Below are 133901 nucleotides of genomic sequence, written 5' to 3' on the forward strand. Positions count from 1 at the left end.
GCGCGGTTTGAAAAAGACAAGCGAGTGATTATGTACATTCACTGAGTGAATATTATGAAAGTAAAATATTTATTTCTCGCTAGAAATTTTTTTTTTTTTTATTCAGTCCGCAAATGACGACGAAAAGCATTCTGGGAAATTCCGGGAACAGCCAATCACAGAGTGAGCTGTTTGACCGACGGCTGACGCTGATTCAACATGTGGAATCGGCTGAAAAGGTCCCGACGGGAGGCCGACCTGTGGTGACGTGCGGGACACACTGGGGAGACTAGCCCGACCGACGCACCGACGCTCATCGACGGCCCGACGGACGATTTTCGGCTTGGTGTGTCAGGGCCTTAAAAGGAACCCTGCATATTAAGACATGTAGGTCTTAAAAGATAAATGTTGGTATCAATTATAACAATGTGATATAAAAAACCTTGTTGATGTCTTCGTTTTTATAAAATTTGAAAATATAATTTAACTCGTAGGTCGCCATTGTTTTTTACATTCTGGGTAGTACGTCACACGGTGGCTCCTGCTAACCCCCTTACACTGTTCTGACACCCAGAAACAGATGAAAACACAGCTAAACAGATGACGGCGCACCAGAAACACAGATGAAAACACAGCTGAACATTAAGGTGACGGCGCACCTACAAAAAAGTAAAATAAAATTAAAAAAAAGTGCAGCCCCATACAGCATGAACTATAAAAACACCATAAAACTCAGATAGACTAACCGACCACACGTTTCAACTAGCAGATAACCGATGCTACAATAAAAACCCCAGCCAGATCTGGCGTCATTAAATTAAATAAAGATGTTCTTGCCTATTTGAAGCGAAGTCTGCGCCTCCCGTTTCATCAAAGTCCCGGGCCAGTCCCCTCAGCGTCGGGTCTGTCATCACCCAGCACCGAGGCCGGTTTTAGGGGGGAGAGGGGGGGGCTATGCCCACTCAAACGTGCATATTGCCCACCGGCGTCTCCATCCCGGCGGCGGCAGCGAGAGCGGAGAGCGGAGAGCGGAGAGCGGGTGGCGGAGCGCTGCGGGCTGTAGAGCCCAGGCTACGCAGGCTACGGCGTAGCCTACGCAGGCTACGGCGTAGGCTACGCAGGCTACGCCGTAGGCTACGCCGTCTACGCAGGAGCCTAATGCACTGGTAAGATGCGCACGACATTGATCATTTTTGCAGATCTCCCGTGCATCACAGAACTTTGATCCAGTTTGCCTGAACCGAGACGTCTTATGGGCTCCCTCGTCAGCCTCCACGGCCGGGAGAGAGCTGCTCAACTATGTTTTAGATACCTGTCCCAGTTAAACTAATGGGGCTTATCTTCCCAGAGCCACCGTCGTACGTCACCGCCCCCAGAATGCATTACGCAGGTAAAACATGGCGCCTCCCGCAGGTCAAAATATGTAATAAACATTGTAGATTTTTAAAGCAATTAGATTATTTTATGTGTTTCTAACAACATATTTTAGTATAAGAGAACAATTGTGGCTAATTAGGGACTACATGTCTTAATATGCAGGGTTCCCTTTAAGGCTGCGTCCCAATTCTCCCCCTCGCCCTCCTTTTCTTCACTAACCCTAACTTTTGCGTGTTCCCGTGAAGGTAGTGGTTCCAATTCCTCTTTTCACCTAGGGGGAGGGGGCATAACGAGGGCTAGGGGCTGAGGATAGCCCCTTCAAATCGAGGGTTTGCAGATGCTCACTTGGCGAGCGAGGGGGCTATGAAAATTTCCCAGAATGCTTTTCGTCTTCATTTGCGGACTGAATAAAAAAAAAAACATGGCGGACATTTCTTATTTTTTTGTGAATAAAATCAATATTTTGAGTTAGTTTCTGCATAAAAATGTGTTTTGATTACATTTCTAGCAAGAAATATGTATTTTACTTTCATAATATTCACTCAGTGAATGTACATAATCCCTTTTTTGTCCGTTGTTCGCTAAGATCGCGCCGGAGTAAAGGCTGTTAGGTTACGCCGTAGGCTACGTAAGCTACGCCGTAGGCTACGTAAGCTACGCCGTAGGCTACGTAAGCTACGGCGTAGGCTACGTAACCTACGCCGTAGGCTACGTAAGCTACGCCGTAGGCTACGTAAGCTACGCCGTAGGCTACGTAAGCTACGCCTAAGCAAAAAAAGAAAAAAAAATGTTTTTCAATATGCATTTTTGTTTCTGTTGGAATTATCTTGTATTCAACGTGTTTCAGACCTAGATGTTTCTAAATGGTAAGTATATGGTAATGGTAGGTATTGCATGTGTTCTTGTTCTCAAATTCTCCCAGTTCTGCAATTACATTGTTCCTAGTTAGTTAAGTGTCCTAAAAGGTATAAAAGGAACAGATCACATTCCTAAAAACATGGATGCAAACTAATTATTTATCCACCCTGGTAGCTGTTTAGCATTTTCATTCATTCTTTCATTCACTCAAGAATTGGTGATAAGACACTATAGATGAATGGGATGGAAAATTCACTTTACTGCTTTGAATGAACAAAATTACACGGTGCTTTCTTGGGGTGTCTTTTTTCACCGTGATCAGAGTAATAAAACTTTTTTCTTTTGCAGGTATTTGTGTGTCAGTGGATTTGTCATCAACATTGACACGTTGATGCTGATGATTCCAGAACTGATCCAAGTTCAGCCGTATGTGCTCACCTGCAGGTTCAGCCAGGATCACCTGGAGCTCCTTTTAAATTCTATCAGAGCGTCAGGTAAGGTTGATGATCTTTTAATTACAGTACATTCTGAAAATATACTTAATGAATATCTTTATATGTTATGTCTTGTGAGTAATGTACATATGTATTGTGTGCCTGTTTTCCATACAAGGTGGCTGGAATAATAATCCATCTGCACACCAGTTCCAGGCCATCTTCCGTCGTCTGATGGTTCGGTGTCTCACCTGGTGAGACAGGAATGTGGCAGCCCAAGATGACACTGTGCCTGTCTGCCGTAGAGGTGTCCTCTGCTGAAACTGCTGAAGAGTACCCATCTCCATTCGCCAACATTTTGTCAGTTGTGTGTGACCACAGTTATCTTCCCACTCGGTTTGGTGGTCTAGTGGAAAATGCTCTGGTCTACATAGCAGGATTTGTAGTCTTGTGATGTGTGCCGTGCGAGCTTGGTCAGAGATGCTGTGCCGTCATCCTTTGAGGAGAACTACCCATACCTGCCAACACTCCCGATTTAAGGGGGAGTCTCCCGATTTTCAACCATTTCTCCCGCTTATCTCCCGATTTTAAAGTGAAATGAGTCAATGGTGTTTCACGTGTCGGGGTCATGGATGTATTATAAAACGGTCGGGGTTCCTGCATGGATGTATTATATTAACGGGTTCCTGACAAACCTGGCAACCCAACCCAAAAGCACTGGCTACGTCCAAGCTCCGCCCCATGGAGCCGCCAATACGTCAACGTCGCCGCCATATTGGATGTTCAAGACTGTAAACTAATACAAGTAAATTAACTTATTTTCATAAAGCGTCTTTCTACAAAGAAATGTACGTTTTACGTCTCATTTATTCATTCACACACGCACTAATATACTTGGGAAACAGTTAGAAACCAAATATAATATATTTAATTTTCTCAGATGGCAAAAATAAGAACTTTATTGATCCCACATAGGAGTAATTCATGTTATATCAGCTATAGAGAACAAGGTAGTGCCGAAAAACAATATATATATCCCCCTCACAAAAATAATAAAAATAGAGAAACATATTTTCTCATCAGCAAAGCATTACATAAACATATTTAAAATGTTCAAGTTACAAAATAACATATTTGAACCATTTTTCAGATTTTTTCAGTTATTTTATTGTTTGGAAAATGGTTCAAATATGTTATTTTGTTATTTGAAAATGTGAAAATTTGTTTTGTTTGAGAAAATGCTTTGAAAAAAAGCTGAGGGAAGAGTTGGTGGAGAATCAAGTCGTAGCAAGCAAGGATCTCCCACAGGAAGACAGAGTTGAAGGTTCTGGTTCTTCTAGGGAAAGAGGAGAGCTTTACAAATCTGGCATCACTGGTGAAGGCAATGGTCTGCATCTCTCACAGCAATGCACGCTCAGAGAGCTCATTCAGCATGGTGAAAAAGATCCTCACAGGAAACACAATGAGTATGGATAATTCTACTCTTTGCGCACTCCTTTCTTGCAAGATTAACCATACCAGCCCTGGCCACAAGTATGTACCCTCCAAGAAAGTGATAGAAGCTGCAAAGTCTGAGACTACAATTACAACAGGTCCTTGGGTGACAAAGACCTGGAAAATTCTACAAATATTGTATTTTATTGTTATTAATACTAAACTTAATTGGCTCCAAGAAGGCTGTAGAATCATTTTGGGAGGTACATTTTAGCACATGTCATTGTAGCTATGGATTTAAAGCTCATTAAAAGTGGTCTTGTTTATATCAGGGTGGGGATGTTGTGAGTGGAGCATTCCAACCACTACCCCAGAAAATCTCCCTCTTTTTCACAGCCCAATGTTGGCAGGTATGGAACTACCACCTTCTAGCCCTGAAAAACAACGGCGGGCTAGTGATTCCATCACAAGGCACAGTGAAGGTTTGGTTTTATTATCTTGTTTTTTAAATCTTTTAATCTTTGTATAATAAAGTTGCTTTGTTCTTTTTTTCTCTTTTCTGTAAAGTGTCTTTGAGCACTGTGTAAAGTGCGATATAAATATAATGTATTATTATTATCATTACAAGGAGCTGAGAGCTGCAGAGAGGGTGATTGGCCAAGCTTCAACAAAGCAAGCTCCAACGGTGACGACAGGCACGCACATCGTTCGGGAGGAGATTGGAACGGAGGATGTTTCTGTGCTTGGGGAGCACATTGAGGAGACACAGTTTGGCATCGACAACCATCATTCCAACCTGTTGTCATTGGTTGTGTCGGTGTTTCTCAAAATAAGGCTGCACCACATTGCCAAACTCAACACTCTTAACCTGCAGAAAGGGAGCACGAGAGAAGCTCTGCAAAACAGTCCTCTTTCAAGGGTTTAGTTCAGTTTATGCTTTACTTTCATGAGCAACTTTGTACATGTAGTCAGGGGGCAAACCCTAAGATTAGTAACTCTGCTCACGCTTCTGGGTAAAGTTATTAACCTTATTTTTTTGTTAGAAGGAACCCCTAGGAGGAATAATAGGGTGTTTCATCTTGGATTGTTTTGCTGGTGACCACTGGAGGCGCTTCAAATACTCCATTCATGCATATGCTCACAATAATGGTCCAAAGTTTATGCAAAATCTTCAATGTTCAAGATTTTATATTTAGGGAAATGGATAAAAGATCAATTGAAAAACATTTTTCTTTTTTTTTTAATAAATTGTATTGCTATATTTTGTCCAATATTGGTTAAAAAAATATGACTTTTTTAAGGCGTTTCTAACACACACAATAACCATCTTTTTTCTGTTTTTTTGCAGTGAAACAAATTTTCTATGAAATGTCAAAAACGTCTATAAAAGTGATATTTAGTATCCAATATTGGCTAAAATATTACAATATGATTCATAAAGGCTTTTTTACTATTGTTTTATCCATTTCCTTAGATATACAATGTTTTCATCTTGACAATTATGCATATAAATGGTACAGTTTGACCAAAACTGACCATATGCCTGAATGGAGAACTTGAATATTCTAGCGCCTCTAGTGGTCACTTGGCTGACTGTTTTATCAACCCGCCCAACCTGGCAACCCTGTTTTATCAACCCGCCCAACCTGGCAACCCGGACTGAGGCGTCTAACGTCGTTTTAAATAAACTTACTTTCCACAGTGTAAGAACTTTAATGACGGGATAAAATCCCTCTAAAATTAAGATTAAAGACGACCCTCGGACTGAGATTTCAGCCCCTGAAGGACCTGATTTTAGTCTCATTAACCCCCCCGACGGTTCCCCAGGTGTAGGAATGAGAGGTCTAAGAATAAGAGGTGCAGGAATAAGAGGCGTGTCAGGTCTGGTTTTGGTAGAACAGTTTTATTTTCTCAAAGTTGTTCAGTTCTCCTTCTCCTGGACCGTCTTGGTTCCTCTCAGCCGGCCGGTTCTGCGGGCAGCGATCAGACCAACCTTACGACCGGCCGGGGCGTCTCTGCGGATGGTGGACGGTTTACCGATATGCTGGTGGTTTCCTCCTCCGAACGGATGCTCCACGGGCTGGAACAGAGTCAGACAGAGGTCAGAGGTCAGAGAGGGCAGGGGGAGGAGCCTCAAACAGGTCACGCAGAGGTCAGGGGTCAGGCAGAGGTCAGGGGTCAGGCAGAGGTCAGATTCAGATAACTTTATTTATCCCCGAGGGGCAAGTGCAAGACAACTGAGCAGCAAGACGTTGAAAAAAATAAAATAGAATAAGAAATTAAATAGAATAAAATTAACAGATAAATAAATGGGGCATGTCTCGTTATGTACAAAAAATATATAAACATAAGAATGTCAAAAAAATGTCCAATAGTCAGGGGTCAAATACATTGTTTTTCTAAACTGCCAAATATAACGTGTGAATGTGTTTGAATGTGTATGAATGTTGGTGGTGGTCAGAGGGGCCGTTAGGCGCGATATGTCAGCCACGCTTCCGTCAGTCTGCCCCAGGGCAGCTGTGGCTACAAACGTAGCTACCACCACCAGTGAGGATGTGGATGGATGAATAATGATCTCTGTAAAGCGCTCTGGGTGCCTAGAAGGGCGCTATATAAATCCAAGTCATTATTAAATAAACCTGATTGTGATAGTGAATCCACCAGCAGCAGCAGAGATTCAGGCGTCGAGGTTTTTGATCCTTCAGTGTGAATCCAGCAAAACATCCAGGACCAGAGTGGACCCGGAACCACCCAGGTAAACCCAGACCCCCCACCTGTTCCCCCCCCGGTGACCTGTACCCCTGTACCTGACCCCCCCCCCCCCCCCCCAGGTAAACCCAGACCCCCCCAGGTGTGTTACTCACGTTCATGGCCACTCCTCTGACTCGGGGCCAGCAGTTCCTCTTAGCCTTGTATTTGTGATAAGCTCTACCAGCCTTGAGGATGGGCTTGTCGATACGACCCCCGCCCGCTACCACACCTGGAATAAACATGTAATTATTATACACACATAACCCCCGCCCGCTACCACACCTGAGAAATACACAACCATGTTAATATATACACACATATATATATACACACACACACGATACGACCACCGCCCGCTACCACACCTGAGAAATACACAACCATGTTAATATATACACACATATATATATACACACACACACGATACGACCACCGCCCACTACCACACCTGAAATAAAGACACACAAGTATGAAATGTACAAGTTTCAGTGTTTCCTGCAAAGGTCCAAACATTTGGAATGAGATTGATATAAAATGCTATAAAAGAGTCTGGATCTCTCCATTTTTAAAAAGAGACTAAAACAAAAATTGTTATTAAATTATGTCTTATTAAATTGTTTATGTACCAATACCTGATGTATTTTTATAAGAATCTCTTTGTATCTAGGAAATCTGAGGATCTCAGGGTTTTATTGTGTTTTTTTCTTTTTTAGGTTATAAGGTTACTATACTGTATGTATATGTATAATTTATAGTAGTTTTGCTGTGACTGGGCCATATTCATCAGCTACAGCTTCTGGGAAGTCCCATTTTACAAACCTCCATTGATTATTATCTGAATTTGTGTTTTTTAATTATTTGTAAATAAACTCTAAAACAAAAACAAACAAGTACACACACACACACACACACACACACACACACACACCTGAAACACACATGGACAGGTGAGGATATATACACAGACAGCCATGGGGGAGAGTGTGTGTGTGTGTGTGTGTGTATATATATATATATATATATATATATATATATATTTATTATGGTCAGTATTTTTGTAAGCGTCTTTTCTTCCAGTAATGTCTCACGTCCACCAGTTCAGTTTAAAAGTAATAACCTCCCTCTAAACACGCCACTGGTATTTTTGTCTCTTTGCACACGTATATAATTCGTTTTTTTTTTAGTTTAGTACATTGCTCTTTTTAAATCACTTAGCTATTTATTGGTATTTCTTTAGGAAATACCTTTTTATACCTCCGTGTACATTTTGTATAAATTGTCAAGTGTGTGTGTGTGTGTGTGTGTGTGTGTGTGTGTGTGTGTGTGTGTGTGTGTGTGTGTGTGTGTGTGTGTGTGTGTGCGCTGCTGCACAAGTGAATTTCCCTCTGGGGATTAATACAGTTTTATTCTTTTAAAACTAAAAGAATATTGAGAACAGTCCTGAATGTTTCAGGGGGAAACTAGAGAAACTAGTGTTAGTTTGTTCTGATCATCTGAACACATGCAGGAGAACGGTAACTCTTCCGTGTAGAGGTAAAGACCAGAGTTCCTGTAGCACAGACACAAATACAGGGAGAACCACACTGGCACCCCTGGGTGTTCGCTGTGCAAACTAACTATTCTATACCACGCTGGCACCCCTGGGTGTTCGCTGTGCAAACTAACTATTCTATACGATTGTGTTTACGTGGGAGTGAGTATGTGTGTGTCTGTATACGGGTCAATGATGTGACGCCTATCTTTTCTGAAAAACAGATTTTTTTCAATTCAAAAAAGGTTTAAATGGATAAAAAAATACCAGATATATGACCGACCTGTCCCACATATGGACTCACTAGAATTTTACAAAAAATACTAGTTATTTGGGATTTTGTTGTTTTAGGCGTTCGACCGTCCAACCAGGACTCTGGTTTTGAAAACTTATTTGAAATCACTGTAAATGTATTTAAATCAATCTTCTTCTATCTGGCAGGATTTCTGAAGTGTCTTGTAGTGTGTAAGATTACAACACATTTGTATTTATATTTCCATCATAATATACAGTTTGACTTATGTCCATTTTATGAAATATCAGGTGGCACCACCGTTAAATAAACAACCATTTTTGTAAAATACTGAAAACTTGTAAAAAAAAAAAAAGATGCCAGCATGTTAAAGCAGCACAATGTAACTTTCAGCTTTTGTTGAGTTTGGCGGCTCCTTTGGACAAAGCGGTAGTGCTTTACCAGAAAGAACACTACGTTTCCCATGAGCACCAGCGCGTACTGCCGGAAAACTCCTGTGTGCATTTGTTTTGATAGTGAATGAAGACGGGACTTTCAAAACTACTTTTCTGTTTCACCAAGTGAACAGACGGAACGCAAAAAAAGATGTTAAACTGCTGGAAAGGAACTGGAATTTACCGGGATACCTTAAACAAGGAAGCCAGGGAGCGGTATATGGAGAAAATAATGATTATTAACGGTCTGGATCCATATGAAATCCCTACTAAAGAATGGAGCTCCACTCTTTATAAGGAATTTACTGCCGCAGTTCTGCAGAACCCTCGTCTTACTACCTTGTTTAGGAGTGTTTGGCAGCTGCTTTGGTAAATGTTTGACTCGCCATGTGTTTCAATAAATTAGTATAATAGTACAACATACAGTACATGTTTTGTATCACTCTTACTTCTCTTCTCTTTTTTTTGACTGCTATATTATGCTGAAAAGGCTCCGAGGTGTGAGCAATATTTTTGTTTTCCTCGTGAGATTATTTTTTTCCTCTGCAGTTAATCTTAAAATTTCCAGAATATTCAAATTTTTTGAGATAGGATATTTGAGTTTTGAGCTGTAAGCCATGATCAGCAATATTAAAATAATAAAAGGCTTGCAATATTTCAGTTGATTTGTAATGAATCCAGAATGGATGACTTTTTTTTTTTTTTTTTTTTTTTTTTTTTTTTTAAATTGCATTACAGAAAATAAAGAACTTTATCACAATATTCTAATTTTCTGAGACAGTCCTGTACTTGTATATAAAAATTATGTACACATGCTTATCTCACCGATGATGGCCAGCAGGTAGGTGAGTGAGTGAGTATATATATGTCTCACCAATGACGGCCCGGCTGGCCGAGGAGATGACGGTTGTGTGTGTGTGTGTGTGTGTGTGTGTGTGTGTGTCTCTCTCTCTCTCTCACCGATGACGGCCCGGTTGGCCGAGCTGATGACCTTCTTGGACCCGGAGGGCAGCTTGACCCGGGACTTGCGGGTCTCGGGGTTGTGGGAGATGACGGTGGCGTAGTTCCCTGAGGCCCGGGCTAGCTTACCCCGGTCCCCGGGCTTCTCCTCCACGCAGCAGATGATGGTTCCCTCCGGCATGGTGCCCACGGGGAGCACGTTACCGATGTTCAGCTGGGCTGCAGGAGGAGGAGAGGGGGAGAGGGTTAGAGCTGTGATTCTTAACCATAGGGCCGCGGCCCACCCTGACTTAGACATTGTTTGATTCAATTCAAAATACTACATCGTTTGCATTCCTCGAGAGATAAACGATCTAAAATTCCTCCTGATGTTGACCCTACTGGTATCAGATTCACCTGGAGCTTCTATTGGACGTAATTATGTTTTGGGGATGCAGCACGTCTCTGACAACATTTTGGAGGAATATTTGATGGGTTCTCGACCATTTGTCATATAATTATTGAACCCAACCCTATAACTGTTACATTTGGAGCTCCCATGATGCACCAGTTTCCTCCTCAAGCCAAGTTTATTGCACTTTCTTCTCTCATAACCCGGAAACTTTTATCCTCCGCAATTGGAAATCTGACAAACCCCCAACAGTCACAGAATGGGTCAAAGATGTGATATCTTTTATACCTTTAGAAAAGCTCAGATACAACAGATTCAAATCTTGCCAAAAATGTATAATGGTCCTTTTTTCTTAGAATTCATATTTACGCTGTCTTTCCATGATGTAGCTTAGCATTTATTCTTGTCATGTTTACAGTGTAACAGCCTGTCCTAACTGCACGAGAGCGTCCGACTATGGCGTTGCACTGCGTTACATCGGAGCTCTATCGGCCCCACGTTATTTTGATTGACAGCTGAAACTCGCCTTTTAAAAAGGCTGATTTATGGTTCTGCGTTACACCAACGCAGACCTTACGGCGTAGGGTACGCGGCGACACGCACCAAACCTTGCGCGTCGCCGCGTAACCTACACCATCGATTTTACGCATAACCATAAATCAGCCTTAACCGCACTACCCGCCCGTGCGCTCCTGAAAGAAACTCCTAAAATTACTCCTAAAAGAGTAAAGAGACAAGTAAAAGATGGTGAGTACGTGTAATCTTCCTACGTTTGTACTTTCTAAACAGAAAACAGGCTTGATATTGTGATATTTAAATGTTCTCGCTCACGTTGAATGCCGGTTAAATCGCTGTAGGAAACAGTCATGATGAGGAACGGCTGATCCAGTTAGTTGAAATGAGAAGTTATCTATGATTCCTCCTCATTTCACCACAAAAACCTCAATAAAGTGACACTAAGAAATACTATCCTATTATTATATAGGTCCCGGAACATCGGACGGGAGGGAGAGAAAAGGTCCTGTAAGTGGGAAAACACGAACAGTTAATAACGGCGTGTGGTGACGCAATCAAACAGAGAACAGCGTGAGTGAGCGGCGTGTTCGTGATGTTAAATGCAGCAAACATGTCAGATCATTACTGGGATGTGGGAAAAAGCCGAGGACACGAGAAATGATCCAGGCTGAGTTGGATTTGGGAAACCACTGGTGATGGAGACGGAGACGGACGCACAGCTCCCTGATCTCCCTCCAGCAGCTGCCACTTTGAGGTTCTGTATTGAAATTACTGTTTCCTACAGCGCTTTCAACGTGAGCAACAAGAAAATAGAAGCAGGGCGTCCGACAAAAGTCCAGCTCAAAACGGCGCTGCGTCCCTCGCAACCAGTTTGGACAGTGCAATAAAAAATAAAGCAATGGAACTGTTTGTCGCTGACGCTGACGCTCACGTTGCATGTAGTTATGACACGGTGTTAGAGGGAGGACCGGGACCAGAGACCAGGGGGGACGGGAGGGGGACAGTTAGAGAACAAGAACAAGACCAGGACCAGAACTGGAACCAGAGACCTGGGGCCTCATTTGTAAAGCTCGTGTGCTACAAAACAGCTTGAAAGATGAGTCACCTTCTACACAAAGGTTGGGATTTAAAAATAAAAACTAACCGAAAAATGTGTCTCTTTACGCCAACCCTGACCTTTAACCCTGACCTTTAACCCTGGCCTTCAACCCTGACCTTTAACCCTGACCTTTAACCCTGACCCTCCCGTAGGAACATGAAGATCTGGGGAACTGGAGACGCAGGTGAGGTGGGGAAATGAAGATTCCTGTCTGTTAATGTCGTCACATATCAGACTATAGATCCATGTGTTATAGATCCATGTGTGACAGATCCATGTGTGACAGATCCATGTGTGACAGATCCATGTGTGACAGATCCATGTGTGACAGATCCATGTGTGACAGATCCATGTGTGACAGATCCATGTACACCCACGCCGGTGTTTATTTTTATTTCATTAGTTTTATACATGTTGATATTGTGCAGACCTCTGTTAATAAAGGAACCTGTGTGACATTTGGCACAAGGCTTTGTATTAAAACTGACTGTTTTTAAGGGTTTGCCTCAGAAAAAGATGAAGCTAACAGAGATGCTAACAGAGATGCTAACAGAGATGCTATGCTATAATGCTTTGGGGGAAACCCCAATTATGGCACAGAAAAAATATGGATATATATCGAGTATCAACATTCAGCTAGAAAATATGGAGATATGACTCTTGGTCCGTATCACCCAGCCATAATTCAGTGAAACAGAAACTAGTGTTATGAGTTTGTTCTGATCATCTGAACACATGCAGGAGAACGGTAACTCTCCCGTGTAGAGGTAAAGACCAGAGTTCCTGTAGCACAGACACAAATACAGAGAGAACCACGCTGGCACCCCTGGGTGTTCGCTGTGCAAACTAACTAATATTCTACAGGACTGGCTCAGAAAATTAGAATATTGTGATTTTCTGTAATGCAATTACAAAAAAGTCATCCATTCTGGATACATTACAAATCAACTGAAATATTACAAGCCTTTTATTATTTTAATATTGCTGATCATGGTTTACAGTTTAAGAAAACTCAAATATCCTATCTCAAAACATTAGAATATTCTGGGAATCTTAAACTGTAAACCATAATCAGCAATATTAAAATAAAAGGTTTGCAATATTTCAGTTGATTTATAATGAATCCAGAATGTACGACATATTTAAAAAAAATAAATAAAAAATAAAATAAATAAAAAAGTCATCCATTCTGGATACATTACAAATCAACTGAAATATTACAAGCCTTTTATTATTTTAATATTGCTGATCATGGTTTACAGTTTAAGATTAAGATTCCCAGAATATTCTAATTTTTTGAGATAGGATATTTGAGTTTTCTTAAGCTGTAAGCCATAATCAGCAATATTAAAATAATAAAAGGTTTGCAATATTTCAGTTGATTTGTAATGAATCCAGAATGTAAGACATATTTTTTATTTATTTTTAAATTGCATTACAGAAAATAAAGAACTTTATCACAATATTCTAGTTTTCTGAGACAGTCCTGTAGTTTGTAACCTGTACGACACGTATCGTGCCGGGTTGTCCTCCCTCAGCAGAAAATACGACCGTACCATCCCTGTTTCTTTTATCTCAGTTTATTTTTTTCCCCCAAAACCTTTTTCATGTAAATAGATGATTTAACAGCAGGAAGTCAGAATGTGCCTCCACATAGAAACATGTTGATGTCCATGTGTTAGCGTGATCTATGTGTTAGCGTGATCTGACGGGGTATTGTCATCTGTCAATCATCCCACCGGCCCGGCGCGTCCTGTCGTGCCAAAAAGTGATTTCCTGCCAAAAAGTGATTTCTCCCTGAAAATGGGTCTTTTCACCTGCAAAAATTGATTTTAGGCCAAATACAATTAATGAAAAGTTGTTTCTGCCTAAATAAGACTTGATCTCATTCTTGAGCTTCATAATCTGAAAATCTGACGTTTCAGCGCTAGCGCTTAACGGGCTGCTGTTAGCGCTCCCGCGGCCACAAATCACATTCTGGCAGGAAATCACTCGCTTTAGTTTTGTTAGTGATGCCATTACTGTGACCACCAAATAATGTTTGGTCCCCCAGGTCTCCTCTAGTCCCCAGCTCTGTCTCCAGCTCACCTTTCTTCCCGCAGTAGATGAACTGTCCGGTGTGGATTCCCTCTGCAGCGATGAACAGCTCCGTCCTCTTCTTGAAGCGGTACGGGTCTCTGAAGGCCACCTTGGCCAGGGGGGCGCCGCGGCCGGGGTCGTGGATGATGTCCTGGTGGTTAGGGTTAGCGTTAGCCTCTCACCGGTACAGGTACAGGTAAACCCCCCCTCATCGGTACTCTACTCACCTTCACAATCCCCTTGATGTAGCCGTGACGCTCAGCGAAGTCGATGTGTCGGAGTTTGGCCGCTCCTTTCCTGTGTTTGACGTGAGCCTTGAACACGGAGCCGGCTCCTTTCCTCTGTCCCCGGATCACTCGCCCCATCCTGCTGCAGAGAGAGAGAGGGAGTTAAACCCACAACCTAAACTAGACACGGATCACTGCCCCAAAATCACAGTATTCTAATTTTCTGAGACAGTCCTGTACAAGAAAATATTGACGGTTACAAACTAATTGTAACCACAGGTGTCACTCATGACGCTGGTGACGTTTCTGTCTCATAATGTGACGTTCTGAAGAATAAATGTCCGTTTCTCTCCGTTTACAAGCAAACGTGAAGACGGAGGTTTGAAAAATCTACACTTTGGCCGGAGTTTTCAGAAATTATGGTTTTTGGAGACTTTGAGCTTCGTTTTCGTGTAAACGAACGACCAAAACGCATGAAAACGCTTCCGTTTCTGCTCCGTGGAAACAGGGCCTCAGTTAAACCCCAACAACTAGCGTTAAACTCCAACCAGGTAAACTCTAGCGACCTGTAATCTCCAGAAACCAGACCAAGTTTATCATCACAGCCGCAGAAGTAAATAAATACGTAAAGTTTATTTCTAAAGCACCTTTCACAGGCGAGGGAATTTCACAAGGTGCTTCACAAAAAATAAACACTACAATAAAAGTAGAAACATGATAATGTAACGCGAGGGTTCGATAGGTTAATCAGACTCTTCATGAGAGAAAACAGTTTAGTTTTCCAGCAGAACTTTAACTGAAGCTCCGGCATCAGAAATCACCATGACAACCACTACTTCCTGCTGTCTGACCCCATGTGACTAAACCAACCAATCAGGAGCCAGGAATGAACTGGACCGAGGAAACGTAACCAAACACATTCAAGAGTGTTTTAACTATCTGAATCTGTAAACATGTCAATAATAAAGCACAAATGCATAACTAATTAACTAAATAAACATTGTACACATATTATCTTGCTTAATTAACGTCACCTTGAAGTCTTACAATAACAAGACAATACCAATAAAAACTTCTAGAAGTACATAAATCAACGTCTCATTGCTGATGTTTAAAAGCTCAGAAACAGGTTTTAAATCTTAAAGCGTTGATGGTCCAGAGACAGTTTGGTTTGATATTTGGGTTTAACATGTTTAGTTAAAACCACATTAAGATTAAATCAATCTAAGATTCTAAAATTCAGATTCTAGTGACGTCAATGATTTTACTTTAGTGAGTTTAAACTAGTTAAATATCTGGAGCCACAGGAAGTTAAAGTTGGTCCAGATTAGTTTAGTCTTTACAAAACATCAACATTGTTGGCGTCGTGGCTGAAAACAACCCGGTTCTGGGTCCACTAGACTGTTTCTGGGTTCGGTTGCCAACTCCTTGAAACATAAATCAGGGAAACCTCATCACCTAAACCCGGTTTCCTTCACCTTCCTGGCGTTTTTAGCCCCTTTTTTGTGAGTGAAACGATAAGATGCGAGAGAGAGAATTATGGAATTATGCAGGTAATGTTTACTGATCTTTTTGTCCTTATTTTAATCAGGACTATTTATTATTTATTTTCTTTTCTTACTGGTTCTTTGTTGTTAAGTGTAAATAATACTAATGTGAAGGTTAAAGGCATTTATAAGCTCAGAGCTTCAGCCTATTAATTTTCCATCCAAATGATTAAACGACATGTTATGAATGAGTGAACCATACTGAGCACATGATCCAAATAAATAAATATTTTTGAATACCATGAACACATGAACAATAACTTATCAATTCACTTTAACACAAAACAAAATGAACTGAATAAAATAAGGATCTTAAACAGAAACCTGTCCTGCTTAACTTAAAATTGTATAAATTTAAAACAATATAAAGAAAGCAGAACATTAATTCTGTAATCGTGCACATTTTTAGTGCAATAACAAAAGTGCAAACAGAAAGTCTGTATTAAACTTGTAAACATATTTGTGCCTCAAAGGCCATGACTTTAGGCTACAGTTGGAGTAAAACAGAATAAAAATAACTTTAACTCAACAGCTCAGGGACATTTTAGGACTATTTTCTGACTCTCACAGTAAAACGGGACAAAGTTCGTCCATTTTCAGCTCAATACGGGACTTTAGTTCATAAATACGGGACTTTAGTTCATAAATACGGGACTTTAGTTCATAAATATGGGACGATTACGTTTTTCAAGGGACGGCTGGCAACACTGTTTAATTAACCCCGGATCTGGGTAAGTTTAACCCGTCTTTAGGTCCTGTTAACCCCGTCTTTAGGTTAAATTAAACCCATCTCCAGGACTACCCGGTCCTCCTCACACGCTACACAACCGGCGCCATCACGCCTCCGCAACATCCGTAAAAACCTCCATTAAAACACTTAAAACCACCGTCTGTAATGAAAATAGCGGCGGATCGCAACATCTGCAGGAATTCCACACACACAAACATCATCATTTACACTCGATGGCGCAGAAAAAGCGGTGATTTTGATCAGATTCTCGGACGAGCGGTAGAAAGATTCTTCCTACCTAAATTTCGATGACGGAAAAGAATCTGCGCCGGAAACGCGAGGCTTTTCTTCCGGTGGAGCCGCCGCGGAGGCCGATGGGTAATGTAGGCGCTAATGTAGGCACTTACCGTGAGCGTTTATCCACAGCTAAGCTGTTAGCACGTTTATAAGTGCATTAACGACGCACAGAGCGTTTTATTCTGACACTTCAGTCTTTAAGTTTGTCTACACTAGAAAAAGACACTCAAACTATTGAGTGAAATCTTTATTTTGAGCATACATAAAAAAACAATTACACAATACAAAAAAAAAGAATATAAATAAACAGTCATTAAACAAAATCAAAGGAAATAAACCTTCATGCCATAAAGGAGTAGGAGGAAGTAAAAACCTATGAGGTCCTAACGCTTGTTTCTATTTCAATTTTGCTTGAAAATAAAAATAAGAAAAAAAAATATAACAGCAAGCTTTACTACTTTATAAAAAACATTTATACCTGTTATTACTTTATGAAAATAGTACAGCACTTCATTGCAATATTACCTCAGCATTATAAATATAAATATACTTGAGCATTATAAATAATATACCTGAGCTTTATGAATAAAAGAATAAAATAAATAAAAGAGCAATTATAAATTATATTATTATATAAATTATAAATAATATACATATACATATACTATATATATATATATATATATATATATATATATATATATATATATATATACACATCTTATCATAAACATATAATCATTATTATATATAGCATTTTATATACACTATACTATATCAAATGGTCCAAATCCCCCCAAAGTCAAGGAAACTCATTTTAAATTAATCAATAAAATGTATCCAACCGCTGAATTTTTGAGACAAAGATTTAAATCTGAAGTTGAACCTTGAGCTTTCTGTAATGAATCAGAAGAATCATTGATCACGTGTTTCTATTGGGTCTCACAAACATTTTGGCGTGAAATTAGAAATTGGCTAATCTTTAAAAATGAACGACATTCCAAAATTAGAAATGGCTAATATTATTTTTTACATAGATAGAATTGATAAATCAGTGTCTCTCTTGGTTAATGTCATTCTTTTACTGGCTAAATATCATTTACACTGTTGTAAGTGGAGAAAAATCAAGCCTCTTTCCAATGTTTTTTAAATGATTTCAAATGTTTTTTTGTCTCTATAAAAAAATTAAGTCAATTTACTCTGCAAAAAAAATATTAGCCGATATATCAAAGTATCTTTTATTTGAATCTCTTTCTGAAATGTTGATGCTAATTGCCTAAAAATGCCATTACTGTTTTTGTTATTCATTTTACTTTTTTACCTTATTGTAACCCGGTGCTAAATGAGCAGTTATTTATGAAATAAAATAATTTCAAGCTTATTCAGACACGTCAATGTGTGACGTCATGTGACTAGGGTCCAATTGAAAGACAAGATGCAAACAGAAGAAAAATAAAATAAAATAAAAATAAATAAATAAATAAAAAAGAAATAAAAAAAAGACTAGATGCAACAGCACAATCCTCCACCAGGGGGAGACACTCACTCAGCGGAGGAAAATCAGGACACAATGAAACAATGAACTACATTATTACATGAAAAAGAGACATAAACTTAAGGTCTTATGGCCTTTGATTGGTGGAGAGTTAATGTTCTAATATAATGTTTGACCTCATTTTCAAAAATACAAAAAAGAGGCTTTTGATTAGTATACCGGGATTTATGAATAAACCATTTTGTCAAAAGTATAATAAGATTAATAATATAAAATAGTTGTTTTCGACAGATGGATAGTCAATGAAGCCACACAATACATGTTGATTGAAAAATGTTAAAACAGGATGATTCATGTTTCCATTTTAGATTGTGAAAATTAATCTCTTCAAACTCGACGCAATCAGAATAAAATATGTTAAAAACATCTCATCGTGTTATAATCTGAAGTTAAAAAGCCTTTTCAGATGATTTTGGTGCAAAACATTGACATGAACAGATTGTTTAGATTATTTTAATTTGTGTTTTTATTCAAATGAACAGAAAACATATTATATGCTATTATATGATATTTTATTACATGATATTATATCATATATTACTATGTACATTTATCCGTTCATTCCTGTTCTCATTAGAGTCCTGGAGAACCTAAAGAGCTGTTAAATAAAATGTATTATTGTTATTAATATATCTCATGAGCTGCTCCATCACCGCGCTAGAGAAATGAGAGGAAAGTGTCTAAAGAAACCAGGATAAACATAAGGTTTATATTTACACCCTGCTACCAATATCAATATTAAAGTATTCACCACTTTTGATAAACTTTATTTAATCCCTTCAAAATATCTTACAATGACATAAGAGCAAAAATTGTTGATACAAAAGTGTGAGAGCAGACGTTTTCCTGGACACGGTTCCAAGTTTAGAGTGTTAAACATTAGTGTTCATGTCAACAGGGAGTGAATATCTGGGGCTGATATTAGTACCTGCTATTAGTATTATTATTATTATTATAAGTACCTGCTATTAGTATTATTATTATTATTATTAGTACCTGCTATCAGTATTATTATTATTATTAGTACCTGCTATTATTATTATTATTAGTACCTGCTATTAGTATTATTATTATTATTAGTACCTGCTATTAGTATTATTATTATTATTAGTACCTGCTATTAGTATTATTATTATTATTAGTACCTGCTATTAGTATTATTATTATTATTAGTACCTGCTATTATTATTATTATTAGTACCTGCTATTATTATTATTATTATTATTAGTACCTGCTATTATTATTATTATTAGTACCTGCTATTATTATTATTATTAGTACCTGCTAGTAGTATTATTATTATTATTAGTACCTGCTATTATTATTATTATTAGTACCTGCTATTATTATTATTATTAGTACCTGCTAGTAGTATTATTATTAGTACCTGCTAGTAGTATTATTATTAGTACCTGCTAGTAGTATTATTATTATTATTAGTACCTGCTAGTAGTATTATTATTAGTACCTGCTAGTATTATTATTATTATTATTATTAGTACCTGCTAGTAGTATTATTATAAGTACCTGCTAGTAGTATTATTATTATTATTAGTACCTGCTAGTAGTATTATTATTATTATTATTAGTACCTGCTATTATTATTATTATTATTATTATAAGTACCTGCTAGTAGTATTATTATAAGTACCTGCTATTAATATTATTATTAGTACCTGCTAGTAGTATTATTATTATTATTAGTACCTGCTAGTAGTATTATTATTAGTACCTGCTAGTAGTATTATTATTAGTACCTGCTAGTAGTATTATTATAAGTACCTGCTAGTAGTATTATTATTAGTACCTGCTAGTAGTATTATTATAAGTACCTGCTAGTAGTATTATTATAAGTACCTGCTATTATTATTATTATTAGTACCTGCTAGTAGTATTAATATTATTATTAGTACCTGCTAGTAGTATTATTATTAGTACCTGCTAGTAGTATTATTATAAGTACCTGCTAGTAGTATTATTATTAGTACCTGCTAGTAGTATTATTATAAGTACCTGCTAGTAGTATTATTATAAGTACCTGCTATTATTATTATTATTAGTACCTGCTAGTAGTATTATTATTAGTACCTGCTAGTAGTATTATTATAAGTACCTGCTAGTAGTATTATTATTAGTACCTGCTAGTAGTATTATTATTATTATTAGTACCTGCTAGTAGTATTATTATAAGTACCTGCTAGTAGTATTATTATAAGTACCTGCTATTAATATTATTATAAGTACCTGCTAGTAGTATTATTATTATTATTAGTACCTGCTATTATTATTATTATTATTATTATTATTAGTACCTGCTATTATTATTATTATTATTATTATAAGTACCTGCTAGTAGTATTATTATTAGTACCTGCTAGTAGTATTATTATTATTATTATTATTAGTACCTGCTATTATTATTATTATTATTATTATAAGTACCTGCTAGTAGTATTATTATAAGTACCTGCTAGTAGTATTATTATTATTATTAGTACCTGCTATTATTATTATTATTATTATTATTATTAGTACCTGCTATTATTATTATTATTATTATTATAAGTACCTGCTAGTAGTATTATTATAAGTACCTGCTATTAATATTATTATTAGTACCTGCTAGTAGTATTATTATTATTATTAGTACCTGCTAGTAGTATTATTATTATTATTAGTACCTGCTAGTAGTATTATTATTATTATTAGTACCTGCTAGTAGTATTATTATTAGTACCTGCTAGTAGTATTATTATTAGTACCTGCTAGTAGTATTATTATTAGTACCTGCTAGTAGTATTATTATAAGTACCTGCTAGTAGTATTATTATTAGTACCTGCTAGTAGTATTATTATTAGTACCTGCTAGTAGTATTATTATTATTATTAGTACCTGCTAGTAGTATTATTATTAGTACCTGCTAGTAGTATTATTATTATTATTAGTACCTGCTAGTAGTATTATTATAAGTACCTGCTAGTAGTATTATTATTATTATTAGTACCTGCTAGTAGTATTATTATTAGTACCTGCTAGTAGTATTATTATTATTATTAGTACCTGCTAGTAGTATTATTATAAGTACCTGCTAGTAGTATTATTATTATTATAAGTACCTGCTAGTAGTATTATTATTAGTACCTGCTAGTAGTATTATTATTATTATTAGTACCTGCTATTATTATTATTATTATTATTATAAGTACCTGCTAGTAGTATTATTATTAGTACCTGCTAGTAGTATTATTATTAGTACCTGCTAGTAGTATTATTATAAGTACCTGCTAGTAGTATTATTATTAGTACCTGCTAGTAGTATTATTATAAGTACCTGCTAGTAGTATTATTATAAGTACCTGCTATTATTATTATTATTAGTACCTGCTAGTAGTATTATTATTAGTACCTGCTAGTAGTATTATTATAAGTACCTGCTAGTAGTATTATTATTATTATTAGTACCTGCTAGTAGTATTATTATAAGTACCTGCTAGTAGTATTATTATAAGTACCTGCTATTAATATTATTATAAGTACCTGCTAGTAGTATTATTATTATTATTAGTACCTGCTATTATTATTATTATTATTATTATTATTAGTACCTGCTATTATTATTATTATTATTATTATTAGTACCTGCTAGTAGTATTATTATTATTATTAGTACCTGCTAGTAGTATTATTATTAGTACCTGCTAGTAGTATTATTATAAGTACCTGCTAGTAGTATTATTATTAGTACCTGCTAGTAGTATTATTATTAGTACCTGCTAGTAGTATTATTATTATTATTAGTACCTGCTAGTAGTATTATTATTATTATTAGTACCTGCTAGTAGTATTATTATTAGTACCTGCTAGTAGTATTATTATTAGTACCTGCTAGTAGTATTATTATTAGTACCTGCTAGTAGTATTATTATTAGTACCTGCTAGTAGTATTATTATTAGTACCTGCTAGTAGTATTATTATTAGTACCTGCTAGTAGTATTATTATTATTATTAGTACCTGCTAGTAGTATTATTATTATTATTAGTACCTGCTAGTAGTATTATTATTAGTACCTGCTAGTAGTATTATTATTAGTACCTGCTAGTAGTATTATTATTAGTACCTGCTAGTAGTATTATTATAAGTACCTGCTATCAGTATTATTATTAGTACCTGCTATTAATATTATTATTAGTACCTGCTATTATTATTATTATTAGTACCTGGCTGGTGCAAATACTCACTCTGTTTAAATATTTCTCTCTAAATAAGTGAACAGTTTGGAGCCCCGGTTTTTAAATGAAAAGCTCTTCCAGCTCCGGGAGTTTGAACGGCGGATAAATTAGAGGAAGAAAAACTGAGAGAAAATGTTTGAAGCTGCAGGATTTTAATGAAGGCAGTGACGTCACAGACGGACCAGGTCCTGGTCCTGGTCCTGGTCCTGGTCCTGGTCCTGGTCCTGGTCCTGGTCCTGGTCCTGGTCCTGGTCCTGGTCCTGGTCCAGGTCCTGGTCCTGGTCCTGGTCCTGGTCCTGGTCCTGGTCCTGGTCCTGGTCCTGGTCCTGGTCCTGGTCCAGGTCCTGGTCCTGGTCCAGGTCCTGGTCCTGGTCCTGGTCCTGGTCCTGGTCCTGGTCCTGGTCCTGGTCCTGGACCAGGTCCTGGTCCTGGTCCTGGTCCTGGTCCAGGTCCTGGTCCTGGTCCTGGTCCTGGTCCTGGTCCTGGTCCTGGTCCTGGTCCTGGTCCTGGTCCCTCTACCTGCCTCTACCACCTCAATAAAAACCTGTAATAAAGTGTAAAAACAGAAACACTGGAAACATCTGTACGAGTGTGTTTACATGGGAAGTTTAATTCCTCTTTAATTCAGAATTTAAATTAAATCTCATTTAAAATGAGTAAAAACACCATGTAAACACCTAATTCTGAATGAAAATGTCCATTCTGAATTAAACTTAATTCTGAAGTAAGTGTCTGGTTTATTCTGATTTTAAATCTGAATAGAATAATTCCAGATCGTGTTTAAACTCATTCCTCTTTAAATTAATCCTGGGCTGCGTCAGAAATCACATCCTTCCTCCTAATGAGCAGCAAAGTGAGTGTGTGAGACTTTTTAGTGTCTGAAACATTAGTATGTACTCAGTAGTATGTACTATCCATACTCAGTAGTATGTACTATCCATACTCAGTAGTATGTACTATCCATTCTCAATAGTATGTACTATCCATTCTCAATAGTATGTACTATCCATACTCAATAGTATGTACTATCCATACTCAATAGTATGTACTATCCATACTCATTAGTATGTACTATCCATACTCAGTAGTATGTACTATCCATACTCAGTAGTATGTACTATCCATACTCATTAGTATGTACTATCCATACTCAGTAGTATGTACTATCCATACTCAGTAGTATGTACTATCCATACTCATTCTGGAAAATGTTTTAGTATGGATTGATGGACACTAGCCGATATTATAATATTCGTATATAATAATATTATATAATGTAATCTTGTTTGGGCCAGAATAAACTGGAAATAGCGGTGCTGCTACTGCAGCTGTTACCATGGTAACAACTCCTGTTACCATGGTAACAACTCCTGTTACCATGGTAACAGCTGCTACTGCTGCTGTGACACGTCACTTCCTCCCTATGGCAGGAAGTGACGTGTGTGGCTCTTAATTGTAAGTCCGAATTAATGCTACTACTGATATTTACTCAAAAGTGTGCCGAACTTAAGTATACTTTTTAGTATATACTTTTTAGTACGGTATTTCGGACGCACCGCCAGTCTTTCTTTCTGCTCGTCCGTCTGTCTCCATGATCTTATATTCCGCTGGGCTGGTTTTCCTAACAAAGTTTCCAGATGCAGCAGCAGTAAACGCTGGTCAAGAGCAGAGACATTTATTTAATAAATAGAAATCATTAAAAGAACACATGGAAACAGGAAACATCAAAATGGGGATCTTTTCAAAGTTGTAGCGGCTAAGTTAGTTTTTCTTCCGGTAGTTTAACTTCCGGTCCCCCCCCTATCCAATCAGAACCTTCCCAACCCCCAGACCTGGAGAGGAATTGGAGAAAGACCATCAAACGTGTTTCCATGGAAACCTCAATTCAGAATTACTATTTCCATGGAAACTCCAAGGAAAATACTTTAATTCTGAATTATTTAATTCAGAATTAAAACCATCATGTTTTCAGCAGCACTAATGCAGCTCTGCAGGGACAAGAACCAACAAATAAAAACATCTGTTTGCATTTAATTTTATTATTTTACTCCAGTTTTTAAAAAATGTGACAAATGTTACAACAGAAGGATTAACGGGTTTATGTTCACCCAGACAGACGGAGCTCAGGGACGACCAGAGACACAAGAAAGATTAGGAAAGACAGTGGTTGTTAATGAAGACCCCCCACCCAGAACCAGAACCAGGACCAGAACCAGGACCTGGACCAGGACCAGGACCAGGACCAGAACCAGGATTCTTACAAAAACTGGAAGCCTTTGTGTCTCAAAATTCTGTCTGTCGAGGACGTTGAAGACGCCTTCATAATTGAATTTATGATAGCAGGATTTCTCCTGATCATCCTCTTGATCGGAGGGGGGGGATTACTTGTGTATGGACAAACGCGTAATACGTTGACAGCTGTTTTGGCTCTTTCCGAGCTGCCGGACGTGGCTGAAGGGTCAAGCAAGGCGACCAATGCACAGACTCTGACACTGGGAGAGCAGGGCCGTAAGCTGGATGTGATTCTTGAACAGAATCGCAGGCTGGCGGCGTCTTTGAGCTCATTGGCAAAATTGACAACACCTTGGAGAAGTTGGAAGCTCGGCTTGGCGAGAAGTGATCACAATTCGTCTGATTGGAGTCGCCATTGAGGAACCAGAGACTAAAGGCAGACGGAAAATTACTGAGTCTGTTTTTCAATATAATTGTTGATTCTAAAATCTGGCCTTGACAGAGCGGTTTGGCCGATCACTCTGGTCACAATCTCCCTGGTGGAATGTAAACAAGGTGACTCTGCCCCCACTAACCCTCCCCTCTCAGCAACATCTGTGGACCTGTTTCAGAACTGACCGGGCCGTCTGATAACATCAAGGACATTGGCTGAGAGCAGCTCTGGAGCGAAGTTTTCACAGACTTGATAACCACAGATCTTCAACGCCTTCCCTGGCTCCTCCTCTTATCAGCCCCCCTGACACGGACGTCGGGTTTGAGCACCAGCTGCCGCGGCCCTCACTTGGATGAACTGTGCCGGGACCCCCCCCCCCCCGACTTGCCCACCCCCCATACCCATAAGCTATGATGTTGTTTTGTTTGTGTATGTTGTTTTGATGTCTGTTGAGCTGTGTGCTGCTGAGGTGTTTTTTTTTGCACCTTAATACTGTGTATATACTAAGTGTGAAGATGTATTTTTGTTTCTCCCCCCCTCCTATCCCAGTGTTACCTTTTGGAAAACAGGCGCACAATACCATCGTGTCGCCGCCGGTGTATCTGAAGTCAAAAACAGTTTTTCTAAGCTGAACTAATAAACTTGATTCTGATTCTGATTCTGATAAACTCGTACTTGCAAAAATTCTCCGATACCAGGCACCGATACTTCATTGTTGTTGTAGTTACTGGTTAGCGCCGCTAGGGGGAGATGTTGAGCCACACATTAAAATACTCGTACTCGGTGTGAAAAAAATGGTATCGGGGCAACAGGAAGTGGGACGTCCATCAAGACAGGAAGTGGGACGTCCATCAGGACAGGAAGTGGGACGTCCATCAGGACAGGAAGTGGGACGTCAGGACAGGAACTGGGACATGAAGGCGAGCGCCGGGTGCAGGTCGTCCGTCAACTCCTCCGGCATCGACAGAACCAGCGACGTCAAACCCCCGGTGACCTGCAGCATCCTGCCGGGACGGAGGACGGGGACAGAGGACAGAGGACATGGGGGGGTTAGAGGGAGACAGCTACAGCCTGGATCCAAATCAAACTTTATTTGTATAATAATAATAGTTAAAGCTGCAGCAGCGATGAACGGATAAACGGGCCCTTGCACATGCAATTTTCACCAATAAAGGTGAAGGACTCAAAACCGAGTCCGATGACTCCACCCACGACTCTTTATGTCAAACCATTCAAAAGTTGGTAGGAAGTAGGAACTATCACATATGGACCAATCAGATGAAGAGGCGCGCTTTTTGGCGTCTAGCGTCGCCATGGTAACATTTTTGAAAGAGAAAAGTAATGCGCGTTGTCACAGGATGTAGACGCACATTTTGATGTATAACACACCTGGGTGCACGTTACGGTTCGGGCCGCATTAACTGCCGAAGAAATGGCATAAATTGCGGCAAAATTACACGATGAATTCAAAATGGCCGACATCCTGTTGGGTTTGGGCCATGGCTCCAAGAGACTTTTCTTTAAGTTGTGTACTGATACAGGTGTGTACTGATTTTCGTGCATGTACGTCAAACCGTATTGTGGGGCTTGAGGCACAAAGTTTTCTAGGGGGCGCTGTTGAGCCGTTAGGCCACGCCCATTAATGCAAACCAATAAATATCACATTTTTCACCAGGCCTGGCTTGGTGCAAAATTTGGTGACTTTTTGGGCACGTTTAGGGGGGCAAAAAGACCCTCATTTCGTCGGAACAATAAAAACTAGAACAATTCCTACAGATACATTAGGGCCCTAGCACTGTCAGTGCTAGGGCCCTAATAATATTCAATTTAATTTATATAGCACTTTTCATGCATAAAAATACAGCACAAAGTGCTTTACATAAAAACAAAACACAAACATAAAACGTATTAATATAGAATAGATAGGTAAGGTAAGGTAATAGATAAGATAAGCTATGAAGTTAAAATACACACTAAAAAAGTATAAAAGTATAACATAAAATCCTAAGAGTAGGTCTAAAGAGCAAAAAAATAGAAACTGAGAGAATAAAACAATAGAATGTATAAAATAGACCATAAATAACGACTAAAACATTTAAATATAACATTGAGATAAAACAATGAGATAATAAAACAGGATAAAGGGGGGCGGTGCCTCTCACCCTTCTTCTCCTCTCCTCTTCCCTGCCTCTCTTCTCCATTACCATTTTTATTTATTATAAATATCTCATAGCTATCATTTTTGTCCATCGATCCTGTAGTTTCTTGTGCCGGCCCCCCTTTTTTCTCTTTTGTGCATGTTTGCAGGCCGGACCTTCAGGAGCTGCGTTCTGGCCTGTGGTCCCGGTCCCCCTCCCATCCCCGGTCATCCCGCTGCTGCTTCCACCTGCCTGCGGTCCCGGTCCCCCCCTGAATAAACTAAACTAAAGATGAATATAAGACGTCTCACCAGCTGAGATACTGGGCCGCCAGCTGGGGCTCGTGTCTCCGTCCGTCCTCCACCACCAGGTGCTGCTTCACCTGCCTGAAGTTCAGCTCGATGTCCCTCCGGACGTCTGACAAGACCTGGACGCCCCTGAAGGAGCTGAGGACCTGCTGCAGAGAGACACCACAAACCTCAGGACATGTCCCCCAGAGAGACACCACAAACCTGAGGACATGTCCCCCAGAGAGACACCACCTTCAGAAACCTGAGGACATAAAAAAATTAATAAATAAATGTAAAAAAAATAAATAAATAAAAAAAAAATTATAATAATAATAATAATAATAATAATTGAATAATAATAATAATTGAATAAAAAACAAACAAACAATAAAATAAAATAAAACAAAACAAAAAATAAATAAAATAAAAAAGAAACGAAACCTGAGGACATGTCCCCCAGAGAGACACCACAAACCTGAGGACATGTCCACCAGAGAGACACCACCTTTAGACTGAGGTCTGTTCACCACTGACTGCGTTTCCAGCATCAATAACCTTTTAAAACCGGAATATTAGCAATAACCCAGTTACACGGCCATGTAAACACCAATAACCCCTTTGAATAACCAGAATGTTTAAAAACCTGGATATGACGCCCTGGGTTACTCCTTTTCTCTTTGAATATTCATGTTTAGCCTAACGGGATTTCCCCGTCAGGAGGAACAGGAATGTGTTTTCTACATGTTCTTTTCTCAAGGAATCCTGGTCTTTTGAGTCCAGGAAGTTCTTATAAACACGGGGAAACCAAGACCAGGAGGAGACTAATCACTTCATAAATCTTCTTCCGGCTCTCGGCGAAGGCGGACGCTACTCTGCTCCTCTCCCTTCTCTATCTGCCCTGCTGCTGCTTTTGTCCTGTCTCGTCTTCAGAGTCTCTCCTTTTCACTCCTCCCAAACTCTACAATCATGGAATTGGTTAACTGGTCTCTCAGCACAATTGACCAAATTTTTGCAACGAGAAGTCAGGGGACAGGGGAGCCCTCCTGCCCCCATGGGACATTTTTTGCCGGATACATGATGGACTCATGGAAAAATTGGAGGATAATGTGCCTGTTGATTCTGTCCGTCGAGGACGTTGAAGATGCTTCATAATTGGATTAATGATAACAGGATTTCTGCTGTTTGGAGCTGGTGGATTCCTGGTATATCGACAAATGCGTAAGTCGTCGACAGCTGTTCTGTGGCTGAGGGGATCAGTTCTGGACCAACACTCAGACTTTAACGCTGGGAGAGCTAAACCGCAAGCTGGATGTGATTCTTGAACAGAATCGCAGGCTGGCAGCGTCTTTGGGTTAGGGTTAGTGTCTGCCTGTTTTTTCAATACAATTGTTGATTCTATAATCTGACCTTGACAGAGCAGCCTGGCAGGTTAGTCCAGTCACAATCTCCCTGATGGAATAAAAACAAGACGCTCTCCCCCACTAGCCCTCCCCTTCCACGAACACCTGTGGACCTGTTTCAGAACTGTACCGGGCCGTCTGATAACATCAAGGACATTGGCTGAGGAGCAGCTCTGGGGCAAAGTTCACAGACTTACCGCTCTCACACACTTGCTGATAACCACCCCCCTCATCTTCAAAACCTTCCCACGAAGGCCACGGCCCTCACTTGGATGAACTGTGCCGGGATCCCCCCCTACTTGCCCACCCCCGATACCCACAAGCTATGATGTTGTTTTGTTGTGTGTATGTTGCTTTTCTGTGCTGAGGTGTTTTTTTGCACCTTGACACCAGGTATTAATACACAGTGTGAAGATCCTTGTTTCTCCTCCATCCCAGTGTCATCCTTTAGATTTACTAAAAGGTGAGCGGAAAGTTGCACAAAGCAGGATTTGTAGGAACGCCAGACCAGATCAAGCTCCGCTGGAAGACGCTGGAAAAGAAACTTCTACTGGGCTGTTGATTATCCGCCGTGCTGCTGTTGTTGATGTTGTTGTTATTGTTGTTGTTATGAATTTGGATCCAGGAAGAAGAAGCAGAAATGAGGGGAATTGTGTCATGACGTTCTCCGTGCGTCGCTGGTTTGATCCAGATATCCCAAATGATTCCAATCACCATGTAAACAGGGATAACCCTGTTAGCTCAGCATGGAAACACATTATTCCCAATGTTTCAGGAACTGGAATATTGACCTGAACCCCAGTTTTGACTGAATGGAAACGTGGTCAGTGAGACACCTGAGCAGAGGTTCCTCTCTTACGTAGATGACGGACAGCTGGTGAGGTTAGGGGTTAGGGGTTAGGGGTTAGGGGTTAGATTTAGGGGTTAGGGGTTAGAGTTAGGGGTTAGGGGTTAGATTTAGGGGTTAGGGTTAGAGTTAGGGTTAGGGGTTAGGGTTTAGAGTTAGGGGTTAGGGGTTAGATTTAGGGGTTAGGGTTAGAGTTAGGGTTAGGGGTTAGGGTTTAGAGTTAGGGGTTAGGGGTTAGATTTAGGGGTTAGGGGTTAGGGTTAGGGGTTAGGGTTAGAGGTTAGAGGGTTAGGGGTTAGGGGTTAGGGGTTAGGGTTAGGGGTAGGGTTAGGGGTTAGGGGTTAGGGTTCCTCTCTTACGTAGATCACTGACAGCTGGTGAGGGATGTACTTGTGACTCCCCAGATGTTGGACGTCCTCGTCCAGCTGCTGACTCAGCGCCAGCAGCTGGTTCAGTCTGGACACGTGGACCAGGTATTCTGCAACACAGACGGGGACACGTTAGTTCATGTCTTTATTCCCAAATAAAGAACAGAAAGAGAAGCCAGTTACACACAGTGATTAATATAAATAATATAAATGATGAACATTTCCAGAGATCTCCTGCAGGTCAGATCCAGGTGTGAAGCAGCACCACCGATACACGGCTCTGCCCTGTTTTATACTCCAGTTTAAGGTAGTTCCATTAACAGGATGGAGATGTCTCAGTGGGACGAGGACGTGTCTCACCGTCCATGGGGGGCGTCTCCAGCATGTCCACTCACCGTCCATGGGGGGCGTCTCCAGCATGTCCACCTACCGTCCATGGGGGGACAGCATGTCCACTCACCGTCCATGGGGGGTGTCTCCAGCATGTCCACCTACCGTCCATGGGGGGCGTCTCCAGCATGTCCACTCACCGTCCATGGGGGGCGTCTCCAGCATGTCCACTCACCGTCCATGGGGGGCGTCTCCAGCATGTCCACTCACCGTCCATGGGGGGCGTCTCCAGCATGTCCACTCACCGTCCATGGGGGGCGTCTCCAGCATGTCCACTCACCGTCCATGGGGGGTGTCTCCAGCATGTCCACTCACCGTCCATGGGGGGTGTCTCCAGCATGTCCACCTACCGTCCATGGGGGGTGTCTCCAGCATGTCCACCTACCGTCCATGGGGGGCGTCTCCAGCATGTCCACCTACCGTCCATGGGGGGACAGCATGTCCACTCACCGTCCATGGGGGGTGTCTCCAGCATGTCCACCTACCGTCCATGGGGGGCGTCTCCAGCATGTCCACTCACCGTCCATGGGGGGCGTCTCCAGCATGTCCACCGGGCTGCCCTGGATCAGAAACACCTCCACACGGGGGAACATGGCCGACAGGCCCACGGTGTCCAGGTAGTCCTGGGGAGGAGAGGGGGGGTCTGACAGCAGCTCTGGTAGCCACATCGACCAGTCTGGTAGCCACATAGACCAGTCTGGTAGCCACATAGACCAGTCTGGTAGCCACATAGACGAGTCTGGTAGCCACATAGACCAGTCTGGTAGCCACATAGACCAGTCTGGTAGCCACATAGACCAGTCTGGTAGCCACATAGACCAGTCTGGTAGCCACATAGACCAGTCTGGTAGCCACAGATCTACGAGTTTAACCCTGCCGAGGCGCTAATAGCAAAAAGGGTTAATAAGGGTTAATAAGGGGTTAATAAGGGTTAATAAGGGGTTAATAAGGGTTAATAAGGGGTTAATAAGGGTTTATGAGGGTTTATAAGGGTTAATAAGGGGTTAATAAGGGTTAATAAGGGTTAATAAGGGGTTAATAAGGGTTAATAAGGGTTAATAAGGGTTAATAAGGGGTTAATAAGGGGTTAATAAGGGTTAATAAGGGTTAATAAGGGTTAATAAGGGTTAATAAGGGGTTAATAAGGGGTTAATAAGGGTTAATAAGGGTTAATAAGGGTTAATAAGGGGTTAATAAGAGTTAATAAGGGTTAATAACGGTTAATAAGGGGTTAATAAGGGGTTAATAAGGGTTAATAAGGGTTAATAAGGGTTAATAAGGGTTAATAAGGGGTTAATAAGAGTTAATAAGGGTTAATAAGGGTTAATAAGGGGTTAATAAGGGGTTAATAAGGGTTAATAAGGGTTAATAAGGGTTAATAAGGGTTAATAAGAGTTAATAAGGGTTAATAAGGGTTAATAAGGGGTTAATAAGGGGTTAATAAGGGTTAATAAGGGTTAATAAGGGTTTATAAGGGTTAATAAGGGTTAATAAGGGTTAATAAGGGTTTATAAGGGTTTATAAGGGTTAATAAGGGGTTAATAAGGGGTTAATAAGGGTTAATAAGGGTTAATAAGGGGTTAATAAGGGGTTAATAAGGGTTAATAAGGGTTAATAAGGGTTTATAAGGGTTTATAAGGGTTAATAAGGGTTAATAAGGGTTAATAAGGGTTTATAAGGGTTAATAAGGGTTTATGAGGGTTTATAAGGGTTTATGAGGGTTTATGAGGGTTTATAAGGGTTTATAAGGGTTAATAAGGGTTAATAAGGGTTAATAAGGGTTTATGAGGGTTTATAAGGGTTTATAAGGGTTAATAAGGGTTCATAAGGGTTTATAAGGCTCTACATAAAGCAAGTGCTGAGGTTTTCCTGTTTCCTGTAGACGGTACGGGAGAATCGTCACCTCCAGCTGTGGCATGGGCTTGGGCAGATGTTCCAGACACTGCAGCATCTGGTCCAGAATCTCTGATCCTGGAACCAACACACAGATAAACGAGTCAAGAATCTGATCCTGGAACCAACACAGATACAGGAGTAAAACTCCCTTTAAAGCTCAGATACAACACATTAAAATCTCTACAAACACGTATAAAGGCTTGTTCCCTTTCTTAGAATTCATCTTTACGCTGTCTGTCCCTGATGTAGCTTAGCATTTATTCCTGTCATGTTTACAGTATTACTGGGTGAAACCCTTAATTGTAACTAACAGATGTTTGGACTCATGTGTAACCCTTAACCTTCCATGTGTTAGGCTGTGTCCCAATACTCCCCCTACCCCTCGTTTTGATCCCTCCCCCTAAATGTTGCGCGTTCCCGTGAAGGTAGTGGTTCCAATTCCTCTTTCCACCTAACCCTAACCCTAACCCTAGGGGGAGGGGGCATAACGAGGGCTAGGGGCTGAGAATAGCCCCTTCAAATAGAGGGATTTCAGATGCTGACTTCGCAAGCGAGGGGGTATAAAAATTTCCCAGAATGCTTTTCGTCGTCATTTGCGGACTGAATCCAAAAAAAAAACATGGTGGACATTTTTTTATTTTTCAGTAAATAATATTAAAAACAATATTTTGAGTTAGTTTCTGCATAAAAATGCGTTTTGATTACATTTCTAGCGAGAAATATATATTTTACTTTCATAATATTCACTCAGTGAATGTACATAATTCCTTTTTTGTCCATTGTTCGCGAAAATCGCGCTGGAGTAAAGGCTGTTAGGTTACGCCGTAGGCTACGTAAGCTACGCCGTAAGCTATGCCGTAGGCTACGTAAGCTACGCCGTAGGTTACGTAACCTACGCCTATCTCTATTGAGATTGGGCTTTAGTGGTTGGTACCTTGAGTCTGGAAGCCGTCCGACTCCTCTGGACTACACCCCCGTCCTAACTGCTCCTGGAACTGAACACACACCAAACTTTAAAACTTATACACCAAACATCACATTTATACAACAAACATACAAATAACTCTGGAAAAACTCTGGAAAAAGTGCAACAAATCAAACTAGGAATGAAGTGAATCTGTTGATAACAGGAACCTCTGGAACATCTGGAAACATCTGGAACAAACATCAGCTTCCTCTCTGTTTATATACAGATATGTACCATTTTTTATTTCTATTGTATTTTTTATTGATTTTAATTAAATGTATCTTTTAATCTATTTTCTTAATTGTTTGTTTACGCTACTTTACTCTTTATTTTAGCTTCACATGTACAAGAAAAACCCTCCGTGAAACAACTTCACACTGACAAAAGTAATATTAATATTATAGATGTATATTATAGATGTATATTACAGATGTATACATGTATAGAAGTATATTATAGATGTATATTACAGATGTATATTATAGATGTATACATGTATAGATGTATATTATAGATGTATATTATAGATGTATATTATAGATGTATACATGTATAGATGTATAGAGTTCTTTGTAGTTTTTTTTTCTTTCTTTTCCTTTTTTTAAAATTTCTTAATGTTTACTTAAAATGAAAAAACTGGATGGCGAATAAGAATATATATATATATAGTCTATATATAGTATAGTAATATATATATAATATAAGAAACGTCTCTCCAGTGTTAGCTTCGCTCCATTGGTTACCTGTAAAATTCAGAATCCAATTTAAGATTTTATTACTTGCGTATAAAGCCCAAAACAGCTCAGCTCCTCATTATTTGCAAGACCTGATAGTGCCTTATGTTCCTGGCAGAGCTCTCCGTTCTCAGAGTGCAGGTTTACTCGTAGTTCCTAGAGTATCTAAATGTAGATTTGGAGGGCGGGCGTTCTGCTATCAGGCACGTTGCTACGGTAACCACCTGACTATTATGGGATGGCAGCGTTGCTACGGTAACTCACCTGCTGACTCTGGGCCCGGATCAGAAGGTCCAACTGTCCACACAGAACCAGCATCTCCAGACCCACCTGTTCTGGACTGAACCGGACCGGAACCAGCGGCCGCCGGACCTGCAGTTCTACTGGAACCAGAAACAAGAACCAGTTCTTACTGGAACCAGAGAGACAAGAACCAGTTCTTACTGGAACCAGAGACAAGAACCAGTTCTTACTGGAACCAGAGAGAAGAACCAGTTCTTACTGGAACCAGAGAGAAGAACCAGTTCTTACTGGAACCAGAGAGAAGAACCAGTTCTTACTGGAACCAGAGAGAAGAACCAGTTCTTACTGGAACCAGAGAGAAGAACCAGTTCTTACTGGAACCAGAGACAAGAACCAGTTCTTACTGGAACCAGAGACAAGAACCAGTTCTTACTGGAACCAGAGACAAGAACCAGTTCTTACTGGAACCAGAGAGAAGAACCAGTTCTTACTGGAACCAGAAACACAGGAACCAGTTCTTACTGGAACCAGAAACACAAGAACCAGTTCTTACTGGAACCAGAAACACAGGAACCAGTTCTTACTGGAACCAGAGACAAGAACCAGTTCTTACTGGAACCAGAGAGAAGAGAACCAGTTCTTACTGGAACCAGAGAGAAGAACCAGTTCTTACTGGAACCAGAAAGAAGAACCAGTTCTTACTGGAACCAGAGACAAGAACCAGTTCTTACTGGAACCAGAGACACAAGAACCAGTTCTTACTGGAACCAGAAACACAGGAACCAGTTCTTACTGGAACCAGAGACAAGAACCAGTTCTTACTGGAACCAGAGAGAAGAGAACCAGTTCTTACTGGAACCAGAGAGAAGAACCAGTTCTTACTGGAACCAGAAAGAAGAACCAGTTCTTACTGGAACCAGAGACAAGAACCAGTTCTTACTGGAACCAGAGACACAAGAACCAGTTCTTACTGGAACCAGAGAGAAGAACCAGTTCTTACTGGAACCAGAGACAAGAACCAGTTCTTACTGGAACCAGAGACAAGAACCAGTTCTTACTGGAACCAGAGAGAAGAACCAGTTCTTACTGGAACCAGAAACACAGGAACCAGTTCTTACTGGAACCAGAAACACAAGAACCAGTTCTTACTGGAACCAGAGAGAAGAACCAGTTCTTACTGGAACCAGAGACAAGAACCAGTTCTTACTGGAACCAGAGACAAGAACCAGTTCTTACTGGAACCAGAGAGAAGAACCAGTTCTTACTGGAACCAGAAACACAGGAACCAGTTCTTACTGGAACCAGAAACACAAGAACCAGTTCTTACTGGAACCAGAGACAAGAACCAGTTCTTACTGGAACCAGAGACAAGAACCAGTTCTTACTGGAACCAGAGAAGAGAACCAGTTCTTACTGGAACCAGAGAAGAGAACCAGTTCTTACTGGAACCAGAGACAAGAACCAGTTCTTACTGGAACCAGAGACAAGAACCAGTTCTTACTGGAACCAGAAACACAGGAACCTGGTTCTAACTGGGACTAGCGTTAGAACGTGCGTTTTTTCGTGCGTTCGTTCTTTCGTGCGTTTTCGACATTTCAACTTTTTTTTCTAAATTTTGACTTTTTCATCCAAATTTCAACTTTTTTCTCTAAATTTCAATTTTTTCATCCAAATTTCAACTTTTTTCCTCAAAATTTCAACTTCTTTCTAACTGGGACTAGAGGAGACACTGGTACAGGAACCTGGTTCTAACTGGGACTAGAGGAGACACTGGTACAGGAACCAGTTCTAACTGGGACTAGAGGAGACACTGGTACAGGAACCTGGTTCTAACTGGGACTAGAGGAGACACTGGTACAGGAACCTGGTTCTAACTGGGACTAGAGGAGACACTAGGAACCAGTTCTAACTGGGACTAGAGGAGACACTGGTACAGGAACCTGGTTCTAACTGGGACTAGAGGAGACACTGGTACAGGAACCTGGTTCTAACTGGGACTAGAGGAGACACTGGTACAGGAACCTGGTTCTAACTGGGACTAGAGTATATTTGTTTTATATTGAAATAATTCTGGATCGCTTATTTTGGCATGGATAATTCAATTCAATTCAATTTTATTTATATAGCATCAATACAACATAGTTGTCTCTAGACGCTTTCCAGAGACCCAGAACATAAACATAAACATAAACATAAACATAAACATGAACATGAACATAAACATAAACCCCTGAGCAAATATTACATAAACAATGGAGGTAAAAACTCCCCTAGTGGGAGAAAATGTAATGTTTCATAATGTTTGTGTTGATAATGTTTGTGTGATGAGACTGAATAAAGAATTTCAAACAAAAAAACAAAAAAACCCAGACCCCCAGAAACCAGTCCCAGCATCCCCCCTGCTGGGACTGGTTTCTGGGGGTAGGGGGGATGTTAGGTCTGGTTCCGGGTCTGGTTTTGGGGTCTAGGTCTATGGGGGGTAGGTTTAGGTTCAGGTCTGGTTCTGGTTCTCGGGGGTTAGGGTTAGGTCTGGTTCTGGTTCTGGTCTCACCTCTCAGTCCGTCTCTGTAAACCAGGGGGCGGCAGAGCGGCTCCGACACGATCGCTGCCATCCTGCTCCGAATCTCCTCCTATATCCTCCTTTATTCTCCTTTATTCTCCTCCTTTTCTGGATTAAATCCCCAGGAAGACGGAGCTCCGGCAGGTGTCTGGATGAAGTCTGGATCCTGCAGGGATGCGGGTCCTGATGCGGGTCCTGATGCGGGTCTCAGGGTTTCTGGATGCGGGTCTTGATACCGGGTCTCTGCTGGTCCTGACGGGTCTCTGCGGGTTCTCCGGGACTCGAACCCGCACCTCCTGCCCGGGACGGCGCGTGGAGATGCGGGAGAATCAACACCGGCGCGCGGCCCCGCCGTCGACCACGCCCCTCCAGCCGCAGGCCGCGTCACCATGACGTCATGATGGAGACCAGCTGCTTCACCATGACGTCATGATGGAGACCAGTATCACCTGGTTTATTGCAAGCTATTTTAACATTTAATGTTTGATTTTCCAGAATTAACAGCAAATTTCTACAACTGCATTTTAACGTGTCGTAACGTCATTGTGACTAATCAAAACTCTAATTCTAGATATCTGTAATTACATTTTCACTAGGCAGAATGGAAGTTAAAGAAATCTCCAATTTGAGATATCTCTAATTAAAATTAATTACAAGATATCTATAACTTGATTATAGATATCTACAATTAAATTATAACTATCCGTAATTCCACTTCTAGATTTCTACAACTTTGTTCTGACTAGTCAAAACTTAATTTAAGATATCTAGAAAGAACGATGTAGAAATGTTGAATTGAGGGGATTTAAAGATATGTTGAACTGGAATTATTACTAGTCAGAATTAAACTGTAGAAATCTGAAACTGGAATTACAGCTAGTCGTAATTCAGTTGCAGAAATCTAATTCACATGACAGATTTCTGCAACTGAATTGTAGAAATCTGTGATTAGAAACACCAAACACCTGACTGGCAGAATGATGTTGATATCTGAGACTGTGGACAGGAAGAACTAAATTGTATCTGAAATTCTCTTTTTGACTAGGAATAATTGAATTGTGGATATCTGAAACACATATCCAGCCTAGCTGTTAAATATTAAAACGACTTGCCGTAGTGGTGAGGAGAGACGGATCTGCTCCAGCAGGACGACCAGATCAGGGACGTGGAGGTCGATTAGTCGACCACCGTAGTCGGTTTAGGGTGATGCTAGGGTGATCTCATACTTATTATATTAATCATAACCCCGGCCCCAACAAACCTCCTCCTACGTCACTGATCAGCTGATCATCGATGCTGCTACTGCTGCTACATTACAAATCAACTGAAATATTACAAGCCTTTTATTATTTTAATATTGCTGATTATGGTTTACAGTTTAAGATTAAGATTCCCAGAATATTCTAATTTTTTGAGATAGGATATTTGAGTTTTCTTAAACTGTAAGCCATGATCAGCAATATTAAAATATTAAAAGGCTTGCAATATTTCAGTTGATTAGTAATGAATCCAGAATGGATGACATTTTAGTTGTTTTAATTGTATTACAGAAAATCACAATATTCTAATTTTCTGAGACAGTCCTGTTTGTGTCTAAACTCCCACCAGAGTTCATGGTTCCAGCTGATTCACCTGATTCTAGTTTTCTCTCACCTACGGGTCACATGACCCGTCACATGATGTGACCGGTCATGTGACGGGTCATGTGACCAGTCATGTGACCAGTCATGTGACGGGTCATGAACCTTGTAGAACCGATTGTTTCCATCAGTGGGGGATGAAACAAAAATGCAAGTAAAATAAGTCTAGACATTGCTCATTATTTGTTATTCTAATTTAATAATTCCTCTCCTTTTTTATGCTCCATTATGTGAATTTAAATGCTTAATGTATTTTGTTATTCATATGCACCGTTTAATTCTTAGAGTGCCTTGTTTTTTGTTTTCTTTACAAGAATCCCTTTTTATTTTCCTTTCTTTTCATATTGCATTTAAATTGATATTTGTCCATTATCCTTTGAGAGTTTGTATATATTCAATAAAGTTTTGTTTAAAAAACAAAATAAAAAAAAAAAATCAGTGGAATGATGAGGCTGATGCATGATGGGTAAAGCACGTTTACGTCCAGCGGTGCGTCCGAAATGCCAGACTAAAAAGTATATACTAAAAAGTACACTTTTGAGTAAATATCAGTAGTATTTATGCATTAATTTGGACGTACTACCAGAGACGTTCTATAACCGAGACAGCCCACTACGGTTGTGTTTCTTGTATCTGTGTCACGTGACTGCCACGCCCCTTTAGGAGACAGGAAGTAGGTCCTGAGTCTATTGAGTCCTATGGGAAAAGTGAACATGAGCACAGATTATTACCAATTCCTTCGCCTCATTGTAACCTAAGTAAATATGGGACCCATTTTTCAAAAGCCACAAACCTTCTGAACATTCTGACACCAAAATGGCAATTTTCAGACCGACAGATTAGAAGAAAATGAACTTTGTTTGAGATCTGTCTCTGTCTGAGCAACACACTCTCGCCAGATTTGGCTCTCATCGTTTTCCCAACGGATAAAATGAAGTTTAAAACTAAAATAAAACTTGTTTCTTTGCTTAATAATACTGTTATTTTTATTATTTAAGTCTTTTTGGAAGAAAGTTGTACTGTATCTAGTGTTGTATGTTCCAAAACGATGTGGGAGAGGGGCGACCACGCCCACTTAGGAGACCGGAAGTGTATACCATTCCATACCATTGGCAGTAACGGTAATGCGCTATCTTGTGTATAGAGGATCTTTGGTACTACTCAGAGACACACAGCACTTCCTGCTGTTGGGAGGGGGAATTGTTACCATGGTAACCTGTCACAGCAGCAGTAGCAGCTCCCTCCTCTCATGGTTCTGAAAGCCGTGGATCACAAAGCTACTTGTTTTTATTAAACATGTGGCGGTCAGGTGTGAGGTTAGAGGTCAGGGGTCATGTGGAGGTCAGTCAGAGGTCAGGGGTCATGTGGAGGTCAGTCAGAGGTCAGGGGTCAGAGGTCAGGGGTCAGCTCCCTCCTCTCATGGTTCTGTAAAGCGGTCGATCACAAAGCTACTTGTTTTTATTAAACATGTGGCGGTCAGGTGTGAGGTTAGAGGTCAGGGGTCATGTGGAGGTCAGTCAGAGGTCAGAGGTCAGGGGTCAGCCCCCTCTCCTCCTCTCCTGGTTCTGAAAGCCGCCGGATCACAAAGCTACTTGTTTTTATTAAACAGCAACAACAGGTTCCTGAACCTTCAGGACAAAACGCTGTAATAAAATACAACTGGCGTAGAAAGTTCTCACAGTTTTACAGTATTAAAGAAATAAAAATAGATATAAACAAAGGCAATTAAATAGTGTGCTAACAAATGCAAGTCTCCGGTTCTGGTCGGGTCCAGGGTTCTGAGTCGAGGGTTCAGAGTCCATAGTTCCGGGTCCATAGTTCCGGGTCGGTGGTTCCGGGTCGATGATTCCGGGTCGGTAGTTCTGGGTCCATGGTTCCGGGTCGGGTCCAGGGTTCCAGGTAAAGGGTTCCGGGTCGGCGGTTCTACTGGCGGGTTCCAGGCGGCAGCGTGAGGTTCATCATCAGCTCGTGGACTGAAGAGAAGATGGTGCACTCGCCTGGAGAGAGAGAAGATTCAGGTCAGAGTTCTGACCGGGTCAGAACCGGGTCTAACCGGGTCAGAACCGGGTCTAACACCGGGTCATAACTGCATCAGCGACAAAATCAATTCCATGTCTTTATTAGGGCCTAATGTATCTGTAGGAATTTTTCTAGTTATGGTCATGCCAAGTAGTGGCATGACCATATTGCAATCGTCCAGAATGCTAGCATTTTGCTAACAAGCTAAAGTCGCAAAAGTCCCGCTGCGCACCAGCGGGTGTACAGCATGACCCCGCTCTGATCCCCCAAAAGTCAAACACGGCCGGAAAAACCGGAAAAATGAAGGCGATATAATGGTATACAGAAAGGTTTCCCTTTTCTTATTATTCCGCACTCTTTTTTTCGTCCGTTAATACGGCCCGAACCGAAACGTGCACCCATACATGTCATACATCGTTGGATGCGTCTCCATCATGCCTCGATGGGCATTACTTTTCTCAGTAATGGGGGTTACCGTGGCAACGCTAGATGGCAAAAAGCAAAAAAAAAGGCAAAAATTCGGACGCTTATTGCTCGGCCGAACTTTATCATAGAGACATCGTTCAAACTTTCAAACACTCGGCCCGATTGTCCCTAACGGACCCTACAACCTCATTATGCCATTTATTAACATTTTTGCGATATTGACCTTTCATTTTTTTTTTCTTCCATTTGACTTTGGACGCTTGTTGCTAGGCAACAGGTTATCGTAGAGACATCGTACAAATGTTCCCCGACTCGGCACGCTGTGGACTTCAACATATTCAAATGTCATGAAGCTGGGATTTAAGGAAATTTTATGTCAAAATCCAGGCCAAATGACCCCATTCATTCGGATGGGGTTTTTTACCACAGTGAAAAAAAAAACCTATCCGTTAACGTAGCCTGAACCGGAAAGTGCACCCATGCAAGGCATACATCGTTAGATGCGTCTCCATCGTGCCTCGATGGGCATTACTTTTCTCAGTCAAAAGCGTTACCGTGGGGATGCTAGACGCCAAGAAGCGCACCCCTTTAATAACTATTGGGAGCACAGGAATGAATGCAATACAACCGTAAACACCTCAAACTGACATAGAACCACCCCGAACACAACCACTACAGCCCCAAACCAAAGCAGCAAGAGGGGACGAATGGGCGGTAGGGCATGCCCATATCAAAATTTCATGAAATTTTCTAGTTATTATTATTTTTCTGACAAAAGGAGGGCCTTTTTCCCCCTAAACGTGCCCCTAAAGTCACCAAATTTTGCACCAAGCCAGGCCTGGCGATAAATGTGATATTTCATGGTTTGCATTAATGGGCGTGGCCTAACGGCTCAACAGCGCCCCCTAGAAAACTTTGTGCCTCAAGCCCCATAATACGGTTTGACGTACATGCACGAAAATCGGTACACACCTGTATCATGTCGCAACTTAAAGAAAAGTCACTTGGCGCCATGGCCCAAACCCAACAGGAAGTCGGCCATTTTGAATAAATCGCGTAATTTTGGAGCAATATGAGCGATTCCTTTGAGAATTAATTCAGCCCGAACCGTAACGTGAACCCAGGTGTGTTATACATCAAAATGTGCGTCTCCATCCTGCGACTACACGCATTACTTTTCTCTTTCAAAAGTGTTACCATGGCGACGCTAGACGCCAAAAAGCGCCTCCCCTTCATCTGATTGGTCCATATTTGATAGTTCCCCAAAAGTCACCAAATTTTGCATGCAAGCCAGGCCTGGCGATAAATGTGATATTTAATGGTTTGCATTAATGGGCGTGGCCTAACGGCTCAACAGCGCCCCCTAGAAAACCTTTCTCTGCTATAACTTTTGAATGGTTTGACATAGAGAGTCGTGGGTGGTGTCATGGGACTCGGTATTGAGTCCTTGACCTTCATTGGCCTGAATTAGCCCCACCCCTTCTTCTGATTGGTTGTCCCTTTTTTCTGCTATAACTTTTGAATGGTTTGACATAGGAAGTCGTGGGTGGTGTCATTTCTGATATGCTTATGGGGGCGGTGGCCGTGAGTGCGAGGGCCCGTTCATCGCTGCTTGCAGCTTTAATTTTCTATTGGACAGTTCTAACTGGACGCAGTGACGTTTTGAGCTGAACATTTGTCGGATGCCCTGCTTCTATTTTCTTCCTGCCGCTCGCGTTGAAAGGCGGTTGAAAGCGCTGTAGGAAACACATTGGCACATTTGACAGGAACGGCTGATCCAGTTAGTTGAAATGAGAAGTCTCTATGATTCCTCCTCATTTCACTACAAAAACCTCAATAAAGGGCCAATCCCAATACACCCCCTACTTTCTACCACTAGCCCTTGTAATGTTCCCTAGGGATTGGGACACCACCTGCTACGTCACTGCGTGGTTTACGTTCGGGTACGTAAGCGACTGCGTAGTTACGTTTGCACAAACGTCACACCATATCAGGAAGAGATAAAAGCTGTTTTAATTTCAGCTGTAGCGCTGTTAATATGCCACTTTATTAAGTTTTAATATTTTTTCAGGCGTAAAAGTAACCGTTAAGATCCCCAACCTGGATCTGTTGTCATTTTTATATTTAGAGAAAATTAAATACGGTATTAGGGGTTGCTCTGATAAGTTTTCTTATATTTGGGAACCTATTCTTTCTTTTGTTAACTCTTTGGCATCCTTGGAAGATTCATTTAATTTGATTTAATTTAATTACAGGGAAGTATGATATTGCTAACCATGTCTAATTTTTTTAGGGTTCCTCTTATGTCTGTTTATTTTAAAAATTTTTCTTTTTCTTTTTTTTTAAAATTTATTTTTATTTTTGGTTGTGGTTGTTTTGAGTGTCCTGTATTTTATTTTATTACTTTATTTTTCCTATTATTATTATTGTTTTCATTGAGTTTGATTGGTAATTGCTACTTACTTTGGGACCTGTTTATAATTACGTATTTTGCAGTGTGTGTGTTTTGGGGTGTTTGTTATGTTAAGTTTTGTGTCCTTATTTATTTTATTAGTTTTTTTTTTGTTTGTTTGTTTGTTGTGTGTGTGGTAAAATATAAAACGGGGTATTCTGTCAAACCCTTTAAAAAAAATGTTTATTGTGTAATATAATCTACATGGACTACCCAATAAAGAAACATGTTAAAAAAAAAAAAAAAAGATCCCCAACCTGGGCTCAGTTTATCCAAATAACGCCTGGTAAGACATTTGCTCTGATGTTTTCAGGATGAGAAGAGCCGCCGGCTCGGGAGCTGATTTATGGTTCCACGTTACACCAACGCAGAGTCTACGGCGTAGGGTACGCGGCGACGTGCACCGTACGGCGTGCATCGCCGCGTACCCTACGCCGTAACCTCTGCGTCGGTGTAACGCGGAACCATAAATCAGCCTTTATTCTGGCGAGATCTTTCCAACAACGAGCAAACGAGTGATTATGTACATTCACTGAGTGAATATTATGAAAGCAAAATATATATTTTTCGCTAGAAATGTAATCAAAACGCATTTTTATGCAGAAACTAACTCAAAATATTGATCTTATTCACTAAAAAATACAAAATGTCCGCCATGTTTTTTTGTTTGATTCAGTCTGCATGAGAGCGTCCGATGTCTCGCAGAGCTACGATAGTGGGACGCTCTCATCAGTTATGACACGGTGTAACCGGGTCAGAACCGGGTGTAACCGGGTCAGAACCGGGTGTAACTGGGTCAGAACCGGGTGTAACCGCCCCCCACTCACCCTGCCGGGCCGGGTGCAGCTCGTTGAACCTCTTCAGGATGTTGGACACCATGAGCGCGGCGGCGCCGGACGAGCTGTGCTGGCGCGGGATGTCGGCCTGCTGGGTCAGGCCCGTGGCCATGTCGTACACGATGGGGACGATGATGCTGACCGGGTCCTGGGGGACCGGGACCCGCTGGGTCAGCTGCAGCTGCAACACAAGAGAACCGGGTCAGAACCGGGACCCGCTGGTCTGATTGGAGTCGCCATTGATGAACCAGAGACTGAAGGCAGACGGAAAATTACTGAGTCTGTCTGTTTGCAATATAATTGTTGATTCTATAATCTGGCCTTGACAGGGCAGTTTTTGGCCGCTCTGGTTACAATCTCCCTGGTGGAATGTAAACCAAACGCTCTCCCCTCCACTAATCCTCCCCTCCCAGGAACATCTGTGGACCTGGATCAGAACTGACCGAGCCGATAACGTCAAGGACAATGGCTGAAGAGCAGCTCTGAGCTCTGACCCGGGTCTGGTCTGGACCCGGGTCCACCCCAGAATCAGGTCCAGACCCGTCGGCACTTACAAAGAACAGCATCTTGGACTTGAGCACCACGGCGATGGTCCCGGGGGGGGCGATGGGGGGCGCGCTGGGCGGGATGGTGAGACAGAACTGGACGTTCCACTTGAGCTGGCCCGCCTGGTCGGGGAACTGCAGGTCAGAGGTCAGAGTTAGAGGTCAGAGGTCAAAGTTAGAGGTCAGAGGTCAGAACCAGGGCTACCAGTACCCCCCCCCCAGAACCAGAACTTGTACCCACCAGCTCCAGCTTCATGATGCGGACACAGTCCCTCAGGATGTTGGTGGGGGCCCCCAGCAGCTTGGTGAACGCGTTCAGGGTGTTGAACTTGAAGGGAGGACCAGCCACCTGGAACAGTTACAGTTACACATTTTATTTATTTTTATTTCTTTATTATTATTGTATGTTTTTTTCTTTCTTTTTTTTCTTTTATTTAATTTATTTATATTTTAATTTTTTTTTTTTTTTTTTTTTATGAGTTTATACATGATCACGGAATTATTCTATTCGGATTTAAAATCGGAATAAACCAGCCACTTACTTGGGAATTAAGTTTAATTCGGAATGTCCATTCTCATTCCGAATTAGGTGTTTACGTGGTAATTTTTACTCATTTTAAATGGGTTTATATTGTAATTCTGAATTAAACGGGGGGGGGTCCGCAGCAGGAACCTACCCGGGTCTGAATTAAATAGAAATTAAACGGGGGGGGGTCTGCAGCAGGAACCTACCCGGGTCTGAATTAAAGATGAATTAAACAGGGGGGGGGTCCGCAGCAGGAACCTACCCGGGTCTCGAAGAAGCGCTCCAGCACCTGCAGCTCCTCCTGGGACCAGGGCCCCGTGTTCTCCGGCGTCACCTTCAGCTGCAGAGTCTGGTAGGTCTTGGGGTTCAGCGCCACGCGGCACTTCAGCGCGTCCGTCTTGAACATGATGACGCCCGGCTCGTTGGAGTTCACGATGGACAGCTGTGGGGGGAGGAGAGGGGGGTTAGAGGGGGTTAGAGGGGTAACAGCACCACCGTGCTCCGGGGGGGGGGAACTACACCCACGTTGGCCTCCTGCTGGATGATCCTCTGCAGGTGTCGCCTCATGATGACGGAGCCCAGGAAACGCTCCAGCGGAGAGCACAGGTAGCTGCCCGACAGGCCGGGGCCCAGGCAGGGCGTGGGCGACGGCAGCAGCAGCACGTGCAAGGCATTGTGGGTAAGGATGGTGGGGATGGAGGCAGCCCAGGGCCGCTGAGGTAGCTTACGGGGGGGGGGCATGCTGGTGGGCAGGACCTGGGAACCTGAGAGGAGAGAGGACAGGAGTTAGACCAGACCCCCCAGAGGAGAAAACAGGGTTTAGACCAGACCCCTCAGGTTAAACCCCTGACCCTGCGGTGGCAGGAAACAGACGGAGTCCGGGACTCGCAGGGTCCGGGCCAGCGGTTTGTTGTGCAAGTAAGAAAACTCAAATAACCTCAAAAAATTTAAATATTCTGGAAATTCTGGGAATCTTAATCTTAAACTGTAAGCCATAATCAGCAATATTAAAATAATAAAAGGCTTGCAATATTTCAGTTGATTTGTAATGAATCCAGAATGTATGACATTTTTTTTTTTTTTATTGCATTACAGAAAATAAAGAACTTTATCACAATATTCTAATTTTCTGAGACAGTCCTGTAATCTGAACGGCACGGCGATCAACACTCAGACTTTAACGCTGGGAGAGCAGAGCCGTAAGCTGGATGTGATTGTTGAACAGAATCTCAGGCTGGCGGCGTCTTTGAGCTCATTGGCAAGATGGAGAAGACCTTGGAGAAGTTGGAAGCTCGGCTTGGCGGAAATTGATCACAAATTCGTCTGTTTGGAGTCGCCATTGATGAACCAGAGACTGAAGGCAGACGGAAAATTACTGAGTCTGTCTGTTCTTTAATATAATTGTTGATTCTATAATCTGGCCTTGACAGGGCGGTTTTTGGCCGATCGTTCTGGTCACAATCTCCCTGGTGGAATGTAAACAAGGTGACTCTGCCCCCACTAACCCTCCCCTCTCAGGAACATCTGTGGACCTGTTTCAGAACTGACCGAGCCGTCTGATAACATCAAGGACATTGGCTGAGGAGCAGCTCTGAGCGAAGTTCACGGACTTACCGCTACACACACACTTACTGATAAACACACCTCCCTCAACTTAACTCCTTCCCGGCTATAAGTCTTGTGAAGTTGATGTAAATTTGTCATGTGCTTTCTGTGCTGAGGTGTTTTTTTTGCACTTTCTCACTGAGTATTTATACATGGTGTGAAGATGCCTTTTTTTCCCTCCCCCCCCCCCATCCCCAATGTCACCCTTTCTCTGCTTTGTTCCGGTTTCGGGTCGCTGCTCGTTGTGGTCGACCGGCCGGCAGCTGAGCGGATTTACTGTACTTGTATTGCTGCTTAGTTGTCCTTGAATTGCCCCGCGGGGATAAATAAAGTTTCTCTGAATCTGAATCTGAACAGTTCAAGTTCCAGTTCCTGATCTGCAGAATGAACAAGTTCAAGTTCTTTATTTGAAAATACGTTGCGTTCAGTTCAACGTTGTCCCAGAAATGAACTGGTTCATGCACAACACTGCCGGTGTTCCGGCACTCACCGGTCCCGGGTGGGCGGTACTCACCGGTCCCGGCGCGGGGCGAGTGCGGGTCAGGGATGGGCGAGTGCAGCGAGGGGTTTCCGGGGGACATGCCCGGGATCCGGGCCCCGGGCGACGGCCCCGAGACCTGCGGGGATCCGGGCCACTGGCCCCGGTGGCTGGGGGACACCATGGGGTACGGGGAGCTGGGGTCCAGCGGGCCTGGGGACAGGGAGAGACAGTTCCCATCATGCAACAGTCCGGCAGCGCGCTGATACCTGCTGGGAGAGTAACGGCAGGCCCCACCAGCCCCCCCCGGAGCAGGTCACCACCGGGCCAGATCCACGGCCCCCCACTTACCGTGGGGACTGGCAAAGCTGGTCTGGCCCATGGCTATGCCCAGGGACGATGGAGAAGGGGTGGGGCCGAAGGGCGAGGGGGCCCTCAGGGCCCCGCTGGGGGAGCCAGCGGCGTGGATGTTCCCTGCACACACACAGCAGAGCTGTCAGAGGACGGGGACACGCAGAGACATGTATACGTAGACACGGCATGGAGCGCTGAGCCGTACGGCAACGACGCCGCCATATTGGATGTTCAAGACTGCGCTGTAAACTAATACAATAAATGGACTTATTTTCATAAAGCATCTTTCTACAAAGAAATGTACGTTTTACGTCTCATTTATTCATTCACACACGCACTAATATACTTGGGAAACAGTTAGACACCAAATATAATATATTTTTCCTCTTTTTTTCCCTCATTTTTTTCCCTCTTATTTCCTCTTTTTTCCCCTCTTTCTTTTCTCTTTTTTTCCATCTTTTTTTCTATTTTTTTCCTCTTTGTTCCTCTTTTTTCCTTATTTTCATAAAGCGTCTTTCTACAAAGAAATTAACGTTTTACGTCTCATTTATTCATTCACACACACACTTTTTTCCTCTTTTTTCCTCCCCTTTTTCATTTTTTTCCTCTTTTCTTTCTTTTCTCTTTTTTCATCTTTTTTCCCTCTTTTTTCAATTTTTCCTATTTTTTTTCATCTTTTTTCCTTATTTTCATATCAGCTCATAAAAAATAAAGAAAAATCACAAAAATAAGAAAAATAGAGAAACATATTTTCTCATCAACAAAGCATATTTACATAAACATTTTAAATTTTTCAAGTAACAAAACAACATATTTGAACCATTTATTTTACTGTCTGAAAAATGGTTCAAATGTTATTTTGTTATTTGAAAAATTTTAAATTTCTTTTGTTGATGAGAAAATATGTTTCTGTATTTTTCTTATTTTTGTGAGGGGGATATATATAGTTTTTCGGCACTACCTTGTTCTCTATAGCTGATATAACATGAATTACTCCTATGTGGGATCAATAAAGTTCTTATTTTTACCATCTGAGAAAATTAAATATATTATATTTGGTGCCTAACTGTTTCCCAAGTATATTAGTGCGTGTGTGAATGAATAAATGAGACGTAAAACGTACATTTCTTTGTAGAAAGGCGCTTTATGAAAATAAGTCCATTCACTTGTATTAGTTTACAGCGCAGTCTTGAGCATCCAATATGGCGGCGACGGTGACGTATCGATGCAGCTCCGTGGGGCGGATACGTATAAATGTCTATGGGGACACGTTCTGAGCTGAGGCCTGACGGCGGGGTGGAGGTGGGCGGAGCATGAAGGTGGACGGAGCGTGTTCCCGCTAGGGCTGCAACGATTCGTCGACGCTGTCGACAAAAATCCACAATCAAAATTGTCGACGATGAATTCCACCGTCTACATTTGTCTCCAGACGTGTTTTTCTAACGGAGTGAAGCGTCTCACTTCAATACAATCTCTGCCGAGAGTCGTCATGCACGATAGCGTCTCTGCAGCTGCGCGTAACAAAACTTCAAAAGTTTGGGAGCATTTTAGCCTGGACACGGCGAATAAAAAGATACTTGCAAGGTTTGCAAAGGCGACGTTGCTTTTAACGGGAGCACGTTGGTAATGCATTCGAAGAGAAAGCTCGTCGGAGTGCTGAACGAGACGGACTGGCCTTGGTAAGATATTAAGCCTATTTTCATTTGTTAAATTAATTAGTTTCATTCGTTAACTTTGTTTATTTCATGTTATTTATTAGTGTTATTTGAGCCACTCACAGCTACTCTCGTTGCTTTAACCTCCATCATAATTGATGCTGGTGAAAGGTGAAACAGCTTGTGTGATGACAATGATGGATTTGCATCTAACTTTCAGTCAGGTGACCTATGAACTGTCAATCATCCATCAAACTCCACAATGATCATGTTAACATTAAATCAGATAGATTTGTAGGACATTTCTCTTGCGGGACGGGAGAAGACACTAAATCAATGCATCTCTATTATTGTGCGGGCATGAATGAAGGATGAAGAAAACAGTCCTGCTATAGCAGGATGTTGAAAACATTCTAAAAAGTGTAATCAAATACATTTGATTTATGCTTTTCAAAGAAAAAAATCTTTTACAAAATTACAAGGTAGAAAATATTTATTGAACATAAAAAAATGAAAATGTTTTAATTTCCAGCATTCTGTTGTTTTGTTTCCAACTCCTGGTGAATGTTGGTAAAATTCTTATGGGGTTACTTTTTGTTTGGCCAACGATTTATGTTTGTGGTGCAACAGTTACGGAGCGGCCAGTCTATTTCCTTATATTACAACGCCGTTATTAATTGTTCGTTTTTTTCCCCACTTATTCCACCGAACACCGAAAGTGTTTTTTTGCCATTTTCGGCCGAACAATTTCGGTTACCGAACAATCGGTGCATCACTAGATTCAATAGTCGGTGACTAGTCGACCATTAAAATAGTCGTTAGTTGCAGCCCTAGTTCCAGGGTGGGGGTGTATGTGACATGCAGCTCTGATGAACCTGCAGCAGGTATGAGGGGGCGGTGCAGCATGCTGAAGAAGATGAAGTAGTTTATTTGGTCGATCAGTTTCCATTGATAAATACATTGCATTTAATTTCCTTTTGTAGGAAAGAAATAATAAAAAAAATGTTCATGGTGGGCAGGGCGGCGGCGTTGGACCGGCAGCTCACCTGGGGACTGCGTGGGCATCATGGACGGCGAGGGGGCTACGTTAGCGTGGTAGTTGGGCGGGGGAGACGTGAGGGGGGGGTACACCCCTCCCGCCCCCCCCCTCAGGGCCTGGGGCTGCTGCGGAGCCGGCAGCTGGATCATCAGGCTGTCCATCACGTCCACGCCCACCGGGGACGGGGGGTTGTCGTCCTCGTTCACCGAGCGCCGCCGCGCGTCCTGGTTGGCGTCCACGAACATGTTCAGGAACGTCTGGGGGGGGAGAGGTCGTTAGGTGGTTCAGGAACGTCTGGGGGGGGAGAGGTCGTTAGGTGGAGGTGCAGCTTTACATTTGCAGCGGCGTTTGTTTTTATTTGCAGCGTTTCTTTATATTTGCAGCGGCGTTTGTTTTTATTTGCAGCGGCGTTTGTTTTTATTTGCGGCGTTTGTTTTTATTTGCAGCGTTTCTTTACATTTGCAGCGTTTCTTTATATTTGCAGCGGCGTTTGTTTTTATTTGCAGCGGCGTTTGTTTTTATTTGCAGCAGCGTTTGTTTTTATTTGCAGCGGCGTTTGTTTTTATTTGCAGCGTTTGTTTTTATTTGCAGCGGCGTTTGTTTTTATTTGCAGCGGCGTTTGTTTTTATTTGCAGCCGCGTTTGTTTTTATTTGCAGCGGCGTTTGTTTTTATTTGCAGCGGCGTTTGTTTTTATTTGCAGCGTTTGTTTTTATTTGCAGCGGCGTTTGTTTTTATTTGCAGCCGCGTTTGTTTTTATTTGCAGCGGCGTTTGTTTTTATTTGCAGCGGCGTTTGTTTTTATTTGCAGCGTTTGTTTTTATTTGCAGTAGCGTTTCTTTATATTTGCAGTGGCGTTTCTTTATATTTGCAGTGGCGTTTCTTTATATTTGCAGCGGCGTTTCTTTATATTTGCAGCGGCGTTTCTTTATATTTGCAGCGGCGTTTGTTTTTATTTGCAGCGTTTCTTTATATTTGCAGTGGCGTTTGTTTTTATTTGCAGCGTTTGTTTTTATTTGCAGCGTTTGTTTTTATTTGCAGCGTTTCTTTTATATTTGCAGCGGCGTTTGTTTTTATTTGCAGCGGCGTTTCTTTTTATTTGCAGCGTTTCTTTATATTTGCAGCGTTTCTTTATATTTGCAGCGTTTCTTTATATTTGCAGCGTTTCTTTTTATTTGCAGCGGCGTTTGTTTTTATTTGCAGCGGCGTTTGTTTTTATTTGCAGCGGCGTTTGTTTTTATTTGCAGCGGCGTTTGTTTTTATTTGCAGCGGCGTTTGTTTTTATTTGCAGCGGCGTTTGTTTTTATTTGCAGCGGCGTTTGTTTTTATTTGCAGCGGCGTTTGTTTTTATTTGCAGCGGCGTTTGTTTTTATTTGCAGCGGCGTTTGTTTTTATTTGCAGCGGCGTTTGTTTTTATTTGCAGCGGCGTTTGTTTTTATTTGCAGCGGCGTTTGTTTTTATTTGCAGCGGCGTTTGTTTTTATTTGCAGCGGCGTTTGTTTTTATTTGCAGCGGCGTTTGTTTTTATTTGCAGCGTTTCTTTATATTTGCAGCGTTTGTTTTTATTTGCAGCGGCGTTTGTTTTTATTTGCAGCGGCGTTTGTTTTTATTTGCAGCGGCGTTTGTTTTTATTTGCAGCTGCGTTTGTTTTTATTTGCAGCGGCGTTTGTTTTTATTTGCAGCGGCGTTTGTTTTTATTTGTAGCGGCGTTTGTTTTTATTTGCAGCGGCGTTTGTTTTTATTTGCAGCGGCGTTTGTTTTTATTTGCAGCGGCGTTTGTTTTTATTTGCAGCGGCGTTTGTTTTTATTTGTAGCGGCGTTTGTTTTTATTTGTAGCGGCGTTTGTTTTTATTTGCAGCGGCGTTTGTTTTTATTTGCAGCGGCGTTTGTTTTTATTTGCAGCGGCGTTTGTTTTTATTTGCAGCGTTTGTTTTTATTTGCAGCGTTTGTTTTTATTTGCAGCGTTTGTTTTTATTTGCAGCGTTTGTTTTTATTTGCAGCGTTTGTTTTTATTTGCAGCGGCGTTTGTTTTTATTTGCAGCGGCGTTTGTTTTTATTTGTAGCGGCGTGTTTTGATTTGTAGCGGCGTTTGTTTTGATTTGCAGCGGCGTTTGTTTTTATTTGCAGCGGCGTTTGTTTTTATTTGCAGCGGCGTTTGTTTTTATTTGCAGCGTTTGTTTTTATTTGCAGCGGCGTTTGTTTTTATTTGTAGCGGCGTTTGTTTTTATTTGTAGCGGCGTTTGTTTTGATTTGCAGCGGCGTTTGTTTTGATTTGCAGCGGCGTTTGTTTTTATTTGCAGCGGCGTTTGTTTTTATTTGCAGCGGCGTTTGTTTTTATTTGCAGCGGCGTTTGTTTTTATTTGCAGCGGCATTTGTTTTTATTTGCAGCGGCGTTTGTTTTTATTTGCATTAGCGTTTCTTTAAATTTGCAGTAGCGTTTCTTTATATTTGCAGCAGCGTTTCTTTATATTTGCAGCATTTCTTTATATTTGCAGCGTTTGTTTTTATTTGCAGCGTTTGTTTTTATTTGCAGCGTTTCTTTATATTTGCAGCGGCGTTTGTTTTTATTTGCAGCGTTTCTTTAATTTTCAGCAATGGCGGGTCTCGGCCACCGTACTTTGGAAAACCAAATAAAAATAATGACCAGTGTTCCCCCCTCCCCGGTACCATGAGCCCCGGCTCCCCCCCGTTACCTTGAGCCCCGGGGCCGGGTAGAAGCCCTCCACGATCTTGGTGTTGTCATGACTGAATAAACTTTATTCATTCATTCATAATTCCCAGTGTCCCCCCCCAGTACCTTGAGACCCGGGGCCGGGTAGAAGCCCTCCACGATCTTGGTGTTGTCGAACAGGCTGTAGGCTCCGTCCCGGATGGCCACCACGCCGCGGCTGCGGCAGTAGATGTCGATGCAGTACATGTTGCGGAAGGCCAGCCGGATGTGCGTGGGCGACTGGGGCAGGATGGAGAAGCACTGGTAGGCCGTGTTGGTGCGCTGAGTCAGGCCCAGCATCGGCACCGTGGGCAGCTTGTTGATGGCGTTGAGGGGGCCCTGCGTGTCGAACAGAATCTGCACCGGAACACAGAAGTTATTACAACAACAGAACAGAACCTGCACCGGAACACAGAAGTTATCACAACCTACGAGGTAACGGACAACCCTCCAGAGCTGGGACTGGGACACTTTAGTATTTTATGGACTTTCCTTTAAACTAGAGTTGTTTCTGTCAGCCTGTTTCAGTTCTAGTTTCAGTCTAGTCTTTGGATCCAGCTACCATTTTTGTTTTTATTAGTTTTAGTCACGTTCATTCTCCTTTTAGTCGTGTGTGTCAGGTGTATCAGAGGTGTGTATCAGGTGTGTGTATAGGTGTGTATCAGGTGTGTGTCAGGTGTGTCTGGTGGGTCTCAGATGTATCAGGTGTGTAGGGCGGGTCACCTGCAGCAGCTGCATCACGCTGGGCGTCTTGTTGAACATCTCCTGCAGCTGGTGCAGGATGATGTTGTGGCAGTTGGAGCAGCCTGAGTTGGGTCCGACGGTTCCCAGGGCCAGGTGGAAGCGCTGGCTGCCCGAGTTCCACTGGACGGTGACGGAGCTGCCCTTGGTGGAGCCGTAGCACAAAACCAGCTTCCTGTAGTTGTAGAGCCGCACCTCCGAGAACACGCTCAGGTACGAGGGCATGTCTGGGGGGACAGGGGTGGCAGGGTCAACACTCGGGACACGGGTCACAGGGTCAACACTCGGGACACGGGTCACCACCCTTTGTAATCAACCTTTGAACTTGTTTTGTCCTCCTGAAACTGTCACATGCTTGGCTAACAGAAGTCACAGCAGCCACTTCCTGATCTACTCAGGGTTTTGGACTGTCTTGGTGACATCTGTCTACTGTAGTGTGATGGATTCAATCACACGTTATCACTTCCGCCCATTGTCTACTGTTCACTGTCCTTATATGGTAATTTCCTGTCAAGTTTCTCAATAAAAGCATAATGCAGGAGGAGAATACTTTGGGGAAGCTCAGGAGTTCTCAATGAGGGCCTCGTTGCTCTGCACTCCTCTGCTCCCCCACTTCTGCAGAAGTGTGTTAAAACCATTCCAAGCAGTCTCTGTATCTTTCCTTGTTACGAACTTATGTAATGTTGATTTAGACCTAACATTTTCTGGTGCCGAAACCCGGGATCCAACATCTGTGGCGTCGAGGCGAGCCAGGAAGGGCACCTGAGACTGGGTAAGAGACACTCCTCTCGATAAATACCTGGGGTATTAAATGTGTTACTTTAATAGATGCTAGCCTGGGGTTAGCCTGCTGTCTGGGACCCACTAGAAGTCAGGGACTTCACCAACGCCCACGGGTCTGGGACCCAACAAGAGGAGCTTTCTATTGGAATGGGTTTTTCGTAATATCTTTTGCGTAATAATATACGGGAACTTTAAAAGATTGTGCGAAATAATATACGGGAACTTTAAAAGATTGAAAATCAACTAATTTAAGGCTAAAAACAAAACTGGAAACAAACCCGTTGAGCAGTTCTTTTAGACACGAAGGAACTCTGAGTGCACACCAGATGTGATCAGTGTGGAGTAGGGTTTTGTGACAATGAGTTATTGGTTTTATATATATATATATATATATATATATATATGTCTGTGAAGCATCCGAGCATGAACGGCCAGGACCGTTATGTGACTAACCGTTTGGTCACTGGACCGTTGTTAACTTGTGTGTCGTTACTTTCATAAAACCATAACCCACTTGGGTTGAAATAAGAAAACTTTGAAATAGGAAAGTTCTGTGGTCCTTGACTCAGGTAGGAGACAGAATTTAACGGGTTAAGTCAGACCCCCAACTAATCTGAAGTGACGACGGGCGGGGGGATCCGAGGGACATAGAGATAACCGACCCTAGAGAATCATTAAGTCAGACCTGCCAACCTGCCAAGAACCACTTATCTGGGGATAAGTCAGGACTCTGGCAGCCCTGACCCTTTCATGGGAAGGTCAGGAAGAAGAAGAGGATAATGACAACAAGACCCCCATCCCTGTTGATATCCAACTCAACTTCTAGTTGACATGACAAACCAGTACTCCCAAAAAGCCTGTTCCCCCTGGTGGCTAAATTGAGCCATGGGAAGTCCCATGTCTCAAACAGGAGGGAGGCAGAGTATAATACACAAAGTATTAAGTATTCCAATACCTACTTTAAAAATGTTTGTCACACCCCCTTGGGGTAGTGCATGGTCGCCCGTTCCAGCTCCTTCTATGGGAAGGGGAACCATGGCAAGAGAAAGCCGAAGAGATCCACTCTCGATGTGGATGAGTAAATTGTTTGCTGAACAGATGTTCAAAGTTCTTGTAAGCTGCCGCTTTCTCCTTTCTCTCCTAAGCAGGAATTGCTGAAACCAGATCCAGATCCTGATTTGAGTGGTGAAACGAAAATCGTGGTCCAGATTGCGACAGCAGTAAAGGTTGCTGAACGATCTACGTGGGTTCACCAGTCACAGTGCAAGCTAGTAGGAAACTTTCCAGACCCTGAGTAGGCCGGAAGTCGGACGGTATCAAAACCCTTGTCCGCTGAAGAACTCATCTGACGCCTACTCACCAGCCACGGGCCTGAAGAAGATGACTAGCCCAAACTGACTGGCTACAACAGACTGGAGAGGAGCTCAGAGAGATGGAAGAAACTTTTCCACTAATGAATTGTTCCTCAAACTCTTTACTTACATTGTTGTTGTAATTTAGGAACACTGCTATACGTTCATAAACTGGTTCTGAAGCTAATGTTACCAAAGCTTTAGCCGAATTACGTCAGTTGGCCAAAGTCGTGTCAGAAGACAGACGCTCAGCAGGCACCACTTTTTGGTCCTGCAGCCCGGGCTAACAACTATAACTGATGACATGTATGTTTTGTACGTTACATTCGACTGGAAAATTAACACTTTCATATTTCAATAAAAACTGATAACGGTAAACGTAACGACAGCAAAACTGTATAAAGTAAATTCAAATGAAAAGAAAGAGGATGTCTACAGGTTTGACCAAGGTAAATTAAAGACTTTTTGAAATTTAACACCATTTTCAAACAAAATTTAAGAAATCCAGCGCTGAGGTGGAGGTTGCCAGATCTGACAGGTTCCAGCCCAGACGTGATGGAAACCCCACCGAAATGATGAAAAACCAGCCCCAATCTTACATCCTCTATGTTCAAACCAGAAATGATGAAAAACCAGCCCCAATCTGACATCCTCTATGTTCAAACCAGAAATGATTAATGTATAATAGATTTCAAGGTCTCAGGTCTCAGGTCCCTGGTCCCTGGTCCCAGGTCCCTGTGGTCTCAGGTCTCTAGTCCCAGGTCCAGGTCCAGGTCCAGGTCTCACCTGGCAGCGCCCGGGAGAAGTTGAGCACACACTGGTACAGCTGGCTGATGGCGTTCCACTCGTTCAGGAACATCTCCACCACCTTCCGTCCTCCCACCGGCTCCGACAGAGGGTTCTCGTAGGTCAGGTACACGTGGCGGGTGGAGGCTGAGGAGGAGCAGAGGGGGCAGTAATGGTCAGTAATGCAGCGGGAGGGGGCGGGAGGGGGTTGAAGGAAACAGTCCCGCTATAGCAGGGCTCTACTCCCCACCTTGCTCCTTGCTGCTGGTGCTGCTCAGCGGGCAGTTGGCCAGCACCAGCTCGGCCAGCCAGGTCCGGTTGTTGCGTCCCTGCAGCCGGAAGGTGCAGTCCAGCAGGGAGCGCTGCAGGGCCCGGCGGGTCTCCTCCCCCACGCCCTTACAGGCGGGAATCCTGCAACACAAACCAGCGGTGGTCAGGTCTCCTGTCTCCTCCAGGGCTTGGTAGGAACCAGAACCAGAGCAGGGTAATGGGGCCGTTACTTCAGGAGCTGGATGGCGTGGCTGCTGCCGTCTCCCTCCACCTGGACGCCCTGGCTGGGGATCTCCATGTTGGACAGCTGGAAGGAGAGGGGGACAGTTAACCAGAGACACCACTGGGGCTGAAACCATTCCTACAATAATTACAGTAATTCCTTACAAATGAAAAAAAATAAATAAATAAAAAAATGATGGAGGAATTTTGTCTGCCTGGAGGAATTGTTTAATTTTGCCAGTATTTGGCCCGGACTACGTTTAATGTGGCACAACCAGTACTGGAGTTGAGGGGGGATGGCATCCCCCCCCTGAAATAAAAACGGTCCAAATCATCTCCCCTGAAATAAAAACGGTCCAAATCATCCCCCCCTGAAATAAAAACGGTCCAAATCATCCCCCCTGAAATAAAAACGATTTATCTTCTCATTACAAGCAATAAAATCTTGTTCCACTGGCAGATTTTTCTACTTATTTCAAGTGAAAATCTACTTGAAACAGGTGAAAATTGTTGTTTTTTCCAGTGATGAGTCTTGTTTTAAGTGTAATGAGATTTTTTTACTAAAATGAGACATTTTAACTAGAAATAAGACAAATATTCTTGTTAAGATTTTGAGTTTTTGCAGTGATCCATTTTACTTATCCTGTGAAGGACAGAGTCATATTGATAAGTTCAGAAAAGTGTTTTTTATTGTTGTGTTTTGATGTATTTGATGTAAGTCCCGGGACCAGACCGGGACCAGGACCAGACCCACCTCGGCTCTGAGCCCGATGAAGGGCATGTTGGTGTCGCTCATGGCCACCAGGTGGGCCAGCTCCTTGTTGAAGGCACACATCTCCCCGGACCGTCGGGGCTTCTTGGGCTCCAGCTCTCCCTGGTCTCTAGAGATCTAGGAGGAGAGACACGGTCAGGTCTAGGAGACACGGTCAGGGTTATGAGCTGAGAGGAGATGGAGCCTCCTCTACTACGGTAATCATGGTTCCTGAACATGGTTCCTGCTCTACCTTCCTCTTGGCCCCGGGTCGGTCCCGTCCCCCCGTGTCCTGCACCAGGTGCTCCAGGTTGGGCTTGAACTGCTGCAGCAGCTGAGCAGCCGCCGGTCCGTCCTCCCCGTCCATCTGGGTCACCGACAGGAAGGAGTACTGGTACTGCAGCGCCGTGGGAGAACCGGGCCCCTCCAGCATCTCCACCACCTGAGGACAGAGACAGGGTTAGGGACAGGCCCCTCCAGCATCTCCACCACCTGGGGACAGAGGTGAGGGTTGGACACGGCAGAAACTACACACAGCAGGGACTAAACACGGCAGGGACAGGACTAGGGCTGAACGATTAATTGCATTTGAGATAATATCGCAATGTGATAAAACGAGATTTTCTAACCGCAAAGGCTGCGATTTGACCAGTCACTTGATCTGGTCACGTTGCGAGTGAGCAGAGCGGTGCCGCGTAACCTAAATCTACCATGGCCTCAGTGTTAGGGCTCGGCCAGGCGGGTTTTTATAAATATATGAAATATATGAGCGCAGAGTTGGCGTGGCGAGGAGCTGCGCCCGGCGACGAGCACGAGCCAGGCGCGCGGCGGCGGACAGTGGAGCCTGAATTATGGTTCCACGTTACACCAACGCAGAGTTTACGCCGTATGTTGCGCATACCGCGTACCCTACAGCGTAGGCTCTGCGTTGGTGTAACGTGGAACCATAAATCAGCCTTTATTCTGAACCTGCAGCTCATCAGGAGGAAAGGTTAAAGGTTAAAGGTTAAAGAGCGGGGCTGCCAGTTGTTCATTGCTGGTTGGTTTTGTTAACTCTGAGCTTTGTTGGTTTGTTTGTTTGTTAGTTTGCTGGTAGTTTCTTTCTCTGTGATTTTTGAGTTATTTGTGAAGAAGTTTTGAGTTCTCTGTGAGGAAGGTTTTTTGTTTCCTGTGGGAGTTTTTCTGTGTTTTTCTATTAAACTACGCCTCGTTTTGGATAAAGTTTAACCCGGTTTGGTGTCGTGTGATTGGGTTCAGAGAGAACGACCCATAACACTCAGACGTGTACAGACGTGTACAGACGTGTACAGACGTGTTAAAGAGCTAAAGACACAGATCTGTTTTCTTTATTGTTGTAATCTGTGCTTTAAATAAATCTGACATTGTTTATTATAAAACAGACTGATTTATTGCTTGTATAGTTGAAAAATACATGAGAACAGGAAAAATAATCGCATATTAAATCGCAATATTGAGGAAAAAAAAAATCGCAATTAGATTATTTTCAAAAATCGTTCAGCCCTAGACGGGACTACACACGGCAGGGACGGGACTACACGTCCTCCAGGAACTTACGATGTAGTACTGCGGCAGGCGTGTCAGCTTGATGAACAGCTTGTGCTTGGACAGGCCGCCCACGGGGTGGGAGGACGAGTTGGACAGATGGAGGACGTCCGTGCAGACGGTGGGAAGATGTTTGACAGACTGACGACAGCGCTGCTCGCCCAACCAGAACCTGCAGAGAGAGAGAGGGAATGAAGCTCAGCTTATCAAACATCTCAGGAGACACAGGACAGGAACTTCTCCAGCTGTTGCAACAACTGCAACCAGTCAGTGAGGGCGTTTACATGTGAAGTTTAATTCCTCTAATTAAAATGAGTAAAAATGACCATGTAAACACCTAATTCCCAATTAAAATGGCCATTCCGGATTAAACTTAATAATCCTGTGTTATCCAACTAATATGAATCCTTTATTTTTATTACAGAAAAGATCATTTAGAGTTATTTACAATACGCATTAAAGAGAACACACCAACAGATTATTTATTGAATCAAGATTAACTGAAACTCCAGGATTTGGTGAAGTTACAGACACTCACAATCACGTACAGCTAAATGTAAAGCATTAGCAGAAAACTTACAATACATGTTTACTTTCAGTTCAAATAATGAAGATAGTCGTAGAAAATGTAATTTTAAACATTTATTTGCCCCAACAACTTTAAAGAAGATGAGCGTTTCAATTGTTAGAATTAAGTTATGGAATTCATTATAACTATATATAACTAACTATCATTATAACATTATTCTTTTTTTTCTCTCTCTTGTACATACTCTTTTTCTACTTTTTATATTGCTCTTTTTTATTATTTAACTATTTATTGGTTATTTCTATTTTAAATTTTTTGTATAAAGCATGTGTGTGTTTTAGCTGCACGACTGAATTTCTCCTCTGGGAGATCAATAAAGTCTACTATTCTCTTCTATTACATTATGATTTAAAGGGCTGTATAAACATATTTCAGTTTAAAAAGAAATTTAAAGAGAAATAAATAGCAATGTATGGATGAAATAGTCTAAATGTATAATATATGCGTTTGGAGACAGACAATCTATCTTTGATTTGTTTGTTTTTCTTTCTTTGTGATATTAACTAAGTAATTGTGCAGACCATCTGTTATTATTGTTCAGTTTAGTTTTGAGGGAGGGGCAGGAAGAATCAGATTTTCCTCTTCCTGCTCCTTTCTGGTTATGGAATCTGCTTTTGATTGTGTTTCATTTTACTTGTTTGTTTCTTTTGTTTGCATATTTCCATGATGGGAATAAATAAAAATAAAAAGTAAACGTACTTGAGCTGCTGCAGCCAGGACGTGATGCGCTTCATGTCCTCGTTGATGGACTTCTCGATGTCGTCCAGCATGGACTGATCTGGGGTGAAAGGGAGGGTTCATGTCAACCAGGGCTGCAACGATTCGCCGACGTTGTCGACAATTAATTCCATTGTCATTGTTGTTTTTTATATAACACATTTGCCTGTCCTTAAAAAATGAAAAATAATGGATAGATGTTTATTTATTCATGGATTTATGTCTGACTGATCACTGTGCCTGTCCTTGGTTTTAAATAGGACATTTTATTAACTTTTTGTATGAAAAGCGGCAAAGTTGAATAAAATATCTACAGGACTGTCTCAGAAAATTAGAATATTGTGTTCTTTATTTCTTTATTTTCTGTAATGCAATTAAAAAAACCAAAATGTCATACATTCTGGATTCATTAAAAATCAACTGAAATATTACAAGCCTTTTATTATTTTAATATTGCTGATCATGGTTTACAGTTTAAGATTAAGATTCCCAGAATATTCTAATTTTTTGAAATAGGATATTTGAGTTTTCTTAAGCTGTAAACCATAATCAGCAATATTAAAATAATAAAAGGCTTGCAATATTTCAGTTGATTTGTAATGAATCCAGAATGTATGACATTTTTGCATTACAGAAAATAAAGGACTTTATCACAATATTCTAATTTTCTGAGACAGTCCTGTATTTTTCATAGAAGTTCCATCTTTCTCGTGTTTATTATCATTTGCCACATAATTAAAGCGACATACTAAATTTAAGAAAAATTTACTAATTATCCGATTAGTCGACTAATCGTTTCAATAGTCGGTGACTAGTCGACTATTAAAATAGTCGTTAGTTGCAGCCCTGATGTCAACATGAGGATCTGGTGGTGAGAACACGAACCACGGTGAGAACATGAACCACGGTGGTGAGAACATGAACATGAACCACGGTGAGAACATGAACCACGGTGGTGAGAACATGAACATGAACCACGGTGAGAACATGAACCACGGTGGTGAGAACATGAACATGGTGGTGAGAACATGAACATGAACCACGGTGGTGAGAACATGAACCACGGTGGTGAGAACATGAACCACGGTGGTGAGAACATGAACACGGTGGTGAGAACATGAACCACGGTGGTGAGAACATGAACCACGGTGGTGAGAACATGAACCACGGTGGTGAGAACATGAACCGCGGTGGTGAGAACATGAACCACGGTGGTGAGAACATGAACATGAACACGGTGGTGAGAACATGAACATGAACCACGGTGGTGAGAACATGAACCACGGTGGTGAGAACATGAACCACGGTGGTGAGAACATGAACATGGTGGTGAGAACATGAACCACGGTGGTGAGAACATGAACACGGTGGTGAGAACATGAACCACGGTGGTGAGAACATGAACACGGTGGTGAGAACATGAACCACGGTGGTGAGAACATGAACCACGGTGGTGAGAACATGAACCACGGTGGTGAGAACATGAACACGGTGGTGAGAACATGAACACGGTGGTGAGAACATGAACCACGGTGGTGAGAACATGAACCACGGTGGTGAGAACATGAACCACGGTGGTGAGAACATGAACCACGGTGGTGAGAACATGAACATGAACCACGGTGGTGAGAACATGAACATGAACCACGGTGGTGAGAACATGAACCACGGTGGTGAGAACATGAACCACGGTGGTGAGAACATGAACATGAACCACGGTGGTGAGAACATGAACCACGGTGGTGAGAACATGAACCACGGTGGTGAGAACATGAACCACGGTGGTGAGAACATGAACCACGGTGGTGAGAACATGAACCACGGTGGTGAGAACATGAACCACGGTGGTGAGAACATGAACCACGGTGGTGAGAACATGAACCACGGTGGTGAGAACATGAACCACGGTGGTGACAACATGAACACGGTGGTGAGAACATGAACCATGGTGGTGAGAACATGAACACGGTGGTGAGAACATGAACCACGGTGGTGAGAACATGAACCACGGTGGTGACAACATGAACCACGGTGGTGACAACATGAACATGAACACGGTGGTGACAACATGAACATGGTGGTGAGAACATGAACCACGGTGGTGACAACATGAACACGGTGGTGAGAACATGAACCACGGTGGTGAGAACATGAACACGGTGGTGAGAACATGAACCACGGTGGTGAGAACATGAACCACGGTGGTGAGAACATGAACCACGGTGGTGAGAACATGAACACGGTGGTGAGAACATGAACATGAACCACGGTGGTGAGAACATGAACACGGTGGTGAGAACATGAACACGGTGGTGAGAACATGAACCACGGTGGTGAGAACATGAACCGCGGTGGTGACAACATGAACCACGGTGGTGAGAACATGAACCACGGTGGTGAGAACATGAACCACGGTGGTGAGAACATGAACCACGGTGGTGACAACATGAACCATGGTGGTGAGAACATGAACCATGGTGGTGAGAACATGAACCACGGTGGTGAGAACATGAACACGGTGGTGAGAACATGAACATGAACCACGGTGGTGAGAACATGAACATGAACCACGGTGGTGAGAACATGAACACGAACCACGGTGGTGAGAACATGAACACGGTGGTGAGAACATGAACACGGTGGTGAGAACATGAACCACGGTGGTGAGAACATGAACCGCGGTGGTGAGAACATGAACACGGTGGTGAGAACATGAACCACGGTGGTGAGAACATGAACCGCGGTGGTGAGAACATGAACATGAACCACGGTGGTGAGAACATGAACCACGGTGGTGAGAACATGAACATGAACCACGGTGGTGAGAACATGAACACGGTGGTGAGAACATGAACCACGGTGGTGAGAACATGAACACGGTGGTGAGAACATGAACATGAACACGGTGGTGAGAACATGAACACGGTGGTGAGAACATGAACCACGGTGGTGAGAACATGAACCACGGTGGTGAGAACATGAACATGAACCACGGTGGTGAGAACATGAACCGCGGTGGTGAGAACATGAACCGCGGTGGTGAGAACACGAACCACGGTGGTGAGAACATGAACCGCGGTGGTGAGAACACGAACCACGGTGGTGAGAACACGAACCACGGTGGTGAGAACACGAACCGCGGTTAGCCCCGGTTAGCCCCGGTTAGCCCCGGTTGGCCCCGGTTGGCCCCGGTTAGCCCCGGTTAGCCCCGGTTAGCCCCGGTTAGCCCCGGTTAGCCCCGGTTAGCCCCGGTTAGCCCCGGTTAGCCCCGGTTAGCCCGGCGGACACTGACCCAGTCCGTACAGCATGGGCTGGAACATGCCCGAGTGCAGGTCCACGAAGATGTGCAGGCACTCGGAGCGGCCGCACGGCTCCAGGATGGGGATGACCAGCGTGGGCAGAGCCGTCTCGATGAACGCTGAGGAGGAAACAACAGTCTTTGTGAGGAGAGGAGGGACTGGAAAACATGGTTACAGATCAGAACTGAGAAAACATGGTTACAGATTCAGAACTGAGAAAACATGGACCCAGCTACAGGGAATGAGCATGACGTCACAGATGAGACTTCACAGCGGGTTTCCCCCACTGTTACCCCTTTTACACCAAGCTGGTTCCAGGGCTGGTGCTAGTGCTGGAGCTAGAGCCGGTTCGCGGTTGGTTCTTAAGTAAGAACCGTTTGCTTCTACACAGCTGGTGTTGGCCTGGAGCTGGCCAGAGAGCCACGTCATAACGTCACCACGCCCCCTCGTTTTCATCCCTACCCTGATCATGAAGCTGAGAGCCAAAAGCTGTTTTAATTTCAGCTGTAGCGCTGTTAATATGGCACTTTATTAAGTTTTAATATTTTTTTCAGGTAAAGTAACCTTTAAGATCCCCAACCTGGGCTCAGTTTATCCAAATAACGCCTGTTAAGAAATTTGAGGCGGCAGCTCCTCTCCTCTCCTCTCCTCAGGAGCTCCTCTCCTCCTCCGTAACATACGCCGTAGGCTCTGCGTTGGTGTAACGTGGAACCAGAACCGCAGGCTGGGAGGCGTCCCCGCGGGCCAGGAATTTTTATGAAATAAATGGATGGAGCTGTGCTGCATCGGCGGGCTCCGCAGCCTCGCGTCCAAGCGTCCCAGGGCTGGAACGCTCCCCCGCGGGCTCGGACGCGAGGCTGCGCCGCTGCATCGGCGGCACGGAGCCCGCAGACGTTACTGTTGGTGGATTGTACCGTAGACCAGTGCTGCTTCTGTTTTACATCCATTATTAAATAAATGGATGTAATAATAAAAGAGTCTGCTAACTTAACCACCGTCTTCAACGCTACGTTGTTTAAAAACGGCGCTCTTCCGCGTTTATTCTGCTTTGGTTGTTCAGTAACACCGTCCCCAGCCCCGCCCCCAGCCCCCGACGTAACTGGTTCTTTGAGCTGGCCCAGCAGCTCAAAGGGGCTGGTGTAGCACCCGTTTTGAGAGTCAGGAGCCGGAGCTTAGGCTGTGTAAAACCAAAGAACTGGTGCTAAGTCTGGCTCTAGCCCAGAACCAGCCCTGGAACCAGCTTGGTGGAAAAGGGGTATGAGTGTCAGAAAGACTGAGTGTCAGAAAGACTGAGTGAATAAATACTACGTGATATTTAGGCGTTAGCGGTGCAGAGGAGGCTGATACTACGTGATATTTAGGCGTTAGCGGTGCAGAGGAGGCTGATACTACGTGATATTTAGAGGCTGATACTACATGATATTTAGGCGTTAGCGGTGCAGAGGAGGCTGATACTACGTGATATTTAGAGGCTGATACTACATGATATTTAGGCGTTAGCGGTGCAGAGGAGGCTGATACTACGTGATATTTAGAGGCTGATACTACGTGATATTTAGAGGCTGATACTACGTGATATTTAGGCGTTAGCGGTGCAGAGGAGGCTGATACTACATGATATTTAGGCGTTAGCGGTGCAGAGGAGGCTGATACTACGTGATATTTAGAGGCTGATACTACATGATATTTAGGCGTTAGCGGTGCAGAGGAGGCTGATACTACGTGATATTTAGAGGCTGATACTACGTGATATTTAGAGGCTGATACTACGTGATATTTAGGCGTTAGCGGTGCAGAGGAGGCTGATACTACATGATATTTAGGCGTTAGCGGTGCAGAGGAGGCTGATACTACGTGATATTTAGGCGTTAGTGGTGCAGAGGAGGCTGATACTACGTGATATTTAGAGGCGTTAGTGGTGCAGAGGAGGCTGATACTACATGATATTTAGGCGTTAGCGGTGCAGAGGAGGCTGATACTACGTGATATTTAGAGGCTGATACTACGTGATATTTAGAGGCTGATACTACGTGATATTTAGGCGTTAGCGGTGCAGAGGAGGCTGATACTACATGATATTTAGGCGTTAGCGGTGCAGAGGAGGCTGATACTACGTGATATTTAGGCGTTAGTGGTGCAGAGGAGGCTGATACTACGTGATATTTAGAGGCGTTAGTGGTGCAGAGGAGGCTGATACTACATGATATTTAGGCGTTAGCGGTGCAGAGGAGGCTGATACTACGTGATATTTAGAGGCGTTAGTGGTGCAGAGGAGGCTGATACTACATGATATTTAGGCGTTAGCGGTGCAGAGGAGGCTGATACTACGTGATATTTAGAGGCTGATACTACATGATATTTAGGCGTTAGCGGTGCAGAAGAGGCTGATACTACGTGATATTTAGGCGTTAGTGGTGCAGAGGAGGCTGAAACTACGTGATATTTAGGCGTTAGCGGTGCAGAGGAGGCTGATACTACGTGATATTTAGGCGTTAGCAGTGCAGAGGAGGCTGATACTACGTGATATTTAGGCGTTAGCGGTGCAGAGGAGGCTGATACTACATGATATTTAGGCGTTAGCGGTGCAGAGGAGGCTGATACTACATGATATTTAGGCGTTAGCGGTGCAGAGGAGGCTGATACTACATGATATTTAGGCGTTAGCGGTGCAGAGGAGGCTGATACTACGTGATATTTAGAGGCTGATACTACATGATATTTAGGCGTTAGCGGTGCAGAAGAGGCTGATACTACGTGATATTTAGGCGTTAGTGGTGCAGAGGAGGCTGAAACTACGTGATATTTAGGCGTTAGCGGTGCAGAGGAGGCTGATACTACGTGATATTTAGGCGTTAGCAGTGCAGAGGAGGCTGATACTACGTGATATTTAGGCGTTAGCAGTGCAGAGGAGGCTGATACTACGTGATATTTAGAGGCTGATACTACGTGATATTTAGGCGTTAGTGGTGCAGAGGAGGCTGAAACTACGTGATATTTAGGCGTTAGCGGTGCAGAGGAGGCTGATACTACGTGATATTTAGGCGTTAGTGGTGCAGAGGAGGCTGAAACTACGTGATATTTAGGCGTTAGCGGTGCAGAGGAGGCTGATACTACGTGATATTTAGAGGCTGATACTACGTGATATTTAGGCGTTAGTGGTGCAGAGGAGGCTGATACTACGTGTTATTTAGGCGTTAGCGGTGCAGAAGAGGCTGATACTACGTGATATTTAGAGGCTGATACTACGTGATATTTAGGCGTTAGCGGTGCAGAGGAGGCTGATACTACGTGATATTTAGGCGTTAGTGGTGCAGAGGAGGCTGATACTACATGATATTTAGGCGTTAGCGGTGCAGAGGAGGCTGATACTACGTGATATTTAGAGGCTGATACTACATGATATTTAGGCGTTAGTGGTGCAGAAGAGGCTGATACTACGTGATATTTAGGCGTTAGTGGTGCAGAGGAGGCTGATACTACATGATATTTAGGCGTTAGCGGTGCAGAGGAGGCTGATACTACGTGATATTTAGGCGTTAGTGGTGCAGAGGAGGCTGATACTACATGATATTTAGGCGTTAGCGGTGCAGAGGAGGCTGATACTACATGATATTTAGGCGTTAGCGGTGCAGAGGAGGCTGATACTACGTGATATTTAGGCGTTAGCGGTGCAGAGGAGGCTGATACTACGTGATATTTAGAGGCTGATATTACGTGATATTTAGAGGCTGATACTACGTGATATTTAGGCGTTAGTGGTGCAGAGGAGGCTGATACTACGTGATATTTAGGCGTTAGCAGTGCAGAGGAGGCTGATACTACGTGATATTTAGGCGTTAGCAGTGCAGAGGAGGCTGATACTACGTGATATTTAGAGGCTGATACTACGTGATATTTAGGCGTTAGTGGTGCAGAGGAGGCTGAAACTACGTGATATTTAGGCGTTAGCGGTGCAGAGGAGGCTGATACTACGTGATATTTAGAGGCTGATACTACGTGATATTTAGGCGTTAGTGGTGCAGAGGAGGCTGATACTACGTGTTATTTAGGCGTTAGCGGTGCAGAAGAGGCTGATACTACGTGATATTTAGGCGTTAGCGGTGCAGAGGAGGCTGATACTACGTGATATTTAGGCGTTAGCGGTGCAGAGGAGGCTGATACTACGTGATATTTAGGCGTTAGCGGTGCAGAGGAGGCTGATACTACGTGATATTTAGGCGTTAGCGGTGCAGAGGAGGCTGATACTACGTGATATTTAGGCGTTAGCGGTGCAGAGGAGGCTGATACTACGTGATATTTAGGCGTTAGCGGTGCAGACGAGGCTGAAACTACGTGATATTTAGGCGTTAGCGGTGCAGAGGAGGCTGATACTACGTGATATTTAGGCGTTAGCGGTGCAGACGAGGCTGAAACTACGTGATATTTAGGCGTTAGCGGTGCAGAGGAGGCTGATACTACGTGATATTTAGGCGTTAGCGGTGCAGAGGAGGCTGATACTACGTGATATTTAGGCGTTAGCGGTGCAGACGAGGCTGATACTACGTGATATTTAGAGGCGTTAGCGGTGCAGAGGAGGCTGATACTACGTGATATTTAGAGGCGTTAGCGGTGCAGAGGAGGCTGATACTACGTGATATTTAGAGGCGTTAGCGGTGCAGAGGAGGCTGATACTACGTGATATTTAGGCGTTAGCGGTGCAGAGGAGGCTGATACTACGTGATATTTAGGCGTTAGCGGTGCAGAGGAGGCTGATACTACGTGATATTTAGGCGTTAGCGGTGCAGAGGAGGCTGATACTACGTGATATTTAGGCGTTAGTGGTGCAGAGGAGGCCGATACTCACCGTTGTCACTGGGGTTGCTGCTCTTTAAAATGGCTTTAAGCTCCTGGAGCTTCTGGTGGGAACGAGCGTGAACGCTGTCAATCAAAAGCTTTTCCACTGACAGGTGATCAATCTGAACAAGTGAGAAGAAACCATAAGAAAACATAATAACAGAGCAACACCAACGGCCGTGGAGTTTATATGACACTATTATTGTTATTATGTCGACCTTCATGGCCCGCTCCATTAACTTGGAGTCACAGGCAGGAAGAGGAGGCTCATGGGAAATCTGCAGAGGTTTGGATCCGTCCGTCTCATCGATCTTGATGGTCACCTTGTGTACGGACGCGGTACCGGTCTTCCTGCCCAGAACCTGCTGGCTGGAGGATGAACGTGTTACTGTCGTGAGCGTGTTACTGTCGTGAGCGTGTTACTGTCGTGAGCGTGTTACTGGGCCGTCGTGAGCGTGTTACTGTTGTGAGCGTGTTACTGTTGTGAGCGTGTTACTGTTGTGAACGTGTTACTGTCGTGAACGTGTTACTGTTGTGAGTGTGTTACTGTTGTGAGCGTGTTACTGTTGTGAGCGTGTTACTGTCGTGAGCGTGTTACTGTTGTGAGCGTGTTACTGTTGTGAACGTGTTACTGTCGTGAGCGTGTTACTGTTGTGAGCGTGTTACTGTTGTGAGCGTGTTACTGTTGTGAGCGTGTTACTGTTGTGAGCGTGTTACTGTTGTGAACGTGTTACTGTCGTGAACGTGTTACTGTTGTGAGCGTGTTACTGTTGTGAACGTGTTACTGTTGTGAACGTGTTACTGTTGTGAACGTGTTACTGTTGTGAGCGTGTTACTGGGTCGTCGTGAGCGTGTTACTGTTGTGAACGTGTTACTGTCGTGAACGTGTTACTGTTGTGAACGTGTTACTGTTGTGAACGTGTTACTGTCGTGAACGTGTTACTGTTGTGAGCGTGTTACTGTTGTGAGCGTGTTACTGTTGTGAGCGTGTTACTGTTGTGAGCGTGTTACTGTTGTGAGCGTGTTACTGTTGTGAGCGTGTTACTGTTGTGAACGTGTTACTGTTGTGAGCGTGTTACTGTTGTGAGCGTGTTACTGGGTCGTTGTGAGCGTGTTACTGGGTCGTTGTGAGCGTGTTACTGGGTCGTTGTGAGCGTTTTACTGGTGTTACTGGTGCTACTGGGTGGTGTTACTGGTGCTACTGGGTGGTGTTACTGGTGCTACTGGTCTTACTTCCAGACGGACAGCGTGAGGAACTTGGCCGGCAGGTATCTCTCCTCCGTCACCAGGTCTCCCCATCGCTCCCTGATCAGCATCAGCGTCTGAGAGTGCAGAACCTCCAGCTGCAGCGACAGGCAGAAGGAGTCTGGAGAAACCCGGTTAAGGGAAGCACCGAGGAAACACAGAGGAAACACCGAGGAAACACCGAGGAAACACAGAGGAAACACCGAGGAAACACCGAGGAAACACCGAGGAAACACCGGCCAGGTGGAGGTGGAGTGTGACACTCTCACTCTCTCACACACACACACACTCTAGCTCTCTCACACTAAAGGGGGGTTTGTGCCGCACACAGTCGGCTCTTTGAGGCGGTGGAGGCGGAGCTGGACAGACCAGCATGGTGATCATCACGGTGATCAGCAGGTCCGGCTCGGCCCGCATCTCTAGTGCGGAGCTGTGATGCTGCGTGTTACCAGCTCGTCTCTGCGCAGCAGTAACTGGTTAATAAAGCCTCTCCTCCCTCTGCTCATGCAGACGAGCTGCCGTCTCCCTCAGACTCCCGGGGAGTTTCAGCAGTAAAGAGAAGGGCTGAAGGATCCGTCTGTGCAGCTGCGTCTCATCGGGATGCTGCACTCGTGTGCTGGATCAGTCCCTGCTCTATATAAACCCCCCCGGACCCCCCAGCCCCCCCGGCCTGCTGCAGCCCAGGCTGCATGTGTGGAAGGATACGCAGGCAGTTGTACATGTCCTGCAGGGGCTTCTCGTCTGCACAGAGCCGGGCCTGGACCAGCTCGTGGATGAAGTTCACCTGCAGGCTGTGGACCAGAGCTCGGCCGTCTGGGGGGGAGAGAGGGAAACCACGATGAGGGACGACAAGAGCAGGGAAATAACCTGTCAAACTTTGTAAACATGACTCATGATTAGGGGGGGGTAAAAATATAGAAAAATCGATGCATCGCAATTATCCCCGATATCGATTAAGCAAAGCCTCTGAATGGATTAACCTCCCGGCCAGTGGGGGGCGCTGTGTGCATCATTTTCTTATGGTTCTCGTTTTGTGGATGGCGGCTGCACGCGACCAAACAATAAAATGGCGACGACGGCGAGTGGAAAATCTTTCAGATCAGACGTTTGGACTCATTTTGAATTCCCATTTAAAGAAGGAACACGAGAAACGGACTAAAGTAGCGTGGTGTGTAAAGCCCCTTTCACACAGGGGTCGTCAACCCGCGGCTCTAGAGCCACATGCAGCTATTTAGCGCCGCCCTAGTGGCTCCTGGAGCTTTAAAAAAAATGTTTGACCTTTTTTTCTTTATTTCCTTTTTTCTCCAGCTTTTCTCTTTTTTTCCTTTTTTTCCCCTCTTTTTTTTCTTCCTTTTTCCTTTTCTTTTTAATCTCGACATTTCGACTTTTTTCTCGAAATTTTGACTTTTTTCTCAACATTTCGACTTTTTTCTCGAAGTGCAAAATGAAAGAAAAATCTTCTTCCATATTATTTTTATCCTTGTCCTGCCATCCGTAACAAAAAGAGTCATGTTGAAAGACATTAGCAGCTACATTTGCAGCCGAGTAGCCAGTTCTAACTAATATAGAAACATGCAGCAGGTGTTCCTTCATTCTAAGGCTGATACAAGACTTTTCATTTTTTGCGGCTCCAGACGTATTTGTTTTTTGTGATTTTGGTCCAATATGGATCTAAAACATGTCGGATTGCCGACCCCTGACATAGAGGGTGCAAAGCGGCGATCCCATTCATTGTGTATGTGCTGCCGCGGCACAAGAGCGACCGCTCTGCCACCGAGCTCGGCGTCACGCCTGCCTGCCCGAATTGAACATTTTTTAATTCCACCGTGCCGCGCTGAGACGACGTCTCGGCCGACTCTGCTCCCCACCCGGCGGTGGGTGCGGCGCAGACCCGGCTCTATGTGAAAGCAGCTTAAGTCGTGCCAGGCAGAACTAAAATACAACAGCAACAGGACAAACCTGCGGATCATGTTGACACAACTGGCATGTGTTTTTTTTTATTTTAACTTTTGTACCACAGTAAAATGCACCAGTGAGCCGTTATGGTGCTGCTAAGTTTAATTGCTCAGTTAATTTCTATGTGAAGTAACACGTGTTAAAATTGCCAACAGGGTTGTGTATTTCTACGTCTTACTGAATCGATATCGAAGTATTTACCGTATTGACCCGAATATAAGACGACCCTGATTGTAAGACTAAATTTGAAAAAAGACTTTTTTTTAACACCAAATGAAATATTTATACAGAAAATAATTACAGTACATCTGAAACAAATGATTATAACAATATTTTTTTACTGTATTGCACCAATCACCACAACAAATTCCTTGTGTGTGTTGACAAACTTGGCAATAAACCCCCTTTCTGATTCTGATTCTGATTTGAAAGAAAAAGCATGTTATTTTGCCTCATTCAAATCATGATCTTGAAGTTTGCATCATAACTTCTTCGACCCACTTTTCTCCAGATTGTTGCTATGTTTCTCCATTTTCTGTTATCTCTTCTGTTATTTTCTTCTCTTTTCTTTCTTACTGCTATTTTTATTTTTATTCTTGGTGACAGGGGTTTGCTTTGGCCTGGGGAGTTAAGTTCAGCATTTAAAGATATCTGGCGCCATCTAGTGTTGTGAATGGGTGTAACGTCTAGACCCCGAATGTAAGACGACCCCCACTTTTTCAGTCTTATTTCAATGCAAAAAACCCGGTCTTATATTCGGGCCAATATGGTAAATCAATATCGAATTGAAATCGAATTGAAACCTAAAGAATCTAAATGGAATCGTGAGGTTCTTAACAATCCCCAGCCCTACTCATGATGGTGAGAACCAGCAGCCCCCGTCTCACCCCCCGTCTCTTTGTCCTCCACCAGGATCTCCAGCTTCAGCAGCCTCCAGGGAACGTCGGGGTCGTCTCCCATCACCGTCAGCGTGGCCTCGAACTCGCCCTCCACTCGGAACTTCACACGTCCGTTGGCTGCAGGTGAACACGCAGACACCTTAGAACAAAACCTTGTGAAACGTTTAACCCCTAAAAGAGGCTTTAGCCCAGCACTCACCCACGGTGAGGTTAGCTAGCTGCGGCGGCAGGTCCGTGGTGACCAGGCGGTGCCGGAGGATCTGGTTGAGCTGGCTCAGCGTCGCCTGCTTCTCCGCCTTAGTGATGGGGTCTGGAGGAATGATCTTATCCTGCAAACACACAAACATCCGGACTGATGTGTAGACACGTTTAACCTCCATCACCTTCTCATACAGGTCCCTTATAGAGGGAACGTTCATGATGTCACAGATGCAGAAAGACTGAGTGTCAGCGTAAAGTTTCAGTTTGAGCAACTGGAAAACATCCAAAATGGGAAAGAGCTGTTGTGCGATCGACTGTACTCATAGATTTAGCAAGAAATAAAGAGTTATCGTTTTACAGACTGCTGAAAAATAAGCTTAAGAGAGACAAATGGATCTCTGCAATTCACAGAAACAACTGGATTCCAGAACAGGAACGTGGATTTGTGGTTCCCATTTTGTACCAGGTAATGTTGGATTTTTGGGTAGCTAACGTTAAACGGTCAAATCATAAAGTTCGGTGTCCTCATCACTTTAATTTCTCCAACAAATCCTGCCTTGAAGTCGGACCAAGCGTCAAGACTTTTGTAAGCCTTCAAGCTTTGCTTTGTGTATTTCCCCGACGTAGAAATTAAGTACATATAAATATCAGGAAACTGGATTGGTGGCCAAATATTAATGTCCATGGACCACTGGTTCTTGGTAACTGTACCAAATATTAATGTCCATGGACCACTGGTTCTTGGTAACTGTACCAAATATTAATGTCCATGGACCACTGGTTCTTGGTAACTGTACCAAATATTAATGTCCATGGACCACTGGTTCTTGGGGTAACTGTACCAAATATTAATGTCCATGGACCACTGGTTCTTGGTAACTGTACCAAATATTAATGTCCATGGACCACTGGTTCTTGGTAACTGTACCAAATATTAATGTCCATGGACCACTGGTTCTTGGTAAATGTACCAAATATTAATGTCCATGGACCACTGGTTCTTGGGGTAACTGTACCAAATATTAATGTCCATGGACCACTGGTTCTTGGTAACTGTACCAAATATTAATGTCCATGGACCACTGGTTCTTGGGGTAACTGTACCAAATATTAATGTCCATGGACCACTGGTTCTTGGTAACTGTACCAAATATTAATGTCCATGGACCACTGGTTCTTGGTAACTGTACCAAATATTAATGTCCATGGACCACTGGTTCTTGGTAACTGTACCAAATATTAATGTCCATGGACCACTGGTTCTTGGGGTAACTGTACCAAATATTAATGTCCATGGACCACTGGTTCTTGGTAACTGTACCAAATATTAATGTCCATGGACCACTGGTTCTTGGTAACTGTACCAAATATTAATGTCCATGGACCACTGGTTCTTGGTAACTGTACCAAATATTAATGTCCATGGATCACTGGTTCTTGGTAACTGTACCAAATATTAATGTCCATGGACCACTGGTTCTTGGTAACTGTACCAAATATTAATGTCCATGGACCACTGGTTCTTGGTAACTGTACCAAATATTAATGTCCATGGACCACTGGTTCTTGGGGTAACTGTACCAAATATTAATGTCCATGGACCACTGGTTCTTGGTAACTGTACCAAATATTAATGTCCATGGACCACTGGTTCTTGGGGTAACTGTACCAAATATTAATGTCCATGGACCACTTGTTCTTGGTAACTGTACCAAATATTAATGTCCATGGACCACTGGTTCTTGGGGTAACTGTACCAAATATTAATGTCCATGGACCACTGGTTCTTGGGGTAACTGTACCAAATATTAATGTCCATGGACCACTGGTTCTTGGTAACTGTACCAAATATTAATGTCCATGGACCACTGGTTCTTGGTAACTGTACCAAATATTAATGTCCATGGACCACTGGTTCTTGGTAACTGTACCAAATATTAATGTCCATGGACCACTGGTTCTTGGTAACTGTACCAAATATTAATGTCCATGGACCACTGGTTCTTGGTAACTGTACCAAATATTAATGTCCATGGACCACTGGTTCTTGGTAACTGTACCAAATATTAATGTCCATGGACCACTGGTTCTTGGTAACTGTACCAAATATTAATGTCCATGGACCACTGGTTCTTGGTAACTGTACCAAATATTAATGTCCATGGACCACTGGTTCTTGGTAACTGTACCAAATATTAATGTCCATGGACCACTGGTTCTTGGGGTAACTGTACCAAATATTAATGTCCATGGACCACTGGTTCTTGGGGTAACTGTACCAAATATTAATGTCCATGGACCACTGGTTCTTGGGGTAACTGTACCAAATATTAATGTCCATGGACCACTGGTTCTTGGGGTAACTGTACCAAATATTAATTTCCAGGGACCACTGGTTCTTGGGGTAACTGTACCAAATATTAATGTCCATGGACCACTGGTTCTTGGTAACTGTACCAAATATTAATGTCCATGGACCACTGGTTCTTGGTAACTGTACCAAATATTAATGTCCATGGACCACTGGTTCTTGGGGTAACTGTACCAAATATTAATGTCCATGGACCACTGGTTCTTGGTAACTGTACCAAATATTAATGTCCATGGACCACTGGTTCTTGGTAACTGTACCAAATATTAATGTCCATGGACCACTGGTTCTTGGTAACTGTACCAAATATTAATGTCCATGGACCACTGGTTCTTGGGGTAACTGTACCAAATATTAATGTCCATGGACCACTGGTTCTTGGTAACTGTACCAAATATTAATGTCCATGGACCACTGGTTCTTGGTAACTGTACCAAATATTAATGTCCATGGACCACTGGTTCTTGGGGTAACTGTACCAAATATTAATGTCCATGGACCACTGGTTCTTGGTAACTGTACCAAATATTAATGTCCATGGACCACTGGTTCTTGGGGTAACTGTACCAAATATTAATGTCCATGGACCACTGGTTCTTGGGGTAACTGTACCAAATATTAATGTCCATGGACCACTGGTTCTTGGTAACTGTACCAAATATTAATGTCCATGGACCACTGGTTCTTGGTAACTGTACCAAATATTAATGTCCATGGACCACTGGTTCTTGGTAACTGTACCAATGCAGACCCTCTAGTGGCCAGTGGGGGGTGGGGACTCACTCGTATGCAGGTGGGCAGGCGGGGGTACGACCCCGTGGTCAGCACGTCGATGGCGAAGGGGATGGCGAAGCTGGGCAGGCGAGCGTGGACCAGAGCGTCCCGGGCCAGCGACGCCAGCCGGTCGGCCGTGTCCACAAACAGGATGGTCTGCTGGTCCAGGAAGCTGGAGATCATCTGTTACCATGGAGACGGGACAGAGCACAAGGTTGGACACGAGGAAACTGGCAGTGTAACATATACAGTCGTGTGAAACACATCCTCTCTCAGTTCTAAGGTTTTACATGTCAGGACATGTTGGTCTTCAGAGAGTCTTAGTTAAACAGGGAAAAACCCCAGATGTTCAACCACGGACAGTTTTAAAAGACTAAAAACCTTTTTTAGCAAAGCATTTTATCACTAAACAATGCTGTTGTTTTTTTTTCCCTAGTTGCTGTTTTTAATTGTTTTATTCTCTTTTCTGCCATGTCTTGACTTTTTATCCCTTTTATCTCTTATCTTGATTTTATTATTTATGTTTCACTGAGATTTTCAGTAATGTAAAGTGCAAAATCAATAATAATATATTTTTATTTATAATTATTTATTATTATGGGCATGCCAAGTAGTGGCATGACCATATTGCAATCATCCAGAATGGCCCAAAGGGCAATGTTGCTAGCATTTTGCTAACAAGCTAAAGTCGCAAAAGTCCCACTGCGCACCAGCGGGTGTACAGCATGACCCCGCTCGGATGTGGAAAAAAGAAATCCCCAAAAACTAAAACACGGTCGGAAAAACAAGGAAAACCATGAAAATGAAGGCGATATATTAGTATCTAGAAAAGGTTTCCCTTTTCTTATTATTCCGCACTCTTTTTTCATCCGTTGATACGGCCTGAACCGGAACGTGCACCCATGCATGGCATACATCGTTGGATGCGTCTCCATCGTGCCTCGATGGGCATTACTTTTCTCAGTAATAGGGGTTACCGTGGCAACGCTAGTTGCCAAAAAGCAAAAAAAAGGCGAAAATTCAGACGCCTATTGCTCGGCCGAACTTTATCGTAGAGACATCGTTCAAACTTTCAAACACTCAGCCCGATTGGCACTAACGCACCGTACAAGCTCATTATGCCAAGTATTACAGTTTTTGTGATATTGACCTTTCATTTTTTTTTTTTTTTCCGTTTGACTTTGGACGCTTGTTGCTAGGCAACACGTTATCGTAGAGACATCGTACAAATGTTTCCCGACTCGGCACGCTGTGGACTTCAACATATTCAAATTTCATGAAGCTGTGATTTTAGGAAATTTTATGTCAAAATCCAGGCCAAATGGCCCCATTCATTCGGATGGGGTTTTTTACCAGGTTGAAAAAAAAAACCTATCCGTTAACGTAGCCTGAACCGGAACGTGCACCCATGCATGGCATACATCGTTGGATGCGTCTCCATCGTACCTCGATGGGCATTACTTTTCTCAGTCAAAAGTGTTACCGTGGCAACGCTAGACGCCAAAAAGCAAAAAAAAAAGGCGAAAATTCGGACGCTTATTGCTCGGCCGAACTTTATCGTAGAGACATTGTTGAAACTTTCAAACACTCGGCCCGATTGGCCCTAACGGACCCTACAACCTCATTATGCTAATTATTACAGTTTTTGCGATATTGGCCTTTCATTTTTTTTTTTTTATTTCTGTTTGAATTTGGACGCTTGTTGCTAGGCAACAGGTTATCGTAGAGACATCGTACAAATGTCCCCTGACTCGGCACGCTGTGGACTTCAACATACTCAAATTTCATGAAGCTGGTATTTAAGGACATTTTATGTCAAAATCCAGGCCAAATGGCCCCATTCATTCGGATGGGGTTTTTTACCATGGTGAAAAAAAAAACCTATCCGTTAACGTAGCCTGAACCGGAACATGCACCCATGCATGGCATACATCGTTACATGCGTCTCCATCTTGCCTCGATGGGCATTACTTTTCTCAGTCAAAAGCGTTACCGTGGCAACGCTAGATGCCAAAAAGCGCGCCCCATTAATAACTATTGGGAGCACAGGAATGAATGAAATACAAGCGTAAAAACACCTCAAACTGACATAGAACCACCCCGAACACAAACACTGCAGCCCCAAACCAAAGCAGCGAGAGGGGACGAATGGGCGGTAGGGCATGCCCATATCAAAATTTCCAGAAATTTTCTAGTAATTATTATTATTATTATTAGGGGGGTATTGCCAAGGACCTCACGATACGATATTGCGATATCCAAATCTTGCGATATATGGCGATGTTATACATCATTTGCTGAAAACTGTAAAAGGCGTGATGCATCTTAAAATCCGAGTTGCACATACATCAGATTATAATAACGTTATTCAAATGATCCAGGCCGCCCCTGGTGGGAAAGAACCAAACCGAGGTGTGGCGAGTCGAGTTGCGCTGAGTAGGTACTAGTGGAAAATCGCCATTATGCGTCGCTCTCTTAAGACGCCCAGCAGTGTTTCAATCAGGTCGAGGTCTGGACTTTGACAGGAACATTAACACATCCATCTTTCTTTTTCAGCTCATTCTGTTGCTGATTTGCTGATGTTTTCAGGATCTGTTGGATCATCTGTCACCATACAACAATGGACACGCTGGTACTGTTCCAAACTGTCCAACTGTCCAAAATGTCTTGCTCCCTTGGGACTATGTTATCACACACCTGAATGCTCTGCTTTTATTGACCCTGTCATAGTTGCTGATGATAAGGGTCCTGGACGGCTCAGTGGTTCAGCAGGCGTTTGTAGAGGCTGTAGTCCTCGTGCGGGCAACGCAGGTTCGAGTCCCGGCCTGCGCTCTATACTGAAACCCCTCCCCCTCTCTACCTGTTTCCTGTCTACCTACTTTCTCAATAAAAGCCACTAATGCCACAAAAACTTAAATAACAAACAAAAAAACGTTCTGATGATGAACTCGTCAAGTGGATCTGAGTAACACTTGACCACTGCTACTTATCCTCTTAGGTTTTCAATAACGTTTTCATGCGTTTTGGCCGTTTGTTTACACGAAAACTAAGAAGCTCAAAGTCTCCAAAAACCATCATTTCTGAAAACTCCGGCCAAAGTGTAGATTTTTAAAACCTCCGTCTTCACGTTTGCTTGTAAACGGAGAGAAACGGACATTTATTCTTCAGAACGTCACATTATGAGACAGAAACGTCACCAGCGTCATGAGTGACACCTGTGGTTACAATTAGTTTGTAACCGTCAATATTTTCTTGTATTTTACCTGTTTTATATTCTAAAGTCACACTTAAAAGTAACTCCACTTCTCTGTCACTCCAAACCAAAGACTCTGGTTCATCTTGGAAGTAACTGGAAGTTACTCGTGTCATTTGTTGATGTTTTTTTCCAGGATTCTGATTGGCTAGCATGACTTTATCTTCTCGTTACACTGCCCCCTGTAGGTTTGGCTGCTCATAGCACCTTAACAGATATTTATGCAGGTTCCTGTAAATGATGGGATTTTTAGAAACGTAGAGGGGGAAATATCTGTTTTTGTAAATACCCGTGTAAACGTGGCCTTAATTCCCATGGAAACAGTAAGGATGTACTTGCTGCTGCATTTTGTCATAATTTTCCTAATTTTTCCTAATTTTCCTAAAGTTGTTTATCATCTGTGGTTATGAGCAGGTTGTGTGCCAGGACGTACCGCGCACTTCTCCACCTTGCCGGCGTTGCTGGCCCACTTCACCAGGGCCAGCAGGCGGACGAACAGCTGCCGCGTGCGGCTCGCAAACTGGACTATCTCGATTTTCCTGGAGTTTCAAGGAGAGCAGAAACATTTGAAGAGTTTTATTTGTACATAAGTGTGTGATGAGTGGATGGAGTCAGATGATTCATTTAACAGACACGTACCTCTCCATGTCCGTTTTTCTGGGTAACCTGCAATGAAACAAAGCAAAACATCAGCGCTCATGTGGATCCAGTTTTAGTGCAAATGAAAGTTTTTATGTTTGAATCAACCAGTTTACGTCTCTGTGGACATCAGTCGTTATCGCCTCATAAAAACATGCTTTTCAATCACTAACATAAAAACATGCTTTTCAATCACTAACTAGCAGTTCCACCATCACTTCTACTTTACGGTACTTTCCTCGACACAACTCATACAACTAGGTGGTAAACTAGTCGTGCTGGTGTAATAATACTAGTTATTACTAGTTATTACTGGTGACTCACAGCTCGGCCAGCAGCGCGATCTTGTGGTAATAATAGTAATAATACAGTTTAATAACTTATTAAATAGTTACAGCTCGGCCAGCTGCGTGATCTTGTGGTAATAATAGTTTAATTATAGTTATTTTATTAACTTACAGCAGCGTGATCTCGTGGTAATAATAGTAATAATACTAGTTAATATTAATTATTTTATTAACTTACAGCTCTGCTAACAGGGTGATCTCGTGGTAATAATAATAATTAATGATGCACCGATTGTTCGGTAACCAAAATTGTTCGGCCGAAAATGGCAAAAAAACACTTTCGGTGTTCGGTGGAATAAGTGGGAAAAAACCGAACAATTAATAACGGCGTTGTAAAATAAGGAAATAGACTGGCCGCTCCGTAACTGTTGCACCACAAACATAAATCGTTGGCCAACCAAAAACTAACCCCATAAGAATTTTACCAACATTCACCAGCAGGTGGAACCAAAACAACATAAATCAATCTATTACAGGTTTAGATGAGGAAATCAAAGAGCGTGGAGTGAAGTGGTGCAAACATGTCAGCAGTGTGGAAGTATTTTAGAGTGGCAAAGAATAAAACAAGAATGGCTGTTTGCAATGAATGTTCTGCTCAAATATCTAGAGGGGAAACATCTGCAAAGTCTTTCAGCTACAAGTTTGATTTATCATTTGAAATGATAAAAAACCCTGAGCGCTTTAATGCATTTTTATTGTTTTAAGGCCTATGTTACAATGTTCAGTCAGTTAAGCCTAACGTAAGCTCAAAGATGGCCAAAAAATGTATTTAGCTAATTTATTTATTTTAAGATATTGTTCTTTGCTGGTATAATGTCTGCTGGAATATTTAAAAAATGCTGGGAAATTAAAAAATGTTCAGTTTTTTATGTTCAACAAATGTTTTCTAACTTGTAATTTTGTAAAAGATTTTTTTCTTTTAAAAGCATGCCTAAATCAAATTTATTTGATTTATGCAATGGTGAAAAAATTGGCAAAATAAATGAAAAACTGCGAAGAACCATGTTCGGAATTGTTCGGTATTCGGCCAAGTGTTTATTATTATTTTCGGTTTCGGCCACAAATTTTCATTTCGGTGCATCACTAATAATAATAATAGTAATAATAGTTTTATTAACTCACAGTTCCGCTAACAGCGTGTTCTCGTGGTAATAATAGTTTAATTTTAGTTATTATTTTACTCACAGCTCCGCCAGCAGCGTGATCTCGTGGTAATAATAGTAATAATAATTATATTAACTCACAGTTCTGCTAACAGCGTGATCTCGTGGTAATAATAGTTTAATAATAATATTAATAATAATAGTTCTTACAGTTATAGTAATAATAATAATTTTAATAACTTACAGCTCCGCTAACAGCGTGATCTCGTGGTAATAATAATAATTTTAATAATTATAATAACTTACAGTTCTGCTAACAGCGTGATCTCGTGGTAATAACAGTAATAATAGTAATAATAATTATTATTATAATAACTTACAGCTCCGCTAACAGCGTGATCTCGTGGTAATAGTAATAATAGTAATAATAATAATAATAATTCTTACAGTTCTGCTAACAGCGTGATCTCGTGGTTATAATAGTAATAATATTAATAATAATTATATTAACTCACAGCTCCGCTAACAGCGTGATCTCGTGGTAATAACAGTAATAATATTAATAATTATTATGTGCAATCTTTCACTCACTGCAACGTGCAATTATGTATATATATATCCATCTGTAAATATCCATCTGTTATCTTTTTCATATACTAATATCTTATTATTTATCTTTATTCTTCTTCTTCTTATTATTATTATTATTATTGTATACCAGTTTACTGTTTATAGTGTTTATAGTGTGTTATTATTATTACTGTGTTACTACTTTTTCTATTGTTGCCTCTTGTTTTTGCACTATCCCCTTTGCTGCTGTGAACTGGAAATTTCCCCTCTGTGGGACTATTAAAGGTTTATCTTATCTTATCTTATTATTATAATAACTTACAGCTCCGCTAGCAGCGTGATCTCGTGGTAATAATAGTAATAATAATTACAATAACTTACAGTTCTGCCAGCAGCGTGATCTCGTGGTAATAATAGTAATAATAATTATAATAACTTACAGCTCCGCTAACAGCGTGATCTCGTGGTAATAATAGTAATAATAATTATTAACTCACAGTTCCGCTAACAGCGTGATCTCGTGGTAATAATAATAATAATAATAATTATAATAACTTACAGTTCTGCCAGCAGCGTGATCTCGTGGTAATAATAGTAATAATAATAATAATAGTTTTATTAACTTACAGCTCCGCTAACAGCGTGATCTTGTGGTAATAATAGTAATAATAATAATAATAATAATTAATAACTTACAGCTCCGCTAGCAGCGTGATCTCGTGGTAATAATAGTAATAATAATAATAATAGTTTTATTAACTTACAGCTCCGCTAACAGCGTGATCTTGTGGTAATAATAGTAATAATAATAATAACTAGACAAAATTCCCGGGAAATTTTGAAGTGCCACGGACTACTGCCGGATGATCGCGGGGCTTATTTGCACCCATGAAGGTCAAGGACTCGATACTTAGTCATTTGACACCACCCATGACTCTCTATGTCAAACCATTCAAAAGTTATTACAGAAAATATGTAATGAGCTAATAGAACCGCTAACAAGACCGCTAACGGGACCGCTAACGGGATAGCTAACAGAACCGCTAACGGAACCTCTAACGGGATCGCTAACTGAACCGCTAACGGGATCGCTAAAGGGATCGCTAACGGGACCGCTAACCGAGCCGCTAACGGAATCGCTAACCGAGCCGCTAACAACCGCTAACGGAACCGCTAACGGGGCCGCTAACGGGGCCGCTAACGGGGCCGCTAACGGGGCCGCTAACGGGGCCGCTAACGGGGCCGCTAACGGAACCGCTAACGGGACCGCTAACGGGATCGCTAACGGGACCGCTAACCGAGCCGCTAATGGGGTCGCTAACGGGACCGCTAACAACCGCTAACGGAACCGCTAACGGGACCGCTAACAGAACCGCTAACTGAACCGCTAACGGGATTGCTAACGGGATCGCTAACGGGACCGCTAACGGGATCGCTAACCGAGCCGCTAACGGAATCGCTAACTGAGCCGCTAACGGAACCACTAACGGAACCGCTAACGGGACCGCTAACGGGACCGCTAATGGGATCGCTAACGGAACTGCTAACGGGACCGCTAACGGGACCGCTAACGGGACCGCTAACGGGACCGCTAACGGGACCGCTAACGGGATCGCTAACGGGACCGCTAACGGGACCGCTAACCGAGCCGCTAATGGGGTAGCTAACGGGACCGCTAACAACCGCTAACGGAACCGCTAACGGGACCGCTAACAGAACCGCTAACTGAACCGCTAACGGGATCGCTAACGGGATCGCTAACGGGACCGCTAACGGGACCGCTAACGGGACCGCTAACGGGATCGCTAACGGGACCGCTAACCGAGCCGCTAATGGGGTCGCTAACGGGACCGCTAACAACCGCTAACGGAACCGCTAACGGGACCGCTAACAGAACCGCTAAATGAACCGCTAACGGGATCGCTAACGGGACCGCTAACCGAGCCGCTAACGGAATCGCTAACCGAGCCGCTAACGGAACCGCTAACGGAACCGCTAACGGTACCGCTAACGGGACCGCTAATGGGATCGCTAACGGAACCGCTAACGGGACCGCTAACGGGACCGCTAACGGGATCGCTAACGGGACCGCTAACCGAGCCGCTAATGGGGTTGCTAACGGGACCGCTAACAACCGCTAACGGAACCGCTAACGGGGCCGCTAACAGAACCGCTAACGGGACCGCTAACGGGATCGCTAACAACCGCTAGCGGAACCGCTAACGGGACCGCTAACGGGATCGCTAACGGAATCGCTAACTGAACCGCTAACGGGACCGCTAACGGGACCGCTAACCGAGCCGCTAACGGGATCGCTAACCGAGCCGCTAACGGGATCGCTAACAACCGCTAACGGGACCGCTTACGGGATTGCTAACGGGACCGCTAACGGGGTCGCTAACTTGACCGCTAACGGGATCGCTAACTGGACCGTTAAGGGGACCGCTAACGGGATCGCTAACAGGACCGCTAACAGAACCGCTAACGGGACCGCTAACACCAATAACACTACCATCCCATAATAATCACTTACCATCCCATAATAACCATGGATGTATTATAGAAACTGGATCGGAGACTAAAAATGGCCGCCCATTCATTTCAATGCATTCTGCTCAGCCAGCGCATAAGCCGAAAAAATCTCTGACTTCCGGGTTTACTTCCGCATACAGCGGCCCATAGAGCATGCGCAGTTGAGTCACCTCCCATGATGCTCTGGGGCCTCCCATCATGCCCCGGGGCAATGACGCGAGTATTAATATAATATGTATTAATATAATATCTTAATTAATGTATATTATTACATGTATAGCATTACATATATTATTAATGTATTAATATAATATAATTACATAATATATATTAATATAAACATCCGTGGAATGCACGGACACGGCTGTGACGTCAGCTGTGACGTCACGCCCAGAAAGAGACTTTTCTTTTACTTTTCTGGCCGTTATAAAACATTTTTGACGGATATAAAGTCCATGACTTAAAAATATAGAATACAAAGATTAGTAATTGCCGGGGATTACAGCTGGAGGTGTCCTGTGAACAGTTTTAGAGGCTTCTCTTTTACTATTGCGGTCTATGGGAAAAAAGCTTTCTGGGCCGCATGGGATTTTTGGTTGCAGTACCGCGGTTGGCCACTGGAAAAAATCGGCGCGCCTTCTGAGTGCCAGACCCGGGGGCTGATAATAACACTAACATCCTATAAAAACACTAACATCCCATAATAACACTAACATCCTATAAAAACACCTGCCATCCCATAATAACACTAACATCCTATAAAAACACCTGCCATCCCATAATAACACCTATCGTGTGTGTGTGTGTGTGTGTGTGTGTGTGTGTGTGTGTGTGTGTGTGTGTGTGTGTTCATCTAAGGTTAAAAGGTCAGGGTTCAGATTTCTCCATTTTCCAGGTTATACTATGAAGCCTGTACTGAGTGAGTCATGTGACCAGTTCTGGGTCAGTCTAATCAGCACAGCTGAGCTGTGGTTGCTAGGGGCAACAAGAACCTGATACAGAGGGAGCGGGAATGACTCAGCTGGATTTTCGGTTGTGACAAACCTGAAATCACTCCACTTTGCGCTCAAACCGTAGCTCTTAGCAGAAAAACGAAAACATTTTGAGAAACGGAGAACCCACCAGATTATCTAAATGTTATTTTCATACAGATATTCCTTAAAATGTGTTAGTAACGGCAATTCGAAAACAAAAATGAGATTTTTTTTAAGAAAACTTCATTTAACATGGGAGTCAATGAAGAGCAAGACAGGAACTGGCGTGTCTGTTGGCTCCCCCGTTAAAATTTTGTGCACACCACGCCTGTCAAAGTCACATTTTATGAATCACAAAACCTATGTCTATATTCTGACCAAAAATTATCTGTCTACCTTTTACGGTTTGGCCGTGACCTCGAGTTACAAATAAGAAATCATGTTTTTTTTTCAGTGTAACTACACTCTAGCAAACTGACTCCCGTGCTCTAGATTTGAAAAAAAGTGATTTCCAGTCCTCGCTTGAGGGCTCATATCTTGAAAAGTGTACATTTTAGGAAAAAACAGTTTCGGGTTTGGAGAGAGAAGAGAAGTTTTCCTCCATTTTGAAGTTTGAATGACGTTTCTACGTGCAAGTATGAGAAAGATACGTGACTCAGAAAAAAGGTGAATTTTGTCTTTTTTCTCGACATTTTCCCATCCGCTTATAATGGCGCCATTGAAATGCATGGGAAAATCTCCCCATTAGTTTGGAAATTTGGAAATGTTTTTGCACTTCGTGCAAAAACTATTCGTGCCATCGTTCTGAAAATCCACAGGACTGTAGTTAAATTCAGGGCCTACAACTTTCTAAATCGGTTCAGAATTTTTCGAGTAACGGTGTGCGAGTGGTGAGGCCCCAAACTTCACGCAATGCGTTCCGGATGGGGCAAAAAGCGCACGTTTGTGCACGTTGCGCAAAAACGTGCACGCCAATCGCTAATAAAAGTCATACCCATCGATTCCCGATTAAGGCGCACGTTTCTACGTTTTTACTTTTCGCGTTTTCTCAAAGCTGTAGGAGGAGTAGCCGGACAAAGTTTTTACGGAAGAATATATAAATAACTAGACCAAAATTCCCGGGAAATTTTGAAGTGCCACGGACTACTGCCGGATGATCGCGGGGCTTATTTGCACCCATGAAGGTCAAGGACTCGATACTTAGTCATTTGACACCACCCATGACTCTCTATGTCAAACCATTCAAAAGTTATTACAGAAAACATGTAATAGGCTAATAAAACCGCTAACAAGACCGCTAACGGGACCGCTAACGGGATAGCTAACAGAACCGCTAACGGAACCTCTAACGGGATCGCTAACTGAACCGCTAACGGGATCGCTAAAGGGATCGCTAACGGGACCGCTAACGGGACCGCTAACCGAGCCGCTAACGGAATCGCTAACCGAGCCGCTAACAACCGCTAACGGGACCGCTAACGGGACCGCTAACGGGACCGCTAACGGGACCGCTAACGGGATCGCTAACGGGACCGCTAACCGAGCCGCTAATGGGGTCGCTAACGGGACCGCTAATGGGGTCGCTAACGGGACCGCTAACAACCGCTAACGGAACTGCTAACGGGACCGCTAACAGAACCGCTAACGGGATCGCTAACAACCGCTAGCGGAACCGCTAACGGGACCGCTAATGGGATTGCTAACGGGACCGCTAACGGGGTCGCTAACTGGACCGCTAACGGGATCGCTAACTGGACCGCTAACGGTACCGCTAACGGGATCGCTAACGGAATTGCTAACTGAACCGCTAACGGGACCGCTAACCGAGCCGCTAACGGGATTGCTAACCGAGCCGCTAATGGGATCGCTAACGGGACCGCTAACAACCGCTAACGGAACCGCTAACAGGACCGCTAACAGAACCGCTAACAGAACCGCTAACGGGACCGCTAACGGGATCGCTAACAACCGCTAGCGGAACCGCTAACGGGACCGCTAACGGGGTCGCTAACTGGACCGCTAACGGGATCGCTAACTGGACCGCTAACGGGACCGCTAACGGGATCGCTAACGGAATCGCTAACTGAACCGCTAACGGGACCGCTAACGGGATCGCTAACAACCGCTAGCGGAACCGCTAACGGGACCGCTAACGGGACCGCTAACGGGGTCGCTAACTGGACCGCTCACGGGATCGCTAACTGGACCGCTAACGGGACCGCTAACGGGACCGCTAACGGGATCGCTAACTGAACCGCTAACGGGACCGCTAACCGAGCCGCTAACGGGATCGCTAACCAAGCCGCTAACGGGATCGCTAACGGGATCGCTAACAACCGCTAACGGGACCGCTAACGGGATTGCTAACGGGACCGCTAACGGGGTCGCTAACTGGACCGCTAACGGGATCGCTAACTGGACCGCTAACGGGACCGCTAACGGGATCGCTAACAGGACCGCTAACAGAACCGCTAACGGGACCGCTAACACCAATAACACTACCATCCCATAATAAACACCTACCATCCCATAATAACACTAACATCCCATAATAACACTAACATCCTATAAAAACACCTGCCATCCCATAATAACACTAACATCCTATAAAAACACCTGCCATCCCATAATAACACTAACATCCTATAAAAACACCTGACATCCCATAATAACACTAACATCCTATAAAAACACCTGACATCCCATAATAACACTAACATCCTATAAAAACACCTGACATCCCATAATAACACTAACATCCTATAAAAACACCTGTCATCCCATAATAACACTAACATCCTATAAAAACACCTGACATCCCATAATAACACTAACATCCTATAAAAACACCTGACATCCCATAATAACACCTATCGTGTGTGTGTGTGTGTGTGTGTGTGTGTGTGTGTGTGTGTGTGTGTGTGTGTGTGTGTGTGTGTGTGTGTGTGTGTGTGTGTGTGTGTGTGTGTGTGTGTTCATCTAAGGTTAAAAGGTCAGGGTTCAGATTTCTCCATTTTCCAGGTTATACTATGAATTCTGTACTGAGTGAGTCATGTGACCAGTTCTGGGTCAGTCTAATCAGTCATCAGCTGAGCTCTGGTTGCTAGGGGCAACAAGAACCTGATACAGAGGGAGCGGGAATGACTCAGCTGGATTTTTGGTTGTGACAAACCTGAAATCACTCCACTTTGCGCTCAAACCGTAGCTCTTAGCAGAAAAACGAAAACATTTTGAGAAACAGAGAACCTACCAGATTATCTAAATGTTATTTTCATACAGATATTCCTTAAAATGTGTTAGTAACGGCAATTTGAAAACAAAAATGAGATTTTTTTTAAGAAAACTTCATTTAACATGGGAGTCAATGAAGAGAGAGACAGGAACTGGCGTGTCTGTTGGCTCCCCCGTTAAAATTTTGTGCACACCACGCCTGTCAAAGTCACATTTTATAAATCACAACACCTATGTCTATATTCTGACCAAAAATTATCTGTCTACCTTTTACGGTTTGGCCGTGACCTCGAGTTACAAATAAGAAATCATGTTTTTTTTTCAGTGTAACTACACTCTAGCAAACTGACTCCCGTGCTCTAGATTTGAAAAAAAGTGATTTCCAGTCCTCGCTTGAGGGCTCATATCTTGAAAAGTGTACATTTTAGGAAAAAACTGTTTCGGGTTTGGAGAGAGAAGAGAAGTTTTCCTCCGTTTTGAAGTTTGAATGACGTTTCTACGTCCAAGTATGAGAAAGATACGTGACTCAGAAAAAAGGTGATTTTTGTCTTTTTTTCTCAACATTTTCCCATCCGCTTATAATGGCGCCATTGAAATGCATGGGAAAATCTTCCCCATTAGTTTGGAAATTTGGAAATGTTTTTGCACTTCGTGCAAAAACTATTCGTGCCATCGTTCTGAAAATCCACAGGACTGTAGTTAAATTCAGGGCCTACAACTTTCTAAATCGGTTCAGAATTTTTCGAGTAACGGTGTGCGAGTGGTGAGGCCCCAAACTTCACGCAATGCGTTCCGGATGGGGCAAAAAGCGCACGTTTGTGCACGTTGCGCAAAAACGTGCACGCCAATCGCTAATAAAAGTCATACCCATCGATTCCCGATTAAGGCGCACGTTTCTACGTTTTTACTTTTCGCGTTTTCTCAAAGCTGTAGGAGGAGTAGCCGGACAAAGTTTTTACGGAAGAATATATAAATAATAATAAGCCTGAGCAATAGTATGAGTGCCTCGTGCTGCGCACGAGGCACTCCTCCTCCATTGAGCTTGCGCAGCTCAATGGAGGAGGCGTGCCACGTGGCGCAGCCGTGGCACTAATAATAAGCCTGAGCAATAGTATGAGTGCCTCGTGCTGCGCACGAGGCACTCCTCCTCCATTGAGCTTGCGCAGCTCAATGGAGGAGGCGTGCCACGTGGCGCAGCCGTGGCACTAATTAATAACTTACAGCTCCGCTAGCAGCGTGATCTCGTGGTAATAATAATAGTAATAATACCGTATTTTCTGGACTATAAGCCGCACCTGTATATAAGCCGCACCCGCTCTATTTTTAAAAAAACAATAAAAAAAGATATACAAGCCGCCCCTGTATATAAGCCGCACCCACTTTTATTTAAAAAAAAAAGATATGCAAGCCGCAGATCTTTATGTTGTTAGATTAGATATTTACTACATGTAAAGAACGATTTTGAAGTGTAAATTGTGTACATGTTTGTACCTAAATAGATCTTTTCCTAACAGTGTCTTTTAACACGGCAGCAACTTTGCTGATTAAAAGTGGACTGAACCAAGAGAAAATAACCGGTATTTATCTGTTTGAAATCTGCTTCCACCTACTTCTATCTGCTTTTTTGTCTTAGTTTTTATTCTAATTCCGGTTAGCACTCCCCCTAGCGGTGGAAGAAAAATCCACAGAATAGCCGCACCTTTGTATAAGCCGCATGGTTCAAAACCTAGGAAAAAAGTAGCGGCTTATAGTCCAGAAAATACGGTAATAATAATAATAATAATAATTAATAACTTACAGTTCTGCTAACAGCGTGATCTCGCAGTAATAATAGTAATAATAGTTTAATAATAGTAATTAATAACTTACAGTTCTGCTAACAGCCTGATCTCGTGGAAATAATAATAATAATTAGTGCCACGGCTGCGCCACGTGGCACGCCTCCTCCATTGAGATGCGCAAGCTCAATGGAGGAGGAGTGCCTCGTGCGCAGCACGAGGCACTCATACTATTGCTCAGGCTTATTATTTATTTATTTCTTTATTTATTATTATTCCATATTCTTCCGTATAAACTTCGGCGCGTAACTAGTCCCACAGCTTTGAGAAAACGCGAAAAGTAAAAACGTAGAAACGTGCGCCTTAATCGGGAATCGATGGGTATGACTTTTATTAGCGATTGGCGTGCACGTTTTTGCGCAACGTGCACAAACGTGCGCTTTTTGCCCCATCCGGAACGCATTGCGTGAACTTTGGGGCCTCACCACTCGCACACCGTTACTTGAAAAATTATGAACCGATTTAGAAAGTTGTAGGCCCTGAATTTAACTACAGTCCTGTGGATTTTCAGAACGATGGCACGAATAGTTTTTGCACGAAGTGCAAAAACATTTCCAAATTTCCAAACTAATGGGGAAGATTTTCCCATGTATTTGTATGGGGCAGCATTTCACACTGTGGGTGTGAAATGTCCGGTGAAGGTTAAAAAAAAAAAAAAATCACCTTTTTTCCGAGTCACCTATCTTTCTCATACTTGCACGTAGAAACGTCATTCAAACTTCAAAACGGAGGAAAACTTCTCATCTCTCTCTAAACCCCGGACTGTTTTTTCCTAAAATGTACACTTTTCAAGATATGAGCCTTCAAGCGAGGACTAAAAAACCCCCTTTTTCAAATCTAGAGTGGAGGTTCTAATTGATCAGAGTGAGCAGAACCCTGAAAAAATGACCATAATTTTTATTTGTAACTCGACCTCACGGCCGAACCGTAAAAGCTGGACAGATAATTTTTGGTCAGAATGTAGACATACATTTTGGTATTCTTAAAATGTGACTTTGACAGGCGTGGTGTGCACAAAATTTAAACGGGGAGACTAAGAGCCATGCCAATTCCTGTCTCGCTCTCCATTCACTGCAATGTTAAAAAAAAATTTCTTCAAAAAAATCTCATTTTTGTTTTCGAATTGCCGTTACTAACACATTTTAAGGAATATCTGAATGAAATTAAGATTGTCAGAATCTTCCGGGTTCTGTCTCTCTCACGATGTCTTTGTTTTTCTGCTAGGAGCTACAGTTTGATTACAAGGTGAAGTTACTTGAGGCTTGTCAAATCCGAAAAACTAGCTGAGTCATTCCAATACAATATACACTACCATACTTCCGGGTCATGTGACCCAGAACTAGTCACATGACCCACTCAATGCAGACTTCATAATACTTTACCTTGGATAATGGAGGAATCTGAACCCTGACCTTACATGATCCCCAGTCCTGCTGGGGACAGGTTCATGGGATATATATGTATATTATTATTATTATAATACATATAAATATTTACATTTGTATATTATATATACATATTAGTCCCGCCCCTTCTTGTGATTGGCCGATACGTTTTAGTCCAATATCTTTTGAATGGTTTGACATACAGAGACATGGGTGGTGTCAAATGACTAAGTATCGATTCCCTGACCCTCATTGGTGCAAATTAGCCACGCCCCTTCTTCTGATTGGCCGATACGTTATAGTCCAATATCTTTTGAATGGTTGGACATACAGAGACATGGGTGGTGTCAAATGACTAAGTATCGAGCCCCTGACCCTCATTGGTGCAAATTAGCCCCGCCCCTTCTTCTGATTGGCTGATACGTTAAAGTCCAATATCTTTTGAATGGTTTGACATACAGAGACATGGGTGGTGTCAAATGACTAAGTATCGAGTCCCTGACCCTCATTGGTGCAAATTAGCCACGCCCCTTCTTCTGATTGGCCGATACGTTATAGTCCAATATCTTTTGAATGGTTTGACATACAGAGACATGGGTGGTGTCAAATGACTAAGTATCGAGTCCCTGACCCTCATTGGTGCAAATTAGCCCCGCCCCTTCTTCTGATTGGCCGATACGTTATAGTCCAATATCTTTTGAATGGTTTGACATAGAGAGTCATGGGTGGTGTCAAATGACTAAGTATCGAGTCCCTGACCCTCATTGGTGCAAATTAGCCCCGCCCCTTCTTCTGATTAGCTGATACGTTAATGTCCAATAGCTTTTGAATGGTTTGACATAGAGAGTCATGGGTGGTGTCAAATGACTCAGTATCGACTCCTTGACCCTCATTGGTGCAATTTAGCCCCGCCCTTTTTTCTGATTGGCCGATACGTTATAGTCCAATATCTTTTGAATGGTTTGACATACAGAGTCATGGATGATGTCATATTAATCAGTATAGAGTCCTTGACCCTCATTGGTGCAAATTAGCCCCGCCCCTTCTTCTGATTGGCCGATACGTTAGGCCGCGTTCAGACTGCAGGATAATCTGATTCATATCTGATTCCTTCTCATATCCGATTTTCAGGGCTGACTGTCCACACTGTTTTTTGTCCATATCAGATATGGCTCTGTTCAGACTGGGCCACCTCATTGACGGGTTGCCGTAGCAACGACGTCGGAGCGGAGACGTCACCCAGCGCGTGTATTGTGTAAAGTCATGTATTTTTATATATATATATAAAAAAATCCCAAAATATCTGTACCGTTTCTGATTGGGTCGGCACTGCGCATCATTTTTAGACACAACAATGAACGCACACTGCAAAAGTTGTGTCTCGGCGGAGGAACCCGGCGTCCCAGCAAAATGAGAAACAGAGAAAAGTGTTCAGAACAAACCCACCAGCAAACTAACAAACCAACTAACAAAGCTCAGAGTTAACAAAACGAACCAGCAATGAACAACTGGCAGCCCCGCTCCATAACCTCTCCTCCTGATGAGCTGACGGGCTGCAGGTTCAGGCTCACAGCGCGACTGAAGGCTGATTTATGGTTCCGCGTTACACCAACGCAGAGCCTATGGCGTAGGGGAAGGGGTGACCCGCACCGTACGTGGAAATGCGGTCTTTTTTCTGCTATTAAAACATGATTTGTAATGTGAATTTGCAACACTTAAACTACAAATAATAGTTTTTCACGTGACATCAGAGATTGTACATGCTCTCTGTGTAAGGATGAGTAGCTCCACAACTGGAAATGGGCGGGTGGTTTGGAGCGTCTGGGACAGTCATATCCGATCTGAGTGTTTGGAGCTGTTCAGACTGAGACGCATCCACCCAAATGCGATAATGATCGGATATGAAACTACCTCCCGGAGGTGGTTTCGATCTGGTTTGCAAAAATCGTATCTCATGCGGTTTGGGACTGTTCAGAGTTCAAAAGAGTCATCTATGGGGGTATTATTGTTCCAATATTATTTGTCTGCGTATCTCAATCGGTGTGTGCGTAAAAAGATTTGTGTGTCTGTATTCAGATTTGTGTGTGCGTAAAAAGATTTGTGTGTCTGTATTCAGATATGTGTGTGCGTAAAAAGATTTGTGTGTCTGTATTCAGATCTGTGTGTGCGTAAAAAGATTTGTGTGTCTGTATTAAGATCTGTGTGTGCGTAAAAAGATTTGTGTGTCTGTATTCAGATTTGTGTGTGCGCAAAAATCAGCCGGGAGCTCTCGATTAGCTGTCTTTGCACACGTGGATTTTGACACACTTCTGCCGCGGCAAATCTGTAAAAAGATCTGTGTGTAAAACGATTTGTCCGTATCTTTTGCTTTGCCCTGAGCTCGGACTCACAGGCTCACGCCAGGCTACAGTAGCATTGCAGCCTTCACACCACTAGTCGGCGCGTAGCTTTCAGTCAGTACGTTCACCTGCAGCAGTTCCATCAGGTTTCTGAACATATTATTAGACATCGTTTGCACTTTTAAACTGCATGCAAAGACCTGAACCCCATCTACTTCGGACCTATGTCGGACATTTAGTAATCGGGTTGCATATGGAGTAAGATAACTTCCAAAAAGATGTGTTCATGTTATAACTATTCGTATTCGTAATGATAAACATTTGTATCTAAATAAAAAAGTTGTACTCAAAATTCTGCTGTCACGCACATGAGTCTGACAAATTATTAGGTTAAGAGTAAGAAATTAGGTAAGAAATTAACCTTTTACGTCTCATTTATTCATTCACACACGCACTAATATACTTGGGAAACAGTTAGGCACCAAATATAATATATTTAATTTTCTCAGATGGCAAAAATAAGAACTTTATTGATCCCACATAGGAGTAATTCATGTTATATCAGCTATAAAGAACAAGGTAGTACTGAAAAAAACAATAATCTATCATCCCTCACAAAAATAAGAATAGAGAAACATATTTTCTCATCAACAAAACAAATTTGAATTTTTTGAAATAACAAAATAACACATTTGAACCATTTTTCAGACAATAAATGAACTGAAAAAATCTGAAGAATTGTTCAAATATGTTATTTTGTTACTTGAAAATGTTTAAATATGTTTATGTAAAATATGCTTTGTTGATGAGAAAATATATTTTTCTTATTTTTGTGAGGGGGGATAGGCTATATATTCTTTTTCGGCACTACCTTGTTCTCTAATATGACATGAATTACTCCTATGTGGGATCAATAAAGTTCTTATTTTTGCCATCTGAGAAAATTACGCACACACAAATCTGAATACAGACACACAAACTCCAACTCTGTGTGGAGTTTGCATGTTCTCCCCGTGCTTGTTTCCTCCGGGTACTCCGGTTTCCTCCAACAGTCCAAAAACATGCATGCTAGGTTAATTGATCATTCTAAATTGCCCCTAAGTGAGAGTGTGTCTGGTTGTTTGTGGGGACTGCGGGTGGAAACTAGCATTTCTGCTAAACCCGGTGTATTTACACTGCTTAATGTAGTGTACATTAATATGCATTGTCCCATCTAAATAAACTTTGAAACACACACACACACACACACACACACACTATTAATATTTTCTCTTGTACATTGCTCATTTTTCTACATTAAATATTGGTCTTTTCCAATTACTTAACTATTTTTTAGTTATTTCTATTTTATTTCTTTTTATGATTTACTTTTTTTATGCCAAAAGAGTCGGGAAAACATAAATTTCCGACAATAACATATGCCCGCAGCGGGTTGCGAACCCTCGACCTCCGAGACTAAAGACGGCAACAATACAGCTGCGCCACCAGACCGCTGGTGATTGAACAGTGAAGTAGCATGTCTAAGGCTTTAAACCACGACCGGTCCAGCTTTACAGTCAAGTCAGCCGTCATTCGTATTTAAGTTTTCTCAGATATATGGTTAATTAAGAAAAACAGAGCATATTTTTTTTTCATTAGAACTTTTTTTAGAATTCTGAGATAAATGTCTAGTTAATTCAGAAAAACAGAGCATATTTATTTTCATTAAACTTTTCTCAGAATTCTGACATAATTATCTGCTTAATTTACAAAACAGAGCTTTTTTTTCATTAAAACTTTTCTCAGAATTATGAGATAATTATTTTTTATAAATATATATATATAATCCTGTTTAAAATTCTAGAAACTTTCCACTGCCGCTCGATCTGCATTTCTATTGGATGGTAAATATCACATGACTGAATCTATAAATAACTCATCGCAGCTCGGATCGGCCCAGTCTCCAGACGAACCCGACCTGAGCAGACAGACCTTCTGTTGCTGTTTGAGATTTCGGATTCTTCTCGGAACAACCTGCTTTGACTAGTGGATTATTTTGGATATACCTTGGATATATCTGCTTCGCCAGCTCGTGGACTTGTTTCTTGAGGTAAGAAATGTTTTATTATCGAGTCTTTGTGTAGGTAACAGGAGCTAAGGCTAAATTCTATTGTGTGTAAATTGCAACGACCCCCTCAACCACGGCCGTGTATGATTTATTGATTGATATATTTAAATATATTTAATTTATATTGTATTAAACTATGCCCGGCTCGGCAGCCGGAGATCAAAGAGAGCCGACATGAAAGGAGTTCTGGCTTTAGGGATTAAAGTTCTCCGTCTCTAGACAGATTTCCGTCAATTCGAAAATTAGAGAAAAAAAAAAAGAACAAAAAAACATTTGCACGTGCGTTATCATGTTAAACCTGAATTATGGTTCTGCGTTAAATCGACGCAGAGCTACGCCGTAGGCTCTGCGTTGGAGTACGCTGAACCATAAATCAGCCTTTCGTCATTAAACTGGCGCTATTGTAAACCAATTAAGCGAGCCAGAGCCTTGGTATTGGCCAATCAGAAACAGAGGGGGGCGTGTTGTATCAAGGGGGGAGTCTGGGGGAGCAGCATGGATGTATTATGAGCAGTCGCCCCGACCCCCTCCTCTCCCCGGCGCGGCAGGTGCGGGTTCGGCCCGTCGCGCGGGGCCTTCGTCCAGCGGCGTCCCCGCGTCGTCGGGCGGGGGTTTTCGCGGGGCGGTGTCCGGCGCCGCGCGGAAGGCGGGCCGGCGGGGGGGGATCGGGAACGGCGGTCGGCGGCGGCGACTCTAGACGCGCGCCGGGCCGTTCCCGCGGATCTCCCCAGCTGCGACGCCCGCCGGGGACCCGTTAACGGGTCCCCGGCGGGGGCTGAGGGGGGATGACATCCCCTCCTGAAATAAAAACGGTCCAAATCATCCCCTCCTGAAATAAAAACGGTCCAAATCATCCCCCCCCTGTAAAACTGCCATCCCCCCTTGCCATCCCTTATGTCATTTCATCAATTAATGTGGTTTTACTGCTATTTCAACATTCAGAGTCATCACCAGAAAAATAACTTATTTGACAATTTTCACCTGTTTCAGGTAAATTTTCACTTGAAATAAGAAGGAAAAAGATTTATCTTCTCATTACAAGCAAAAAAATCTTTTTTCTACTTATTTCAAGTGAAAATCTACTTGAAACAGGTGAAAATTGTTGTTTTTTTTCCAGTGATGAGTCTTGTTTTAAGTGTAATGAGATTTTTTTACTAAAATGAGACATTTTAACTAGAAATAAGACAAATATTCTTGTTAAGATTGTGAGTTTTTGCAGTGATCCATGTTACTTATCCTGTGAAGGACAGAGTCATATTGATAAGTTCAGAAAAGTGTTTTTTATTGTTGTGTTTTGGTGTATTTGATGTAAGCCCAGTGGATATTTAAAGCTTACAGAAGGCTGCATTTAACTGCTGCTATGTCATTCCTGCAGTATTTCTGCAGGTGTTTTGGTCACTGCTATTATTTGTAATATATTATATTATTTGTAATCAGCACAAATTATCTGTCCCCATATGATAAAATCCACCATCCCCCCTGATATTTTTTTTTTACAACTCGAGTACTGGCTACAGGTGAAGGTCAGAACATTAGAATATGGTGTAAAAGTTAATTTATCTCATTACAGGCAAAGCAAGATATCCTAAGCCTTTATTTGTTATCATTTTGATGGTTGAATTATTTATTGATTTCATAAAATATCCTAATTTTTTTAATTTTTTATTTGGGGTTTTCATAAACTGTGAGCCATAATCACCAAAATTATAACAAATAAAGGCTTGAAATATCTCACTTTGAATGTAGTGGGAAATAAGATATTTGTTTCACCTTTAGTTGAATTTACTACGAATGAAGGTTTGCAATATATTCAACTTTTCCGACCTTCACATGTAGATTATGACATCAATAAATAAGAGCATAATATATGTCCGTATTGGTTCAATACGGAACGCAACTTTTAATTCAAGGGATGGGTGGTGACTAGGGCTGAACGATATGGACAAAATTTCATATCTCGATATTCATGCCAGATATCTCGATATCGATACGATACGATATGACTTCGGTTCGGTGAAAACCAAGCATTTTTCAGAAAAATAAAAACATCAGAAATCAAAAGAGTGCAGTTTTATTGATTAGAACTCACTGCCAGTCATCAACATTAACATAAAGTCACTCAATAATAAATAATAATCAAAATATTTTACTGTAGCTCCGCTTTAACGATAAATAACCAATGCAGTTAGAGTTAGAGTTCAGTACATGTTATTGATTATTGATTGGACGCTGCAGCTGAACGGACTGTCACAACATCACTGCAGTTTCATGACGGAGTGAAGACAGATTACAGATTAAACTCATGTTTCACTCCCAGGTTTCATATTTGATTTATTTTCTGTTTCAACAATTAAATATCTAAAAATGTTAACTTTCAATCTGATCAACAAAAGAACCAGAAACAATTTTCTTAATTTATTACTGCGCATGTGCAATCCCCCCATTTGTCCAATCCTTGTTTTTCAGTATCCTCCAACGAATAGGAAATAGAGAAAAGAGTTTTCCACTCGCTGTTTTAATTCCCAATTTCAATTTTCAAACACATCAATTAATTTTTTATTATCAAAACAAAAGATGGGGAACGGATTATTTTGGTTTATTTCTCGTTTTTATAAATGGATGGACACGTCGCAATTTTCACCAAGCACAACTTGCACAACACCTCGCTCTGGTCGTCGACATCATCCTTTCTAAATCCAAAATACCTCCAAATAATGGAGGGTGATATATGTTTTGGCACAAAATTAGATTCTGCACCGCCACCGGCCGCATTTTCCTCCGCACTCGTCTCTTTTCTTCCGTTTGGATTTCTCCCCTCTTCTCCGCTCTCCCGTGTGTGTGGCTGTGTGCGCCTCACGTCTCCCTCACTCCCACCCTCCTATGTTTGTCATTGGCTGGCTTCAGCTGTCGATCAACAGCAAGCATGAAATAAGCTTTGTGGTTGGCTGGCCGTAGTGGTGCGTTCAAGGGCAATCTTAAAAGTAGTGTTTATGGAGACTGCTCGAGCTGTACAAGCAGGGTGAGCGGAAATATATCGTTTATATCGTTGCTTTTCCGTTATTAATGTCTTGAATGTTCATATCTCGATATAGATACGATAACGGTATATCGTTCAGCCCTAGTGGTGACCCAAGTTCTGTAACTTTGGGGAGCAGAATCTGAACGGCTCGTAGATCCACATCACACTGGACGGCTCATCCGGGCGGCTGTACAGACACTGCAGAATTTGGTTGCTTTCCTCCTGCTCTGAGTTGGCAGGCTGAGGGGAGACCACTTTATATATGTTAAAGCAAGAAAAAACCTGGTTTTCACAATAGGTGCAGTGCATCGATGGAGGGGGAATATGAACTGGCCTGAAAAAAAAAATTTCAGTCAAAAATATTTTTTTTGCTTTAACTGTCTATATGCATGTAGCAGCTATAATCTGCCGTTATGTATTGCTAAAATATTAATATTTAATTTATATTATATATATTAAACGACGCCACGCTATTAAAGCATATATAAATTATGTAAAATTCAGGGGCCTGTAAAAAAAACAAAAAAAATGAGTTCAAATCCTGTCTGTCTATCTGTCCGTCCGTCCGTCCGTCCGTCCACATTGTTGTGTGATTTGTACTGAGATGTGTGATGTGATGTCTTTTCCGTAATTTCATATAAACTACAGTCTAAAATAATTGTTTCCTTTTTTTTGCCAGTTTCCCAGCTTCTGAAAGCAAGACCCCCAACACACACCAGCTACACAAACAGAGCACACAACCTAAATACATAGCCCTATACTGAAATACATCCATTCTCTCTCACACGCACACATACACACACACACACACACACACACACACACACACACACACACACACATTTTTTGCATTGTTTATCGTTCTAGTTGATATTGTGTTTGTTCAAATTTCACACTTTTACACTGCGTTGTGTTTGCCTGTGAAATAACCGTGTTTTGGAGTGTTTTTTTCTGAAGTGTTTCCAGGTTGCTGACGAGATGCCGAAGAAGGGAAAGCGTTCGAGGGCGCAGAAGCTGCGCTGGAGCGAGCCGGACCAGGTACAAGCAAAGTACAGAATAGATAGCTTTAAAGCTACACACAATAGACTACAAAGCATTAAAGTTGACGTGAGGAAAGTGAGTGCTTCTTCTGTCAAGTGACTGCAATGTGTCACTTATTGAGTGCATTTGATTGGTTTTGTGTTTTGAGGCGACCCAGCCGGAGACGCCACCGCCAGCCCAGCCGTTCGGGACCCAGAGGGATGGAGCCAGCCCCTCCCAGTCTCCTGCCCAGAAGGTATAGTGTTCACTCTATGCTTTTTTTCAAGTAATAATGAAATACACTGTGTAATTCAAAGTCTTCAGTTTTAGTAACTTCAGTTCTGTGTTTCAGATGAAGAAGCTGTGGATCCCTCTGCCGATCTCACCCTCCTTCTCCCCTTACCAGCCTGGAAGGGTATGTTTTTATTTCTTCTACAACTGCCCACAAACACACACACACACACACACGCACAGGGTATTTGCAGTACAGTGCTGCACTTTACACGATGCTTCACAGAGCCGGATTAAATAAATGGACTACACTAGGCAGACTGTGATTTTTGGGCCCCCCTCCACCGATGTTATTTATGAATTGAAATCTTAAACTTACCAAAGTTACTAATAAAAGTTAATTCACATTTTACGTAGCATAGTCATAGTCAAGTTGGTTATTTGTATTCCAAAATAAGTCATGTGTTGTATATTAAACAATCTATCAGACTATTTTTAAATTTTTATTATTTATAGGTTATTACAACGCTCTATTAAATGATAATAAATTATCTTTATCTTATCGATTGCGAGTGTCATTGTTAAGGCAGTAGTACCAGTAAATGACCAATAGGTGTCAGCATTGCTATGTAAACAGAGCAAGTAAGATAAATGTTGTAGTCTATTGCATTTTGTAGAAAATCTTAATTAAATGTGTTGATTAAATTTAATAGTTAAATAAGAGGTCAAATATACAAAGACCAATAAAATTTGCAGTAAGACAAAGTGTGCTGTAGTGGTAAAGATGTTTATTTTCATGGACAAGCATCACCTCTAATCTCCTGGTCTGGAATGGTGTTCTTGACTGCATTCTAAAAGCAGATTTAATCACAGAAACCTTGTAGAAAAATAAGCAATCATTAAATAATTTGAACGATACCTTATGTTTGAACCAAGAACACTTTTTTCTTTTCACTTTTCTACTAATTTGCTCAAACAGCCAAGGAAAACGAGCCTGAATTGGGTGAATAAAAATTCTAGTCCCTTCACCTGGAGCCCATATTCACACCTGTGATTAAGTACAGGAACAAGAAGACAAACATGAACCCTTCACATTTATCACAACCATTTAGGAACTGTCCAACAATAAACCAGACCTTGCAGCCTGATAGCTTAATTGTCCCGCTTAGTCCGCCCCTCGGATTTTACTGATTGGCGTTAATGTGACGCAACGTTAAAGTAAACGTCAATTTTTAATTAGTTAATAAATATTGATTCATCAACACTGAAATAAGTTGTAGATAGGACATGTATTTTTATTTACTTACTGTTTTTATTTTATTTATTTTTTCCTCTGTCTGGGCCCCCCTGCCAATCAGGCCTTAGGCACATGCCTAGTTTCCCTTTGCGTTAATCCGGCTCTGCTTCAGTGTACTACAAGTGTGAGTAGTGATGTAATACTTTTCTGTCCCACCACCAGGTGTCCCCCTCTGACTTCCGCCCAGGTATGTAGCCCACTGTTTGTTTTCATTACATGTAAATTGTAAATTCTTGTTGTTTAATTGTAAACTGATTTTCCCTGGGGTTTTTACAGGTTTTATGATGTAAAGGTATCGACTTTGTTTTAAGCAGGTTCGACAGTTTTTGTGTTTGTGCTTGCTCCTAGGCCACGGTACGGGTCACCGCCATCGCGTGCTGAAGTGGGACAAGTCCACCTTCACTCCCCATTTCCGGAAGTTGGTTGTCCCAGCGGAGTCACCTGACAAGAAGGTATAATACTCTTAGATTCCATTGAGTAAAATCTGTTTTTTGTAGTTTGGGGATCTTTGCACGTTGATTAAAAAAAAAAATTTGCCTTCTCATGCAGTTCGTCCTGCTTGTTGGTGACTCCCACCTTCGGCCCATCGCGGACGGGTTGGTGGGACTGCCGGACCGACGTCTGTCCTGTGGCGTCCTGTCTGTCCCTGGGGCGTCGGCACTTGAGTTGCGTACTGAGGTGCTGAATGCTGTACTGCCTCGCTCACCCGCGGCAGTCTGCATTTTGGCACCCAGTAACGACTTGAGTGCCAGCGGGACCGTCACTCAGGCAGGGGTCGCGTTTGGTAAGCTCCTGCTGACTGCCTGTTCGACCTGGCCCAACGTAAGTATTCTTATATTGTTATTATCTTGATAACATGTCTGATGATATACTTGATTTTATGCGTATAACTTCAATTTCTATGCCATTTTGAGGGAGAGAATGTAATTACTGAGAAAGAACATCTTTCTCACTCTAGGTGTGTGTTTTGGACTTCCCTCGCCGTCTCACCGTAGACCTCGACCTGCAGGAGCTTCTGAGCCAGGAATACCACCGTGTGGCTGCACGTATGGGTATGTAAACAAAACAAAAAGTACAGTGACATGTATAACAGTGTTTCTTGATATTTAAGTGGCAATGCCAAACTTCACTCATAATTGATTTGGCTGAAAGTATGTACAGGACTGTCTGAGAAAATTAAAATATTGTGTATAAAGTTCTTTATTTTCTGTAATGCAAACATGTCATACATTCTGGATTCATTACAAATCAACTGAAATATTGCAAGCCTTTTATTATTTTAATATTGCTGATCATGGCTTACAGCTTAAGAAAACTCATATCCTATCTAAATAAAATTGAATATTCTGGGAATTTTAATCTTAAACTGTAAGCCAAAATCAGCAATATTGAAATAATAAAAGGCTTGCAATATTTCAGTTAATTTTATAATAAATCCAGAATGTATGACATTTTTGCTTTTTTTTTAATTGCATTACAGAAAATAAAGCACTTTATCCCAATATTCTAATTTTCTGAGACAGTCCTGTATGTATCAATAAGGTTCAATGAGTCAATAAGTCATTATGTTTTTTTTTTTTTTTTTTTTTGTATCTTAGGTGTCAGGTACGTCTCTGCCACCCACTACTTTCCGCTGACACAACTGGACCTGTGGTGTCCTGACGGAGTAAGTATATGACACTCTAAGAAATGTTAAAAAAAATGTGGTGTGCATATCTTTGGTAGATGATAGGGAAAGTTCAGGTACAGGTTTACTGAAAATTTCTGTCTGCTAAATCACTTTTGGTCATGTTTGTCAGGTCCATCTCAGCAAGGAGGGCGGGATGGAGAGGCTTGCGGAGTTGCTGTGGTGGACCCTCCACCACCAGATGGAGCCCACAGTCCCGAGGGTCCAGACGCCTCCGAGGATGTCGCCTCCTGCCAGACGTGTCGTCCCGAGGGCCCAGACTTCTCCCAGGACGTCGCCTCCTGCCAGACGTGTCGTCCCGAGGGCACAGACTTCTCCCAGGACGTCGCCTCCTGCCAGATGTGTCTCACCAAAAGTGGTTGTGAAGGGCGTGGTCACCTCGCCACGTCCATCCAGCCCTTTGGAGCAGACACGTGTTCTGTCTTCACAGGTGGATGTGGGGGTGGATCCGATCCCGCTAAATCCTGTGTGGTTTAGTCCGGCGATCCTGGATGAGATTGAAAAGGCCGTTCCGGCCCACCTTCCCAGCGCTGTGGAGTGCGCAGCTCGTCCGGACGGCAGGAAGGTAATGTTCATGCAGATTTTATTTTTTCATTGAGGCCTCTTTTAAAAAGTGTGTCCCTCTTCCTGTTTATTGTCCAAGAGGAGCTAAGTCGCAAATATGGTGTGAAAAAAGTCTGTATGGTTTTCGTTCCAGCAGAAGTCGACCGTGGAGCGCCGGGAGAGACGCGTCGCCTCCAAGAGGACCCGGGAGAAGCAGCAGGTTTGTTATATTTTGTCTGATTTATTTGAGTAATACTTATTTGGATTTGTTTGAGTATTTTGAGTAGACACACCATAGACAAAAACATTTTATTGTTATATTTAGTGAATAATTGTAACACAGTATTAAAATACATGGTTTCATTTTGTCAATGCAGTTCACACAGTTATTTATTTATTTATTTATTTATTTATTGTTTTAGGTGGAGGCACCAGCCGTGGAGGTGTCCTCCAAGCCAGCGCCTTGCAGTCCTAGGAGAGTGGTGGTGGAGCCTGGTGCGTCTGACCCTGCCCAGCCCCAGGAGTCCACCTTCCAGGAACATCCCAGCCAGGTAATTTACATCTTTTAACTGCTGCACCTCTGTTTTTACTCACTCTCTCACACACACACACACACACACACACACACACAGTTTCTGACCCAGGGTTGTGAACCACTGGACTCAGTAGTTTTAGTTTTAATACTTGTGTATTATTATACTTAGTGTATTTTGCTGCTATAATTTATGTACCCTTTTATTTAAGCAGTATTTGACATGCAGGACTTTTAATTGTAATGGAGCAATTTTACATTATTGTATTGGTACTTTCACTTAAGTAAAGGATGTGAATACTTTGTCCACCCATTGCTGGTTACCCATTGTCATGGTTGGAGGCATGTAAGGTATGTTAAAGAATATGAGATTAACGATGATAATGAAATGAATTATGATTAATGATGAGATTGATAATGATTGATCTGTCACTTATAAAATAAAATGTTACATCATGATAACAATGACAACATTCCTTAAAATGATTTCAGGATCCTGCCGTTGGTCCGAGCCATCGCACTCAATCTGTGAGGGCGTCGCATTCTCAGAAGGACAGGAGGTATGGAACCTTTTCTCGCAATCACCAGTGTACCTGCATGGCTCTGACCTTTCTCGCCTACCACCAGGAGGGGGTGGATTTTGACATGGTCTCACTTGATAGAGTGCTTGAACAGGGGAATGCACTCTATGTAGGTATCAAAGAACAGTTGAAGGCGGACAAAAGGTTCAAAAGCAACCACTTGACCATAGAGGAGATGCCGAAACAGGTTTTCACCGATTCGGATACCTACAATGTTCAGTTGGACATGTCGGACTTGAGGGTTGGTTTCTTGAAGGCTGTAAACGGCAGCCCTCGAAGCAGGAGAGGACTGCGCCTTCGTGAACAGCTGAACAGCCTCTCTCAAGGTGTCAACCTTGCTTTTCTCATTGTCATGCCTGAGTGCATTGCAGTGTTCCGTGACCGGTCCGGACGCTACGGGTTTTTTGATTCCCACTCAAGGTGTGCCAAAGGTCTTCCTCAACGTAAAGGAAAAGCAATTATGCTGACCTTCTCTGAATTGAGTGACATGGTTGAACATTTGCTTGTGCTTTTTCAAAACCGTGGCCCTTATGGCAGCTATGAGTTCATGCCTGTTTCCTTTACAAGTGACCACACACTCAGTGAGATGCCTGGGCAGTCGGAGGATGTGACCATCAAAAATCCATCAACGGCTGTACCAGTAGCACAATTGTTAGAAGAAACTAATATCCCACAGAAAACTAACTTCCGACAAACAAAGAATCAGGACTTGAATCAGCGCGTCAACATAGCACGTCCCACGACAGGCAAGGATTTTTCGAAAATCGAGAAACACATGCGAAGAAAGGCTATGCGTAGATCGAGTGAGTGCAAAAAGAAACATGTACCACCTGTAAACAAGGGTACAAGCATCACTAATAGAGCGCAGTATGAGAAAGAGAAATATGTCAGCAGTTTGGAATTTAGGCTGACAAAACTGCAGGCGATTAAAACCAAATACGCAAAAGACCGTTATCACCGAAAACAAAAGAAGAAGTACATCAAAAGAAGTTGGATGGATCTGGATAGTCACAGCAAACAGAAAACCTTCATGAAAAAGTACCTGAAGGAGAGATACAGCACTGATCCTCATTTTAAAATCAAAAAGAAAAACTACGTCAGCGAGAGGTATAGCACTGATCCTCAGTTTAAAAACAAACAGAAAAAGTACGTGAGCGAGAGGTATAGCACTGATCCTCAGTTTAAAAACAAACAGAAAAAGTACGTGAGCGAGAGGTATAGCACTGATCCTCAGTTTAAAAACAAACAGAAATGTTTAATGAAAAAGTACGTGAGCGAGAGGTATAGCACTGATCCTCAGTTTAAAAACAAACAGAAATGTTTAATGAAAAAGTACGTGAGCGAGAGGTATAGCACTGATCCTCAGTTTAAAAACAAACAGAAATGTTTAATGAAAAAGTACGTGAGCGAGAGGTATAGCACTGATCCTCAGTTTAAAAACAAACAGAAATGTTTAATGAAAAAGTACGTGAGCGAGAGGTATAGCACTGATCCTCAGTTTAAAAACAAACAGAAATGTTTAATGAAAAAGTACGTGAGCGAGAGGTATAGCAATGATCCTCAGTTTAAAATCAAACAGAAAAAATACGTGAGCAAGAAATATCACCACAACCCAGAGTTCAGGCTGCGTCACATACAACACTGCATCCAGAACAAAAAGGATAGACTCGCTAAAGATGCTGCACTTCGTATTCGTCACAAGTTGCAGTGTGCACTCAGGATTAAGAGGAAATACATGGACATCGTAAACTGCCGCCCGGAAACTGCACAGCCTGTGGTTAACCCTGTGATGGTAGAAGCCATATCGGTATTTCGGGAAAGAATTAGACATGGGCCCACACATGTCTGCACAGTGTGTCACAGAGCTCTGTTCCCCAATCAGGTAAGGCATTGCAACAGAGCCAAATATGTTAAAAACATTGGCGTGGTGGCTGCTTGCTTGACAGGTAAGTATGTCCACGTTTGTGACACAGATTGCTCAGCCCCGTGCACCGTTCCACAGGACAGGATGCGGGAGTGGATCTGCCACACCTGTGACAGCCACTTGGCCAGAGGACGAATGCCGTCCATGGCAGCTGGCAACAACCTGGAGCTCGCACCCATTCCCCCAGAGCTCGAACAGTTGAACGTGCTGGAAAGGCAATTGATTGCAAAGATCTTACCGTTTGCAAAGATAGTTGCCTTGCCCAAAGGACGTCAAAGAGCAGTACACGGAGCAGTTGTGTGTGTACCATCAGAGATGGAAACCACAGTCAATGCTCTTCCGAGGCCCAGCGCCCAAGCCCAGCTGTTGCAAGTAAAGTTGAAGCGCAACATAAAGTACAAGGGCTATCAGCACTTCTACACAGTTAACATGAAGAATGTGCTAGCAGGGCTAAGGATACTGCGAGAGACTCATTCAGAATACAGCAACATTGAGATTGATGACTGTGCTGAATTTGAAAGTCTCGAAGAGGGAGATGCTCCACAGGAAGCCCCAGATGCTGCACAGCTCAAGGAGCCCAGACATCCGGAAGGAGACATGGAACCCGCTGCAGGCACATCTGGTGAAAAGCAGCCCAATGAGGTGGACGACGACAAGGAAAAGGAAGACCTCAGGCCTGGTCTGGCCTTGGACACGTGCATGCAGCCTCTTGACATAGCACAGGAGGTTCTGTCATATGGGGATGGCATATTTAGCATTGCTCCTGCCCAAGGAAACAAACCTGTCGGTTTCTTTGCCATTCCTAAGCTTGAAGCCATGGCCTTTCCTGTTCAGTTCCCAACCGGAGAGAACACCTTGGATGAGGGCAGAATAATCCATCTGTCCCCAAGTGTGTACTTCAATTCAAGGCTCTTCTCTGTGGATGCCCGCTTTGCGAGGGACCAGAGTTATCTGTTCTTTTCCCAGTTTGTGACGGAAACGCACATCGCTAGGAACAGCATGTCCATCCAAACACGCAAGGGGAAGAAATTCACCAAAGATGGGAGGACAATTTCCAATAAGATGATTCAGGACAAAGAGGAGCTGGAACAACTCATCCAAAATAGGGATGCGACCCGTTTCATGCAACCCCTCCGAGGCACTCCAGCGTATTGGGAGAAAACGCTGCGAGATCTTTTCGCCATGGTCAGACAGTTGGGCAAGCCAACGTTTTTCCTAACGTTTTCTGCCGCCGAAATGAGATGGCCGGAGGTTATTGACATTATCAAAGCTCAACAAGGTGAGCAAGGGGACTTCTCAGAGCTGGACTGGAATGAGAAGTGTGAGATTCTCCGCAGTAACCCTGTGACGGTGATGCGCTTGTTTGAGAAGCGAGTGGATGCGCTCATGACAGATCTGCTCCTGTCACCTGCACAGCCCATCGGTCCAGTGGAGGACTACTTTTATCGGGTGGAATTTCAAGCCAGAGGTAGTCCACATATCCATATGCTGGTGTGGATCAAAGATGCACCAGAGATTGAGGATCCTGAGTGCTGCAAGGATGTCATCCAATTCATTGACCGCTATATATGCTGTCGGATGCCTGATGTGGACACGGACCCCGAGCTCCACAAAATAGTGTCTGAGGTTCAGGTTCACAGCCGCAACCACTCCAAAACATGCAGGAAAGGCAATGTATCGTGCAGATTTGGTTTTCCAAAACTGCCCATGGATCAAACGATCATTGGCTGCACACCTTGGGGGGCTGTTGATGATGGTGATGATGAAGATGTCAAGAAAGACGATGCCCAGAAAGACCAAGACTGTGGACAAAACGATGTTGGCGGGCATAAAAAATGTGGGGAAAAGTCCAAGGATTCCAAGAAGAGTCAGAAGAAGTCCAAGAAGAGCAAAAAATTCCTCTCAAAGCAGCAGCAGATGGCTAAGGAAAAGCTGAAGCCGGTGAGAGATCTTCTAATGGACCCAAATGCCTCTTTCAAGGACTTGGCAGAGTTGTTGCAAAAATGTGACTTGCATCCTGAAGAGTACTCGCACAGTGTCAGATCCCTCACCAGTGGAATGGTGGTGTACAATAAGCGTGACCCCAAGGACTGCTGGGTGAATGGATACAACCCTGACCTGTTGCGAGCATGGAACGCCAACATGGACATCCAGTATGTCATTGACGATTTCAGTTGCATCATGTATATGATGTCGTACGTCTCCAAGCCAGAGCACGAGATGACTGAATTCCTTGACTCTGTCATCCGTGATGTACGGAAATCTGGCGTTAATAAACAGGATGAGATGAAGCAGATTATGCAGGCGTATGCTAAACACCGAGAGGTTAGCGCTCAGGAGTCTGTGGCACGGGTATGCAGCCTACCGCTGAAAAAGTGCTCGCGTTCTGTAATTTTTATACAGACGGAGGACGACGGTATGAGAATGAGTCTTCCGATGAGCAGGCTGCAGAACATGGCCGCAGATGAAGAGGACGTTTGGATGGCAGGATTGCCGGAAAAATACATGCAGAGGCCTGATACAGGCGAGTTTCGAGACATGTGTCTGGCTGACTTCACATCCAATTACAGGGTCCTCTACGGTCAGCAACGTCAATCGGCTACTGCCATTCCCCTCCAGAACGACCACGGGTGTATCCAGAAGAGGACTTCGGGAAAACCTGCCGTCATCCGGTTTACTCGTTTCTCAGAGAAGAAAGATCCGGAAAAGTATTACAGACGGCTCCTAAAACTGTACTGGCCACACAGAGAGGATGCTGATCTGAAGCCGGAACGCTACCCGACCTACGAAGCGTTTTATAAAAGTGGTCGGCGTCCGGGCCGATTGCCTGTGAAAAAGTACGTCAACTTCAATAGAAGGCGCTACGAAGGAGAGGGTAGGAAAATCGACAAAGCCCTCGAACGGTTTCGAAAGGAGGGACCCATCCGCAACGCGTGGAATAGTTTTGCACCAGAGGTTGAGGTGGATCGTTTAGAGTGTGTCGCTCAGCGAGAAGCCATAAACCCTGGCGAGGAGGAACAGGAGCAGCTTCCAGATTTTCAGCTTCAAGGTGAGAGCAGTGGAGCCATGCCAGCAATCCAGGCGCCGGAATTGAGCCCCGACTTTGTGAGGAACATGTTTCGAAGCCTCAATGAGATGCAGGCGTCCGCCTTCTACGCCATACGCGAATGGTGTTTGAAACGCGTCTGGGGTCAGGATCCTGAACCCTTTTTTTACTTCATCTCTGGGGGAGCCGGTTGTGGCAAGTCCCATGTGATCAAGTGTGTTTATCAGGAGGCCACCAAGATTCTGCGCCAACTTCCCAGGTTACGCAATGAAGGTGACATGTCTAAGCCTTCAGTGCTGTTGGCGGCGTTTACTGGCACCGCCGCTTTCAATATCTCTGGCAAAACACTGCACTCACTGCTGAAGCTGCCGAGAAGCCTGAAACCTCCGTATCAAGGTCTCGGAAACACACTGGACGAAGTGAGGGTAACACTGTCCAATGCGGAGATCTTGATTATTGATGAGATATCCATGGTCTCTAAGGATCTGTTTTCCTATGTCCACTGGAGATTTCAGCAGATCAGAGGAAACAGGAGACCATTTGGAGGGATGTCTGTCCTTGCAGTTGGCGACTTTTACCAACTGCCGCCCCTTGGTAAAGGCAAACCGCTATGCGTTTTTGAGGATGATGTGCTCGACCTCTGGCAAGATTTCAAGCTGGTCAATCTGACAGAGATAATGCGGCAGAAAGATGATCGCACTTTTGCCGAGCTCTTGAACAGGATTAGAACCAGGAATAAGGAGGATCCGCTCAGCGCGGATGACGAAGCTCTGCTCGCTCAGGCCGTTGTGGAGGCCGGAGATTGTCCGACAGACGCCCTTCATATCTTTGCCACCAACAAAGAGGTTGACGAGCACAACGCTGCAATTTTAACTGCCTTAAAGTTGCAAGTTGTAGAGATTCCAGCGCAAGACTTTAGAAAAGATCTGCGAACTGGAGAAATGAAACCTGCGTATGATTCCTTTAAAGGCAATAAAAGGGATTTACCTGACAACCTGCAAGCGGCTCAAGGAGCACGAGTCATGGTGATCAGGAATCTCGATATTGAGGACGGGATTGTAAATGGCACTTTTGGAACAATTGCCAACATTGTCACCACCACCGAAGACGGACTGACTGTGGTCAAGCTCATTGGACTTGAATTGGATAATCCCACGGCAGGCCAGAAATTCCGCAAGAAGATTCAAGGGGCGGAGGATAACTTGGTGTACGTGGAAAGGTTCGAGGAAAGCACGAGCATAAGGGGGATGGTTCGACGGCAGTTCCCGATGAAGCTGGCCTTCGGCTGTACAGCTCATAAAGTGCAAGGCATGACTGTGCAGTCTGCTGTGGTGTCCTTGAAGCACATTTTTGAACCCGGAATGGCCTATGTCGCCCTGAGCCGGACGACCTCACTTCAAGGACTATGGATCAGAGACTTTGAAGAAAAGAAGATCTATGCGAATCCTAAAATCACCACATCGATGGAGACTATGAGTCACGCCTCATTCGAGAGTGCAAGACCGCTTTTGCACTTTGTCAAGACCGCAGACCACACTGGTCCAACTTTGACAATAGTCCATCACAATTGTCAAGGACTTCCGTCGCACATGGAGGACATCAGGTCCCACCATGAATTCAGACTTGCTGATGTCCTGTGCATCACCGAATCCCATCTGTCGGGATCATTTGTTTCTCCAGACTTCCAGCTGGAGGGATATGAGATGTTTGCGCGCAACAGAAATGTCTCATATTCTAACAGAGCGGATATGGCTATGAAAGATGGAGGTGGAGTTGCAGTGTACTACAGGAGCTGTCTACAAGCAGAGGCCCGACGGTACATTCAAAATGTGCCCGACCTTGAATTCGCCGTCGTCGAGGTTGAGGGTCCTGTCAGAGCATTGATAGCCACTGTGTACAGACCACCAAATATCCAACTTGACGTGTTTCTTGCAAACATGCAAAGCCTCTTGGACACTTTAGAGATGATGGGTTGCCAGCCTGTAGTGGTTTGTGGAGACTTCAATGAAGACTTGCTCTCCAAAGGGAAGAAAGCCATATGGGAGTTGTTTCGGTCCAGAGGCTATAGCCAGCTTGTTTCCGCTGCAACGACCGAAAAGCGGACACTGATTGATCATATTTACATATCGCAACCACAATGTTGCCTTCAATCAGGTGTGCTGCAATCGTATCACAGTTATCACGATCCGGTGTACTGTGTTTTGACTTCGCCAGAAGCGGGAGGCTTGTCTTCTGAGTGAAGTGGTTTTGCTTTAGTGGTGTTGTGTCTGGATGCCTGTGGGGAATGTGGCCTCGGGTCCAAGTCATCTGTGAAGTACTCTTTGGCAGAGTTCACAGCTTGTTGTTGATGGTGGTTGGGGTTGAGCAAGATGGCCTGTTGTTGTTGTTAGGGTAGTTGTTGTTAGGGTAGTTCTTGTGGTTCATTGTGTTATTTTCTTTTGGTATCTGGATGCTTATGGTGAATATGGCCTGGGGTCCAACTCATGGTGGTTTTGGGTTGAGAAAGGTTTCCTCTTGTGGTCTTTTATTGTGGAAAAGAGCCCTTGTAGGTATGTTGTTTAATTCGGAAAAGGTGCCCAGCCCAGATGAAATGGTAGGTATTCGGTAGGTATACGGTAAGTATTTTCATCCACATCCTTGTCATTCCCTCCCCTTCTCTCTTCCTTCCCCACCTTTCCCTCTCTAGCACCCCCTCTCTGTTTATCTGTTTTTGTGTATGTCTGTCATCTGTGTTTGTCTGCGTGTGCGTCTGTCTGCGCGCGTGTGTGTGTGTGTGTGTGTGTGTGTGTGTGTGTGCGTGTGTGTGCGTCTGTGTGTGTGTGTTAGCACACACTGCTGTGTGCTAACACAGGGTATGTGTGAAGCGTCTAGTGCAGTAGTGTGGTGCTTGGAGCTAGTGCATGTTGCTGCATTGTGCTGCTCTCTGCTCACTGCTTCTGCCGCTGGCTAGCCTTCTGAATGGAGGGTGAAAAGAAGAAGCTGACTTAGTTAGCTTCCTCCTGCCAGTACAAAGCCTCTCCACTACCAAGACTCCTGCAGTGCCTCCCCGGGGCCACACACGGAAACTGGGTACCTCATGGTCCCAGGCTAAACTGCAGGGGATCTCGGAGCAGCAGCGGGCCCTAGAGACACGGCGTCAGGGCCACCACTGTGTGGATAAACCCTGGTGCCTGTCAACCGCTGTCCCAGCTATGGGTGAATAGTCCCCCTGCAGGTGTAATATTGTCAGTTGTACTTACAGAGCCACTGAGGATGCAGGCAAGGTGCACTTACAGACAGAGGTGAGTATACTGTTAGATGTTAGTTTGATTTGACTTTTCAATGCTCACATTTCTTTGAAGTTTTTTAATCTTATGTTAAAAAAACTTTTCAACACACATGTATGAAGTTGTTTTCATTCTCCTTTGGTGTACAGCCAGGATCAGGCATACCTGGGCTGGCTACAGGAAGGGTCCAGGAGCAGCAGGAGCCAGTAGAGCCATGGATGACCTGCGGTTGGTCATGGGAAGAGCTGCAGCAATGTAGCAGCACACTGCTGCATCAGCGAGACTTCCTAGACGGTCCAACACGTGTCCAAGGGGCCACAGCAGCAGTTCAATGTGTCTCAGGCAGGTGCTCATCAGCCAGATGCTCTGCCAATGTATGCAGCTTTCTTCTTGATGATTCACTTGCTTTGAAAACTACAACTTATTGATTATTTCTTTGTTTCCAAATCAGGGCTACAACAGATCCAGGTAGCAGACCAAGTGACAACAGCAGCTCTGGAGACAACTCTATTGATGCAGCAACCACACAGAGGTAAGATTTTCTATTGTCCTGGTGTGTGAGCAATTGTAAGGCTAATTTGTATACTGAATTTAAATTCAGAAATAACTATGATGTATGTTGTGCTGATATCTCTGCTTTTGTGTATTCAGGAAAGAGGAAGATGACCACTGCTCTGCACTGTCCAAAGACATTCTGCTGCCACATGAATGCCCATCAGACAGAGGGATCCTCACTGGTTTTGATGTGGACCTTTGACCTCTGAGTCTCAATCCTTGTAAAGGACTCAGGACTTATTTTGTCCTCACATCTGTTGTGAATGGAAGTCTATTGTCCATATTTGCAACTTTAATTGTCACAATAACAGTTCAGTTTTTGATATTTTAATGAGAGGCTCTTGGTCTGACAAATCATGGTAGATTGACCCAGACTTCTCTATTCTTTTGTTCTGCATTGTAAGGCTTCAATTCTCTCAAAATTTAATTCTTGACATGTTTTTATGATCATAAACTTAACTGCATTATATTGTTTTATCTTTATGTTCTTAATGAATGTTGTCCACATGATTATTACTTACCTTTTGATTATCTAAATTACAATTGTATTATTAGCACAATGATCTTGTCTGCACCCATACAATTTTGAATGCATCTGTAATTTCATTCTTGCATAATTTTTATATTTTTGAAATATTATCTTAAGCTTAATTCACTTCAAGATTAATATTGTGTAAAACCATATACTACTTAAAGACATATGTAAAATGTTATGCAGAACAATTTACTTGAATCAGAGTTGTTTACTTTGTTGAATATTTGACATTTAATAAACATGTTTGTACAGTACTGGTTTTGTCCTGGTGTTCCATATAATAGAGGTGTTATTGATGATTATTATATAATTTAATTTCTAAATGTATTGAATTAACTGTTGTTTGACCATATGATTATCATCTGGGCAAATGGATACAGACACACGCACATGTGCAATGATGTCATCGCTCACTTCAAGCTCCAAGCCTTCAAGATTTTTCCACTTTCTTCCATACATTATCATCATACTCCCACAGTTTTTACTCTACATGCAGAGTACATGCATAGACTCACTCATTCAGTCACTCAAACACAGACACACACTCACTAGCTCTACTCTCTCTGACACGCACGCACGCACACACACCCACCCACACACACACACACACACACACACACACACACACACACACACACACACACACACGTCCATAGGTGTGCATGAACTCTTCAGGGAAACACACACACAATCCTCAGAAAACGAAAGGTGGATGTCCTGAAGCAAGGCCGGAAGCTGAAGTGCTCTAGTGTATATCTAAATGATCACCTGACGAGGAGAAACGCCTACATTGCCCGCCAAGCACGTGTTCTGAGGAAGGATAACAAAATACAAGCCACCTGGACTGCCACCTGTAAGATCTACATTAAGCTTAATGGAAACCCAGAGGTTGCAAATACACTGCTTATCCATGAACTTTCAGAGCTGGATCAATATGTCTGATGAATGTGATGATGATTTAACAACTTGAGGTATGTGATAAGATGACTGGTATAAACAAACTACCCTCAGGCTTAGTCCTTGCACATATTAACATGTAGTTTGAGGAATAAAATCCAAGACCTTTCTTTATTTTTGCAATTGAACAATATAGATATTCTTGCAATTTCTGAAACCTCCTGGACAGTTTTATAAACAATTCAGAAGTTTCTATAAGTGGCTATTCAATTTATAGACGTGATAGAAATAGGTTTGGAGGTGTGGCCATTCTAATACATGACCATTATCCTGTTAAATTGAGACATGACTTGATGGTTGATGATGTTGAAGTGTTATGGCTGCAGGTACATCTCCCCTATTTAAAACCAATACTTGTTGGATGTTGTTACAGGCCACCTAGTGTCAGGATAGAATATTTAAATGCATTATGTAATATGCTAGATAAAGTGACTGAAGAAAACGGAGAGATGTACTGGATGGGTGATCTGAACATTGATTGGCTATCTGATGAGTGTGCTCTCAAGAACAAGCTTAAATATATGACTGATATGTGTGGTTTATCCCAATTAATTTATCAACCTACAAGAATTTCTATTAACACTGCTAGATCTCCAACATCAAAATGTATCCATCATATTTTCACTAATACCCCTGATATGTGCTCCACACCTGTTTTTGTACCAGTTTAGTGACCATAACTGTGTGGCTGTCTCCAGGAGAACAAAGCGTCCTAAAGCCTGTCCCAATATTATGGTAAAAAGAACTTATAAGACATTCAATGAGGATAATTTTCAAAAGTGCTCCTTGGATTGATTCTGAATTAAAGAGTTTAATGGCTCAAAGGACTAAGAAGGTTGCTGTTCTCTTGTGGACAGAAAACTTTATTGTATACAAAGGCATCATGTGACCAAAGTGAACAGAGTCAAAAAGAAAAAACTTCTATCAGAAAAGAATTTCTGACAGTGGTACGGACAGTAAGAAATTATGGAATGTACTTAATGAAATTATGGGGAAAAAATCTACCTGTACCTCTTTTGTTGAACTGAATGGAGTTTATTTAAATAAGCCAACTCAGATTGCAAATTATTTCAAGGATTATTTTGTTAACAAGGGTTCTAAACTCAGAGAGAAAACGCATTGTACTGTTGATACTAACTCAGATGAGCTGATAAAAAAATTAATTATGAAAAACAAGTTATGTCATTTTGAATGTCATCTGGTCAGTGTTTTGCGGGTGGAATTGCTGCTGAAATCTTTGACTGTTGGTGGGTCTGCTGGAACTTGGACAACTTGGACAATAGGCTATTGAGATCATCTGCTGCGGTAATTTCGAAGCTTCTCTGTCACATGTTCAACAGGTGTCTGATTAGTGGTGTGTGTCCTAAACTTTGGAAGGAGGGTTAGATCATTCCTTTACCCAAATATACAAAATCAACTTTCTGCGGTCCAAATAGTAGGCCTATAAGTATTTTACCTGTTCTCAGTAAATTATTGGAGATGATAGTATTCAAGCAAGTACAAGATTACTTTTCTTACAATGATTTAACAACAATGTTCCAACATGCTTATAGGTCTGGCCACTCCACCTGCACTGCAATGACACAGATGTCCAATAACTGGTTAACATCAATTGATGACTCGATGCTTGTGGGAACAGTATTGCTTGACTTCAGTGCTGCCTTTGATGTGATTGAGCATGACATTTTAATTTCTAAACTCATTAATTATGGTTTTAATTTTTCTGCAATTCAATGGTTTAAAAGCTATTTGTCTGAAAGGTCACAAAAAGTTTATTTTAACGGTGCCTTATCGCATAGTAAGTCATTGGACTGTGGAGTCCCCCAAGGTAGCTGCCAAATCGCGATCATCCGGCAGTAGTCCGTGGCACTTCAAAATTTCCCGGGAATTTTGGTCTAGTTATTATTATTATTAACTTACAGCTCCGCCAGCAGTGTTATCTCGTGGTAATAATAGTAATAGTTTAATAATAATAGTTTAATAATAATAATAATAATAATAATAATTCTTACAGTTCTGCTAACAGTGTTATCTCGTGGTAATAATAGTAATAATAGTTTAATTGTAGTTATTTTACTTACAGTTCTGCTAACAGGGTTATCTCGTGGTAATAACAGTAATAATTAATAATAATAACTTACAGTTCTGCCAGCAGTGTTATCTCGTGGTAATAATAGTTATATTATAGTTATTATATTAAATAATAACTTACAGTTCTGCCAGCAGGGTTATCTCGTGGTAGGTTCTCTGCAGCAGGAACTCGATCAGCAGGCTCAGCCGGACTCCCTGGGCCGCCGGGGCTCCTGCTGCGGGCTGGGGACCCGACACCACCGGCCCCCCGAGGGGGACCAGCTGGCCCTCCGAGCCGATCTGCACCGGGGCCATGGTGGGGGCGGTGAGGCCGGTTAGAGCCGGTTAGCCGCCGGTTAGCCGTTAGCTGCTAGTTAGCTGCTAGTTAGCTGCTAGTTAGCTGCTAACGGGCTAGGAGCCGCTAGGCTGCTGTGGCGGGAGAAAACGGTGCTCCTAGCGGCGGCTCCTCGCGACGGTACCGGTACAGAACTATCTCAACATGTCCTCAGAACAGTTTATGAGCGGGATCCGGTTCCTCTGGGAGAGACGAAGAGAAGCTGCAGAAGCTGCAGATGTTTCTGTTACTCGGACCGAGGGGACCGCAGCCGCTCCGCCGCCATGTTGGCTGTCAGCGCCGAGTACCGTAATACCGGGAAAAGAACAGAGCCGTAATACCGGTGATAAAAACCTTACCGTAATACCGGGAATACAAGTACCGTAATAGCGGTGATAAAAACCTTACCGTAATACCGGGAAAAGAACAGAGCCGTAATACCGGTGATAGGAACCTTACCGTAATACACCTACTAGAACATTACCGTAATACCGGTTAAAGAACAGAACCGTAATACACCTAACAGAGCTGAGCCGTAATGCCGATAATAGAGACGGGCCGTAATACCGGTAACTTTACTTTTACTTTACTTTATTTATTTCTCAGGACAATGCACATTGGTGAACATATATAAATATGTAAATGTGCCAGATTGTAGCACAAGGCTAGTTTCCATCTGTAGTCCAATATAGGCAGGCAAGGTGTTAAAAGCAGAAAAGGTAAAAATGCAATAAGAAAAAGAAAACAGAAACAAAGACAAGTACAATTAGTAAAATGAGAATGATGATGATGATGAAAAAGTTAGTAGGTAGGAGGAGGCCCAAACACACATTAGGTGTGTGTACACATTTGTTGACCTCTGAGCCACATTTTTATCTGGTTTTTAAAAGTTGTTAAAGAGGGGCATTCCCTCATGTGTACAGGTATAGAATTCCATAACACACATTACGCACGCAGGTAACAAACCCTGAACTGGACCAGGCTTCAGAGGACCGTAATACCGGTAACAGAAGAGCCGTAATACCGGTAACAGAAGAGCCGTAATACCAGTAATAGAACCGTAATACCGGTAATAGAAGAGCCGTAATACCGGTAATAGAGCAGTAATACCGGTAATAGAGCCGTAATACCGGTAATAGAAGAGCCGTAATACCGGTAATAGAGCAGTAATACCGGTAATAGAACCGTAATACCGGTAATAGAAGAGCCGTAATACCGGTAATAGAGCAGTAATACCGGTAATAGAAGAGCCGTAATACCGGTAACAGAAGAGCCGTAATACCGGTAATAGAGCCGTAATACCGGTAATAGAAGAGCCGTAATACCGGTAATAGAAGAGCCGTAATACCGGTAATAGAGCCGTAATACCGGTAATAGAAGAGCCGTAATACCGGTAATAGAGCCGTAATACCGGTAATAGAAGAGCCGTAATACCGGTAATAGAAGAGCCGTAATACCGGTAATAGAGCCGTAATACCGGTAATAGAAGAGCCGTAATACCGGTAATAGAGCAGTAATACCGGTAATAGAGCCGTAATACCGGTAATAGAAGAGCCGTAATACCGGTAATAGAGCAGTAATACCGGTAATAGAAGAGCCGTAATACCGGTAACAGAAGAGCCGTAATACCGGTAATAGAGCCGTAATACCGGTAATAGAAGAGCCGTAATACCGGTAATAGAAGAGCCGTAATACCGGGAATAGAGCCGTAATACCGGTAATAGAAGAGCCGTAATACCGGTAATAGAGCCGTAATACCGGTAATAGAGCCGTAATACCGGTAATAGAGCCGTAATATACCGGTAATAGAACCGTAATACCGGTAATAGAGCTGTAATATACCGGTAATAGAGCCATAATACCGGTAATAGAAGAGCCGTAATACCGGTAATAGAGCCGTAATACCGGTAATAGAGCCGTAATACCGGTAATAGAGCCGTAATACCGGTAATAGAGCCGTAATACCGGTAATAGAGCCGTAATATACCGGTAATAGAGCCATAATACCGGTAATAGAGCCATAATACCGGTAATAGAGCCATAATACCGGTAATAGAGCTGTAATACCGGTAATAGAAGAGCCGTAATACCGGTAATAGAGCCGTAATACCGGTAATAGAGCCGTAATACCGGTAATAGAGCCGTAATACCGGTAATAGAGCCGTAATATACCGGTAATAGAACCGTAATACCGGTAATAGAGCTGTAATATACCGGTAATAGAGCCATAATACCGGTAATAGAAGAGCCGTAATACCGGTAATAGAGCCGTAATACCGGTAATAGAGCCGTAATACCGGTAATAGAGCCGTAATACCGGTAATAGAGCCGTAATATACCGGTAATAGAGCCATAATACCGGTAATAGAGCCATAATACCGGTAATAGAGCCATAATACCGGTAATAGAGCTGTAATACCGGTAATAGAAGAGCCGTAATACCGGTAATAGAGCCGTAATACCGGTAATAGAGCCGTAATACCGGTAATAGAGCCGTAATACCGGTAATAGAGCCGTAATATACCGGTAATAGAGCCATAATACCGGTAATAGAGCTGTAATACCGGTAATAGAACCGTAATACCGGTAATAGAAGAGCCGTAATACTGGTAATAGAACCGTAATACTGGTAATAGAAGAGCCGTAATACCGGTAATAGAACCGTAATACCGGTGATAGAGCCGTAATACCGGTGATAGAAGAGCCGTAATACCGGTAATAGAGCTGTAATACCGGTAATAGAGCCGTAATACCGGTGATAGAAGAGCCGTAATACCGGTAATAGAACCGTAATACCGGTGATAGAGCCGTAATACCGGTGATAGAAGAGCCGTAATACCGGTAATAGAACCGTAATACTGGTAATAGAAGAGCCGTAATACCGGTAATAGAACCGTAATACCGGTGATAGAGCCGTAATACCGGTGATAGAAGAGCCGTAATACCGGTAATAGAACCGTAATACCGGTGATAGAGCCGTAATACCGGTGATAGAAGAGCCGTAATACCGGTAATAGAGCTGTAATACCGGTAATAGAGCTGTAATACCGGTAATAGAGCCGTAATACCGGTAATAGAAGAGCCGTAATACCGGTAATAGAGCCGTAATACCGGTAATAGAGCCGTAATACCGGTAATAGAGCCGTAATACCGGTAATAGAGCCGTAATACCGGTAATAGAACCGTAATACCGGTAATAGAGCCGTAATACCGGTAATAGAAGAGCTGTAATACCGGTAATAGAACCGTAATACCGATAATAGAAGAGCCGTAATACTGGTAATAGAACCGTAATACTGGTAATAGAGCCGTAATACCGGTAATAGAAGAGCCGTAATACTGGTAATAGAACCGTAATACTGGTAATAGAAGAGCCGTAATACCGGTAATAGAGCCGTAATACCGGTAATAGAGCCGTAATACCGGTAATAGAAGAGCCGTAATACCGGTAATAGAGCCGTAATACCGGTAATAGAGCCGTAATACCGGTAATAGAAGAGCCGTAATACCGGTAATAGAGCCGTAATACCGGTAATAGAGCCGTAATACCGGTAATAGAGCCGTAATACCGGTAATAGAGCCGTAATACCGGTAATAGAGCCGTAATACCGGTAATAGAGCCGTAATACCGGTAATAGAGCCGTAATACCGGTAATAGAACCGTAATACCGGTAATAGAGCCGTAATACCGGTAATAGAGCCGTAATACCGGTAATAGAGCCGTAATACCGCTAACAGAACCGTAATACCGGTAACAGAACCGTAATATCGCTAACAGAACCGTAATACCGGTAATAGAGCTGTAATACCGGTAATAGAAGAGCCGTAATACCGGTAATAGAGCCATAATACCGGTAATAGAAGAGCCGTAATACCGGTAATAGAGCCGTAATACCGGTAATAGAGCCGTAATACCGGTAATAGAGCCGTAATACCGGTAATAGAGCCGTAATACCGGTAATAGAGCCGTAATACCGGTAATAGAGCTGTAATACCGGTAATAGAAGAGCCGTAATACCGGTAATAGAGCCATAATACCGGTAATAGAAGAGCCGTAATACCGGTAATAGAGCCGTAATACCGGTAATAGAGCAGTAATACCGGTAATAGAGCCATAATACCGGTAATAGAGCCGTAATACCGGTAATAGAGCAGTAATACCGGTAATAGAGCCGTAATACCGGTAATAGAAGAGCCGTAATACCGGTAATAGAGCAGTAATACCGGTAATAGAGCCGTAATACCGGTAATAGAGCCGTAATACCGGTAATAGAGCCGTAATACCGGTAATAGAGCCGTAATATACCGGTAATAGAGCCATAATACCGGTAATAGAGCCATAATACCGGTAATAGAGCCATAATACCGGTAATAGAGCTGTAATACCGGTAATAGAACCGTAATACCGGTAATAGAAGAGCCGTAATACTGGTAATAGAACCGTAATACTGGTAATAGAAGAGCCGTAATACCGGTAATAGAACCGTAATACCGGTGATAGAGCCGTAATACCGGTGATAGAAGAGCCGTAATACCGGTAATAGAGCTGTAATACCGGTAATAGAGCCGTAATACCGGTAATAGAGCCGTAATACCGGTAATAGAAGAGCCGTAATACCGGTAATAGAGCCGTAATACCGGTAATAGAGCCGTAATACCGGTAATAGAGCCGTAATACCGGTAATAGAGCCGTAATACCGGTAATAGAACCGTAATACCGGTAATAGAGCCGTAATACCGGTAATAGAACCGTAATACCGATAATAGAAGAGCCGTAATACTGGTAATAGAACCGTAATACTGGTAATAGAGCCGTAATACCGGTAATAGAAGAGCTGTAATACCGGTAATAGAACCGTAATACCGATAATAGAAGAGCCGTAATACTGGTAATAGAACCGTAATACCGGTAATAGAGCTGTAATACCGGTAATAGAGCCGTAATACTGGTAATAGAACCGTAATACTGGTAATAGAAGAGCCGTAATACCGGTAATAGAGCCGTAATACCGGTAATAGAGCCGTAATACCGGTAATAGAGCCGTAATACCGGTAATAGAGCCGTAATACCGGTAATAGAGCCGTAATACCGGTAATAGAGCCGTAATACCGGTAATAGAACCGTAATACCGGTAATAGAGCCGTAATACCGGTAATAGAGCCGTAATACCGGTAATAGAAGAGCCGTAATACCGGTAATAGAGCTGTAATACCGGTAATAGAGCCGTAATACCGCTAACAGAACCGTAATACCGGTAACAGAACCGTAATATCGCTAACAGAACCGTAATACCGGTAATAGAGCTGTAATACCGGTAATAGAAGAGCCGTAATACCGGTAATAGAAGAGCCGTAATACCGGTAATAGAGCTGTAATACTGGTAATAGAGCCGTAATACCGGTAATAGAGCCGTAATACCGGTAATAGATGAGCCGTAATACCGGTAATAAAGCCGTAATACCGGTAATAGAGCCGTAATACCGGTAATAGAAGAGCCGTAATACCGGTAATAGAAGAGCCGTAATACCGGTAATAGAACCGTAATACCGGTAATAGAGCCGTAATACCGGTAATAGAAGAGCCGTAATACCGGTAATAGAAGAGCCGTAATACCGGTAATAGAGCCGTAATACCGGTAATAGAAGAGCCGTAATACCGGTAATAGAAGAGCCGTAATACCGGTAATAGAGCCGTAATACTGGTAATAGAAGAGCCGTAATACCGGTAATAAAGCCGTAATACCGGTAATAGAGCCGTAATACCGGTAATAGAGCTGTAATACTGGTAATAGAAGAGCCGTAATACCGGTAATAAAGCCGTAATACCGGTAATAAAGCCGTAATACCGGTAATAGAGCTGTAATACCGGTAATAGAGCCGTAATACCGGTAACTTTACTTTTACTTTACTTTATTTATTTCTCAGGACAATGCACATTGGTGAACATATATAAATATGTAAATGTGCCAGATTGTAGCACAAGGCTAGTTTCCATCTGTAGTCCAATATAGGCAGGCAAGGTGTTAAAAGCAGAAAAGGTAAAAATGCAATAAGAAAAAGAAAACAGAAACAAAGACAAGTACAATTAGTAAAATGAGAATGATGATGATGATGATGAAAAAGTTAGTAGGTAGGAGGAGGCCCAAACACACATTAGGTGTGTGTACACATTTGTCGACCTCTGAGCCACATTTTTATCTGGTTTTTAAAAGTTGTTAAAGAGGGGCATTCCCTCATGTGTACAGGTATAGAATTCCATAACGCACATTACGCACGCAGGTAACAAACCCTGAACTGGACCAGGCTTCAGAGGACCGTAATACCGGTAACAGAAGAGCCGTAATACCGGTAATAGAGCAGTAATACCAGTAATAGAAGAGCCGTAATACCGGTAATAGAGCCGTAATACCGGTAATAGAGCCGTAATACCGGTAATAGAAGAGCCGTAATACCGGTAATAGAGCAGTAATACCGGTAATAGAGCCGTAATACCGGTAATAGAGCAGTAATACCGGTAATAGAACCGTAATACCGGTAATAGAGCCGTAATACCGGTAATAGAGCAGTAATACCGGTAATAGAGCCGTAATACCGGTAACAGAAGAGCCGTAATACCGGTAATAGAGCAGTAATACCGGTAATAGAGCCGTAATACCGGTAATAGAAGAGCCGTAATACCGGTAATAGAGCAGTAATACCGGTAATAGAGCCGTAATACCGGTAATAGAGCAGTAATACCGGTAATAGAGCCGTAATACCGGTAATAGAGCCGTAATACCGGTAATAGAGCAGTAATACCGGTAATAGAGCAGTAATACCGGTAATAGAGCCGTAATACCGGTAATAGAAGAGCCGTAATACCGGTAATAAAGCCGTAATACCGGTAATAAAGCCGTAATACCGGTAATAGAGCAGTAATACCGGTAATAAAGCCGTAATACCGGTAATAGAGCAGTAATACCGGTAATAGAAGAGCCGTAATACCGGTAATAGAAGAGCCGTGATACCGGTAACATGAAAACTTCAACAATTAATTTACCGTTGGGAATTAATACAGTAATTTGTATTTGAATTTGTCAACATATTTCCAGCTGCATTGGTAAGTAAAGGTCTGGAGGCTGATGCACACCTAAAAAAGACTTGGTGAAACAGGTGCGTAGGAGTAGGTAGGAGTGAATCAAGGAAAAAAAGGGGGTCTCCCGCACACTGTAAGGTCAAGTGCAAAAAACTTTAATAGGGTAAACAAAAAAGCAACGTTTCGGTCCACAGGACCTTTCTCAAGCAGAGATTTTTAAAAGAAACTCATGTCGTTTACTTGTTAAAATGCCCCTGTGGTTTATGCTATGTGGGCAAGACCATCAGAAAATTAAAAGTAAGAATCAGTGAACACAAGAGTGCCATCCGCAGACAGGACAGAAACTCACCAGTGGCCTTACACTTCAACGAGGCCAAGCATGACATCGCAACCTTGCGATTTTATGGCATTGAACTGGTTAAATCACCACCTCGTGGAGGTGATCATGACCTCCTTTTGAAGAGACGTGAAGCATTCTGGATCTTCACCTTACAGACTTTATCCCCTAAAGGTCTTAACGATGAATTTTTATTGAATGTGATGCTATAATTTTGTACTTAGTAGTATACGGCTTTTATGATCAACAAAGATCTTATTTATTCTGCTCATCATTACATGCATCTATCACCAGGTATTGAAACCCTACTGGACCATCCCCCTCCCGACCTCTATGTGACTTTTAGGATACCAGGCATGGACTTACTATGACTACTTTCTTTCATCCATGCACAGTGAGGTGTTTTTTGTGTTTAAAACCGTATCAACATATGTACTGTAACTTTATGACCGGCATGGTCTTACGATGACTATGATCCTCCTTTCCATGCACTGTTATTGTAAGTTTTTAAAATAATCAAGGCTATTTCCCTTGGTATAGTACATGCATTGTATCTTTACTTTTTCTACTCTTTATTTGTCCGCTATTGTGTTAATATACACTTGTGAGTGTTCCTGTCTTGACAGAGGTGAGATTAATTTTACAGGTACAACCCCTGGGCGGAGCTGTAATACAATCACCACTAGTGGTCTACAGCTGCAGGTCCTCTTGCGACCCCCCACTGACCCAGCCGGTGATTGGCTGTCCCATCTATAGTAGGCCATATATGTACCTGAAATGTTCTTTCTTTTAAAAATCTCTGCTTGAGAAAGGTCCTGTGGACCGAAACGTTGCTTTTTTGTTTACCCTATTAAAGTTTTTTGCACTTGACCTTACAGTGTGCGGGAGACCCCCTTTTTTTCCCAGCTGCATTGGTAACAAACTGTATAGACCTAAACTTGATCAAACTACAAATAATTAAGGTATATTATTGATATCAGCAAAAAAAACATTTTGTTTTTGTTTTTTATTATTATTACATTAATTGGAATTTGATTTCTTAGGAAAAAGGGACAGATAAAATAAGCTTAGTCTTCTTTCTGTTCCCTTTCATTCAAGGAAAGAGATTTGTTGTAATTATATTGAACTGTTTTGTTTTTCTTTTAATGAATGAAATAAAGAATAAAATGAAAATGAAATGAAATAGGTTTGCCTAAGGTGGTTGCAGGGAGCTCTACACTCCATGCTTTGTATTTGTTTTAACATTTATTCCCTCAAATTTAACAAAAGTTTGTTGAGATAAGAATAGAAATCTAAAATAAAGCAAGCATAGGAATTGTGAATCTGATTTTTAAAATGTGTTAAAAGTGACCACATCAACCATCCATCCATGAATCCGTCATCCATTACTGCTTCTTCCTGTTCAGGGTAGGAGGTCGGAGGAAGGAAGGAAGGAAGCTTTTCCTGGAAGACTCTTCTACAGGTAAAACCATCAGTTACCTGGACAAACAACCTACAAAGATAACAAGTTTAGACATTGCTCATTATTTGTTATTCTAATTTAATAATTCCTCTCCTTTTCTATGCTCCATTATGTGAATTTAAATGCTTAATTTATTTTGTTATTCATATGCACCTTTTAATTCTTGGAGCGCGTTGTTTTTTGCTTTTTGTATTCCTTACAAGAGTCCCCATTTTTTTTTTTTTAACACTTTATTTATAGAAATTTTCAGATTACATTACATCAAATAAGAGAAAAATAGACAATAACCAATACATAAACAATATTACAGAATACAATAAAAGACCAACAGTGACGCAGACCTGTAAAATTAAAATAAATAATAAAATAAAAATAAATAAAATAAGGGGGCAAAGGTCACATCGGTACCATCTGCTACCCTGTAAAGCTGACTATCTTACCAGGGAGGTGCATAAGCAAGGTAAGCGGGTAAAGAGAGCATCAGTGGTCTTTCATATGCTCTAGCACAGGACTCCATATCTTGGAGAACTTCAGGGGATTACCAGAGAGTTCGTATCTCAGTCTTTCCACATGCAGAATGCTTATGAAAGGGCGGCAGTAGCTCAGGTGGTAGAGCGGGTCGTCCAATGATCCGAAGGTCGGCGGTTCGAATCCCGCTCTGTCCCAGTTTGCTGTCGTAGTGTCCTTGGGCAAGACACCTTACTCACCTTGCCCCGTGTGAATGTGTGTGAATGTGTATGAATGTTGGTGGTGGTCAGAGGGGCCGTTAGGCGCGATATGGCAGCCACGCTTCCGTCAGTCTGCCCCAGGGCAGCTGTGGCTACAGATGTAGCTACCACCACTGGAGAGAATGTGTATGGATGAATAATGATTTCTGTAAAGCGCTCTGGGTGCCTAGAAGGAGCTATATAAATCCAATCATTATTATTATTATTATGAGTTCCCTCTGCCAAGTCTCAAACTTGGGAGCTAAATCGGACTTCCACAGTTTCAGGATCTCTTAGCAATCATCATACCATGAGTCAAAGCAGTACGTATGTTACAATCCAGGTTTTTCAGAGTATTGGAGTGTCCTAACAAAGCAGTTACAGGGTCAGGTGTTACAATTATGTTAAAGGCAGAGGAAAACCATTGGAAAATGAGAGACCAAAAGTTGTGTAATTTCGGGCAGGTCCAGAAAAGATGTGCAAGAGAACCTTCTGCTGCATTACATCTATTACACAGTGGAGAGAGATTAGGGAAAATTTTGTTTAACCTGGTTTTAGAGTAATGTAATCTATGGACTATCTTGTACTGGATCAGTTGGAGCCTAGCATTAATCGAGCAAGATTTAATGTTAGTTAATACTTCCTCCCATGATTCATCCTCGATCTCGGTACCAAGTTCGCCTTCCCAGGCTTGTTTTATTTTGAGAGTAGACGAGTCCAGAGTACTTGAGAAGTAACCAACCAACCCTGAAATCAGGTGTTTTGCTTCGGGGGGGCCTAGGAGAGATTTGAACAGTGCATTTTTTTCAGGTGGTAATTCAGATGACTTAGTAGCCTGTTGAACATAGTGTCTCAGTTGTAAATACCTGAAAAAACTAGTTTTTGAAAGAGAAAATTTAGACTGCAGTTGTTCAAAAGAGCCAAAGTGTCCACCAACGTAAAGGTCTTTCAAACTAACAATACCCTTACAGCTCCACTCTCTAAAGGCTGTGTCTGTAAGAGATGGTAAAAAGTCATGGTTCTGCCAGATTGGAGCATTTACAGAGGTGTCTGGAAAAACACAACATTTTCTAATTTGATTCCAGATCTTCTGAGCATTTAACAGAACAAAATGGTCTTTCCTGTAGACTGCGGAGGACCTTGGGGAAGAAAAGAGGAGAGCAGGGACAGAAGTCTTGCTAGTCAGGCTTTTTTTCAATGGCTAACCAAGGAGGTGGGACGAACCCGTCCCCTCTCTCAAAACCATACTGCCAGTACACCATAACTCTGACATTGGCCGCCCAGTAGTAATGCAGAAAACACGGCAGACCCAGGCCCCCACAATCCCTTGATTTTTGAAGGTGGATTTTGGAAATCCTATGGGCCTTGTACCCCCAAACAAACGGCATGATGATGGAGTCGAGAAGCTTAAAAAATGATTTGGGAATAAAAACAGGGACGTTCTGAAATAAATACAAAAATCTCGGCAGCGAGACCATCTTGATAGCGTTTACACGTCCAATCATTGATAAAGGCAGCGTTCTCCATTTTTCTATGTTCTCTTTAAGTTTGTCCAATTTTTCTGTGAAATTCAGTTTGAAAAGGGCGCTTGGTTTTTTTGATATTTTAATGCCCAGGTATTTCACATAATCAGAGGCTATTTTAAAATTTGTGGATGACAGGAATAGTGGGTCCAGGTCTTTGGCTACTGAAATGAGCTTGCTCTTCTGCCAGTTAATAGTATAACCGGAGACCTCTCCAAAGGAGTTGATAAGTTGGAGTAGATGTGGTATGGATTGTTCAGGGTCGGATACAAAAAGGGCTACATCATCCGCGTAAAGAGAAATCTTATGATCAACTCCACCTAGTGTTATAGGTTTAATGAGGACATGTTCCCTCACACTAATTGCCAGGGGTTCTATAGCCAATGCGAAGAGGAGCAGCGAGAGGGGACACCCCTCTGCAAAGGGAAGGAGGGTGACCTGTCTAGGTTAGTGAGAACGGATGCCGTAGGTTGTGTATATATCATGCGCACCCAGGAAATAAAGCATGGACCGAGACCAAACCTCTCCAGAACCCCCGTGAGATACAGCCATTCCACCTGGTCGAAGGCTTTCTCGGCATCTAGACACAGGATGGCTTGCTTAGAAAAATTTGGCGAAAGAATAATACATAATGTCCATAACACGTCTAACATTAAAGAAGGATTAGCGATTTGGGATGAAACCCGTCTGATCAGTGTGAATGATGGATTCTATACACTTATTTAACGTATTTGCAAGTATTTTAGTGAATATCTTAAAATCTAGGTTGAGCATGGATATTGGACGATATGATGAAGGTTCGGTTTCATCCCTGTCCTGCTTCAACAAGAGCGAAATGTTAGCATCATACAAGGTTGGAGGAAGTCTTTCAGAATCCATTGAGTGGGAAAACATCCTGTGTAATATTGGAGTTATCTGATTTGCAAATTTCTTATAAAATTCAACGCCAAAACCATCTGGTCCCGAACTCTTCCCATTCTGCATTGATCTGATAGAATCTAGTATTTCTTCCGGAGATAGTTCTGCATTAAGGGCCTCCCGAGAGGTGTCGTCTAGATTTGGTATGTTTAGGTCCTTTAACCAATTATCCACATCACCTGTAGCCTTGGATCTATAAAGCTCCTCATAATATTCTCTGAAGCGAGAGTTTATCAGCTTAGGGTCTGTTAAGATTACTCCAGAGTGAGATTTTATTTTGTGGATAGCCCTATTGGCCTGTTGCCCTCTGAGCTGGCGAGCTAAAAGTGTGTGAGGTTTGTCCCCAAGCTCGAAATATTGTCTCCTAAGTCGCAGGAGCTGGTCACAAACCTGACGTGATAAGATCGTATTATATTCATATTTAAGTTTGAGAATGTTATTCAAAGTTTGAGAGTCGCCTGTACTTCTATATAATGGTTCTAATTGTGTGATCTTGGAGTAAATTTTGACCAACAGCATCTTGTTTGACTTCTTCAAAGCCGCCTCATATGCGATACCCATTTTTTATTTTTATTTTCCTTTCTTTTCATATTGTATTTAAATTGATATGTGTCCATTATCCTCTTTGAGAGTTTGTATATTTTCAATAAAGTTTTGTTTAAAAAAAACAAAGATAAAAACAGGACAACTGTGTTGTTGTTGTAGCAGTAGTAGTAGTAGTAGTAGCAGTAGTAGCAGTAGTAGTAGTAGTAGTAGTAGCAGTAGTAGTAGTAGTAGTAGTAGTAGCAGTAGCATTAGTAGTAGTAGTAGTAGTAGTATTGGTAGTAGTAGCAGTAGTAGCAGTAATAAATTAGTAAAGTAAATTAGTAAAAATTAATGAATGTCGGTTTATAAGAATCTTTTTGCCCAGAAGAAAAAAAGACTGACAAAAAAATACCCATAACCATGTTCTTCTCTCTCGAAAAAAAAACACCTGTACCACGGGCTTTAGAAGAAAAAGACGCTACAGCGCGAGTCGGGATGCAGCGGCTCAGAAAAGCAGTGAAATACGTGCGAGGCTGTGCTGATCTCCGCAATTTGAAGCTTTGTATAATAATTGTAAAAAAAAAAAAAGGGTTGCTACTATGCGGATATCACTTATCACGGGTTCTTTTTGGAACGTAACCCTCACGAAAAACAAGGGATTACTGTATATGAATACTCATGGCATACATACCTGTCAAGTTTTGGATTTAAAAATAAGGGAAATTTTCCACCACCCGCTGTCCAACCAGCCCAACCGAGGTCCAGTATTAGATTTTAAGACAGGTTTACAAAATATTTAAAATATCTACCTGTCAATCACTTACAAACTACAATTATGTGCTCTTTATGTACCTTTGTTGACACTGAAATGCTGTGGACATTCCTATGTATGTAGTTCCTATAATAAGGCGCCATTCTGAACACTCCAGTCCTCAAGTTCGGGACTCCGAAGCATTTGATGCCTTCACCCTGTCTATCCAATCACTGGTAGGCATGTTTAGGACTCTGGAGGGACAGAACGGCTATGAATTAGGATGTGGATCTCACGTCGACCGACTAATGAGTAAGATGCCGCCAAGCTATCGCAATGGGTTCGTGGAATACTGCCTGAACCAAGCTATACTTCGGACAGGTACCGACCAAACCTATACCTTACCTGACTTGGGCTCCTGGTTACAGATGAAATCCCAGGCTAAGCGCATAGCAGGTCGAGCTGCTGCTCTCTACAACCACGAATCTCCCAAGCCAACAAATAAAGATCACCGCGCTTTCCATAAACCAAAAGAGAAACCTACAGCGTTTTTCCTCACTGCCAATGACGACCAAGGCTCCAAGGGACGGTTTCCACAACCTAAGCCCTCATCTAAACCTTAACCTTACTGTCCCCATTGTGACACTAAATAACATTTCCTGAACGCCTGTACAGAGTTCAAGAAACTGAGCACAGGACAGATTGTGAAGTGAATAACTGATGGACAGCGGTGTTGGAAATGCGGACGAATTCTACTCGAACTCGAATTTTACACCCTCAAGCGACCTTGCAACACCTGCAAAGAGCAGCATCTGACGGTACTGCATGATGTAGTGTGCTCATGGTGACCACTCCGAGTACAAGGGTGTACTTAGATAGACCGATCAGGTCCCCAAAGGTGATGCTGAAGGTCGTGAAAGTCCTTCTTCATAATGGAGATTGAGTACTAGAGACTTATGGAGTACTTGATGATGGATCAGAGTGAAGCATCATCCTGCCACAAGCCGTGCAACACACCAACCTCACCTCAGAACCTGAAACGCTCAACCTTCGGACTGTTCTCCAAGATGTAGTGCAGCTTCATGGTGCTTCAGTTGCATTTCATGTGTCCTCCCTACCTAAACCTGGTGAGAAGTACCACATACGTCAGGCATTTACGTGTGATACCCTGGGTCTCTCCGAGCACTCCTATCCAGTGAAAACTCTCCAACGGAGATACAAACACCTTCGCAACCTACCATTGCCTCACGTGGACCATGTCCAACCCCTTCTGCTTATTAGATCTGACATGCCTCATCTCCTGACACCTATAGAGCCGGTACGCTTGGGCCCACCAGGAGGACCCATTGCAGTCCACACCAAGCTTGGCTAGTCTCTTCAAGGTCCCATCAGCACTGACCAAGTTCCTGCGTCAGAGCAGCAGTGTCTGTTCACCTCAACAGTTTCACAGACCAGTGAGCTCTTCAAGAACGTCGAGCGACTTTGGCAGGTCGATACGCTGCCTTACGTGAACAAGAAGCAGGTAACCCGATCGAAGCAGGATCAGCAAGCCTTGACCCTACTCCAGACATCCACTGTCAGGGTCATTGTTTATGGCACACAGAAGTACGCTACACAGCTGCTTCGCCGAGCCAATTCCACAACTCCCCAGGCTCCTATGGAGGCAGTGTTGCCGAGCCTTCGAAGTACAGAGCGGAGACTCGCCAAAGACTCTGACTGTGCCAAAGTATACTGTCTGGAGATCCAGAAATTGGAGAAAATGGGCTATGTAGCGGTGGTGCCACCTGATATAGCTACAGTAACCACAGAGTCGTGGTTTATACCTCACTATATGGTGCGGCATAACAACAAAGACGGGATTGTCTTTAATTG

The 133901-nt window shown here is 42.7% G+C and overlaps 3 protein-coding genes and 1 long non-coding RNA gene across 6 annotated transcripts; 1 reads left to right on the forward strand and 3 right to left on the reverse strand.

Annotated features, from left to right (window-relative positions):
* Positions 1-5964: 5964 nt before the first annotated feature.
* On the reverse strand, positions 5965-14486 carry LOC133446259 (large ribosomal subunit protein uL2). The gene is made up of 5 exons (XM_061724262.1): positions 14324-14486; positions 14106-14247; positions 10012-10230; positions 6947-7062; positions 5965-6162 (listed from the first exon to the last, which is right to left on the reverse strand). Exons 1-5 carry the CDS (start codon positions 14459-14461, stop codon positions 6004-6006), a joined length of 774 nt encoding a protein of 257 aa, XP_061580246.1. The 5' UTR covers positions 14462-14486; the 3' UTR covers positions 5965-6003.
* Positions 14487-25757: 11271 nt separating this feature from the next.
* On the reverse strand, positions 25758-37691 carry LOC133446258 (uncharacterized). Of its 2 annotated transcripts, none has more exons than XM_061724260.1 (8): positions 37175-37691; positions 34645-34763; positions 33614-33674; positions 32687-32754; positions 31304-31406; positions 30385-30503; positions 27800-27942; positions 25758-26354 (listed from the first exon to the last, which is right to left on the reverse strand). In XM_061724260.1, the coding sequence occupies exons 1-8, from the start codon at positions 37233-37235 to the stop codon at positions 26246-26248; spliced, it is 783 nt and encodes a 260-aa protein (XP_061580244.1). In that variant the 5' UTR covers positions 37236-37691; the 3' UTR covers positions 25758-26245. The 2 variants fall into 2 exon arrangements, with proteins under 2 accessions (XP_061580244.1, XP_061580243.1); XM_061724259.1 differs by having other exon boundaries at positions 27800-27945; positions 37175-37688.
* A 2712-nt stretch (positions 37692-40403) lies between these two features.
* med14 (mediator complex subunit 14) lies at positions 40404-119028 on the reverse strand. Of its 2 annotated transcripts, XM_061724227.1 has the most exons (29): positions 118540-119028; positions 80709-80735; positions 80503-80608; positions 76826-76999; positions 73670-73799; positions 73459-73587; positions 71321-71428; positions 70604-70736; positions 69589-69739; positions 69381-69492; positions 64531-64656; positions 61221-61299; positions 59945-60104; positions 58623-58811; positions 58373-58507; positions 57627-57703; positions 57377-57537; positions 57127-57273; positions 54188-54432; positions 53552-53821; positions 50766-51015; positions 48062-48184; positions 47747-47923; positions 46153-46391; positions 45890-46069; positions 45343-45450; positions 45111-45236; positions 44548-44737; positions 40404-40820 (listed from the first exon to the last, which is right to left on the reverse strand). In XM_061724227.1, exons 1-29 carry the CDS (start codon positions 118710-118712, stop codon positions 40747-40749), a joined length of 4299 nt encoding a protein of 1432 aa, XP_061580211.1. In that variant the 5' UTR covers positions 118713-119028; the 3' UTR covers positions 40404-40746. The 2 variants fall into 2 exon arrangements, with proteins under 2 accessions (XP_061580211.1, XP_061580212.1); XM_061724228.1 differs by lacking the exon at positions 48062-48184.
* Positions 103660-104630, forward strand: LOC133446262 (uncharacterized). The gene is made up of 3 exons (XR_009782818.1): positions 103660-103753; positions 104300-104367; positions 104501-104630. It is a non-coding gene; the product is annotated as an uncharacterized LOC133446262 (long non-coding RNA).
* Positions 119029-133901: the final 14873 nt, after the last annotated feature.

The sequence above is a fragment of the Cololabis saira genome, chromosome 6 (assembly GCF_033807715.1).
Source record: "Cololabis saira isolate AMF1-May2022 chromosome 6, fColSai1.1, whole genome shotgun sequence".
Lineage (NCBI taxonomy): Eukaryota > Metazoa > Chordata > Actinopteri > Beloniformes > Belonidae > Cololabis > Cololabis saira.

Bases quoted from the DNA above. Each gene is read 5' to 3' on its own strand.
- LOC133446259 (XM_061724262.1), bottom strand. From the start codon at position 14,461: ATGGGGCGAGTGATCCGGGGACAGAGGAAAGGAGCCGGCTCCGTGTTC. The intron at 14,248-14,323 runs GTGAGTAGAGTA...CCTAACCACCAG, and splicing joins ACATCAAGGGGATTGTGAAG to GACATCATCCACGACCCCGG. The intron at 6,163-6,946 runs GTGAGTAACACA...ACTCTGTTCCAG, and splicing joins TCAGAGGAGTGGCCATGAAC to CCCGTGGAGCATCCGTTCGG.
- med14 (XM_061724227.1), bottom strand. From the start codon at position 118,712: ATGGCCCCGGTGCAGATCGGCTCGGAGGGCCAGCTGGTCCCCCTCGGG. The intron at 51,016-53,551 runs GTACTGGGGGGG...CTCCCCCCCCAG, and splicing joins ACCCGGCCCCGGGTCTCAAG to ACGTTCCTGAACATGTTCGT. The intron at 45,237-45,342 runs GTGGGTACAAGT...TCTGACCTGCAG, and splicing joins GCATCATGAAGCTGGAGCTG to TTCCCCGACCAGGCGGGCCA.
- LOC133446258 (XM_061724259.1), bottom strand. From the start codon at position 37,235: ATGGCAGCGATCGTGTCGGAGCCGCTCTGCCGCCCCCTGGTTTACAGA. The intron at 30,504-31,303 runs GTGAGTGGACAT...TCTGTGTTGCAG, and splicing joins GGAGACGCCCCCCATGGACG to AATACCTGGTCCACGTGTCC. The intron at 27,946-30,384 runs GTAAGAGAGGAA...GTCTCTCTGCAG, and splicing joins ACCAGCTGTCAGTGATCTAC to CAGGTCCTCAGCTCCTTCAG.